General features: G+C 41.0%; 4 protein-coding genes across 4 annotated transcripts; 2 read left to right on the top strand and 2 right to left on the bottom strand.

Annotated features, from left to right (window-relative positions):
* Nucleotides 1-17,307: 17,307 nt before the first annotated feature.
* mrpl19 (mitochondrial ribosomal protein L19) lies at nt 17,308-19,919 on the bottom strand. Its single transcript, XM_082504637.1, has 6 exons — nt 19,792-19,919; nt 19,457-19,577; nt 19,217-19,335; nt 18,983-19,117; nt 18,127-18,308; nt 17,308-17,826 (listed from the first exon to the last, which is right to left on the bottom strand). Exons 1-6 carry the CDS (start codon nt 19,868-19,870, stop codon nt 17,605-17,607), a joined length of 858 nt encoding a protein of 285 aa, XP_082360763.1. The 5' UTR covers nt 19,871-19,919; the 3' UTR covers nt 17,308-17,604.
* A 640-nt stretch (nt 19,920-20,559) lies between these two features.
* On the top strand, nt 20,560-97,461 carry eva1aa (eva-1 homolog A, regulator of programmed cell death a). The gene is made up of 8 exons (XM_082504636.1): nt 20,560-20,952; nt 44,225-44,448; nt 46,504-46,627; nt 48,866-49,018; nt 56,479-56,622; nt 91,093-91,227; nt 93,999-94,181; nt 95,432-97,461. Exons 1-8 carry the CDS (start codon nt 20,844-20,846, stop codon nt 95,809-95,811), a joined length of 1,452 nt encoding a protein of 483 aa, XP_082360762.1. The 5' UTR covers nt 20,560-20,843; the 3' UTR covers nt 95,812-97,461.
* Nucleotides 97,462-97,983: 522 nt separating this feature from the next.
* Nucleotides 97,984-103,839, top strand: efhc1 (EF-hand domain (C-terminal) containing 1). Its single transcript, XM_082504712.1, has 10 exons — nt 97,984-98,305; nt 100,035-100,256; nt 100,340-100,627; nt 100,733-100,882; nt 101,117-101,303; nt 101,595-101,821; nt 102,358-102,498; nt 102,756-102,969; nt 103,172-103,381; nt 103,467-103,839. The coding sequence occupies exons 1-9, from the start codon at nt 98,240-98,242 to the stop codon at nt 103,351-103,353; spliced, it is 1,677 nt and encodes a 558-aa protein (XP_082360838.1). The 5' UTR covers nt 97,984-98,239; the 3' UTR covers nt 103,354-103,381; nt 103,467-103,839.
* Nucleotides 103,840-103,917: 78 nt separating this feature from the next.
* tram2 (translocation associated membrane protein 2) lies at nt 103,918-111,232 on the bottom strand. The gene is made up of 11 exons (XM_082504713.1): nt 111,005-111,232; nt 109,139-109,202; nt 108,830-108,939; nt 107,737-107,853; nt 107,544-107,602; nt 106,490-106,574; nt 106,240-106,310; nt 105,716-105,820; nt 105,266-105,409; nt 104,783-104,940; nt 103,918-104,580 (listed from the first exon to the last, which is right to left on the bottom strand). Exons 1-11 carry the CDS (start codon nt 111,122-111,124, stop codon nt 104,504-104,506), a joined length of 1,110 nt encoding a protein of 369 aa, XP_082360839.1. The 5' UTR covers nt 111,125-111,232; the 3' UTR covers nt 103,918-104,503.
* Nucleotides 111,233-113,885: the final 2,653 nt, after the last annotated feature.

A 113,885-nucleotide genomic window follows, 5' to 3' on the forward strand; every position in this document is an offset into this window, starting at 1 on the left:
GGTAGTGAAGATGAAGACTGAGGATTGAATAGAGCTCTGGCTGATGTGTCTGAGGTGGAGATGGGGAGGAGGTGGAATGCATAAAAGACAGTCTGAAAGGGAGAATGACAGAGAGCAAATATTTAAACCACGCAAAGCGGAGGCTGATTAGCTCAAAGAAGGCTGGCGAGAAGATGATTGGACTAGAGTTGTGATGTCAGTATTGAGACTGACAGCGTGGGAAGCGGTAGACGTGTAAACAGAAAAGTAGCCGAACACCCAGGAACCCAGACATTCCTTAATGAACTTACACATAAGCTTGATTACAAGAAAGCTGTCTGAATGTCTGCTACATAATGCATTGAGAATAATCACGTAAAAATATAGTCTAGTGCATCAGCTTCATGTTATGACTAGTTATGTGTGTTTGTGTGTATTGTAGTAGAAGCTGTCAGGAAGTCCTCTCATCATTAGGCCCTCTGGCTCGGTTTGGTTCTGTGGTCACGGGTTTCCCCCAGAGACAAACTTCTTCAGTTACCCAAGGACAGCCTTCAGACATAAAAACAATACCACAGTGGGAGAAAGAGAGAGTGAGCATTGAGGGTGGGACTGGAGGTGGTAAATAGTGAATGTTTGAAGCCAGTGGAGAGTGAGTGGGAGAGGAAGAGAGCAGATGGAAGCTGAGTGGTGGTGAGAGATTTTAAGAGCCAGGGATATAGAGCAGAGACAATAGGACAGAAAGGGACAGAGTCATGCAGATGGAGGAAGTCCCCTTATAAAAGGTTTCCTGTCTCACTGAGCTTCCCTACTTCTGATGGCTTTTCACTGTGGCCTGCTTGACACCAATTAAACTTAGTCTGGGACTAAGTGACCCCCACCCACCCACGGTGGACACAGGAGACAGACGGCCATGCACTTTGATGGCTTTGGGCTGCATAAGACGGCTTCCTATGTCAGAACACAAACACACTAAACATGCAGACAGCCACCAGCCAGATATTTTTAGATCTTCTGACACTTAAACTTGCGCTGAAAACAGAATTTTTTTTTGTTTACATAAAAACTGAAGAAAAAAAAAACTCTCAAGGAACAATTAAATCACACAATGGATCATGATGAATGAAATATTCAAGTTACCAACAAGAATTGTGTAATATGTTAAGAACCAAATAACACAAGAACAATCAGTGGAAACCAAAATAATCAACCCTTTTCGGACTGGATTTAAAATCATATCAATAATTAACACTTAAAAGTGAAATCTCAGATTGATCCAGCTTGTGTCATAATACAGCCAAGTCCTTCTTATGGCTCCCACGTGCCTGTATGCATTCCTAACATCGTCTGGGCATGTTCCTGATGAGACAGCAGATGGTGTCCTGGGGGATCTTCTCCCAGACCTGGATTAAAGGAATGAATGAGCATTTTGACAGTCTGTGGAGCTCTTTGGGAGCATGACATGCACTAGTCCCAGAGGTTTTCAATTGGAATCAGGTCTGGGGAACATGAGGGCCAGTCAGTGGCATTACAGCCTTTGTTACTGATGGCATAACACTCACTAGAGTCTTTCTTCTCTACTACATGTGCGTAGTATGAACCTGCTCTGATCTGTGAAGAGAACTAGGCACCGGTTCTGCTGTTCACTGATGAATCCCATCCAAGCTGCATGGAGCTGGTCTCTGAGGAGAGGTCCCACTAAAAGGATATCAGGCCCTTATGATACCCTTATGGTCCCTGTTTCTGAATATTTAGTCAGACACACACACGAGTAGTTCTCTTCCTGTTCCTCCTCACAGAAGGGAGCAGATACTGATCCCACTGCTGGGTTGATACCCTTCTACAGCTTGTCAAACTTTATAACACAGCCTATCTTCTGTTATCTTGTCTACACTCTTGAGACTGTGCTGAGAGACACAGCAAACTTTCTTGTGACATCATATAATGATTGTGCCATCCTGTAGAAGCTGAACTACCTGTGATACCTGAATGGGCTGCCATCTCATGCTACCAGTAGTGAAAACAAAAACGAACAAAAAGCAAAACTCTTCCCAGAGGAATAAGGGGAGAGCAACGGTCAGAAGCCACTACATGCAAAACTATTTCCTTTTGGAGAGGTTCTCTTGTTGTTGGCTCTCTAGTGCACTTGTTATCACTGCCATTTGCGCCAAAGCAGGTGAAGTCGAGTTCCAATCGCTTATGCTTTCTATCTGGACAAACTGGGTTCCTTGTAGTTTAACTGACTTTGTGTTAAAGTGTGATGGTCATGTGATCAAATTTTTTAGACCAGTATATAAAGTGACAGCAGATGCACATTTTATCATTGACAAATTGATGTTTAAAGTTCTTCTCAGACATTTTAATATTAAACCTTTGGAGCTTGACATGCCAGTGTTTCATTAATCCTGCTCCTCACATACAAGGTCTTAAATAATCAGGCCCCATCTTATCTTAATGACCTTGTAGTACCATATCACCCTATTAGAGCACTTCGCTCTCGCTCTGCAGGCCTACTTGTTGTTCCTAGAGTATTTAAAAGTAGAATGGGAGGGAGAGCCTTCAGTTTTCAGGCCCCTCTTCTGTGGAACCAGCTTCCAGTTTGGATTCGGGAGACAGAAACTATCTCTACTTTCAAGATTAGGCTTAAAACTTTCCTTTTTGCTAAAGCATATAGTTGGGGCTGGACCAGGTGACCCTGAATCCTCCCTTAGTGTTGCTGCAATAGATGTAGGCTGCCGGGGGATTCCCATGATGCATTGAGTTTTTCCTTTCCAGTCACCTTTCTCACTCACTATGTGTTAACAGACCTCTCTGCATTGAATCATATCTGTTATTAACCTCTGTCTCTCTTCCACAGCATCAGATGGCCGCCCCTCCCTGAGCCTGGTTCTGCCAGAGGTTTCTTCCTGTAAAAAGGGAGTTTTTCCTTCCCACTGTCGCCAAAGTGCTTGCTCATAGGGGGTCATATGATTGTTGGGTTTTTCTCTGTATCTATGAAGCGCCTTGAGGCGACTTTTGTTGTGATTTGGCGCTTTGTAAATAAAATTGAATTGAATTGAATTAACATTTGAGGGTTGGTGAGCTGTTGCCACACAGCAATTGGGGGTTTACCACGTGAATTAGCCTTTACGTCTAAAACAAGACCACTCCAATCAGTTTCAGAATATAACCTAACACGCCGATACTCCTGCAGCAGAACAATTGCCAGCTTTGCAATTTGCGATTGAATTCAGGAAAGAATTCTCTATTTGTGAGAGCCTGAAGGACCAGAAGGATTTGGGATAAAGTGTAAAGCATTGCGAAGGAAGATTAGAGAATGGGTGGAGGCCGGGTGAAGGCTGGTTGTAGGCAGGGGTTAGATGAACTGAACACTGGGCCCAAATCCCGGACACAGCATGGCACGCTCCAGGCTTCATCCCGCCCCTCTTCAAAGAACTCTGAAATCTCTCCAGAGCCACTCAGACAAATTACAGTAATAAACAACAAGTCACCCCACCACAACACATACACACCTCCCAGGGGGAAAACTAACAGGCAGGATCCCGTTGCCCTGGCGACTGAACCCTGACCAGCCCGCCCTGCTGCTGCCCGTCTGTTTCCAACTTTGTTTGTTTATTTGTTTACTCAAAGACACCAGAGACAACAGCAGCAAGGAAGGTTATCGTCACAGAGCTTAGACCGAGAGGAACTGGAAAAAATGGAGAACCTCTAATTACATGTGATTTTGTGGGGCTAGAGTATTTGATTAGGAAAGATAAGCTGGACTCTGAGTGGGCCCTAATGACTGACTGGCCTACGGGAAATCTGGGTGTGCTTTGTTCATTTGTCTTCTTACTGTAAGTCACAAGTATCTATAAAAGCTGTAATTGTATCCTCATTTTACACAGCCTGCATAAAGATTAAAGAAAAACCCTTTGTTCTCTCTCATGTCTGTTTTCAAACAAAAGTCCATCTTGATGCTAAGAGATATCTGAAAGCACCTCGGGTACACACTGACTCATTCCACCTAGCTACTGGTAAGTATTTTCCAAGAGCCCTGTTTTGGAACTGATCAGTGACTCTTATCTGCTTTTGCAATTTGTCAATAAGAGCCTGTTAACTTGTGTTTTGATAGGGGAGGAGGCTAAAACACATTCTGCATGTCATCATTCCCACCCATTTTTGTCAGCAGTAAAACCTTGAAATGTATCAAAAGATAAAGAAATTTGCCACTCATGTACTTGTCCACAGGTAGAAGTCTTTACCATGCCTCCAAGGCCGACAGCACTCAGAAGGTGTGGAATTTGACAGTAACTCACAGCCTTCTACTGTAGCTCACATTCACATGGAAGCGCTAACAGAAAACCTATGAAGGCTCAGGAGAAGAGTGGGCGATCAATCACAGCTCTCTTCTTTTATCTGGTTTAGCTAAGAGGAAAGCCAGATAAACACTCTCTGCTACGATGTCTCCAAGGTCAATCCCCGTGTGACATTTAAGCCTCACTGGAGATCCACCAGACACCCAGGTGACAGAGGGGGAACAAGATGCACAGGCGGAGAAGAAGAGGCAAGGGCGGATAGGCTGAAAGGCGCAGATCTTAAACGTAAATGTTTAAGTTCAGGAGCTGAGAGGGTGTGTACCTCCCAGAGCTTCTCTCGGGCTTATCAATCACTCTGATATCAGACAGTCATGGAAGGAATGTCAACAGCACTAACCTCTAACCCCACGTGTGAAGGCATTACAGTGGAGCGCTGACCCCCAGGCAGCACTGCTCTAATGGAGATTTTATGGATGGTGTTTCACTTTATAGAGACTCAGAGCCTTACAGGGCGGCTCTGGGAGCCAGATGTGTTATATGGACAAAGTGGGTCAATTACTTGAGAATGAAAGAGCACTGGAATGCTTTTCTCAGGTAAAGGCACTAATATGTCAGTTAAATTTTACTCAAAGCAAAGAAGAATACTCACATAAAACAGCAAGTCGGTCTCCCACAAAACACATTTTCATTCGGCTAATTTGCCTGTTGTGTTCACTGTAACAAATTACCGTAAAAATACAGGAAATGTTTAACAGTAATGTGCCGCTGTTTGTGAATATACAGTCAAGTGGGGGGGAAAAGGTTTTCACAGAATACTGTGCAGTCCTGTGAAAAACTAAGTGCAACATTACTGCTTCCACAGGCAGACCGTGCAGTGCACAAAGAAACTCTAAAACACATCTCAGACTTTACTGGAATCATTTAGTAAGTTAAATGTCAAAGTTTATTATGGTAAAATTAGTTTATTTTTAAAACTATGGCATCTATGACTTTTTTTTGTAAAGGTTACCAGGCGAAAGCCTCTTCTCAGTAAACACACAAAGTAGAATTTGCAAAGTTGCATCTGACAAGCCATCTGGCCCAATGTTCTTTGAACAGATGAAAGCCCATAATTCACAGTACTTCATTTGGAGAAAACCAAACACCTCATGAAAAATGTCAAGCACGGTGGTGGTGGGGTGATGATTTGGGTTTGTTTTACAGCCAAATGACCCGGGAACCTTGTAGTCACCGCGAACTCCTCTGCATACCCAAAGAGTCAAATGTGAAGCCATCTGTCTGACAACTAAACTCAGCTGAAATTTACCTCTCTTAAGAGAGCCGTACACACATGAATACCCACAAAAATCAATAGACTTAGGTAATCTTTTAAAGAAGAGAGGGCAATGATTCAACCTCAATGATGCAAAATTCTGATCAAGCCATCCAGGAGGTAAATCGTTTCTTTTTCATGACTGTTTTCAGATATTGCAAATACTGACACATTTTATAAAAAATATTAGCAGCAAGCTACACTACATGATTTGTATAATTTATTATAGTTGTAATGGCTGTATCCGATTTTATATCACACTTTGATTGTTGCGAATGATGTCATTTCCACTGTTTGTTTGACCAAGAACAATGTGAACGTCGGAACGGGCCACAGTGGCCGAGTGTCCTGCAGCAATTTATGACATCCCTCGAGTGTTCATCTTCAGGGTCGTTGTTAAATTGTTGAATACAGCAGACTCGCCATAACTATGCTGTGGAAGGAAGTTGAGAAATTAAGGAAGCTGATATGTTGTCTGTCATAGTTTAAGAAAAAATGCTTGTTATCTAATGGAATAATTGCCTTTACAACTTGACTTTTTATATACAACAACAAGCAACATTTTTATACATATACACAAGACAATAATAATAAGAACAATAAGGAAGCTCTGAAAAACTATGAAGGTTATGGTGATAGTGATCAAAGTAATGACGTCAGATGTACTCATTACTGTGAGAACAGCTGTGAAGACGGTGTAGATAAGCGGAGACTAGACTGATCAACGACATTCTGGTCTCATTACTCTTCCATTAGTCAAATTTCAGTTTAACCCATAGGGTGCATTAGACTATTTCCTGGGTCAAGACAAAGGAAAGAGTCTAATGTACATTGTTTCTGTGAAAACACCTGTCCCAGTTCAAATCCCTGAACCATAGAAAAGTGACTAACTCGCTTCATACTGACTTAATTGACAGGAGGTGACGAAAAGCGGGGCGTCTTAATACGACTGTAACAGTATTTCCAGATTATTTTTTGTTTCTGCAGATCTTTTTTCAACAACTTCTTCTTCTGGGTTTTGGGTGACAAAGAATAAGAGAACCAAAAAGCAAGTATGGGATTAAAAAAATGTACATTTTAAATTAATTGTTCCAACTCTGTGTGGAAACACTGTTGGGAAAACAAGAAAGAAACAGAGAGACACAGACAGAAAGTGAAGACAGTGAAAGGAATGATAGTGCAAGACGGAGAGTTAGTGCAAGAGAGCGAGATAAAGGGACAAGAAAAAGGCACAGAGAATGAGAGAGAAGAGAGATCAAATGTCAAGTCCACTGTGGTCCATTTTGCCCGGAGACAGCTGCAGCCACAACTGACAAATCCAGAGGGGCCCCCTTCCTCTATAGGCACCGGGAAAGCACCGGGAATTATCAAGCGTCTCAGCTCTCTCCGCTCCTTAGGGAAGCTTGCTCTCACTCTCTCCCTCCCTGTCTCGCTCTTTAGTTAAAGGAGAAGAGGGTCATGGCCAGTCCCACTTTCAGAGCCTCCACTGATACCCCTGCTCCGCATTAGTTCAGCCAGCTCCCCGGGAATCCTGAAAGAGGGTAAATCCTGAAGATTCAGGGGGCATGGTTCTCTCCCACCCTCCCATGCTTCCTTCTTCTACTTCCATATGTTCTCTCATAATGATTTGTATGCGCGTGTTAAAGGAATGTGGAAGTAAGAGGTGGGGGAAAGTGTGAACAGCTGTGATGAACTGTCGTCTGGGGCATGATAATATACCCATGTCATTAAGGCTGGACATTGCTACAGCTTACATCTGTATGCGCGTTTAGGTAGCTTTTAAAACAAGTAGTTCAAAGGAGGCCACAGCTTGGCGATACCCGCTGCGTCTGTTAAATAAGGAGAATAAAATGAAAGTGAAATTAATACAACCTACTGCCAGAGAGAAAGAAAAAAAAGCAGCGGATATTGGTGTATTAAAAAGGGGTAATCGGGTGTGTGTGCTGGGAGGAGGAAGGGGGAGGGAGGAGCAGTAGCTACAAGGGTGAGAAAGGTAGGAGGTTTTGATGTTTGGAAAAGGAGTGCAGCAGGGGAGCACATCATAATGTATCTATTGAAGTTCAGAGCTCTGTGTTGGATACAGTACATCTGTACCCCATTTCCCTCTTTTCCCCCAGCTGTGCACTCTCACGTGTACAGGAACAATGAGACCCAGGACCATAAATTCCCTCATTCTGTCTCTCGCTCCGCATAAGTCTCCCCTAGCATCCATGTTTTGCGCATTTAATCTCTTCCGCTATCCTTTTCCTTCTCTCTTCCGCACCAACAATGACACTCCTATTTTATCCCTTCCTATCTTTTTGATTTAATGCAGGTGTTGCAAGCTCTTACTGTTAAATTTAACGTCTGCCTCAGATTGCTGAGTTGGCTGCAGCCACTCCTCTCAGGCACAGCTCTGCAAAAAGCTTGAATTAATTGATTTCCTCTCAGTAAGAGGGGTCACGTCTTCTGCTCTGGTTCCTGACATCCCTTACTCTTCCCTCCCCTCACACTCCCCATCTCCTCACCGCCTGACTCTCAGTGTACCATTCTCCCCCCAGTCCCTAAACCCCTACGACCACTCTGCAATGCAGGAGAATGGAAGTATCAGTTAGCTCCGTCAGGTCCGCTGGGGTCTGTGTGCGCGGTAAATGAAATATGGTAGCTGTCGCATTAGGAAATCCATTGAAGTTAATGAGGGCCGGTGTTCTGTGCGGAGCCACATCTGCTGCTGGTTAGGCGCCAACAGACCCCCATCCAGACATTACTATTGGGACCGTGGTGGAGATCAGAGGGATGGGGGTTGATACAGATGGGGAAACTGGACCTGGGGTATTGAGTGGTATTGGCCAGCGGTTGGCTTGGGATAGTGGCTGAATGGCTGAGAGGCCGTGACCTCCAGGTTACTTGTCTGGGTGGCTGGATTGAGCATCGAGTAATGGATACTACATTGTTATCAGAGTGATCAGCTGGCTAAGCTGTAGCAAAACCACGGAAATAGCCATTCCACACCCAACATACAATGTCAAGCCCCCCACAGGTGTGACTTTCTCAGAGTATATGATATTTCACTGCCTACAATTATATAAGGTGGGTTGTTACATTGAAGGTTAAGCAATAAAACAACTAAACTGTCTTACATTATTGCTTGGCAATGAGCTGTGAAGCAGCTCTCAGTCATTTGTTACTGTGGGATATTACAGGTTAATGGAGCATAATTTTGACATGGTTGCTCACAACAAAATCTTGAGTCATCCCTTGTTTCTTCACATTTTGCTTCCAAGGAGCCAGACTTTTTAAAATAATTTTTAAGTGGTCTTTAGCTACGGTTTTCCGGGCAATCTGCAGGTCATAGAAGTTTTTCTATGGACAATGAATGGTTTTTCACTCATTTTCAGTCCAGCCCTTGTTCCTGACCATTTCCAAGAAATGTTTTTTTGTTTTTTTAGTTTGTTAAGTTTCTTTATTAAGCTACTAAACACTGACCTGAGCCATTCAAGCTTAAAAGACACCAACTTCATTGGAATGAACCATTGGTATGTCTAGAAAAATTTTATCTAAAATTGTATCTGTAGCTTTGTAGCAGCCTGACAAAAACACATACTTTGTTCGCATTTTTTTAGTTGAATCTGTGAAAAATCTCAAAGATAAGAGTTTGACAGACCTGTTAGCCAAAAACATGTCATATCTCGGTATTGTGTGCCCTTAAAATATCTGAGGAAACGTTAACAAGTGGAGGACAAAAAAAGAACATCTGACACAGGACCTTAATAATGCTGTTCACCCAATTATCATCAGAAATGGTGGCTGTCACAAAGTGATTCTTAAGGAAGGCAAACAGGGAAAAAGATCCAGGTATGCTAAATTACACAAGAACTGGACTGAAAATCAGCAGCCACAGATCTTATAGAGTGATTATAGAGTGAGTAAAACATACCTGGATAGAAAAATACACTATGAGTCATGGACTGGCCTCCCCAGCATTCAGATCTCAGCATTATTAAAGCACTGTAGGATCATCTCAACAAAAAACAGAACAAGTCAGTCTACATCCAAAAAAAAGCTTTAAATCTCCTTCAAGAAACATGCAGAAGTATTCCTGAAGACTACTTGAAGAAATTACAAGAAATGTAGCCATGCTCAGCTGAAGAAAATAAGGCAGTCATAACAAATATTGACTTTCAAGCTTGTTAGAAGACTGCTTTATATACGGTATTTCGATAAATTTTTGTACACGCTTCAATAAAATACCCCACTTATTTTATTTTCATACTTCTTTGTTATTGTTATTGTTTAAAAGATTCTCAAATATGGACTAAACAATGCATTTATCATTCTATTACCCATTTTCCTAGTAAACTATAAAGAAATGTGGGACTTCTTGAGACTTTTGCAGGGACGCTACACAACAATCAAAGTCTTTACCATGAATTTTAGGATTTATCATACAATCACAACGTACAACAGCTGACCTGCACCCTTAGGTGTGTGGCCTAAAAAGAGAGATAATGACAAGCAAACAATAAAGACGAGATAAGTAAACCTAATGTGACAGAGCTGTCCGCTGCTTAAACAGTAGTCACAGAGCTCAAAGAACAGAGTTTTGTCAAGGAGTGACAGACGCGGCAGGGTCAAAAGTTTAATGATAGCGTGTGTGTGAAACATGGTGAATGGGCAGTGTATTGACACGCAGACAAACGGTTCAAAGCTGCCTTGAATGGCCGGTCACAGCTCTTTAAGATCAAACTTTGAGTGCCCGACTGATGGGTTTGGGGTTGCCAGTTCAAACGAGGCCTCGAGACTGTGGAATCTGCTCTTTTCTAGAGGATTTTTTTGTTATCGGGTCAAATATTTGCTAATTAGTTTTACTTTACCTGCTCAAAGATCCAGATGGTAGAGGGTTTACTGTATCAGATCAAAGAGTATTTGGTTTTCGCTCACAGAGTTGACATTTAACCACTCATTCAGTTCTCCAAATAGTTGAATTAAAAAAAAATGCAAATATTGCTTCACAGTGTTATGTTTTTTATCATGAGCAGAGATGAAGAGCATGGAGACCTTTGATGTATTTAATATATATTTACTTACGGCATGTTTTTTACTGCAAAAACACCAATCGAAACACTAGAATCAGACTCTACATACATAAATTGTGTTTTATGTATGCAAATTTGTGATTGATTGATAAAACTGACCTGACATCGCCTAAAGAAAATGACTGAATAGTGATTAAAAAGGGGGTGCATAGTTTATCTCTGGCTATAACAATCAGCAGAAGAATGAAGGTGAAGAAATGGTCTCTTAACCCCTTGTCAAATCACAAAATAACCCACCCATCGTCAGCCATAGCAGGGGGTCAGTACATGCACTGAGGTGTCAGCTCATTTGTCAGCTACAGTTCAGTTCAGGGAGCATCTTCCCTGTGCCATCATCCATCTTTGCGGTGAATTCTGTGTGTGTGTCGGTGGTGTGTGTATGTTTCACGCCATTTGTCAATAGTTCAGAGTGCATCTTCATTCATTCATCTTCAGCAAGCATCTTAAGTGTGCATTCTTTGTGTCCATTAGTGCTCGCCGTGCATAATGGATGAATGGGTTGGGGTCTGTCTTCTTGCCTCAAACTAAATGTACAACTTTCCACAATAGTGTTAAAACAGCCCTTTGATCCGCGAACATCAATGTACACAAACACTAACTGCTCTAGTTTTATATCGGTGGTATCAGCGATATAAGATTGATTTTGATATATGAAATCCTGTCACTGAAAGGGAGGGAAATCGAAAACTTCGATGCCTCTTGAACACCGGTTCCAAGTTTTCCAAAGCATCAGAGTCGTACGCGTCTATGCTTATCAGTTCCTTTATCGGTGCCTGTGGCTGCTGCGATTGCATACTTATTGCAAATCAGCAATGTCATACACGTGTATCATGGTAGTGAGGACAAAGCATTGCTTCACGAAGAAAGATTATAACAGTGCTAATTGCAATGGCTGTAACACGATTATTTCATATGCATGCTTGAGCTCCACTGTGCATGATGACATATGTACAAAACTTAACAGCAGAAGGCTCTTTATACATTGAGCTGCCAAATACACGCTCCTACACCTAAAGTCGACTTTTTCTTAGTGTAAAGTCTGTAAAAATGCAGTTAGATCTTAACTTTTATTGCACACTTATACATTTGTTTTATTCAATGGGAAAAATTCCTTTTTTTTAGAGCTTTTTAGAACTTTGTTGTTGAGAACATTTGTCTTGAGTCTGCTTTAACCTTAGCAAACAGGGTTAGCCATGTTACCTCACAAGACCTTATATAAATCACTTATTTGTTTGTTAACCTTATTGACCCAGGGCCTCGCAGTGTAGAGCTTGGCTGGGTTTTGTTCTAAATCCTTTGGTTCCCTCCCACATACAAAAGACCAGCATTAAAGGGATGTCTGTCTTTTAGTCTGTGTTTTCATGTATAATACATTGGCAATGCATGAGAAATTATAAGGTCCAGAATGTCATAATCTAAAGCAGTGTGGTGCGTCTGGGAATCGGTGATTATGTGCCTCGGCAGCTCTCTCTCTCTATTTATATCAACAGCCTTTCAGCTGCTGCTAGATATGAGTGAAAAAAACGGATCTGACTGCTACCCAGTCCTGTGAATCTGTGTTCTGCCTGCATACTTGGCGTTAGATCAAGGTGAATCAGGCATGAGCAAGGGAATGAGCTAAGTAAAGTAAGACTGTGTTGGTGTGTGTGTGTACACTCTCAGCCCTCATTAGTAAACGCCAGCCTTGCGTTCACAGTATGAACACACCATTTCTCCCCTTCCCCTTGCTCTCGGCCCCCTTTAAACTAAATGAGGTTAATAAACTCAAGACTTTACTACCATCACCAACGCCATCCCTCCACCACCTCCTAACTCCTTCTTCCTTCATCTCTACCTCCACCTCTCCCTGCACTCCTGAGCCAGCACTCCTCCACCTCCCTTTTTCCTCCTAAGCCTCCCTCCCTCTTTTATCTCAGCTGAAATGCTTTCTTCCTCTTTTCCTCACCTCTTTTTATTGTCATTGTTGCGAAGCAAAAGCTCTGGGATTTCCTCCCTCTTTTTCCCAGGACAGAGCTGCAATTACAGCTCAGGAGAGAAGAAGACCAGCTGTGCAGGGGGACCGAACTGAGAGCTGCATACAGGTGTAGCAAGAAGACAAAGGGCGCCTCCCAGAGGGAAGGAAGTCAAACTGCTAATATTTCCGCCCCAGTAATTTTTCCTCACTTCAAAGCAGAAGCACGCTTTGAGTCAGCGCTCATGACTGTTTTAAAAAAGTACAAGGGCAGGGTTATTATGACCAGAGAGGAAGAAAACTCGTCATGAGGAATATTATTCTGTTATGACCTGGTTCGCGTCCCCAGCAATAAACCACAAGTGAGTACAAGCTAGCTTTGGCAAGAACAAACAGTAATACCAACAAAATGTAAAGAATGCACCAAAGAGCCTTGGGCGCTCCTTCCTCGGACTGCATGTTGACAGTGACATCCTAAAAGCAGAAAACACTCAAGATATTGCTGAAAAGGGCACACAACCAACCAAGGTCAAACTCAAGACAGCTGCGTCCTGCGTGCATAGACAGGAATGCTGTTCAGGTTGGCAAAAATATCATATGTCAATTCATAAGTGAGTGAATGGCTGTGAAGCATGTATTGTTCATGCTGCTGTTTGAGTTGTTTTCCCTTTCATCTTTATGTTTCTATCCTCAGGACATAAAATCAATGAAGTACAAGTTATACTCCCCGCTTTATTTTCCTGACTTATCATGCCTTCAAAATATTTCGAGTCATGCCAAAAATTATTAGTGTTTTTAAAGAAATGTGTGATTATTTGATATCTGGGGCTGTCTCCAAACAAAAGGTTTAAGTGTTATTTTCAGCTCAGTTCTGGCCACAGTGTTCCTCATATGACTGAGGGGGACTTTAGTCTGCGGTGTGAAGCTGGAAAACTTTCCTCAGTTTTACTGTTGTGGCCCGGAATGAACCAATAGTACGTTTCTTGTGACTCTCATTATTAATCACGACTTCAAGCCGTCACTAGCATTCCAGGACAATATGATCCTTTTGAAGAAATCTTGAGATGTGTTCACGTATGTCCTTAATTTTTTTCCCGGAAAAACCTTAAGCACATACTAAGTATAAAAAATAGCTAGATGTTGGGAGTGTAACTATTGACATTTGCAGAGTGGTCCTCAATAAAGTATTTTCAGCAGCCACTTTGTTAGATAGATCTTTTTAGCAGCACGTTGGACCCTTTCTGCCTTCTGAGCTGCCGTAATTCTTTGTGTCACAGATTCAACAAGCTGCTGGAAACATTCCTCAGGGATCTTGGTTTATGTTGACGTGATAGCATCACACAGTTGCAGCAGATTTGATGGCTTCAGGAATCTTCCAGTCCAACAAAATCTCAAAGCTGCTCTATTGGATTCATATCTGTTGACTATATTCAAGAAACCACTTTGAGATGATTTGAGCAAGTTACCCTGTTAGAAGCAGCCATCAGATGATGGGTAAACTAAAAGGATGGACATGGTCAACAACAACACTCGAGTAGGATGTGGCCTAGTAACAAAGCTCACTAGGAGCCCAAATATCCCCCGCACCGTTTCACCAAGAGTACCTGCTCATATGTTTTTCCAACCTTCTATTGTCCAGTTTTGGTGATCCTGTGTGAACTGCAGCCTTTTTAGTTTCCTGTTCTTAGGCAAATCCAATTTCTGATGCTTTGGTCTTCGGATGCTTTAGCCCATCTGCTTCAAGGCTCAACGTGTTGTGCACTTGAAGCTTTTCTTCATGCCCTAGTTGGAATGAGTAGTTATTTTAGTTACTGTTGCCTTCCTATCAGTTTGAAGCAGTCCAGCCATTTTCCTGTGACCTCTGGCATCAGTGATGCATTTATGCCCTGAGAACTGTTGCTCACGGGATATTTTCTGTTTCAGACCATCCTCTGTAAACCCTAGAGATAATTGTGTGGGAAAATCCCAGGAGATCACAATACACCACAATCAAAGTTTACTTTGAATTTCCTTTCTTTCCCATTCTGTTTGAACTACTCATACTCAGTTTGAACCTCAACATGTTTACATGCCTAAATGCATTGTTAATACTTAATCAGTCATTGCCAGCACAGACAATATTTGTATTAGTGGGATCCAGTCAAAAAGAAAAACGTAATCCCCCGAGATGAGAAATTTTTATACATTTGCCATCTGACAAGTAGTTCCGATGAAACTGATTGGCCACTGAAATTTCTGATTCCATTCTCCTCCTGCGCTGTATCATCATCCTTCTCCTGGCATTAAATGAATAATCCTAAAACTACTGTCCAACACGTTCCATTTGATGGACGCTTTTATCCAAACACTTGTGGGATGAGATACTTGGCCCCAACTGGAAGTGAACCCTTGACCCCAGTAGCACTGCCAGATCCACTCCACACAGGATCACACTATTAAAAAGACTTTGATATGTGCCTGTTCAACTTCAGCTATCAGCTGCTTGCAATGTAATGTTTCCTAACAGCTGTCACACTGTCAGATTGTCTGTGTGTGTGTGTGTGTGCGTAACAAAGAGAGTGATGGCAGCAAGAGCACATGTGTGTCCCGTGGGACAGTCGGAGAGGAGCAGACGGTTGTGTCGTTTCACTGGAAACATATGGTGAAACTCAAGTGTGTAATTTACCTAGGACTATGGGTGGCCCCAAGGAGCACATACACACATGTGTAAGCACACATGCACACAGTGAGAGGGTGTAATTTACCTGGGGCCTATGGGTGGCCCAGTATCCCATTGCACTTGTCATACACACAGACAGCTCAAACACAGTTCACACACGCTGACAGAGATAGAGAGACTGAAACTAATTTCCCCAGGCCTGCAGACAGGAGAATAAGAAATCACACGATGACAGAGATGTTAAGAGATCAGCACTCTGATCCAGTAGAGTGAGACTGTGCTATATTGGCCCAGTGGAAGACATTACCTCAAAATCTCAATCTGTGGGAGTTGCTGCACACCCTCACATCCTCTCCAATTCATCAACCTGCCTGCTTTTCAAGAGCTATCCCACCTTAGAGAGAAAAAGAGATGAAGGTCATGGGAGTACCAGGGAAAGGGAGGAAGACAGATTAGAAGAGCATGTTCCTCCCTGCATTCCTATAGTGTGGTGTGTGGCACTGTAACTATCATCAGGCCTCCATCCTTTGCAGTTGGATGTTATTGAGGGGGTGAGGTTATGTCTCCACAAACCCTTATGCCACACCTCGATTTCACAGCAACCGTGAATGGAGTGTATCTAGTTTCAGCATGAGGATTGACAGACAGGTTGCCCCAGACATTTACAGTTGGCACTGTTTAGAGCGTCTGTCTGTTAGGGAGGGCTGGTATGATAGCCTGTCTGCAAGTTACTGTATGTGTCTGTGTGTGTGAGCAAGACACAGAGACAGAAAAAAACCTGGTGTTTGATCTTCTTTCCCAGCCAAAGGGCTTCAACTGCACTCCAGGTGCAGCAGTCAACCTGAGGGCAGGGGAGGCACATACAGTTTAAATCACACACACATACGCACACCGGCAACGTTTCCCTACAGCAGTAACACGGACTGTGTAACTTTGTGGTTTACCAGTTCAGTGGTGTCGCCGTGGAATGCTCCTAAAGACTCGGTAATATGCTGCAACGTAAACATTTCTGTTGCCGCCTCCACATGGGAACTTCAGCCTCAAAGAGAAATACCGAAAAAGGTGAAAGGGCCTGCAGGTTCAGTAGGTAGCATAATGACGACACGCAGGACAGGCTCTCAGTCAACTGTATACAGAAGCACATGGAGTTGGCTTTCTTTGCTGCAGGTCACATCTAATTAGGCAGAGAATAAATTAGCCGGAGTAAACACAGTGTGTATAACACTGCACCGATGTGGAAACCTATTTGTTCAACAGGTGCAGAAGATTTGGCAATTCGACTAAAACAATTACAAACCATTAACTTTAGCAGATACACTGTGAATTGCTGTATATCACAGTTAAAGGCTTTCTTCCACTCCATGACCCTAAATGTAACACGAGTCCTCACTCCCTTTATTCCGCTCTATCTCCACACAGGGAATCTGTGTGGTCCATAATGAGCTCAGCAAACATCTGCTACTCCTGTATTAGAGACCATTTTCTCCACATCTCATCCTGTAATATGGAGAAATTAGAGTGCAGGGACTCATTGAGCATGTTTATACACACAGACACACAGACACACACACACACGCGCACACACACACTCACAGTGAGCAGACATAACATAAGGAGTCCAAGAGTTTTTATACTACCCAACTGACGCTCTAACATACCATCTCAACACCACAATTTTCCATCCACAACAGTAAAACACTACCGGGTGTCTTTGGTGTGTGTGCTCCTTCAATACCAAGGTTCTGAGTTACGGCTGCCAGGTTTAGCCCATAAACCCCTTAGAACATGAACGGATGGAAAAATCGACCCAAAAAAAAACATCTCAGTTAACCTGCTTGTTTGGAATGGTCCTGTCATCATTAGTTTAAATAAAACATTATTTGTTTATTTAGCACGGCAGTGGTTTCTCCTCAAAACAGTGCGGGAGTTATGTAACTGCTACGGGAGGCGACTTGAGTAGAGAAACACCGCCACCTGGTGTCACAACTCCAAACAAAGAACACAGACCATAACAAGGCAATGAAATTCAGTTGTAATGCTTTGCAGGATTAATTAGCTTTATTACAGACGATACTTCATCGCATACTGTGAATGTCACAGCTAAAATTAGTGACACTGGAAGAACTCCTCAGCAGACTGATACGCAGACATGAAGAAGACAATGCTTTTACAAATAGAACATCAATATCCATTTTCACTTCTTGTTACATAAAGAGGTGTGGCTGTTGTAAACCACTTGGAATAAGACTTGATTTGCTCCACATCCATGACCGCCTCATCTTCCAATTTTGAAAAGTCTGCACTGATGGTAATAAGAAAAAAAGTTGTTTGTTTCACTTGCTCATCTCCTGCTGGACTTCTTTGATGATTTGCTCCTCCAGTTTGGATGTGTCGTACTCTTTTAGCATGTCATACTCCAGCCACGGCTGTGCCCACTTCTGGGCATGCTCCATCTGTTCTGGGGTCAGGGAGAGGTCGAAGCGGATGCCCTGGATGTTGAACTTAGGCCGTTCCCAGCGTTTAGACCATGGCTTTGGACGCATCCTTACCTTGATCTGGAGGACAGATAAAAACAAGTAATTGTTTTTGGTTCAAAATGCTGCAGTTTTATTCTTGCATCTTAGGTCTGTTAAATAAATAGACTGAACTGGACTGGGCTCAACACTTATCATATCCCACACATTTGGCCTATTTATTTCAGCACTGCTACAAATAAGACCTGTAGTAATATCAGTAATAATAAATAAAGGTTCATCAAAAATATTTAAAAAAAACATTTGAGTGTATTAGATGAGTTTGCTTTGGAGAAGCCCAACTTGATCCAGTTGTTTCAGTTCACCTTTAAGTTCTCTCACCTTGTTGACAGGCACCTCTCCAGTAGGTGAGAAAGGCACCGGCTTCATTTCAGGGTCCACAGTGCTGTACTCGGGCAGAGCGTCTCTCAGGTACATCAGATTATCGTCTAGTCTTTTCTCCAGCTTCAGCACCTCAATCTTCTGAATACGAGGGTTGTACAGCTCATAGCAGATCTCCACACCTAGGTCAAAAACACAGGCGTACATTATTAAAACATGGGTTATCCCTGATCACCTGGCTGGTGATCTGCAACACCTTTTTTATAGATTTACAACCCAAAGAATAAAGCAAAAACCATCCTAGGCACTCCAAATAAAACCCTTAACATCTTCAGCTCATCCTCTTAACTTTTTATTAGTATCTCAAATCACAGCAGGTCTCAATATCTATCTTGTAAAGCTTCCTTTTAAGTCTCACTGCTAAAAAGTGAGACTAAAAAGGAACTCATATCCACCCTGTTTGCACTCTCTTCTTCTTGTTTGGCTGTTTGACCCTAGGTATCTAAACTCATCTATCCTCACTATCTCTCTACCTCACCTTTCCACCAGTCTCCCTCTCATTCACATGCGTATTTTGTCTTGATTCTACAGATTTTCATTCCTCTTCTCTTCCACCTGCTCCTTACTCTTACTACAAATCATAATGCCGTCTGCGAACAACACAGTTCACAGAGATTCCTGCCTAATCTCATCTCTCAACAATCCGTGATATAATCCCAGAACGCTGCTGTCTTCCTGTCCTTGTGCATGTCCTGGACCATGCTCACATATTTCTCTGCTGCTCCTAATTTCCTCATGCAGTACCCCTGATCCTCTGCATTCAGAAGACATTTCTTACAAAACAAACAAACCTCACCTTGGTTATTAATGATGTTCCTCAGGACAAATGTGGCTCCCAGCCCTTTTCCTCCTCTCTGGATGCAGATGCCAACGAAGCGGTTGCTTTTCCCACTGGCATTTGGATCAGCCATAATCACAGCTAGAATACTCCCTGAAACCAACAAAACTGTTATAAATCTCTACATTCAGGTCAAAATATTCAAATGTCTCAACATGCAGTGGTACTACACCTGACAGTTTAGGTTCTTACCAACATAAAATTCAGGAATGTTGAGCACTTTTCTTCTGCGAATCATGTCTTTCCTCTCAATAGAAAACTTTAAAGGATCTGTTCTCTGTCTAGGAGGGATAAACTCTGGGCTCAAGAACCTAAGGAAAGAGGAGCAGGGGGGGACATGTTACAAAAAAAAGTCTTATTTACGCCCTCATACACACTTTACACAATGTCACTGAAATTTTGCGGTGTCTGCTCTGCAAATGAGCCTCATACTTTCGGAGAGATGCCACAGTCTGTGTCTTGTCTACAATGACAGGTTTCGATGGAGGGACGAATTTCGGCGATTCGCTGTCATTCCCAGCAACACGAAGACACGGAGATGTAGACAGAAACCCTGAAATCGAGAAGAAACTAAGACCGTCTTGTTTCTCATCAGTTAGTTGTAAACATAAGGGTTACGCATGTTATTTTTTTTGGAGAGGTTGTTTCTAGCGTTAGCTCCGTTAGCTCAGAGTGGACACAAGTACGGCGCGTCCAACGACATGTCAGGAAAATACACAGTTATATAATAATACAGAAGATTTAAAAAAGTAAATCCATTTACTTACGCTCATTTTGGAGCTGCAAGTTTCGCAGTAACCTCAGTGAGATTATAAATCTGTCCAGCCTTTTAGTGCAGGCTGCCATGATTGACCTTCTGTTGTCGCGTGTGAGACTGTACGGAAGCCGTGTGGGTCAAACGTACTTGAAACGCGAATTCTCCAAGCTGTAATGCGGCAAGTTGCCCACAAGATGGTGAAACTCTTCCTTCATTTGATATCGGTTGGTCCTGACGTGCAATAATAATAATAATAATAATAATAATAATAATAATAATAATAATAATATGTGCTGAGATGTGACGACATTATTAAGGCGCTAAGTGCTTCACGTGCTGACAGTTAGCTTTCTAGCTATTTCAGTTTTTGCTTAAGTAAAACTTTAGCAATAGCAAAATGTGTCCAAAATAGCATGGCACAGGGCACACCGTACTGATAAAAATCCCACCTCAATTATTTTATATAGAAGAGCAGTGGTTAAAAATAATAATAATTAAGTCAGAAGTATGTAGCATTTGTATGGTCTTTCTCATTATGTTGGAGCTTCTTGTTACAGGTATAACCTATAGGCTGTCGCTATAGTCTGTTATTACTCTGTTTTAAATCGTATTTTATCAGATTGGTCGTTGTAGCTGTCAGATTACGAAAGTAGACGAAAGTAGATATAAAGTGGAAAATAGATATAATATACATAAGTAACATAGACACCTCTGTCAATTAGGACTCAAACATTGCACATTTAAGAAGAAGGAAAAAGACTTCCTAAGCTAACTCTGGCTCTTTGAGACCATGCAGGGGAGCGTCGATCCCGCAGGTGGTGGCCATCCTCCACAACACGCAGTTGGAAGTGTAGTCAGAGAGCTGTGTACGGCTCCAGTCTTGAGTAATCCCAGTCTCAGTCTCACAGCGGTGTGGTGGGAGGCTGAGGAGAAGGCTAGAGACATGGACGCGCACATCTCCTGAATTCATCTCACAGTCTGAACCTCGATGTTTCCGCTGCTGCTGATGCTGCTGGACTTTCTAATGATTCGGAGACAATTTAAAAACGCGAGGCTTCAAGGATGTTCTTCTCAGATGGGACTCTCTCAGCCGTCAGTTTTACGCTCCTCTTGGGAATAACGTGTCTGACCGTACTCTGCGATCTCACCGTGGGCTCTCCAGACCTTTCAGGTTGTGATTTTGTTATTTGTTTTGCAATACACACGAAATACAATCTTGTTTTCTAGACTTTACAAAGCGGCACGTTCTTTTCTTAGAACTTGCTTTTATACTGTGTGACTGCACTTGCGCTCATTTGAAACTTGAGCGTGTTGTGTGCAGAGTTTATTTTTGCCCCCTTGGGAAATGAAACACATCACGAATAACTGCTGAGCACGACTGCAACTATAACTGATTTCAGTGCTGTTTCGCATCAAATTCTCCTCTCGGGACGGCCCGTGCCTGTGGCGTGCTGCAGCATGCACACTCAAATGTTTGCGCAAACCCACTATAGGGCACGACTTAAACATGCGGAAAACACCCTTATGCTTATCTTTAAGGCCTATTCTGACACAGTTTGACCCACATAAGGCACTTCAAACAGGTTCTCTTTTACTAAACCGATCCGACTGTATGGATTAGTCTGGAGGCTGGTTTATCAGCACAGCATAAACCTGCTACACACACACACCATTGATGATGCAGTTGAGATAAATGGAATAATGGTTAATGTGTTACTGGATGGGAACTGTGGTCTAGGCCAGATGCTGCCCTTCTTTATAGATTTACAACCCAAAGAATAAAGCAAAAGCCGACTACAGAGGAAATTTTATGGCTTTTCTGTACTTCATATAAGCTGCAATCAGCTTCAAAGGTGAAAGTGAATATCAGTGCTTAGACCTCAGGAAAGAGTCAAAATTTATACATAAGCCAGTGTGATGGAGGCTGTAAGCCTTTGTGTCTGCTCCTAAAAGGTAGTATATTACTGAATTAAATTATTCTGTGTTGCATTAGTCTGTTGAGCTCTGCTGGGCCCAAGGCAAGTCTGCAGGTTTTGTTTATGGTGCTATAAAACAGAAAGGGAGCTTTGTGATGGTGTTAATTGGCCTCTAATGGGTCTAATGATTGGAATCAGCAGACTAACGCTACGGGGAAAGGTGCTAAAGAGCAGATGCATGTAACGCGTCCCCCGTGTATGATTCTGTGTGCATGTGTCCATGTTGCTGCCTAATTAGCTGTGAAAGACCCTGGTCTAGTGAAGGCTGTTAACAAGCTTTCATTTCTGTAATTAACATGTACACACATACATGTGATGGATGTTAATTTTGTCACAAGTAATAAGACTGAACGGATTACATGGTGGTTAATCAGCCAGCAAGTAAAAACCAAACAAGCAGCTGATTCCATCTCGAGTTCTGCTGCAGGCTTACACGCAATTATGCAAACATAAACGAAAAGCATGTCTGGCAGGAGTTCATTTGCTGAACTCTCAACTTTGGTGCAAATTCACTTCCTCTTGATTCTGAAACCTGTAATTCCTCTGCCCCCAGTGAGACCACTGACCTCTGATCAGTTTTTAGACTCTGCCCCGTAGAGTCATCGTTGCTGACTCCCCAGACGCACAGAAATGCTGACCAGTCTTTCCTGTGGATACGATGAGAAAGAGACTTTTTTCAGAATACCTCAGTGACAAAGAAAACCTTCAAGCCTCACATTCTTGACTAGCTGGATTGTTCTTGGACACCGTGCAGACCTTTTTGATTGACAGGTGCTGCCACCCTGCAGGGTGACAGAAGTTTTGATCTACCATCTGTCAATCAGACCTTTATCAGTCAGATGGTTGAACCAATGATGGTGAGCAATCTGCTCACTTCAGTGGACCTCTGTCTCTGCTTTTAATGAATCTTTTCAAGTGACCATTTGTGGCAGTAGAAGTTTATTTCATTTGCATTTGAATTTGTTGTTAACAACTAAATGTAGCCATAGTTTCATATTTCATCAATGCCATTGAGAGCACTGGTGAAATGGAGGAACAAAAACTATGTTGGTGGGTTATTTAATTCTTCTCCTGCCCTGTAATCATTTTCTATTACAGTACAGCAATCTGAGCAGCTAATTAGAGGCACAGAGTGAGCCATGCAACACTTAAGAGCCTATAGGCTAACAATGGTGTCAGCCTAGCTACTTTATCTAAATTGAAAGTTCACAGAATTCACTGTAAAACCTTGTCTCCCCATCTTTGTTCACGCTATGGACTGAGCACTCAGCTTGTAATGTAACATCTAACTGCCAAGCCTCTCTTTCCAAAAACGCTTTCTTTGTGCAAATACTAACCACAGTCGTTTTAGTGCCCATTTTCTGGAACCTGAGGACCACATGATTACTGGCTGTTATTTCTGTGTTTCTGTCTCGGTGCCATTACCAGCTGACGTAGGACAGATTATCATTTCTGTCAACACGTAGTTGTGATGCTAAAGGAAAGTGATGAATGCCAGGCTGTTTGGAAAAAGGTCAAAACAATAACAGGAATAAAGCTTTTGCTGCAGCCGTGCCTTTTGGCCTGACGGTTGCTCGCTTTATCTGTAAGCATTTCCAGCAAAACACTCGCATACAATAGCGTATGCTTCTTTTAACTGCAGAATGTTCTAGAGCCGCTACCATTGTTAATGAGATTTTACTGATGATGTTGCCAAAGAGTTACAGTCAAGCCACTTTCTTTCTCTTTTTATGTCTTAACCCCCCACCCAGGCATCCCTTATTTAACCTTACTCAAAGGGAAGTGAGGCTGTTGAGGGGCCAAAGGGTCAACTGAGGTCATCCTATAGTAACCATCAGTGTGTGGTTAGAGGGACCTGCCATCCATCTTGTGCTTTGTTCCCCTGTCGAACCTCACCTCACATGTTTTTCAAAGATGAGCAAGGTAGCGAGAAAGTCACCGCAGCACTGTGTTTTAGGTCATTTTAAAGGGTCATTTCTGGCTTGTGTGATCCATTCGACTTGCATTTAAGGCTTTTAACTGGGACTCTAACTGTGATGTCGACTTTTAAGTTTGTAAAATAACAAATGCCTTATTTAACAAGGAGAAAAGAGCATTCTTTCTTTGAAAGCCAATCAAGGTCCCTTAATTCTTAATCTGCTTTGATTTTTTTAATGGTCCTGGATATGGGTGGCATGCTGAACCCCATGCTCTCCTCTCCAAGCCCCTTCCCCCTCTCCATAGGCTCATCATACCTCCACCACCACTGCTTCTCCTCCCCGCCTCTTTGCTGCCTCTACTCCTCCCTTGGGCTTGCCTGATCACTGTTTCTGTGTCTGCGTGTGTGCCAGGTGAGCTCTGTCTAAACAAATCCTGCCTCCCACTTGTTTTGTCTACTGCGGTGGAGGCAGGCGGCTAGGCGGACAGCAAGGACCTGGCATAAGGTCGCTTTTCTCTCGAGCTGAATAGCGAGAGGTTACACGTCTCTTCAGAAGAATGGTTTCTGTGAATGATTTTCCCAAAGGAGCGACTCAAGTACAGGGAGCTCACACACACAAAAGTTTAAACCAAAGTCCTCTCTTGATTTCATCTTTTAAATCCACTTATATGCCGAGTGGTTGAATAGGGATATGACTGGGTTTATAGCACGTTATCACATCTGAATGATGCTTTGAGTCTACTTATAGGATCCAAATCCTTTTTCGGTCTTTTAAAATCACAAGCAAACATTCAAAACTAAAGCTGGTTGTTTTACATTTAGTTTAGGTCCTGACGCAGCTCTGACACAGAGAATATGTTCATATATGAGAAGCATAAAATGTTGGCTGCAAATCCACATACACCACAGTCACAGTTTTAGGAAATAGGAAACTAAAGTGGGTGCAGAAATCTTGGGGATATAATGTAGATAACTTCTGCCCCTGTATGCATTTATGGCAGAGTGCGTGGGGTGTGTGTGTAATTTAAGATGGAAGTCTGGCCTGGCGCAACATGGATGTGATGAAAGACATGACCTACCATGTAAGTTCCTCCCCCGGGATACAATCAGTACATAAACAAACACACGCATAAGGCAGAGCTTGACATCACACAGGGGAACAACAAAGTGGAGCTGGAGATGAGAGATGGCTGTTTACAACAGGAAGCAAATCTTCTCCTCCGCTAATTTAAGACTGGCATGAGGAAATTAAATTTTACCACATCGCAGTGCAACAAACTGAGAAAACTCTGTTCTGTTTTGCTGTGGCTGTGATTAAAAGTGGCTTGTTGAGATGTAAATAAGACTTTAAGCTTTTCTTTTTGCATAAATCAAATTCCTTATCAGCTTTTTTTTTTTAAACCCACAATCCCCTGAAGGTGTTTTCAAATGAAAAGAAAAGACAAAGCAATGAATTAAAATAAAGTGCTGACATGATTAATGTTTCTATGTGTGCTCACAGGACGAATAGCCTTAAAGGTGAGCTTTGCGTTAGTCAAGTAGTGGCATATGGGCTCATTAACACGATCCAGTAAAAATGAGTTATTGTGTCATTGCCAAAAGATGCATTGGAAGCGATCGTATCCTGAGTGAGGTAATGTGTAATAAATGTTTTGGCACCTTTTGAGGTAATGTTATGCTAAATTAAGTAGTAGAGGATGGAGTGTTAGTAATGTTGTGGTACCACCCAAAGAACAGACACACAGTAAGCAACAGTGGTGACGGCATTCTCACCAGGTCTGACTAGAATTAATGATTGCATTTATTTCTGGGCAACCTTTTTTCTTTTACACAGCAGAAGCACACAATGACATTTTATCTCAGTAATCTGTTTAAAAATTTCACTTGGAACTGGAACAAATGGCACATGGCTGAAAACACAATGAAATAAGAATGAAACTGAAGACAATTAATAATCAGCAGAACTTAGGAAACCAAAAACACAAAACACTGACATGTGAAGGAGTGAAGCTTATTCAGCAGCACAGCGGTGCACACACACAAAAACAGAGAACATATTGGGAGATTTTAGAATTCAGAACTATAGTTTTCCTTTGCTAGAGTTGACACTGACAGTAAGTCATTTACACTGATGCTCAATATCTTGTACGAACTGTGGCTTTCTCCATCACTGTCAGTGTTACTGAATGACAATATGATGAATTGCTGAGCGGTGGAGCAGTAATACATAAGGTAGGGCCCCTTGCAGTACAACTACTGTGGCCTAATCACCAGCTTGCCCAGACACACATGAGCTTTCCAGAGGATGTGTATCTCCTGCTAATATATTCAGGAGCTCCTCCAACTACAGGATATAACAGTTAAGCAACAATTAATTACAAGATTAACTTCAGCAGTGCTTATTCTACCCTTGAGAGTGGGATGTAATTAAGAAAATTTACCTACTCTCTAACTGCTTAAATCAACTTATCTTTCAAACATCAGATCACACCCGCACCTGTAAGTATATATTCTGCATTTGTCATATGCTCCCAGGAACTTCAAGATATAAAGAGTCTGGAAGGGCTCGGGCTGGTTTTGCAGTTCCTGGGTCCAAACGAGTCAGAAGGCAGTTTAGTAAAACACTTTAGAATTTCAGAATCAGAATCAGAATCAGAATACTTTATTGATCCCTGGGGGAAATTATTTTTTGTTACAGTGCTCCATTTTAAACCAACATTAAGACAAGACAGACAATACGCTAACTAAGAATAGTACAATATATACATATATATACATACATACATACATATGTCACTTATAAATAAATAGTTGGAAAAGAAACATGTGTAGCTGTAGCAGCAAACAGTGTGTTAAGTGGATGCGTTGTACAGGGAGATGGCCACAGGCAGGAATGATTTCCTGTGTCGTTCAGTGGTGCTTTTCGGTAATCTCAGTCTCTCACTGAACGAGCTCCTGTGACTGACCAACATGTCATGGAGTGGGTGGGAATTTCATATTTGACTTGACATTACCCACATAACACAGCTGGGTTAAAAGCGCTGCGCATTATGTTTAGAGGTCACGGGCCTCCTAGTGACAGGAATTATTTTCCTTTTCCTTTTTTCTGTTATACGTATAACGGGACATGAATGTTCATATTAATTAATCATTTTAATTAGGGCTGCCACGATTAGTCGACTAGTCACGATTACGTCGACTATCAAAATCGTCGACGACTGATTTAATAGTCGACGCGTCGTTTGAAGCTTTGTAAGATCACAAAAGACGCAGGAATAAGTAGTAGTATTTAAGAGTGTAATAATGGACTGAAACAGAAGATGGCAGCACTGCATGTACAAGGATGTCAGCTGCCGTTAAACCCCGAAGAAGAAGAAGTAGCTCTGTCCCAGAATTCATAGCGCAGCCCAGCTCAGTTTCCAACAATGGCGTCTGGGTCAAAAAATTAACGTTTAACATATTTTCAAGCGAGAATGTAACTGTGTAAACCTCAAATATCTGCTCAGTTTATCAAGACACCACATATTTTGAAAAGCGCTCCGATGTCTGTTACCCACTAGCTCGATAGCTAGCCGGGGGCAAAGCTCACTAGAGCCCGTGAGAACCCCGAACTCCGGGCAAATTGTTTTCAAACCCACCGCGTCTGTCGCTACTCAGGTTAAACATATATAAGTCACTTAGATAACTTAAAAATGTTATTGTTTGGCTTCTTTATAGTATTTCATTTATTCCTGAGTAAGTCCGTTTGGCTGAGATTAAAGTTATAGTTTTTACACAGCTGAATAAATGTCAAGCAGACAACTGATTATCAGAAGTGTGAGATGCTGGAGAATATACTCCAGTGTCCCGTTATATTTTAGATAGCAAGGAGTTTATTAAACTTCACCGAAACAATCTGCAAATTTCATTAAAATTTCATAAACTATCATCTTGCCTTTATTTTTAGTTAACACCCAAACACCCTAACACTTAAAGCTGTAAGCTAATGATAGTTATATAAGAGCAGATGCATGCTGGTGCAATAAGCTGTACGTTTTACCTTCAATGGATGCATGATCTGATTAGTATCGATGACTAGTCGACTATCAAAATAATCGTTTGTGGCAGCCCTAATTTTAATACAAAAAGACTCGGAATGCTCTAAATGTTCAGTTTCTTTCTGTGTGATGTTGGTGAGAGCAGATATCTTTAGTATGGTCATCTTACACTACTGTCACACTAGGAAAAACTAGTAAATCCCTGCATGAACAAAATAATTGTGCAGCGAACTTGCAGTCTTGTTATATTTTAAAATGGTTTCTTGTCATTTGCTGTTTTCAAAGGAAATTTGCTGTTTTAAGATGGCAACAAAATGGCACAGCCATCAGTCTGCTTGTGTTTGTGACTCAGTGGGTCAACTTGGCAATTAAATGCAGTCTGTTTGTGATAATATGGTGATTAACTGTGATAAACTGGTAAAAATTGTAAATCTGTTGACATCTGTTGCAAATCTTTTGCAATCGCATGTGCAGAGCCAGAAACTCGTGGATTTGAAACAGAAATTCCTTCATAGTGACGTAGTTGCTGACTTTGACTTTAATAGATGACTGAAGCCCGCAGTGTTAGTTATTCTGTGAATGAAGGGGGCTTAATAACACAAATAATGGTCATACTTTTTCCTTTTTGGGCTCTTTGAGTTTTGCAGGTAGATTCGAGTAGTGATGATGAACATCACACGTTTTTCTCTGGGGTCTGAATCAAAAGAGCCAAAGCTGTGTGAAAGCAAACTCAGCAAAATACTGTGACGGACTGTTATCTGTGTGTTGACTGAGGGCTTATATTGGCTGCTGACGAAAAAAGAAGAAGAAGAAAAACACTATAATTTTACCATGTTGGTGTTGCTTTTTCAAACAACGCCTGTCTCAATCCTGATTTTAGGCTGAACTTCATAATTAAATCCGGGCTGAATTTTAAATTACTAATGTTGGCCGAGAAGGAAGTCTGACTAGCAGCTGAGAATCGAGGTTTTTTATCAGGAGAGAACTTCTCGTCCAGTCAGCTGTGAATACTGCACCATAATCGTTATTTTGTATAGATTTCTCTCAGTACGTAAAAACACCCAAATGGCCCAATCAGACGCTGAGCTGGATGGTGTTATAGTAATAACTGTTATTGGGGAGAGAAGAGAGGGTCTAATTCCATTTAGCTGAAAAGATGTATATATACACATTGCAGGTGTGCGTTTCTACTTGCCCTTTCTTGCATTAGGGAGAGTTAGAAGATCCAAAGAAAACACACAGAAACTTGTGAAGAAGATTCTTGAGTGGCACCCTGGCGTTGCTGTATGCAGCTGCACTTACAAAACTATCTACAGATCTCTGTGTCTATTTAAGCTCTAATTAAACAATAAATTAACAATAATAATTCATATTTCCAATACAGCCACAGGCTGTTTTACAGAAAAAGTCTTTTGAGTTGTGTCTTCTGCTGCTAGTACATAGGGTTGGACAGTTTACATTGAGCTGTAAATAAACAGCAGCATGTGGGGAGGAAAAGGCTGAAGGGTGTTGGCACTGGCTATTATTATGCTCTAAACAAGCAGGAAGACATGCTCACATGCAAAAAGATACAAGACAAAAAAAACCCTGTCACTCTTTATTATTTCTGTGACTTGAAAAATGTTAGCCATGCATTGATGCCTCCTCTGTCTTTAAGTCTGTTCCCTGGGTGCTGATTTGTGCTTGGCTCAAGAGTTGATATCTCGTTCCATCCATCCACCCATGAGCAGGTTGCTATAGTAGAGAAAAGGAAACAATTTGAGCAGCATTTCTTCCTTTTATAGTTTGAAACCCTTGGAGGCTAAGAGAGAGACAGAGGGCACAGAGCGATGGAGAGGTAGAGAGGTGGGGCACCGAAGGGCCAGTCAGAACAAGGAGGCATTGTGTAGCCCCCCAACTGTGTTGGACTGACAGTCTGCATTACAGCACGCTACAGCAGCCTGCTCCCCAAAGCACTGCTAATCTGTTGCTTACTGCCCCTCTGGCCAGCTCAGGTAAAGGGGGAGGGAACCAGAGACGGGAGGAGACAGATTCCACGCGTTTTCCCCTAAGCCAAATAAATTTTTACCACCCAAACCTAGATTGTGTTTGTTGCTCTTTCAGCACAATTTCATCACAATAATAAAAAAAGAAACAAAAATGTGTGTAAAGTACAGACTGGATTTTCTTCAATAGCATTCAATGGCATTTGTAACTGAAGCTCTTTATAACTAAAACAAAGTAGGTTTCACCTTCAGTCTGTCCCTGCAGATCTGTCTGACTTTTTTGTAAAGGGAAAGGGATCTCCTTCCTAAGTGCCAGTGGACATCCTGCAGATGGTTTTTACTTTCGCAGTTCTTCTGAAGTTGTTCTGTTGCTTGTTTTCACAGAACACCCCACCAGATAAGCTTGTTAATTCCCTCCAAAAAGCTCAGCCTTTCAGTGCCCACCCACTCCTATGCTTTTTTCTTTTTTTCCCTTTTTTTAAGGGAAATATTTCTCTTTTTTGCCAAGCACATGCCTGAACTGTGATAGAGGTATGTGGTCTTGCTGTTAATGCATTAAGACTGACGATTGCTTTTGGAGGGAGTTTTGTGGGCTTTTGAGAAAAATAAAGAAGGATGAATGTAATACAGCAATTTGCAGGATTACAGCCTGCCAGACAGCCAGGCTGTTTTGATGGTGTTGCAAAAGGGTTTGTTATTTTTAATGCAAGAGTATTTTCAGCTTAGACAGCGTTAGGAAACTAGTTGATGGAAAGAAGGCTTAGAAGGAGAATTTTGACTGTACATTTCATTCTCATTTTAGGATGACTATTATAACGTACTATCATTTAAAATAATTTTTTTTTTTACTAATGTCAAGAAAGATGTGAAACTTCACTCAAAAATAAAAGTAAAGCTTAATTAACTTCATTAATTTGGCTGCTGTGTTTCAGTTTCTATTTTGTTGTAATAACACTGTTTATTGACTCAGTCAGAGCTGAGCTCAATAAATCTTAAGCAGATAACAAAAATATCATTTTGTTGGTAATACCGTAACTGGTTAAAAGTGTAGTTTAAAGTAACATGACATTGTAACTCTTCAGCAGTCTGCACACTATTGTTGTATAGTAAAATTGAAATTGAAAAGAATTAGATGTATCTCAGGCTGAGCTTTGAAACTACTTGCTTCAAGTTCGGATCGGAAAGGAAATCAGTGGTATCGCGCATCACTAGTAAATTGTACTGGAAAGTGTGTTTTGATATCATGCATTGAAACCATTTTCTTGCAGATTTTACAAGTAAGCACGTACTGGACTCTTTTGTTTTTTTTAGATGTCTAATTTTTTGTAGCCAAACCACTTTCATATTATTCAAGTAGCTCTCTTTTTAGGTACTACACAGGCTGACACTCTGCTCTTGCTCTCAGACATGCCTGGGCTTGTGTTGTTGTTCTGCAGAAAAACATCACTACATCCTATCATGAGAAGGTTTTTAATAATGCATTAATATATTTTACCTTTGTCATGTATAGTATGATATGTAAAGGCCCCATCCAGGAGACAATTTTTCTAACTTAAATAATATTTAATGAATAAGACTGAAAAAAATCTTCTTAAACATGACTTTAATGTATGGTTTGATTCTAGAGCTGTAAAAACAAAAATTCTTGCTTTCTATTTCTTTCTTTCTTTTAGTTTTTTGGATAACAAAAAAGCTTAATTATGTCCATTACCATGATGACCATGAGTCCATTACCATGAGAGCATTGGCCTACTGATAAAGTTTCCCTGAGGACTCCTAACCTTCTAAGTGTATGCTAATTCAAGTGTTAATATTGACGTTCGTATTTTTGAAGAGCGATAGTTTTGCTGCTCTGTTGAAATTTGGACACGTTTCTTTGAAGTTTCCACGCTGTATAGCCAATTGTTACAAATTGTCATAAGTATTCTTGTCTAGCCTTCTCTCTGGCAGTTTAAATGAGTGCAATGAATTGTCTCAGTGGTGACCTCACTGTCAAAAGCTCACTTGTCCAAGCCTCAGGCTACAACTGCTCCAACCAGCAGTCACTTAAATCCAATCTGCTGTGATGATGGTGACTGAGGAAGGATACATCTGTCGTTCACTTTGTGACGATGAAGCTTACACACTGATGCATCTGTCTGGTGATTAGGGATATGCACTGTGACTGCCACCCAACTCTTCCAGACTGTAAAAGTGACCATTAAAATGACAGATCTGCCCTCCTCTGGTTCTGTCTGTCCATATTTTTCTCCATCTGCATGCAAAAGCCAGAGATATTCCCGGAACCCCAGTGCCCCTCACTCCTTCACCCTTCAACCCCATATTCCATCCCACCGTTTAAAAAGAAACACACATGCTCTGAAGCTTGGAGTGGAAGTGTCCTCCTGCCTTGTGCCCTTTGACCCTCTGAGGTCACAAAAAGAGGCACGTGCTGACAGAGGTCATGGGAGTGTCCAGTATTTGGGTTTTGATGATTCCCTAAGGCAGACTTAGCGGCCACTGTCATGCCGTGAGGACATCCCCAAGCTGAGAGATTTATACCCATTCAGCACCCTCGGGACATCTTTAGACAGCAGACCCACAGGTGGACGTCCTCTGATTGTCTGCAGGGGTCGGCTCTTGTCAACAATCTAAAATATCAAGCGTGACCTCGTTGCTAAGATGACTTTAGCTGTCAGGGCACGCTCCTCCTGTGCTTTCATATAAAGCAGACTGTCCAGTGTGGGGTTTTTTCTTTCCCTTATTGTGATAAACAAGCAAGAAAAAGAAGTTGTTGCAAACTCCTTGTCCCTCCTGGCATGTGCATGACTTAGCATGTGACATTCCTCGCTAGATCATTCATTTTAGTAGCATTTTATGCACCCCTGGAAGAGTGGGATTCATGCCTCTATTAGAGTTTAAGCGACTTGCAGAGTTTCAGGCCGTAAAACGCAGACACATCATTATAAGCCTGCCAGTGTGCTGCTTTTGGATTCATACATCATGCTGTGAACAAATAAATGAGCTGTGTTCGGAAAGGCTGGGGGCAGAGCGGGCTGTAGACGTTCGTTTGTTTACTTATACATGAGTCTGTTGGTTTAAATGTGAGTGTGCGTGTGTGTGTGTGGCTGCTTGTTTGTGTGTGAAGGTGTTAAAAAGATAAGCTATCACCGGGAGGAGGAAAGGACCAGGAGAACAGAGTGTTTGTGTTTGTGTGTCTGGTTTTAATGACTTCAGCTGCTTGGTTTCTGGTCTCTCTCTCTTTCTCTCTCTCTCTCGTTTGAGGGGAGGAAGGGTAGATGTGTAAGCAACTCCGATTTTCAAAATAAGGCGACCATTGCCCGAGGGTATTGATACACACCATGAGGCCAACCCGTGCTGTTATTTTTAAAAAGTGGGATAAACAAGTTAGCACACAGACCTTTTCTTCCCTCTGGATTCCAAACCAGAGAATTTTGTGCACCAGTGAAACTGATCAAAGCACAGGAATTTTTTTGTTTGCTTTTTTTTCACATCTGTCTAAAATGTTAGAATCAGTGTTGCATTTACCCATATGCTCACAGTTTTGCCACTGTGTAAAAGACAAGTAAGAAACACACACAAGCATACCCACAGTTGAATGTCATGCTTATAAATCTTAATGCAGCAAAACCCTCAGCTTGTCTTCTAACATCAGTTTACCCACTCTTTATTTTCTCTCTCCTTAGGTTTTCTTTCTCTTTTTGCCACACGTTCTCCAATTTCATTAGCTATTGTTTGATCAGTCAAACAGCAAAACTAAATGTAGTGCACACAGCGTATGTAAAGGGCATGTCTGTTAACATGCTCAGGAAAGGCAACACTGCACCGGTTAGACCTCAGTCACACAGACCTTGAGACTGGTCGGCGGCCCCTTTGCGACAGCCAGTTGCTAGGGAACAATGGGAGCAGCTGGCTAGTTAAATGTGTTGCAAAGAGGATGTGGCTGCAAAAACCTCTTTGGGATTGGTTTGATTCATAGCAGATTAATTGAGGAATGCATTTTTTAAAATCCAAATCAGAACAGTTTAGCAGTGAGGACTGTACATGGCATGTTTACAAAAGCAGTTCGGCACTTTTCCTTGACATTATATTTTTGTGGTGCGGATGCCATTATGTGTGTGTTTTTAGTAGCATCCATGTGAACATTTGCTCATTTATCTAGGTTGTTTTTGATATAATTTAGTAACTTAGTTTGCCTTACCCAGCTGTAGTAGCAGAAGATGGCCTGAAGATGTGATTTACAACTAATGGTTGTTTTACGACTCTGCTTAAAAAGAATTAAAATATGAACTAAAAAATGCAATGTTGTTGTGCATATACATTTTTAATTTTTTTTACTTTGATATTTAAAAAAATGTTGAGATAAGTTAAATATTTTAGCCTTTGAAACTCTACTACGAGTAATCCTTGAAGGGCTTTTCTGAACTGAGGGGTATATGTCATAATATAGGTGTGCTTGTAGAACAAAGCGACTGGGTGTGCATCAGTAGTTAGTGAAGGTGGTCTTTGTCTATCTACTGTCTACCATTGAAAAAACCTAAAAAAAACCCTCTTCCAATGGTCATTAAACCACGTCTTTAACGATATACACTGAGGTGACAAGACTCGTCATTAAGGGTACAGGGGTGGTCAATAACTCTCGTCTTTATGGGAGAAAGAGTTAAGCAATGTAAACAAACCTGGCAGAGAATCTTACTATAAATCAGATACATTTTCAATAGAATACAATTACAAGACTGGAGATAGTAGGACTTTCTTGAGAATGACCATCGATTTGCGAAAGACTTGAAGTAAAACAACATAAGTCAAGAATTTGGAGGGTTTGTCTTTAGTTGTTCATAACACAGTTAAAGCAAGAATCTGGAGAAATCTTTGTAATCCAAGTAGAAATTGTAACTGTCCTGTGCTCGTTTTGCAAATTGTCGCATGTTGCATGGTCATAATTCAAGTAGCAGGAAGAGCGGGACTATCTGGGTTGTTGTCAATGCACAGTTTAAAAGCAGACTCTGTGATAGATTTGATGAGAAATTTGCACATCTTTGAATGCCAAGTAGTGCATTTAGAGACTCATAAGGCAAGACACTTTATGCACATACATACTGGTTTTCCTGCAGTCTGGACTTGTCACAAGTCCGCAAGACATTTACTGCATCATGAAAATGAAAAGTAGGACAAAAGAAATAGTTCAGCAGCTGAAACTTCATATCAAACATTTCACTTTTAAAACAGCAGTTTGTCTCCTTCTTATGGCGTGTTCTTAAAAGAAGAGGTGATGCAACACAGATATGAGCTCATTCCAACATTTTTGAATATGACTTTAAAGAAAAACACAGCTTCCAACAACCAATGAAAAGGTGTCAATATTTGATCATTTCTAGGCTTATCAGTCAAAAAGACATTCTGTTTCCCAACTATTTTCAAGAGGAGCGGTATTTCAAAGTCATGCTCTGCTCCGGGCCTTTGCATCTCATCTGTCGTTTAGGAAATGTAATTACTACAGGGCCTAAAGCCACCAGCATTGGCCTTTGGACCTCTGCTGCCACATCCTGTGAGTGGTGGCTTTTAGAAGCTCTGTCTTCCTCTCTCCATACAGCTTTCTTCCTCAGCAAAAAAAAAAACGGTCATTGTTTTTCTGTTCTTGTTTATTTAAACCACCATAAAGCATTAAATTATTAAGCTCCTTCTCCAGCATTCATCTTATTCTTTGCTTCCCCCCCTCTTCATTCTCTTCTTCCTCTTTTCAAGTACCAGACTTCTCCAGAGCAGTGCTGGAGTGTGGCCCGTGTCTTTGAGGCAAACCTCATCTCTTCCCCGAAATTACCACTTAAAGGGAATTCCTTTTCCAGCAAGCGAGCCTGCAGCCCTCCATCTTTGAACATTTGATGGTTTGATAGCTATAATTTGCTTAAAATAACACCAATAAATTTATGAAGCGGCAAATAAATGCCTAATGCACCAAGATGAAACGCAATACAGCCTTTCATGCTGTAGCGCTCGGGAATGTCTTTATTATTTAGTTTCTGTGGAATGTTTTTTTGAGGTCTTGTTACAAATATACTTTATCATATGTGAATGTTCTTGCACTTTTAGCTTATAGTTACAGCCTGTCAATTATCTCTAAAGTACTGTCACAGCGGGGTGCGCCGATGTGAATGGAAACAGGACCCAAAGGCAGATGAAGACGAGGAGTTGTAAGTTTAAACAGAAAGCGATCCTTTATTTGGATGATTGCAGGGCTAAAACCAGGAACCTAAAGCAAACTGACAAAAAAACCCACTAAGAAACAAAGACTATGACAAAGACTGTAACTATGACTATGGTGGAAAAACAGGCTATGACTGTGACTCTGGTAAGATAAACAGACGACCCGACCATGACATGCAGAAAACAGAAGGCTTAAATACACACATGAGGTGATCAGGGGAAGTGGAGACACATGAGGAAACAGCTGACTGACATTAATCTAATGACAGGACCAGGAGGAGTGAAACTAAATACAATGACCAAAGAACACATGACACTGTCAGAATAAAACAGGAAACACTAAAACTAGACATGACAATACAAACTTAACATACCAAATACGTGATGAATAATGCAAGAACTCAAACATAGAAAACCCAGGAACAATAACTGCCTAAACTAAAGGCAAATAGGAAATAACACAAAACTAACAACATCTCAAAAAATAAGAACAATACAAAGAAAACTCAAAGTGCTGGGTCGAAGACCCAGCCTGTGACAGAGCCCCCCCCGTAAGGGCGGATTCCAGACGCCCGAAAACACCCAGAAAACAAACACAAAACCACAACAACCCACCCAGGGCGGGCGGAGGGGGACCAGGAAAGGAGGGCCAGAAACAAAACCACAAAAAACAAAGCATCAGAAGCACACAGGCCAAAAACAACAAGGGCACAAAAGTCCGAGACCCAGCTTCAGGAGGGCGACCATGAACCCGGCAGAACAGGAGCGAATGGCGAAGCGAGTCAGGTGGCCGCCCCGGAGGTCGACAGCAAAACAAAAGGAAGTTCAAACGTTCAGGAGGCCGACCAGGAGGCCAACGGTCCAGCAGTCCAAAATCCATGAGCTCAGGAGGCCGACCCGGAAGTCGAGAGCACAGCAGGTCACAGTTCATCAGTTCAGGGGGCCGACCCCGATGGCAACGAAGTCCAGCTGACGGCCCGGAAAACGGCCGGCGATTCCGAGGGGCAAAACGTGGCTTGGGCGGCGGCAACACAGCCGCGGGACCAAGCGAGGCCGACACAGAAACAGAGGCCGAAGCCGGAGCAGGCGAAGATGAAGACACGGAAGCCGGACCGGGCGAGGCTGGAGCTGCAGCAGGCGAAGCACAGGCTGGAGCTGCAGCAGACGAAGCACAGGCTGGAGCTGCAGCAGAAGAAGCACAGGCTGAAGACTCAGAGGCCGGGCCAGGCGAGGCTGAAGACTCAGAGGCCGGGCCAGGCGAGGCTGAAGACTCAGAGGCCGGGCCAGGCGAGGCTGAAGACTCAGAGGCCGGGCCAGGCGAGGCTGAAGACTCAGAGGCCGGGCCAGGCGAGGCTGAAGACTCAGAGGCCGGGCCAGGCGAGGCTGAAGACTCAGAGGCCGGGCCAGGCGAGGATGATGATGGAGCTGCGGCAGGCGAGGATGATGATGGAGCTGCGGCAGGCGAGGATGATGATGGAGCTGCGGCAGGCGAGGATGATGATGGAGCTGCGGCAGGCGGCTGAACGGGCCCCTCGGACCCTCCAGCTGGCGAGGCATGAGGCTGTGTAAGTTGCCGCAACACACAGTCTATATTGGGTGAAATGAGTTTATATGTGTTCTCAGACTGAGGTGTGGCAGAACCAGGCGAGGCGTCGTCCTCAGGCTGAGGCGTAGAAGCAGCAAGCAGTTGTGCAGCAGGTGGTGGTCCTGCAGGTGGCGGCACGGGAGCCGCAGGAGGTGGCGCTGCAGCCACAGGTGGTGAAGCAGAAGGTGGCTGAACGGGCTCCTCGGGCCCTCCAGCTGACGTGGCGTGTGGCTGAACGGGCTCCTCGGGCCCTCCAGCTGACGTGGCGTGTGGCTGAACGGGCTCCTCGGGCCCTCCAGCTGACGTGGCGTGTGGCTGAACGGGCTCCTCGGGCCCTCCAGCTGACGTGGCGTGTGGCTGAACGGGCTCTCCCGAACCTCCAGCAGACGAGACATGAAGCTGGCTGGGTTCTCCTGAACCTCCAGCAGACGAGACATGAAGCTGGCTGGGTTCTCCTGAACCTCCAGCAGACGAAGCATGAGGCTGGACGGGCTCCCCGGGCCCTCCGGCTGACACTGAAAAAGGCTGCACAAGCTGCACCTCCGTCCCCGGCTCCAAAACGGCCTGGTATGCAGTCCCACAACAGCTTAGCTGAGCCTGATGGCTAGCATTACCTGTGCAAACAGTCTCTTTACAGCCGGGCTCATGAACCGGAAAAGCAGTGTCAGCTTCTCTAACCTCCGGAGAAAAAACATGAGGAGCCAAAACATAGTCACTCCCTTGCGTTTGTGGTGCGGAGCGTCGGTGGCGCGCACGCCGCTTTTTCTTGAGAGTGGGAGACGGCGGAGCAACGGGTGGAAGTCCCTGGTAACTCTGGGGACCCCCGAGAGCCAGTCGAGTTCCCCGGAAAGGGTGCTCATGCTCTGGAATGAGCCATGGCTTCCACCGGAGCTCCTCCTCCAATAGAGCGCTGAATATTGCCTGACGTTCGTCGTAGTCCAAATCTATGGCGTCCAGCGCTTCCTCGCACTGGACCGTGGCAAGAGTGTGGCAAGACTGTGACGAGGGTGTGGAAACTGATGAGCTGAGAGGTGGTGCCGCTGCGGCGAGTCTCAGCGAACCGACACGAACCGTCTCAGGCTCGCAAGGCAGCGGCAGTGATTCCTGTTCGTGGTTTTGATGCTGCTGCGGTGGCAAAACTGTGCGAACGAAATCCTGCACATCCTCCGACAATTCCGCCGTGTAAACAGGGTAAGCAGACAAGATCTGTCGTAGCTGAACTTTAACTGACTCCTTCTCACTCTCCTGTCTGCATACTGAATAGATTCTCCACTGTCCCTGGAGGATGGTCACACGAGTGCTGAACTCAAAAAAATCCTCGCAGACATCCGCTGGGTCCATACTGGTCGGGTCGTTCTGTCACAGCGGGGTGCGCCGATGTGAATGGAAACAGGACCCAAAGGCAGATGAAGACGAGGAGTTGTAAGTTTAAACAGAAAGCGATCCTTTATTTGGATGATTGCAGGGCTAAAACCAGGAACCTAAAGCAAACTGACAAAAAAACCCACTAAGAAACAAAGACTATGACAAAGACTGTAACTATGACTATGGTGGAAAAACAGGCTATGACTGTGACTCTGGTAAGATAAACAGACGACCCGACCATGACATGCAGAAAACAGAAGGCTTAAATACACACATGAGGTGATCAGGGGAAGTGGAGACACATGAGGAAACAGCTGACTGACATTAATCTAATGACAGGACCAGGAGGAGTGAAACTAAATACAATGACCAAAGAACACATGACACTGTCAGAATAAAACAGGAAACACTAAAACTAGACATGACAATACAAACTTAACATACCAAATACGTGATGAATAATGCAAGAACTCAAACATAGAAAACCCAGGAACAATAACTGCCTAAACTAAAGGCAAATAGGAAATAACACAAAACTAACAACATCTCAAAAAATAAGAACAATACAAAGAAAACTCAAAGTGCTGGGTCGAAGACCCAGCCTGTGACAAGTACAGTTTAAGCAATCACTTTTGTGGCATTAGGCTAAGCTGTAATCTCACAATTTTCTGCAATGTTATACATACTCGCCCAGTACAAGAGGATTTACATTACTGCACAAGCACCATAACACTGACTTAAAGGAGTAAGCAGCTAAAAAAGAAGCAGCATTAATGGTATTATAACACGTTGGTAGCATTTGCAATACTTCTGTCTTTCTTCAGGCCTGGCCAATAGGAAAAAGCGGCGTCTTTCAAAAACCGGGGAAAGCCCTGAGCATTAGTAACTGACAGACTTTGTAGTCGAACCGCTCCCCCTCTCTTTTATTCACCTCCACCTTCCCCTCAGTTCATGTCAGAAGTACCTGTCGTGCTCATTCTTAGCAGACACTGAACACCCCAGCTTAGTGTACCAAAAGTGAATTAGTTAGCTTCCTCTTAGGCTGACCTGAAAGGTGAGACAGGTAAGATTTCAGCTGAGGCTCCAGCTTGTGTGAGAGCACTTTATATAAGCTTTTCATCAGTTTGTACAAGACATGAAGGCAATCTTTTAAGCTTGTTTACCCACACCCAGGTGTAAATTAGCAAAGGCATTTGATATGCACTAGTTTGCGTACTAGTACTGATCCCTTGAGAGAACCACTATGCCAGCTGGGGTTTTTGTTATGTGATGTTGACACAACACAGCAGACCACCACTAATCTCCATCATACGTGACCTGCTCCAACCCTGGGTCAGACTTAAGGGTCATCACATGACCAGATATAGGGGGCTAATAATCGCAAGAGCCTCTGTTTTTATGCTTCATGACTGGCTGTGACAGTGGACATTATTTCCTGCTACCGGGATAAATTGCATAATGTGACAAAATCCTATTCGTGTAGGACAATAAAAAGACAGGTGCTGTTAACAAATCCCCGTGTGTACTTGTGCAGGCGTTAAATTGGCCTTTCAATTCAGTTCATGACAAGAGTTGAGCTGTTTTTACACGTGAAGCATCAGAGCCACAGCCTCCTGTCTTTTAATGAGAGAATAAACAAACCAGTAGACATAATAGTGCAGCGCTTTTGTCAAGAAAAAGGGCAGAGAGCTAGTTAAATAGGGAGTCTGCCCCCCACATGAAAAAGAACACAGGGGAAAAGGGAGGAGGAAAGACGCCTGGGTGTTCCTGCAGCATTGTCGAGCCTTGTGCCTTTGAGGGACACCTGTCATTGGCTGGGCAGTTCACACAGGTGCCTTAACGCCGTCTGATTTGTTGTCCTTAAAATGAGGCTTCAGTCAACAGGTAATGGAAACAATGATGACGATCTTGAAGAAGAGAGCGAGGCAGAGTGGAGGGAGGGTGTAGTGGTGGAGAAAAAATGGATTCTTTAGAAGGCACCTGAGGGTTTTGTGTGAGATAATCTGTTTGCCTTTTACTCACAGTCCTCCTTTTGTCGGGTGGAGGAAGGCGTATCGATGTGTTTGCGGTGCTCAGACTGTTGCTCAAGGATCGCTCTCTCAAGAAACTCCTCCTGCGAGTGGTCCGTTCAAATTCACTTATCTATCCTCAGTCCCCTCTCATTTACCCCTTTCGTAACCTCGGATGTTTCCATGGCTACACAACCCCAGCCAAGGCCTGGGTAGCTGGAGGGCCGCGCAAAATCGTGGTCTGTCACGGCACTTTGCCAAGAACCAGTTCCTAATAATGTGATACTGTTACACCATCACCCACACCCTGGTTTCAGGATCCAAACAGCAGGGCTTGTTCCTACCACGTTGTTTGTGTTGACGTTTTGCATGCATGTGTGTGTGTGTGTGTGGTCCAACTGCTTGGGGAATGCCAAGTTCCCTCTCACCCTGTGTGGAATGTGGCATGCAAAGCAGACCTGTGTGGTTGTGTGTGTGTGTGTGTGTGTGTGGAAGCAGGAGATTAGAGCTAAGACCAAAGAATTAAAAGAATCAAGGGCAATAATGATGTGAAAAGTGTAATTTATAAAACACACCTAATTCTAATTTATCTGACAGCTGCAGCTACTATCAGCTTTTTCTGTGTGTGTGTTTTTTAGCCGTTTGGGTCACTGAAAAACTCCTTGCACTGTGAAGATTTCATAAACTCTGTTTCTGCATCTGTGTGTGAGCAAATAAAACAAAGATTTTGTCTTGTAAGTCACAGGTGTGTGCCTATCTCCTGTACTGACATCAGACCGTGCGGTTACTGTTTGTAGGCTTTGTTTGTGGGGGGTTTACACGTGAATGCAGATAGTTTTCAGACTAAAAGCATTAAACGCCCTTTAAAAAAATACAGCCTGAATTCTAGTTCCGGTATCATCCTGTATCAGACCACTATATCTCACCATTTCTCAGCTATTAAACATTTCAATTATTCTACCTATTACCTTACCATTTGTACTATTTGTCTACTTGTAATTACATGACAATTTGTGACTAATTTCACATATTAATCCATTATGGTTAGCTAACAATTTTGTTTGTATTAGAAAACAATGTAATTCCTTTTCCTTGTTTTCATCAATTGTTAATTTATACTGTTTGCCAACAGTCTGTTATACTCTTTGTGAAAATAATGACAGTTTATAATCCAGATAAGCATTTTAAACTGTTAGCCATACTATAGGTATTTTTAATAATTTATTAACTATTTAACCATTATGGTTAGGTAACAGTTTTGTTTGTGGTCTTCGATGACAACTTAACTAGATTATCCATACTTTTATATTAAATCATGCTTATCATACCAAGAACTATTTTTTTTTACCTTCATTGTCCCATATATTTAGAAACATTTCCAGCTTTTTATTCAAACGTATTGTCTTTTAATATCTTATTCATGAGTTTAGCTAGTTGCTATATTTCAGCGATATCAATTATAAACTTTTTCCTCAGTTATCTATACCATTAATGCTTTTTACATATATGTAAAACAAGCTGGGTCTATTTTTGTTCTGTTTTTGCCCATTATCTTTCTTAAGTCCCAAATTTCAACAGCTTATTAACCTAAATTCTGAAAACTCAGATCAGTTCAGTTCTTTTAGTTATTTTAACAGCTGAGTTGATCATTCCACCTATACTCTGGCTAACCATACATAACCTAGCACTTCAACAATGTCTTATAGAGCCTCTGAATTGTAAATTTAGGCAAAAAGTCCCCCACATGCAAATCCAAATGCTTACGTGCTCATTATTCAGGATGTTTTGTGTTTTTTTCTTTTAACCACAGCCCAACAACTTAGTATCTCACAAAGATAGAATCACCCAAATGCATGCAGGTAATATATACAGCTGTTACAGTAGTAAATTTAAAAGTGATCTATACCATCGCAGTAATATGGCACATCTACCTTTTCTCCTTTATCACATCACAGCCACAGGTGGAAACCGGTTACTGTGAGAAATGGTGGTTTAATAACCATCTCTATTTAGAGCGAGGCTGACCTTTCTACACCCAAGACTGTCTCCTGTTTCCCCTCTGCCTCTTTATCTGTGGCCATGGTGATAAGGGCACAATGTGTGTGTTTTGTGTGTATGTTCTGCAAGTCCACATCTGCTAATGTGTGTGTTAATGAACGCTGTCTTGGTGTTATTTCCTCTTTTCTACCAAACCCTAACCAAATAAAGGTAATTGAATGAGAGTGCGTCCACTTTGTGTGTGAACATGTGTGACTTTACTCCTCTGTAAACATGTTTGCAGAGCATTAACTGCAGAAAGAAGGCTGAGCTTACGTTGGAATGTGTTTTCTTTTGTTGAAAAGTAGCTCTTTAACATATTTTACCACCTGGATTAACAAAAAGTGGCTGCGTTTCCTTTTAGATATGGCAGACCTTTATAACTTCAGAGAAAAGAGATTAACTCAGTCCTTAAATTTTGGATTTTACAATTCCAGCCAGTTTTTCAAATGGAAGAAGCAAAGTGTTCTTTGGCAGCCAGCTCATAAATGAGCCAGACGGTCGAGAAAGACATTATATGGCAGCGGCCAAGGGATCAGCTCTCTTCTTTATCTGTTTCCTTCTCACAGACTGGAATGTTAATGGTGGCTTTGTGAGGAGTCCTCTGGAGTGACTGACAGCCGAGTGGCAGCTCTCAAAGACTCTTAATGGAAGAAAGAAACCTTTTCTTTAATTTGAAGCAGCATCTGAGTTCCTTGTTTCATGAAATGGTTATATAACATGTCTATTCACATGAACTGCCTTGCATAGTGCAAGAAAACATGGTTTCCAGCAAACAAATGAGATGCTAATAGATATCGAACATGTGGAGTTGGACATTAAAGGTTTACGAATAAGAGACGACAGGTCATTCCAGAAAGACTTTGTTTCAGAATTGTTCTTGGATCAATATTAATTCAGTTCAATTCCGGTGCAAAATCTTTCTATAAAAGAATAATAGTTTCATGTTTTAAAAATCATACTTTGCACATGTTTTTATAATATAAAACACAGCAGTTTGTTCTGTAGCGATAACAAAAGGGCTAAAACTTACAGCTGAATAAGATAAATCTTTACTTTCTTTTTTGCTGCACTAGTCAAGGCTTTAAAGGCATCTTTGAGCTGGAAGCAGTGATGTAGTTCTTTAAATGAAGGCTAGGCTAGCATGGTTACAACTCTCTGCATATGGAAATGGGATGGAATAAGAGATTAAGTAGTGCATCATAAAATTATACAACTCGAGAATGCTTAAAATTGTTAAGTATCAAGAAATTAATTATCAACAGATGGTACTGTTTAATGTGCAATAAATGAATGTCTGCGGTTCTGCTTTCTTGCTTTCTCACAGGCTATCTGTCCAAAGTGTTGAGGAACTACACAGCGAGGGCTTGTGACGGAGACTTCCTGACGGTGCGCTGCCCTTCACGTGCCACCATCACCATCCAGTCAGCTTTCTATGGAAGAAGAGGTGCTTCTGATCCCCAGCAGTGCCCTCAGACCTACCAGGCCCTCCTAAGCTCCTATAAAGCTCGGGAGGATGATCGATATTGCTCTGTGTCCACTGCACTACAGGTAAATAGCCAGGCTCATTCCTTTTGCGCTATTACATCATCATTATTCACAACTGTATTGAGTTGGTATTTACCAGACTTTTCCTAAGAATAAAGAATCTCCTCCCACATTTGGCATCCCGCCTTCTGTAAGTCACTTCTTAATGCACTGCCTTTCTTTTTTGGGTTGAGAGAAAGTGTTCTGTAAAAGGTTCAAATTAGCCAAGGGTTAAACTCTGGAGAACCAACGATTATGTAATGCTTTGTGGGAACGTTTTCCGGCAAATTACACTCTCTAAAGAGGAAGCAGGCTTGTATGTTCCTGTGACACAAAGCGATTTCATGGGGTCTTTGCTTTAGCATCCTCTCCCAAATTGGGATGCGGCTGGACAAGGAGACCCGCTTTGCAGCACCAACACAAACACGCACAAACACATCCTGTTCGGCATTCATTCAGTTGTTCGGTTTATTCTTAGGCTCCCCTGCCTTTTAGCATCAAACACCCTCCGTTTCCATAATAGATAGGGCTGCCATGAATGCACAGACACAGAGGCTGCATTGTGTCGAAGTGAGAGAATGACTGCCGTGCCACCCACATGAGCACCACCTGTTCGTGACCTTTGGTTTGCTGGCCTTACAGAAAGAATGCCTCCATCTACTAATGCTTGTTTAGTGATGCCTCAGGTTGACCAAGTGACATTTGTCCTTATCTTTTAACCTAATTATTTTCAAATCCCATTTATACTGATTCATTACTTTTTGTGCAATCAAACTTTACACCATAGAGATTTTGCAAGTAGCAAATATTTAGAATTTTTGCTGTAAAAAGGCAGATTAATCAATTCATTTCTGTCTGCCAGTAACTGAGTTCATAATTGTTTAATTAACATAACATAACTTTCTCACAGTGAAATTTTGGCAATAGCATTCAATAATATCTTTTTTTTTTAGATTTTCAGCATGTAGTCTGATGGATGTGAAAATTCAGCCTTTGCTGTGTGCTTAATCTGTGATATGTAGAGTCATTCTTTGGTGTATTCAGTAAAAAGCTTTGTCTTATTTTGTATTCTTTCTGACTGTCAACACAGTTGGCACTGAAACTTGTCTGGGAAGATGAACACCTTCACTGAGCCTTCTAAGGTTACTTATTGTCACCAGATTCATGCTCAAAAGGGGAATTTTGGTGTGTGGCGGGGAGATCCTCTCAAAAATGAGCGTGATCTTATTTATTTCCTATTTGAAAAGCTGTGAAAAGACTTTAATTTGTTGCTATGTGGATTAAACGGAGCTGAAGCAGTCTGATAAAAGAGACCAACAATGGCCATCACTTTGCAACATAATTAATTCTTCAGCACGAACACATGTGGTCGTTTCTCCTAAAGATATCGCTCTTTAAAAAACACAAACTTAAATATACTTTGTAACAAACAGGATCAAATATTGCATTTACTGCCTGTTTGCAAGCATGGATCAGTACCCAGCCATGTGCATGTTATTAATGTAACAGCTAATTCAATTCAGTGGTTTACTGTGTTTTTTTGTTTATGTAATACAGTGGACGTACACAGAAGAATAAGACTTCTCATTCAGTGCTTATTGTTTCATTATTTGATTTGGTTTTCTTGTTAGATCTGCTGACAACAAAAAGTATATTTCCAGACGTATTAGTCTTAATTGGCACCACAGTGAGGACCTTCTTGTCTATTTAGTGTGTTTTTAGGTGGAAGTCCACAAATTACGTTTGTTATCTTACCCCGGCACTATTTCAGTGGTAATTCATGTCTCTTTCCGTGCTTTTTCATAACTAATGCAACTCTTTTAATATTTAATTTAAGGGAGGCTCTGAACTGAAACCTTTCAGCTATTCCTGTGTGTTGGATTGGTCACTGGGCTTATAGCAGGCTAAAACATGAGAAAACGAAGTGGGTGAACTGATGCCATATACCCTAATAGCTATAAGCAACCTGTTTGAAGTGGTTTTAGGGTTTTTTTGCTGCTGGTCTCACTATCATTGGCTTGTTGTTTTCCCTCTAAACGTGCCTTTGTTCTTCTCCCGTTTTGTGTCACTTTGCTTCAGAAAATGCAGGACGAGTGCCAAGACAGAAGGAGCTGTCAAGTCCTTGTCAACAGCCGCGTGTTTGGGACGGACCAGTGTCCTGGGAGCAGTAAATACCTAATTGTCTGGTACAAATGCAGACCGAGTAAGTCCCTCGTCGCCCCGCGTTGTGACAGTGACAAAAATCTCTGTCCCTCCCTGTGCTTGAACCATTCTTTCTTTGTTTCCCCCCCTCACAACGCCAATACACAATACACAAGGGTGGTGTCAGGTCAAAACCAAACTAGTACACTAACAATCAAAGGAAATCCCAAATCAACCTTTAAAATTGTGTACCAAGGCTCTCCCCTGTAGCCACTTATAAATATCTGAATTTGAAATAGAAATTGGGGCTGAGCTATACTTTTTAATATATTACAGGTGATGATTATGCTTTTTCATCATTCTGTGAGGTACATGCCCGTAGAGTAGATGCTCATAATAGGTTTTTCCAACACAGCTGGACTCTTTACTGACTCTTTACTTTATCTAGCATCAGGATGTGGTATGTGTAGCTAACCCAAAAGCCAAAGTGCCATTGTTTGTCATGCTAAAGCACTATGTCAATTAGTGGACATGCTATATATTTGAAATCAAGTATATTGGCAACAATTGAGGAATAAGGCTGGCTGCACAGGCAATACTGAATCTGCATCAATCAGTACTGGACACTGACAACCATATGTTATAGCCTCATACTCACTGGATGAAGAGACTATATCTGTTGTGATCGTGGCTGTCTAATCTGTATCTGTTATAAAAAACCTCAGATGGAAGGAGCTAGCTAACACCTCTCCAGCTGTGACTGGAGACCTTCTATAATATGTTATAACTATAGAGGCCATCTTTCATCTTAATCTGTCATTTCTGATTGAATTTAATTCTCTTATTTTCTGTTATTTTTATTAGCATGTATTTCTATTCGTATGTTCGGCACTTTGGTCAGTGGTTGCTGTTTTTAAAGTGTGTTATAAATAAAGTTGGTATGGCTTGGCTTGGATGACATTCATGGTAGCATGCAGTAAGGAGCATTTTGCTGTTTCAGCAGCTTGACCGTTATATGGCAGCCTGTTAATAGTAACGTTTGGTCTTCAACTGGAAAAACATGCTGTGACTTTGCTTATCCCGTTTATATACTTTGCAGCAGGTAGACACATAGCTTTAATGCTGGTCAAAATTTTCTTAAGTATATCTCATTCATATATTGAAGCTGTTTCACTCTAGCCTCACACTTTTGCATTTGCTACTGACTAAATTTAAGCTTTTTGTTTCAGATGGAAATCCCAAACAATACTCTTGAGCATAAGGGGGTCAGACCTGGCAAGAGTATTTAAATGTATTTCTCATTTAACTACTTTTTGTAGGGAAAACCTTTTCTATAATTTTTCTATAAAGTCTGCATTAATTTAGGCATCAGTATCCGTGTGACTTCCCTCTGTGCTGCTTCTTTTATCTGAAAAACCCCCCGCTTTTTGCGTGCCTCGCTGTTTATCCTTGTCCATCGTTCCCCTTGTGATCCAGGAAGTTAAGAGTATCACTCCGGAGGGGAGCCACAGCAGTGCAGTAATCCCACCCTGATTCTAGTATTCATTCGTCGCTCAGTCCTGTGCTGAGCCGAGCCGCACTGAGCTGTGCAAAAGTTCACACAAGAGTGCCCACAACTCAGCATTAATCCACTGATCCCCCTGCCTTTCCTACTTGTTCCTTTCTCCACTGGACCCCAGGACCAATCAGCAGCTCTTTGTTCACTGTCACTTAACCAATGACTTCTCGGGGGGGAAGAGAGAAAGGCTGCATGGGGTGTTAGTGAGGTGCAACGGGCAGGTGTCACTGCCTCTGAAAAGAGAGGTGGCTAGAGGATGGTGTTAGTGAAGGAGAACAGGGAGGGTCTGAGACAGAACAAGAGTGAGTCCATCACAAAGAAGTATAACAAACTAGTCCTGAACATTTTCTTTGCTTTCTCTCTCACTTTTCTTTTCTGCATTCCTGTTCCACTTCCCACATGGATATAGAAACACTCTGCTGTTGTGTTTTTAGTTGCAGGCCAGTGGAGCTACTTCTTGCTGTCACAGGTCACTTTGGGTGGATGTGTCAGAGGAATGCCTCTGCATGGCTCTACATGTCCACCAATCTGTCCTCCCTCTGTCTCATGCCCATTACTCTGAATGAAAAATGGAGTCTGTGCTCTGCGCATATGATAAACTGCTAAGCAGAGGTTCTAATTTAGTGGTTCTAATTTGTATCTAATCAGCAAATATCCAGGAAATGAAAACTTATATCAAATATTATTAAATAATTTTTTTTTGGTTGACAAGCTTTCTTCTTTCTCTCTCTGTATCCACAGATGAGTATAAGAGTAAGGTGGTCTGTGAGGAAGATAAGATGAGGCTAAGCTGCAAACAGGGAATGCAGATCGCCGTCTACTCCGCCATGTTCGGCCGAACTCTGCAGGGCACCCTCGAGTGTCCCCTTCTCCACAGGAGGTCTCCATCAGTGGGTGAGAAACCTTCTTGTTTTCCTTTTCTGTCACTTCAAGTATGCAGTGTTTAAAAATCTACTTCGCTCTTGAAAGCTGTATTTTTTGGCAGTTTTTTTTAATAGTTCGTGATCATTCAATGACTTCCTTTTTTACAAAGGTGCCTCGGTCGTGTGATTGTGTCATGTATTTTCATGAAAGGTGGCACTTTTTGCACATTTGTATCATTCCTCATATAATCAATTTAGGGGTCAGTCCGAGGTCAGGGGAGGAGTAATAAGTAAGGAGTCATAAAACAAGACACTAGCTTGGCTTGCAAATCAGGCCTACATGTGTTTGCATGAAGTTAAAAAGAGTCTCCTTGTCGTGCTAATGCTCTTATACATATTAATGAATGGGAAGAGTGCAACTTCAGGTCGCCGTTTTTTTGCTAAAAGACAAAAATGCCTTGCAGCGAAGACATAATCTAAACATTCAGGTGTCATTACATTGAGCAGATGTGAAAAATGAAAAGGTTTTAATAATGAGCGTTACACGCCTGGACTCGAACTCCAGTGAACCACAAAGAGAACTACAAATACAGTCAGGTTCAAAACACCTGCTGAATCCCCCCTTCATGAAATGTCTTTGACGTGGGCGATATTGCCTTGAGATGCTGTTGTGGTTTGGAAACCTTCATTCCTTCATTTCCTCCACTTTCTTTGACTGAGAGGCTCTAGAGCAAACACTGGTCTGTCACACCCATCCCTGATGTCATCTATTCAAACCTCTTTGCACTTCTTCCACAATCACTGGTTGATAATTTCACTTTTAGAAGCAATTTACCTTTTGTCATTTCATCATCTTGTTCTCGGAGCATTTTGAGATAAAGAAAACCACCACTGAGCATCAGGTAGACACACACTAACGTGCACACATTGCCAGGGGAATGAGGAGGAATGTAGATCAGATGTCCCTGTCATCAAAAGCACTGAGTTTGGACTGTTGAAAAGGAACATATTGAGTTCCCTCCAAGTATGCATGTTTGTTATGTGCATGTGTGAGTGCATGGGATACCCAAATGTACCCCTGGCCTTGTTTAGAGGAATGTTAATGACTTTAAACTTGGATCCGTGGCAACTATTAGTATTAGTTTAACCACAGGTGCTGTTGTGGTGGCCTTGACCCTTTTGTCAGGTAGTCTTTTCCTCTGTACAAGGAGGAAGCATTGGACCAGACATGTGGCAAGTAGGTGTAGCAGGTGAGACAGGGCTGGTTTCAGATATGGTTTCAGACTCTGGGGTTAAATACAGTAGCTCTGAGTATTGATCAAAAATCTAATTGAAGCAGGGGAGACGTGGTGTTTACTGAAAAATCACATATTCACCATTAGTGTGTTTATGTCGACTGGAGACTCAGATACACACAAACGGCTGTTCGCCCACTTTATAGAATGAGTTTTCCTCTCTCCATCACATACACACATGTGTGTGCATGTAAACACTGCACTCACCCACAACCACCCCCTGAGCTGTTCCAGACAGTCTGGTGGTGCTGTAGTGGGATTTCCCCTGTCATCTCTATCTTTAATGTGGCTCTCATGTCACCTGGAGCAGGAAGTGAGGGTGTCTTAAGTGACAGCTTAGACAAACACTGTTAATTATTTCTAAATGCTTTCCCCCTTCTTCTTTTACCCTCCCGAAGCAGCGTGGAGCCTCAGCTGCATGTGTGTATTTGTGGTTCTGCATGTCTGAATTAATCTTGAGGTTGGCAGTCGCTGTAAACGCAAGTTGGTTTTGTGTCTGTTTTGAATTTAAGTTTCCTTAAATGCAGGTTCAAATGTGCTAAGCGGAATAGGTTATGGTAATCTCTCAAACCTTCCTGGCAAAGTTGCAGCCTGAGGTGTGGGATCAACCGCTGAACTTACACAGCTGACTGCACGGCCCAGGTATGCTGTGCATAGTGTAATGTTAAGGAATATTACAGTGCTTTGCTTGTACACTGTTAGATGCACAAATTTAGACAATTTAACACTAGCCACCTGCCAAATAGACAGAAATTTTTTGTGATAACTTGTGCTAGCTGTTGTCTAACAAACAAATGTCTTCTGGAGGTAATTTTCTAGTCAACTTATTTAACTTAATTAGATTTGCCACAAGGAATTTATGCCATGGAAAACCACTGTCTGCTTTCCTTTTGAATGCAAAAGTCCTGGAAAAGTATAGCAGGAAAAAACAAGTATGTACATAGACATGTACTCACAACACAAGGATTCTTTGATCTTGTCTTCTGGGTGGGAGTGGCGGAGTTGGACGGCTTTTGGCGGCGATGAAGAATCCTCAAAGTAAAGGGGCCTGCTTCAGCCCTCCTCTCTCATCTGCCCCATTACCACGATACATACCTCTTGACATCTAAATAGCCCCCCATGCTTGGCATGCAGGATCTTAGAGTGTGTTTTTTTTTTCTAAAATAAAAGGAAGGCCACTGTGCTTTCCCTTTTGAGTGTGTGCTTTGAAAACGATGGTTCAGACTTTAGTCTATTTGCAGGTTGGATACTAGATTATTATGCACAGCTGCACACTTTAATACTTCCATTTTGGACTGCTTGTTCCATTTTTAGGGTGTGAGATACTTCACTGTAACTCTGTCTGTATTTATTGCAGACACTAATAGATGCAGAGCAGATAAGTAGCATGTTTATGCTGTTTTGGACTTTGCTGATATAGATATAGATTTATGTTAAATGTGCAGGTCTGTCTATTTAAATCAGTCCTGAAAGACCTGAGTTGACAGATTTCTGTCAACAAATTGTTACTGGTTGACTGTTTTTCCTAAAGTTTGCAAAAATATCATCAATGACATTTGTATACTGGCTATCATGAATTTCTCAGGCTGCATGTTTTCTATGATAACAAGCTCATGCAGGGTTAAGGTGATAACACACATAGCACACATACCAAATTCTCTGATTTGCTGGAATGATTGTGACATAACTTGCTATCGCCTTACAAACCCACACAAGCAAAATCCTCTGTACAGTACTGTGCAAAAGTCATCAAGCCCTTTGTATTTTACTAAGAATATAACAAACAATTGGAGTTATTTCTGGAAACATGCATAGGAGTACAGCATATGTGGCAAAAATAGAGTTTGTATTCAATATGACCACCTTTATTCTTAAACAGAGCCCGAACTCCTTTAGGCAAAATTTCTTATAATTTCTTTAAATAGTCTTCTGATCGCAGATTCAGCTAAAGTAATGGACACAAACTTTGTGTTTTTGTGACAGGCTGCTTGTAACAAAGTGCCTAAAGATACATTTTAAGTTGTTTGTTAAGTGTAGACACAATGCTGGTTCATCCCTTGAATTAGGTGCCTTTTTTATGCATGAATGATTCAATGGTTGGTGTTAATTGGCTTAACCAACAAAAGAGTCATCTGAAAATGGTCAGGGACGAGGACTGCAATTAAAATGAGTGAAAAAGCAGCCAATGTTTAAAGAAAAACTACTATAGCTAAAGATGACTTAAAAAAAAACTCAAGTTCCTGCTCCTTGCAAGCAAAAAGTGATGATATGAGGGGTGGCTCAAGACTTTTGAAAAGTATTGTTTATGTCTGGCTGTAAAATATGTTTCCAGAGAAGTGAAAGAACATTTTGGGGTAAATGCGTGTGGTGTTACCTTGGGTAAAAGGTTGTCTGTCAATGTATCATTGACATCTACTGAAAGCATTTGGCGTGTGCAGATCCTTTCACCTTATCACCATATCTGAAAGTCGCTCTTCTATTACACAAAGAGTTTAAATCCCACAACAATGAGTTAAACCTCCCTATTAAATGATACGTATTGCCGATGAGTCAGAACGAAAGAGGAGTCGAGTGTTTTCCATCCATTGTCTTGAAATTCCAGGAAAGGTGTGCGTGGGTGGAAAACTTGGACTGTTATGGTGGTTGTAGTGACAATTTACTAGGAAAGGTTGCTGTACTCTTTGCACGTGTGTGTTCATTTGTGTGTTTGGATATGTATGTGCTCTGAGGTGTGTTGCGTTTATTTGAAAACACACAGTTGCTGTACACCAACCTCAGAATGTATGACAGTGAAAATGCACTAACCTTACAGGACATCAGGCTTAATACATGTGCTCTGTGATGAGTGAAACTCAAGATGTGGCTTTCTACTGGATAAATTATTATCTTTTTTTCTTTTAAAACAATTGAATGACATGAAATGCCACATCACACAGCTTTAGGTGGTTTCTCCACCCAGAATCGCCCTTTCATTGTATTAGGAAATCAGCTCAGTAACTTTTCGAACTGTGTAATTCCTTTTAAGAAAAGTACTTGTAGGTGCTTTTCTGTGTGTGACCTCAGTTTATGTTTCCTGCTGTAATTAGTCATCATTGAGAGTAAGTGTGTGTTTGTTTGTGTATGCATGTGAATCTGTGTGCATGTGTGTGTGTATCCAGGAAGCTCCTCCCTTTCCTCATATGCTGCTTCTCTTGACTATGGGCCTACTCTTCTGAGCTATAGTCCTGTCCTTGTTGGGTGTGTGGAGGATAGAGGGGTGGTGGCCCAAGCTTGGAAAATTGGAGAGGGTAAAGGTTAGAGGTAACAGGGGTTATTCATGCCGTGTGTATGTGTGTGTGTGTGTGTGTGTGAGAGAGAGAGGGGAACTGTTGTATGCTTGTCTCTCTGTGTTAAGACCACTAATGAGAGCCAGAGGAGGTCAGGCCCTTGGGAGTGTTCTTTTAAACTACATAGAAATTCTGTGTGTGGCTGAGCTGGTGAACAAAGAATACATGTGTGTCTCCATCCTCTCTATCAGCTCCTGAACCTCTAAGTCCCACCCCATTTTCTGTGAGCTCTGTGCTCAGCTAATCACCCAGTCAGCGAATCTAAGGTGCAGCTAATGGGGGTCTGTCTGTCAGTGGACTTGGCTTGTCAGGCCCTCCGGACAGGAAAAAAGAGCGGCAGAGAAAATTGAGGCACATTCGTCAGAGCAGGAGGTTATTGAACTGAATCAGAATCAGAATACTTTATTAAGCCCTAAGGAAATTATGTAATTATGTAACGGCGGTAATATATTTATATATTGCTATAAACAGTGATCATAAAATTAACTAGTACAAATGTACATATTGTAGAAAAATATAATGTGATTAATAAAGGAAATAAAAGCCAATAGTTACAACATTGATCTCTGTCATAGACACAGACTGCTTATCAGTTTGTCTTACATAAACAGATAATAAACTGCTAATATGGATAATAAACTTTCACATTAAACGCCTCCTCACCACTTTATTATGTACACCTTGGTAATACTGGGTTGAACCCCCTTTTGCTTTCAGACCTGTGTTATTTCGGCATAGATTCCTCTGAGATTCTGTTCCATATTAACATGATAGCATCACACAGTTGCTGCAGATTTGTTCTATGATGCAAATCTCTCATTTCACCACGTCCCTTTTTGATTGAGAAGTGGGGATTGAGGAGGCCAACTGAGTACATGTTCAAGAAATCAGTTTGAGATGATCTAAGCTTTGAGACATGGTGAGTTATTCTGCTGGAACCAGCCATATTAAGATGGTTACTGTGCGGTCATAAAAGGGATGGATATCGTCAGCAACAATATTCAGGAAGGGTGTGGCATTGAAATGATGCTCAACTAGTACTAGGGTGTCCAAAATGTGCCAAGAAAATATCCCTCACACCATTATGCCACCATCAGCTGGCTGAACCTTAGATACGAGCCAGGGTGAATTCTGACGCACAGATTAAGCACATTCTGACGCTTCCTCTGAATGCTGCAGTAGAAATCAAGGCTCGTGTGACCGTGCAACTTTTTTCATCTGTTGTGCGGTTTTACTTAGATGTACCTGCACGTCAAATGTACTTAATGACTTGTACCATAGTCCTACTTCTGTCCTGTCCTCAGGATGCAGCTCAACATGTAAAGTCTGGCACTGCAAATTTAACGGTAAGGTAAGAAAATTAGTAATTTACTAAATCAAAACAAAGTTGAGTTGCCATTTCATAATTTAAAAAAAATTATAAACAAATTAGAAACCAAGTTTTTCCCATAAGTTTAAGACTGATGGCAGAATTCAAATTAACTTTTTTTTTTTTACATTACTCCACATGTTTTAAGTGACAGCAGGAATTATTCCACCTTTGAGTTATGGTCCTTCATATCCAGTTACTCTCACTGGTTCCCACAGGCTTTCACCTCACTACATCCTGGTTGGGAATTCCACTATGTCAGCTCCAGCTGGGGGTGTACCCGTTTGATCTGTGTCCAGTTGAACCAACAGTGATTCAGGCTTACTTCATTGAGAAGCTTAATGCTTTGCATATGCTGTGACCTGTAACCACACAAGATTTATGGAACAGATTTCCCCGCAATTTAGTTATATAACATAAACTGTAAAATAAGTCTCCTGCTTATAAGACAGGCCTGCACGGTTACAGGCCATCCAAGGAATTCCCAATTTTGATATTATGCATGACCGCTAGATTACCCTCAAACACTTCCAGGCTATGACATTTAACCTTTAGCCATAATTTGTTGAGGCTTGCTGACACTTGAACCAAGTCTTAGCCAGCATGCCCTCGATAGCTTTTTTCTGCACTTCTCCTTCTGCGTGGGCCACCAAGACAGCCGAGTGTCCATTTTCAAAGGCTCATTTCCTTGTGTTGTTTTTAGGGGTTAGATGGCCCGTGGGGGGCCCGGGAAGCATCCATGTGGAACCAAGGGCCCTCCACATTCCCACAAGACCACAACAGGAGTTGATTAGTGCTTCTCACACCTTTATCCTTAGTGTCACTGGAGTCATGTGGAGATATGTAGAATGGGAATTCCACTGGGACTGCACCTTTGAGTACTTTTATATTTCCTTTGCTGCTTAACTCATTTGCAGATTATTGGCTTAGAAGTGCCATGTCATCTTCTGCAGCTGTGTTACAATTATGGAATAAAGGAATGAAATCAAAGCCAAAAAACGAGGAGAGGAGTTGGCTGGTGCTTAGCGATGATGTATGAGAGGCGTATCCATTACTTTGACTGGTCTCCATACACAAACACTCACACACCCACATGTATTGGATCAGATATCCTTTAGACAATGTAAGGCCTGCGGAAGGTTCTCTATGTGGGTCTGATGTGGACACAAACTCCATCATGGGATCTGAGATGTGTGTGTATGTGTGTCTTTGTAAGTGTCACGCCATCTAAGAACACAGAGCATAAGAAATGTAAATTGATAATAGTTATTGGGGAAGTAGTTTGGACTTTCAGTCCATTTATATAGAAAATATGTTAACAGAAATCTTCATTTTTTTAAAAATGCGTTTGCCTGTATTTTTAACAGAAATCCACATTTTACAATGCTAGTGGAATTTTTCTGTAGACTATAGTTGATGATCCAGTGGAATAGACATTACTGAGATGTGGGTTTTACAACAGAGTATTACATATGTTTCCCCATCTCTGTTTTTATTCCAGAGTGCCAGTCGTCCGTGGCTCTGCAGGTTTTGACCAACCGCTGCCAGGGAAAGAAAACCTGTCTCATCCGAGCTTCCACGAGAGAGTTTGGAGATCCGTGTTACGCTGGCACCAGGAAGTACCTCAGCGTCATCTACACCTGTGGTGAGTCCCCAAGAAACCAATACTCATGGTTTAGTTTTTGCCTGCCACCAGGGGGTGATGTTTGCTAATTTATCAGCTGCACTCCTGCCCATCATGTTGGACCCCAGTTTCAGGATGAGGGACACTAAAAGGGGTTCTGCTGTAGTTGCAGAAATATGATTATCATCTGCGATGATCGTGGTTATGGTGAATAAATATGGGTAACAGGGGGATAATTTGTTAGGCTTATAATTTTTACTTTGAAAGGAAACTGAAACAATAAAATAATTTCGGAAATAGTTTTTTACTGAAATGAGGAAACTATTCGAGGATTTAAATGCTTCTACATGTATTTTCCACCTCAGATCTTTAGTGAAGAAAACTACATTAAGCACTGGATATTGTGTTTAGACCTTATGTCTGTGCGGAAGGATGAGATTAATGATCTTCTTCCTTTATCAGTTCCCCTCCCAAGAGCTAATCTGGACATGTCAAGACTGTAATTAATTAACCACATGCTTTAGACATGCACAAAAGTATACATACACAGACAGGAACGGATCAATCAGCACCATGCCCGGGAATCTCTTAAATCCATAAAATCCATTTGCCCAAACACCCAAAGTAACATTCGTTCTGTTGTTTGCCTTGGCATTTCAATCTGAATTCTGAATTTATTTTATAGATTTTGAGATTTTTTTGTGTAAGTAATTTTCTGCTGCCTTTCTGCTATACAGTTCTTGTCATTTCTTGCTTCAGGGGATAATCTGTATCTTGATGTTGTCATGAGAGTTTACAGCTTGTTTATAGTCTGGTTTTGGAGATCCTCCATGCTGAATCTCCAAGAACCGTCAACTGTGAGCTAGTCATTGCAGACAAGAATACGGAGACTGTTCAACTGTGTTTATGGAATCGTTTGGAATGAATCTGTGTCTGACCTCTCTTATCTGTCACTGATAGCACAGTGTATTATCCTTACAGCTCTGGTACTGAGTTTGGCTGGTAAATGTGTGAGTGTCTGTAGGGCCTCAGAGACAAATGAGATAGAGGACGGATGTAAGATGCTAACACACACAGAGGGGGATGGGGAAGCGGGAGAGGGAGGTCTTCTGGGCTGCGGTGGGAGTTGAGAGGGTTGAACGTGAGTAAATCAGTATAACTGCAGTAGACATGAAGTCACTGGTTTCTTCAGGCTCTCTCAGAGTGATAATTTTGGGGGATCCTCTTTCGTTGGTGGTTGAATGTGTGCAGAACTGACCCCATTTTTGTCAGAGTAGGGGATGAAGGCTGTCTGTCCGCTCATGATTGGTGGTATTTATGTGCATGTGTGAGTGTGGTGGTGTGCTTTGTTCCAACTGGCACTGACTTACAAACTGACTGAGAGCACATGATCACCGGAAAGAAATCGCACCTTTAATGCCTTTTCAAATAAATACCTGTTATTAGCAAATATTTTATTGATCTTAGGTTTATTATAGTTCAGAATTTACTTTTTGCACTTATGTTTTAAAATCTACAATGTGTTAGATGTTTAACTTTGAGTATTCAGGTTTGTGATTCTCTATGCCCTGTGTTGAGAACCTTTAATGGACTATAAACTGCTATTTTCATGCTTTTGAACCATTCTAAAAGTAAGACAAGGATTAGGGCCACGGAATAGATGTTTTTGGTCATGACTTTAAAAAGAAATCCCAGAATTATGACATTTTTTGGAAAATGCGGATTTTTTCACAGTTTTTAGAAACAAAAAGTCAGAATTTCTATACAACCCCAGGGGTGCCCTCTGGAATGCCTTCTGAATAACACAGCAGCAAATGACCTGGAACCTGCCATCAGTCTATCAGTAGATCTCTCTCTCTCTCTCACACACACACACACACACACACACACACACACACACACACACACACACACACACACACACACGCCACTGTCAAGCACCATTTACAACCACTACCCTAGGAGCTACAGATTAGTCAGAAATAGATTGTTAGACGTCTGAGGGGAAAAAGTCAGAATTCTCAGTTTCAGTCAAAATTCAGATAAAAAAGAAAAAAAAAGAAAAGTCATGACACCTCTGTACTCGTGTCTACTCTCTCTCTCCCTCGCACACAGACACACACAGTCATCCACCCTTCGTTATCGCCCTCAGCTTGCCTCTGATTTATAATTCCATCAGGGTCCAAGCTCCAGCTTCTTCATCATACAACCCCAGGGGTGATCTACTCTTTAGGAATTAAACAGCAGCAAATGGCCTGGAACCTGCCATCAGTCTACCAGTAGATCACACATACACACATACACACTCTGCACAGCCACTACGTCAAGCATCATTTACATCATCCCTAAGCTTTATTTTCTCTCCAGGAGTCCAACTGAGTGCAGTTCATTTAACATTTGAATATTTTAAGGAGATGATGTTTAAAATATATGTGTAAGAATGCTTCCTGTATTCCAAATTATTCATAGGCTAAGCTTGAAAGTATTTGCCTCTCTCCTCCTGAAGATTGATGAATGAGTCTGCTTTCTGCAGAAAGCAAAGTTCCGCTGCGACTGCTTTGAACAATCTTCCTTTATGACTCATTAGTTACTTTGTCAAGATGTTTGATGTTGGAATGAAAAACTGCCTCACTCAACAGTTATCTATATGTATATTTAATACAGAGTAGGTGGAAATATTTTGGCAATGTATAGTTAGAAGAGCTCAATATGCCTGTCCTGTAGCTCTGCAACATAATTCTTCCATCTTGCCAATAACTCTCTTTTTCCAGACAGCCTGAAGGCATCCTGTTTCTGTATGTGCATGTCTTTATACCATCAAACACGGTGTTGTCTTTGAATTATTGCAAAAACATGATTTATGGATCCCCCATGCTAATCCGATCGTATCTGGATGAATCTTTCTCTTTCAAGTGTCAAGGGTCTCCCAGTTCCTACCCAGTGCACAGTTATTCTCCTTGCCTGAGAGTTATTAAAGCTTCAGATCTCAAAGGTGTGTTATAATGGGTCATGCTGATCAGGCCACACAGCCTCTTTTGAACCATGTAGCACAGGCTTTAGGGGGATAAAAGGTTATGGAAAGCTTGAGGACCAGGTCTAATTGCTGAGTAGGAAATTGATCGATTATGGCATTTAGCTGGTCTGGTCTTCCTGCACTGGGAGCTCTGTGAAAATGCCCTGTTCTAACCCTGAGGTTGAAACCACATAATGGACATAGGATCCCTCAAAAATCCTAATGAAAGTATAATGAGTGCATTAATATAGTTTATGTGTTCTTGATATAAAGAACTTCCACCACTTCTCTGGCCTTTGGACCAAACATGGAAGTGAAGCAATGAAGTAGAGCTAATGAGCTAAGTTTATCTCAGTTCATGGCTTAGTGTCATTTTCTTAGAGCTGGTCAAAATGTAGATGCTCAGATAAACATTATTTTCTATTTGTTTTCTAATGTAGACTTTGTAAATACTTCACTCAGCGTGGATCCTGCACCAAGCCTGGTGTCCTATCATGCGATTTTAAAAGACAATAAGTCATTTCAGAAGTCTTTGTTTGCTCATGCCCCACCTCTTCACCGAGTTTTATGAAATTCCGATGGGTAGTTTTTTGCATAATGTTGCTCATACAAAGGTGCACAGACATGTAAATGGTGCTAAAAACACAAATCGTTTCCTCTTTAGCAGTGGAATAAAAAGTCGAGTAATAAAAGTCGAGTATATGTGGTTTCATAGTGCCCCTCACAGTCAAAAATAAGCCGCCGTGCTGTCTATCACGCCAGTTACATGTGCCAAAAACATGTACACTCCATAGTGATTTTGTAGTTCACTTGTACAATTATTTTGCAGTCTAACTTTATGAACAGCCACAGAATAAAAGAAACCAGTGATTATGTTTTCAACATTTGTTTCTTAATCTTTTTTCTTGTAGTATTTGAACTTTAGTGTGATGCGGAAATACAGAGATATATGGAGGTGTGGTCACTGGAGTGCACCGATGGTATTTTTAACGGACAAAGGACGGGCAGTGGAGGCCGTGGCTGCCAGACATAGCTCAGCGGGGGCTGATTTAGATGTAACTGGGGGAAAGAGCGGAAGATAAAGATGTAATTCAGAAACTTGAGGGTTTGAATTCTCCAAGTTGGTTATGTGGACACGAACACTCACGCGCACATACGTACAAATACACATGGACATAGATACTTGAGGAACACATGCGACCGCTGGTAGCCACAAACTCCTCTGGCTGCCCCACACACATTCATGTCCTGTCAGCAAAGAGACTGAGGTTGATGTTTATTTAGGCTCTCATGCATAGAGCTGCAGTCCAGCTGGGCAGCCAGTAGTTGCTGCTGGGCCCCATCATTCCCCCTTAGAGCGTATCCTAGAGCTGTATGACTGGTGGTCATATGTCCCAAAATATACCAAAGTATGGTATTCACCTTTATTCAGCATGTGTAACCTGACATGCATACTAGGGTTATCAAGACACTAGAATTTCAAACTCAGTACAGTTACCCAGGAAAATACAAGGGGGAAAAAACGTGAAACTTAGAAGTATTTTTATTTTTTTTGTTTTTAAGTTGTCTTACAAAATAAAGTAACATAATTGTAAGGTATATATAAGACTCTCTTAGAAAGTGCAAAAAAGACATCAGTGTTTTAAGGCTCTCTGAGATCGTGCTGTGCCTCTAATCACTTGGGACTACATTTCCATTGTTGATCAAATGGAGCTGGTAATATGAGCTACCACTATTTCTATTTAGTTATTGTAGGCTTTTCTTTTCTATCTGGGGCTTTAAAACAAACATAAAACTTTTAAGATGAATATAATTGCATTATCTTGTTAAACTAATCATGTCTATTAACATTTCAGACGAGCAGGACTGATCATGTTTGCTGCCTAGCTCCAACATTAACACTGTAATTTTATTATTGGCCACAGTGATAACAGCAGCTAATGTGGCTGTTGAGAAATTGCTAATAGCTAAATGGCTAATGGTAGCATGTGTGCTATCCAAATTAAGATTAATGATAACTGTGAAATGTAATATTTCAATTCCTCATAAATTGTTATTCAGTGCTGTGAATGTCAGTCATTTCAGCTGCTAGTGAGGGAAGGGGCATATGGCGAATATGGCGCTGTTGCTATCAATACTGTTTTAAATGACTATCTAATCTGATAGAAATTTTTAATATTGCTTAGTATCTGAGTATTCACCTAAATTCTTAATCTTTAGCATCAATAACAGTCTTGCTAGTTTTTTAATTCAGGTGTTTTTAAGGCATCTTAAAAAAAGAAAAAGTCATTTGTAAAATATGATCATGGTGAATGCGATGATTAAAAGATTATTTATCTTCAAATAAATATATTTACTGTTGGCTCGTCTGAGTATGAAGGCACAAGTTGCTAGGTTTTGCTCTTAAGGACTTATTTATACATTTTCTGGAAATAACCATCACCGTTATTAAATTTTCTTTCATCCTGTTTGGTTTTATTATGAATGACTCAGCATCAGCTTGTGACTTCATTATTAGTTTGAACAAAGGAGCTTTCAGGATGCAAAAATGAAAGCAAATTTCCTGTAAGCTGGAGTTGTACAAATATTTTATTATTCCACTTAAGTAGGTTCCATAGTGTGTCCACACTGTATATTCATGGCTTAAGGAAACAAAGAATTCCTTGACTATGTATTCACCTGAATGCACTTCCAGCAGAGGTGTGCTCTGCTACAGCTGGCCTAATGCAAATGTACCAAGTATGGCATCAACAACTTATCCACGACCTAACTTTACCCTTAAATACCTCCTAGGTAACGTCAGACGACTCTGGCTCTTATTGCACGATTATGCCATTTTACACCTTATAACTAACCCCACACATTGAGTATTTTATGAGGGTAATACAACCAGTAAACCTGGAAAATGTGATCTGTATTGCGTCTGAGTTTAGTGAGCGGAGAAGTGAGCACAAAGGCCGTAGAGGCAGCTCTAAATGCTCCCCAGCCTTGTAACACAAGCCTGACTCTGCAGAAACCCCGTGATAACTGCCACAATTGGCACACTCATGAACACTGCAGCGAGAAAACACAAAGCACGTGACCTGGCCTGACCGGTGTGGGTGTGTTGCCTTAATAGTAGTTGTTGTGGGTTTAGCCAATAGCCATATATGGCATTGGTTTTGACTAGTATAACATCATCTTTGCTGACCTTTTTTGTCCCTTCAACACACCACTAATCTACAGTAGCTTGTGAAGTCACAGACTAATGTAAAAAGTATTCTTTGGAAGAGGATGAAGAACATGTGAGGAGTTTCTTGTAGTCTGCTGACACTAGAGCTTGCGGGTTTCATGTTTTGCCAACATGTTCAGTCAGCTGATGTCTGGCTTACACCATGTCTTTCTGACTCACAGCATCTGGTGTCTGCTGTCACTCTAGAGTGCACAAGCATTGAACGATGTATGTGATTTACCAGGTATACAGTACTGTGCAAAAGTCTTGAGCCATTGTTCATATCTTTATATTTTGCTAGGAAATGGAAACTAGCAGTGCAAACATACATGAAAAGACGGTAAGTGGGGCAAAACCAGAATTTTTTTCATTTCGGACAAGCTTGAAAGTCAGTTTGGCACGACCATCTTTATTCTTCAACACAGAACAACCTCTCTTAGGCAGACTTTCTTCTAATGTCTTCAAGTAGTCTTCAGGACTCCAGACTTTTGGAAGGACATTCAAAGCTCTTGTTTGGATGTCGGCTGCCTTTTGTACCGTTTTCCGTCAAGATGGTCCCACAGCTCTCTGGGGAGGCCAATCCGTGATAAATAAACATCGACACACACATCTGAGCACACATGAAGAAAAGGTGTTACATTTTCTGTTAAAGTTCTCATAGTTTCTATGACTTTTCTTTCCCCCTTTTGCCTTTGGTTTCGTTCCCTCTCACCAGTCACAGATGTTTCAACAACTCAAAGAAAACAATCAAGCACTTTCACTGGGTACAGTGGGGCAAAAAAGTATTTAGTCAGCCACCAATTGTGCAAGTTCCCCCACCTAAAATGATGACAGAGGTCAGTAATTTGCACCAGAGGTACACTTCAACTGTGAGAGACAGAATGTGAAAAAAAATCCATGAATCCACATGGTAGGATTTGTAAAGAATTTATTCGTAAATCAGGGTGGAAAATAAGTATTTGGTCAATAACAAAAATACAACTCAATACTTTGTAACATAACCTTTGTTGGCAATAACAGAGGTCAAACGTTTACTATAGGTCTTTACCAGGTTTGCACACGCAGTAGCTGGTATTTTGGCCCATTCCTCCATGCAGATCTTCTCGAGAGCAGTGATGTTTTGGGGCTGTCGCCGAGCAACACGGACTTTCAACTCCCGCCACAGATTTTCTATGGGGTTGAGGTCTGGAGACTGGCTAGGCCACTCCAGGACTTTCAAATGCTTCTTACGGAGCCACTCCTTTGTTGCCCGGGCGGTGTGTTTTGGATCATTGTCATGTTGGAGGACCCAGCCTCGTTTCATCTTCAAAGTTCTCACTGATGGAAGGAGGTTTTGGCTCAAAATCTCACGATACATGGCCCCATTCATTCTGTCCTTAACACGGATCAGTCGTCCTGTCCCCTTGGCAGAAAAACAGCCCCATAGCATGATGTTTCCACCCCCATGCTTCACAGTAGGTATGGTGTTCTTGGGATGCAACTCAGTATTCTTCTTCCTCCAAACACGACGAGTTGAGTTTATACCAAAAAGTTCTACTTTGGTTTCATCTGACCACATGACATTCTCCCAATCCTCTGCTGTATCATCCATGTGCTCTCTGGCAAACTTCAGACGGGCCTGGACATGCACTGGCTTCAGCAGCGGAACACGTCTGGCACTGCGGGATTTGATTCCCTGCCGTTGTAGTGTGTTACTGATGGTGACCTTTGTTACTTTGGTCCCAGCTCTCTGCAGGTCATTCACCAGGTCCCCCCGTGTGGTTCTGGGATCTTTGCTCACCGTTCTCATGATCATTTTGACCCCACGGGATGAGATCTTGCGTGGAGCCCCAGATCGAGGGAGACTATCAGTGGTCTTGTATGTCTTCCATTTTCTGATGATTGCTCCCACAGTTGATTTTTTCACACCAAGCTGCTTGCCTATTGTAGATTCACTCTTCCCAGTCTGGTGCAGGTCTACAATACTTTTCCTGGTGTCCTTCGAAAACTCTTTGGTCTTGGCCATGACGGAGTTTGGAGTCTGACTGTTTGAGGCTGTGGACAGGTGTCTTTTATACAGATGTTGAGTTCAAACAGGTGCCATTCATACAGGTAACGAGTGGGGGACAGAAAAGCTTCTTACAGAAGACGTTACAGGTCTGTGAGAGCCAGAGATTTTCCTTGTTTGAGGTGACCAAATACTTATTTTCCACCCTGATTTACGAATAAATTCTTTACAAATCCTACCATGTGAATTCATGGATTTTTTTTTCACATTCTGTCTCTCACAGTTGAAGTGTACCTCTGGTGCAAATTACTGACCTCTGTCATCATTTTAAGTGGGGGAACTTGCACAATCGGTGGCTGACTAAATACTTTTTTGCCCCACTGTATGTCTGGCACTGTCAGTGTCTTTTCCCTCTTTCCTTTGTCATATTCCCACATTTCTGCCACCCTCATTGCTTTTCAAAGCCTCAAGGCCTCTGTTTTTGGCAGTCGCCACCATGAGCCACCATTTCAAATAAGATGTGACAAGCAAGAGGTGGCTCTGACTATGACATTGCATGCTTATTGGCTAATGTCAACTAATGAGCATGCACTGGATAACCCACCTTTCAGAAACTTAGAATAACCAAAATTTCACCAAAATGAGTGACTGAGCCATTAAAGTGTTTAATGGTCAAGCCAGAAGTGCTGTTGTCCTATAGACTTTTCTAGAACCCCTAGTGGCTAGAATGCAGGTTTAAGGCACTAGACCCATGTTATGTACATCTACCTTTTATTACCATAAGAGGTTACAGAGTGTCTCTTTGTGAAAAAATTGTAACTTCTAAAAGATGGACATCTCATGGAGGTCTGAAAACTGAAGCCAAAGTACAAGGGCCTTCAAAAAAAACAAAACCCTGAAACCCAACTCTACAAGAGTCTGTGAGGAAACAAACCCCATAGACCTTTGTATGGTCTATGGTTTTGTTTTTTTTTGCTATTTTTAAATCTTTCTAATGTGCACTCTGTAAATGACGGTCTTATTTAAAGTCAAATCAACAATGAAGTGGGTGTATTCTTTAGGGCGAGTCCGACTTGTGATTGAGAAGTACCTTTTGAGCCTGTCAAGCACAAACACATTCAGTTTAAAAAAAGAACATGACCACAATGCTTAATTCAAGGTTTCAAGTGTTGGCAGCAACCATCTTTTGTATACAATCCGTAGAAGAAATATGAATTTTGACTTTGGGAATGCTTGGTTTACGCTATATTCAAAGTATTCAAAAGCAATCAACTGAACTGCCACAAGCTTCAGCTGTAAACATTGTTTTTCTGCCCAGAATATGTCATATTACCGAAGCTGCATGCCACATAATCAGAATGTGTTTAAAGGAAAAGTCAATTGCTACTTAAACTCTAGAGCCTTTAATTTATCCGATGCAAGATAAAAAGAAAAAACTAAAACAGAGAGAAACAGCCTTTTTTTTAATTAAAAAGCAAGATTATTAAAGAAAACCATGAATAAACAGGAGTCATTACAGCAACTGATGTGGCACTTATAAAGTGTCTTAAACTAGATATTAAGAAAGCACCCAGTCTGCCAGGCGAAATGCACTTAAGCAAAGCTAAACTTCACTAACCCACAAATTTGCCCGGTTACAGTCAGAAGTGAAAAAGAGCGAAAACGCCTTTGTTCTTTCACTGTGTCGCTTAAAACTGTAAAAAGAAAAAGAATCCTTTATGACGCAAAACTTTGTATCTGAGACCAACATCCATGACCGAGGCAAATTAAGAGCATTGTCAGAGCTCAGCCATTATGTTTTTCCCCTCAGTGCTGCAGTGTTTTCTATCCAAAGCTATTCACTATGGCTGGTACCAAAAAAGCCCCTTAAATTAAAACAGAAGGAGAAAAAAAAAGTAGCAAAGCGGAAGCTGGACTGTGAGCCAGCCAGACGCTTTGATCCCACTACAGACTGCTTAGTAAACATGGCGGGGAAGAAGCAAGATACAGACAGAGATAGCACAGGTGACTTGATAGACCTTACAGTTAGCGCTCACCGGGTCAGGTTAACTCTTTTGTAACCTCTGAGGCATTCAACAGCTCTGTTTGCACATGTCTGTATATGCGTAATGATCTGTTAACCCAAACACAAGATAAACCCAAACGGTGATAATACTGTGCATTGTTTCTGTGATGTAGTTTGTAGGGCATTGATTAGGCCCAGAATCAGAGGGAAACATACACATAGTCACTACTTCAGAAAGATTCTTCATGTGAAACAAAGCATTACCTCAGAGGTATGTAAGACTGTATATTGACTGTTTTATTACTAGATTCTAGTAATGATTAATGGTAATCCTTTTCTCTATATGATGTTTTGCCCATTTAGCTTCATTGTTCAGACTTTTACATTACAAGTTTATCCTAAACCAGATTTTTATACCAGTTTCATACAAATTGGTCACATAAAAGTCGTGACTATTCGATTTAGTTATAAGGGGTTTTTCTGATGAGCATTTTGGGGTCTGTCGCTCCGCTGCCACTTATGTCCCTGTAACTGTTCCAGCCCCCAAACATATGAAGCTCTTTCCAGAGTGAAGGAATGTTTTGCATTTAGCTGCGGGCTGTTTACCTCCTTTACAAATGAAGGAAAATCGAAGCATGCAGTGAAGTTAACATTCATACAGTCACACATTTGCATGGATGTAAGGACAAATTCAGATAAAATATACAAAACTGTACACACTAACACAAACGTCTGCCCCCTTCCTGTGGTCTTTTTGCTTGGTGTTCACAAATGAGCAACTGCTTCTTTGTTGGGCTGGAAACTGCAAAATAAGCAAAGCTCCGGACGAGAATTTGCTGCCAACTTTGTCGGCTTCACACATTCGTTAAATGGTGCACACTACTGTTTTCGTGTCATTGTGTGCCCATGGCAAAAACTACTCTCTGCTTTTTCTGTGAGATCCATACTTCTTGTTTTCATTTGTGTGAGGAGGGTTGAATCAGATGTGTTGGGGGGGGAGCAGGCTAATGCTTTCCAGTCTGTGGCTGGTTTCAGTTTTCTTTCTGTGGTGGACAAAGACAGAGGAGAAGAGAGAGAAGGCAGAATATTTGTAAACGGAGGGGGCAGTCTTGGGTGGGGGGATTCAAAGAGAGTAATTCCCAGGATATCTTAAGCTGGAAATAAAGTGTAAATTCAAATGTTTACAAGAAACAAATTAAAATTCAAATGTATTTTCTAGTTAATGCATATTTACTTTCATATTTTTTGGTTTGCTAGTATTTTGAGAATATGATTATCATATCTTGTCAAGTTTTTGTCCAGTACTATGTAAAACTACATCCAAAAGTCCTCAGTCACCCATCATTTCTTTATATTTTCCTTCCAAAGAGCCAGGCTGTCAAGGTCTTTCAAAGTTGCCCTTGGACATTGGTTGCTTTTCCCCTCATTTTTTGTCAACACGGTAATTCCCAAAGAGCTTTTAGCCAAAAACTTGGCATAGTGTTAGCCTGAATAGAAAAACACACAATGGATCGCTATCAGTCATGGATTGGCCTCCCCAGAGCCTGCATCTCAACGTTACTGAAGCAGTGTAGGGTCATCTTGACTTGACAGAGAACAGAACAAAAACAAGCCAACATGCAATGACGAGCTCTGAATGTCCTTCAAGAAGGACATTAGATTTCTTAAGAAGCAAATGCATGCCCCACAGTTCTTAGAGTTCAAAGATGCACCCAAGGATTTAGAGATATTATTATCAGTTAAGTTTAAAGAGAAGTTTTTCTTAAACACACTCATTATATTGGTTTCTGTCAAAAGGATCTTTTTTCTAAAGATCATGAATCTTCTAATGTTTCTCCTGAGAGGTTATGAATGAGCACAGTGATCTGCTTTCCAAATCTCAGCAACAAGCTGCTTAGTTGGTACAACTTCCTGTCAGGAAACCAAAATAATGGGAAAAAATGCTTTCATGTTACACAAATGATCAGTATGGACAAACCGCTGACAAATCTATCTTGTCTAATGGAACGTATGATCTTACTGCCCAGCCCTGCAGCCGGGCATGTCTGTTTACATGCAGCCTGGAGCCGCATGTTCCATCTCTGGCACACCGCATTCCCAGTTTTCCAGCCTAAGTTGAATGAAATTTTCAGCTCATTCCCCGGAGCCTCACTCGAACTTTTCATTGCTTCTCTTACTTTCTCTCGTTCTCAGACAGCCCTCCTCCTCTCCTGCCTGCTCCTTCCCTCCCCTTTGTACCTCTTCTCTGACTGCTCGCTCACACAGCAGTGGGCTGTGTAGGTGGACACTACACATGTCCCTTGTCTTTCTCTCCTTCCCTCTCTGAGGCACACACTCTCTCTCTCCCTCCCTCACCACCTCATTCTCTCTCTTGCTCTCTCCTGCTGTCACATTCCAGTTGTCTAAAGCCAGGTTTAACTTTCTTTCTCACTGAGTGTAGGAAGGAAGGCTGAACCAAAAAGAACCCAGGCATTAGCAGAGCCTTAGTCTTTCCGGATGAGAAGAAGAAAAGACGAGGAAACTCTCTTCATACTCCATTTGGCTTAAAAAGGGGGAGTCACCCAAAAGAAGCATACCTTCTTAAAGGGGCTATTTTTTTTCCTCCCTCCTTCCTTTCTTTGCCTTTTTTGGGCCATGCTCTCTCATTCTGTTTAGACCCACAGCGGACTATTCACGTGAGCGCTTGTTTTTACGGCAAAGCCAGTTCTAGTTCTTTTGCCGGGACAGAGAGGAGGCGGATTAGGGGGGGGGGAGTGTTTGACAGAGACATACGCTCAAAGAGAAAGCTGCCGCTTGGACCCGCAAAGGATTTTCCGTTCAGCGATGTGTGTGTAAGTGTCACCTGGTCTCCTGTCTGAACACGCTTTTAAATCTCTTCGCTGTACTCTGGTCACTTTTGCCTCAGACTTGGAAACAAGCATGTGATCTGAGATGCAATTTGTAATAGTTAAAGAGTTTTAAAGTGTACTGTACTGAACTCTAAACCAAAGTAAATAGTGGTTATGTTTCACATCCACAGCATATCATGTGTTACATATCCCTTGGACTCCCTGTGGCTTCCAAATCCTCATCTGTGTTAAAGTTTTACATTCTGAACTTCAAATGTTTTATGTCCTTTTGTGTCTGCTTATTTTGCTTTTGCCTTTTGCAGAGGAATGTTATTGCTGTTTTAGCTCTTGCAGTTAAGGATTTGAGAATGTATGAAGGGATACAATAGTGTGAGACTGAGTGCCAAGCATTTGGAACTTAAGACAGCAGTCTGTCTTAAGATGGCTGTGAAATGTGAAGAAACAAGTTAGCTAGATTAGATTTGTAGACATAAGCTTAGATAAACATCATAAGATCACTTAGTTATAAAATACATGTGTCTCAGTCTGTACTGGTACCTTTAATAGAGGGACTGAAACTCTGTTTTCAGGTTTTCCTTTTGTGTGTGGGTTTCTATGGACGGTCAGTGTTTTCGTCAATGAACAGGATCTGTTAGCAGTTAGACTCCACTGTAATTAAGCACAGGATGCATAATACTGTAAAGAAAGTACTGACTTGTTGTTACACATGCCAAAAGGTTACTGCTGACTCAGAGTGGGTAGTGGCATGAACTCCCCAAACATAGGCCACCTTAACTCCAAAACTCTATAAGATCACTTTCTTTCTCATGCATGTAGCTAACAGTTATTTTCCATTTGAAAGATCATTTTTATGTATTAATTGATAAGTTTGGTTAGAGACTGGTTGGCAACAACCAGGCAAACTCAGGTTGCTAGGAAAATGATGTATCCCCAAATGGTTGCCGGGTGGCTGCTGCAGATTTTGGTCTATTGTTGGGTGAAACCAGTCAAGAAAAGTATGTTGCATCAAAAGCTTCCTTTTGCTGTGGCAGATTGCCACAGTCACACATAGTTTGCACTGAAGTCACTAATTTGTATGTAAACTCTTGCCATCTACTCACAAGCTTTAAAGCTGAAGCCAATAAGTGTTCACACAACATTTACTTTAAAAATAAACCCTCTGCGTTTCTGTTCTATTTCTGTTTCTGTTGCGTCTCACATTTTAGAGTTTCACCAGCAGTTGCAAGTAGCTGGTGAGTGTTTGCTGGCAAGTCAGCTTCTTTCATACAAACTATGCCATCTTAATGTACTAGCAAGCAAAGTGATCTCCAGCAATTGCTCATCGACTAATGGGGAATGCCTAGCAAACAGGGCTTGCCTTGAGGTTATGACTAGATGATGTGTTCAGATCAAATTAAGATAAAGGGACCAAGCTTTAACATTTGTAAACCTATTAACAGCATAATTTTCTGCTGATCGTGTAGAAAATAAGTCATTTTATCAGTAATCTTTTGTGTATTTCTCCCGTAAGTCGGTTTAACTAATAGAAAAACATGAACCAGTATAGTGAGAGGGCTGGTTGGCTCTCTTATGGTCACTGCAAAAGATTTTTTAAGTGATCTATTTTATCCAGTGATAAAATATTTCCAACCTGATGGAAATTGCTAATAATTTCTCTATAGGGAACCAGGGTCACTGAATGGTTTGATAAGTATGATAATGACTCAGCAGTCTCCAGCACTATTATAAAGACTCCAACTACTGTAATCCAACACTCACTCCTATGTCATCTAATGACACTTAGTCAGCAACCATTTCACATCATAGTTTACCGCATGGCCGGAAAGAGCTAGCCACAAAAGATACTCCTTTACCTTCATTTTCAATCATCTTGAAGAACATTAACCAACAAAACTTTTAAAAAGGGGGCTAAAAGGCAAAACAGCAGATGGCAAACTTCTCATTAGTTTCCTTAGCATGGAAAATAAAGACACACCGTGTGACAATAGGAACCTGAAAGCAAAGCTGGACCAGAATTTTCAGTCTTGTCACATTTTTCTTACATTTCTTTAATGATAAACTAGAAAACATGTTTAATGTTTAAACCACTGGTACAATTTAAGCAAGTCTTCCTGCACTTCAACCCGTGTGTTTTTACAGAAGCCTGCTTTCAACACAAATGTGGGTTTAACTCCCAGCAGTGCGTGCACAACACCCGAACGCACACGTCACCCTTCGGAAACAGGCCTGAGAAAACCAGCGAGCTGCTAAGAGCACACAATGGTGCAGTCAGTTCCTGGATGCCAAAATGACCAGACTGTTTAGCTGGCTTCCAAATTGTCGGTGTGTGTGTCTCTGTGTGTTTGTGTATATGTGTTTGTGTGTGTTTTACTGTCTGTTGTGACCACGTGTATGCAGCAATTTGCGCTCATTCCTCCATGTTTGAGCTACTTTAAATGTGTTAGCCTGTGAGTGTGTGCTGTGTCCACACCTCTCCCTGCCAGTCAAGTTTCCCTCTAATTGACGCGTTGCTGTTCCCCCGTAGCGCCAGTTTGCAGTGCCGTCCTGGTCCCTCCCAAACCACAAGGGACTCTTTGTTTGTAATTTATGAATTAGTGTGTGGTTTGGGTTACGAGAAGAGAGGGCAGGCCAGAGGCTAAGGCACAGGAACGGCAGCAGGTCTACTTGATTAGCTCAATGCTAACCCGATTTTGTTTATTATTCCAAATTATTACTTTGGAAGTCCTGCATAGAAAGAAGGAAAGCTCAAGATGACAGTAGACATGATTAATGGGGAAGAAAATGAATGGGCTTCTCTGTCTCTTTCCCTCTGCTTTTCTTTGTGTGTCTTTTGCGCCCACAGATGTGACTTCACGTTTGACAATGCCGTGATAATCTTTTTAAATCTGTGTCCAGCCATCAGATAAGGCTGGCGGCTCAGTTGTAAAAACAGTGCATACATAAAGCCTTCTCTTCATCTTCATAGTTTCATATATACAGCTTCATACTGAGCTGCCTGGAGCACTCTTTCCACCATCCGTTCACCCCCCTTGTCTCTTTTTCATCAAGTGGTTATATTTACTTTGTCTAGTCTGAATGGAACCTGGCACAGTATTATGCTTTGGCCTGGTCCTTCTTTTCACAAAATAGCAAAGCCCTTTCCAACCTCATCTTCTTTTTTTTACACTTGATTTGATTTTTATCCCTTTCTCCCTATTCTCTGTTTTTGAAACTCAGCATGCATTCCTAATGGCTTCAGCTCTCCTAGAGAGATGTTTTCATTTTTCCCCCCCTTCCTTCCTACTGACCTTCCTTCCTTCCCTCTTTCCTTCCAGGATGAGGCTTGAAAAAAAAGTGAAAGACATTTGAAGGGGGGTGAGGAGGTCCTCTGATTGCCAAAGCAGATGCCCCACTCAACCCCAAAACAAAAAAAGTTCCTGACATTCTTCAGCACCAACGTGCAGCTGCTTGCAGGCCAGGCTGGGGTTCTTCTGCCCCCCACATCCCACCCAATACTTCCCCACCAGCATCTTGGTCTATATATCATCATCACGTTAACTGTGTAGCCTTAGCTCAAGCTGCTTCTCACTTTTATTTTCTATTTTTTATTATCTCCAGAGTCCAGAGCATCTGCCATGACTTAACCCATACTTCAAATCTAAATACCGGGGACCCCCACTCTCAAATTTTATATACTACAGTTTCACTGATAACAAGCTGACTTTACAAACTAATAATCATGTTAAAGGTTTGATAGTTCTGCTTCCAAAAGGTACAAGAATCTTTTCTTTTGTCTCGGGCCAGTTCTTTGTACTATGAAATCAGTGGCAGTTGTAGCAGACTTCTTTAGTCTTCTCCTGGGGGAATAGTGTTTTATCACTCCTCTGATGTCCAGGTTATTGCCTGGACTGGTCCAGGATAAAGGGATTTGAGGAGCTCATAGCTTTTGAGAGTAATTTATTTCCCACTGAGATTGTGAGGGTAAGTCCTCGGGATCGTGGCAGAATTAAAAGGTCAACAAGGTGAGAAAAGGAAAAAAAGCGCCCTAGCCCGGTGCACTTGGGCGCACAGAAGTTAACACTTGAAGATCTGAAACACACCAAGACACATGCACTTGTAGTCTATTGCCGTGTGAACATGCAGCAATGAGAGTGATGCACTGGTCACGGTGCAAGAGAAACAAAGTAAGATGAGCATTTATTCTATTCCCATTCACTTTTATATTGTTTAAACACTCTTTTGTTAGTTCATTTAGATATTTAAGTTTACCCGTTCATACTAATTGGTGTAGAAAGTGTCACACTTGCTGATCTAACTAAAGTAACTCTTAACAATGTCATGGCAGAGAACCTCTTGAAAGAATTAATTCAGCAGAGCTTTTTGCCTTTTAGTTGACCTTTAGCAGGTCACGCTTACCCAAATTAATATACTCTAGAGGGGAATCTGGTAAAGATCAAGGACACTGCACTTCACAGCGAGAATGTGTCCCTAAATATGTTGGCCACGTTCATAGTAGACTGGAGAAATGAAGAGCATTACTGTTAGCTTTGTCTACTCATGTCAGTGTTTTACGTGTATACAAGACGTGGGTCAGCCAATATCTGCCAATGATAGCTCTTTCTTCGTCTACCCCCCCCATCCCCAGCTCACCCTGCCTCACCCCACCTCACCCCGCCTCATCCCCATTAAACTCAATTTGTTCTGAGACTTGAGGATCACTTTGAGCCCAGAAGCATGTGCTGCATGAGCAAAGCGATGCAGGGAAATGTATTTTAGAAAGTTTAGTGGTAACACTGTAAAAAAAAAAAAAGAAGAAGAAGAAGAAGAAGAGAAGTAAAAAGAAAAGAAAAAAATAACTGCTTGAAGATGGGCCAAATAAAAGGCACTATCACAAATGCTTTTTAAACAGTTAATCAAAAATGTAGTTTGAGCGTGTGGTGTGTGCTCTGTAAGGTTTTGCAAAGTTACAGTACTTCTTATGATCTAACTCTTATATGTTTTAACTTTTATTTTGTTTTCTTATATGTTCTTTTATGTTTTGTGCCTGGTTAAGTCCTTATTAGATGTCAGCAGACTTTCAAAAAGCCCAAACGCTCCTCAGAAATCTACTGAGACCTCCAATCAAGGTTAAAATATGCAGCAGGATTACAGGGAACAGATTTAATGAAGACCCAGCATCTCAGTGAAGAGAATTTAAGATGAAGTTTGTTTTATCTAAACATGTGTTTTAACTCAGGACACATGTGATAGGTTTCAATATACAGTAAACATGTGTTGTGGATTGTGTTGCCTTGGTAGTTTTATCGCTGTTGTAGTTCAGGTTTTAGAAATTAGCAGACATGCTTAATGATGCCTTGAGATTTTACAGCCCAGGGTTTTCAAATGAAGCATTGAATGACTATCTACAGATGTGTTTTAGGTTTTCTTAGACTGGAGAACATCTGCTGCTACATAAATGTGTGCTTGTAATTTACGATAACGCCTGAACTTTGGGGCTAATTTTTTTATGGTATTTCTGGATGAACTGTAAGATTTGTTGGAAATATTTAACAAGTAACAAAAAATATAATAATGTTGGAGTTATAGTGCATTTTATAATTTTTTTTAAATTCGGTCATCCCGTGTGAGGACTGTTTATACAATCATATTGCATTAGTACGTATTAAAAAGCAAACATTTTTTCTGGCCTTGCATTGAAGTCTATAACCTTTGAGTTTAGCATGATGTTCTCAACCTGACATCAGGACACTATTTATGCCACAAATCTGCTCAGAGATTGCATTGAAAAATCTTTTCAAATAGCACGGACATCATATGAGCTGTCCTAGTTCTGGCATGAGAGAATTGCTGTGATAATTATCTGAAACAATCTGCAGGACACAGAGCTCAAGTAGAAATGCGATGCCTCAAACAGCCGGGGTCAGTCCACTTATCACTTGTCCTGTGTGGAGGGTGGCTCTGCTGTAAACAATATTGACCTTTAATTGTTGTTTTCAGGGTCAAAGGTTATCTCTTATCAGCTGCTGTCACACACAGTATAAGGATATGCTGAAGGAAATAATCTTAACAGAATACGTCTCAAGGAATTCAGGTGTCGTTATTCTCCAGACGTCCAACTTCTTTTCTGTCTACTGTTTACAGAGCAGTATAATAAATACGTCTGAATCACAGGGTAGTTCAGGTTTTTGCTTTTTATTTTTGTAGTTTGTGTCGTCATCATTTTTGTCTATTAACATAATACTGATAACTTTAATCAGAATGAATGCATCAGCAACACAAAGCTGGGCTGAGTATAGTGTTAATAAATCCACATGGTAGCCATTGTTGCTTGTGTCCAGATCTGTGGCAGCATTTCTGTTGCACTAGCTTTCAGTATTATTTCAAGAAAAGAAAGTATAGTTTTTACAGCCTCTCCTGCCCACTCCTAAAATAGGCATAATTACACCAGCAATTTAAAAACATGGAGCTACAATACTGGTTACAGTTGGTTCGTCCTTGGGAAGAAAAAGGTGCATTTCTGTTGTTTGTAAAAAGAAAAGAAAAAGAAATTAAAGTTAATTACTGAGCCTCAGTGGTGTTTTTGACTGTACCAAATAAGCCAGACTGGTGAAATCCAGTCTTTCGCCTAACCTAGGGTTCCTTGTTTCAGGTAAGTGATGACCATCTAAAGGTGAGAGTGGTGTTGATACCTTCATCCAGTGCTCTGTGAGATGTAGTATTAACTTACACCTTTGATTGCCATTTCAAATTCATTTTCTTTACCATTTATTTAACTTCTGGTGCCTCTTCAAGAATAGATTTTAATCTCAATCACACTTTCATATGAATAAATAAAGGATAATGGGGTTGATTTTAGATGCAACACTTGACAGCAATATTATTGCTTGTAGGCTTAAAATATATTTTCACTATTTGGGACGTATCCCAAAGTCTTTCTTAAATAGCCTACAGGCTCTGAGGCTCAGCCTAGCCCAGTACAGTAGAACCATGCTGCGCTGTTATTTAAAAATCTGCCACAGAACTCCAGCACTCTGATCTTGAGCCAGAACCCGCTGATCTACGCTCCAAACACCACCATGGCCTCACTCTTCCTTTCCCTTCCAGCTGAGGATGAAGGGATGATGGAAGGAGGGATGGTGAGAGAAAAAGAGGGAGGGAGGCATTCTCTTTCTGGCCTTCTTTGGCATGCTTTTTTTCTCCTCTTTTCCCAGCAGCCCATCTGTTTCCTGTCTGCAACATGACACCAGTGCCCGATTAGGTTCTGCTACTCTTGAGGTGTGTGTGTGTGTGTGCGCGCGTGTGCTATTGGAGGGATTATGATTGGCTGCCATACACCTAGTCATTTATGTTGGTACAAACTGGCCCATGTGGTTGCATGTGATCCAAGTGTGATATAATAGCATCGCTAAAAATGTGTGGGAACCTCTGACTTCTGTCACTGAATCGTATTGAGCATGCTCAGTGGCTGATATATTGTGGTAATGCATTATTCTACTCTTTTCACGCTTGTTTTCATTAAAAAGTGAGAATGTTCTTCAGATAAAAATATCAGTACACTGAGCACTCTGTGCAGAAAAGAAATGCACATTTTGAGCTGTCATTCAGGTATATGCTGTGGCTAAAATGGCTGTTTTCTTAATCTGGCCAGTGTTTGGATCTTGGCTCTTATAACAGTAACAGAGCTGTGTGTATTAGCCGAGATAATCCCCACTCTGTTCTTCTTCACCCTCTATGGCAGCAAAACTGGGAAAGTGAAAATGTATCAAATGGACATCTTGTACATCAGCTCAAAGTACCCTTCCCTTTTTGTTGCATGTCTTTCCCTTTTTCACTGGTTTTTCTCTGTCTAACCCTGTCTGATGGGGATTTTCCACCCTTAGGCCCGCACTGAAAAGCTGGATGCTCCGCTCTCCTACTGTGTTTGTTTTTAATTGACGCACATAAAGACGTCCGTCAGCTAAGGCCAAGTCATACCTCCAAGTTGTGTTTGGCAAGGCCACAGTGGATGCACTGGATTCAGGGCTCCGTAGGTCTAGTTATAGCCTTCCCCAAACCAGACAGACTGTGGGATGCTCCTTTATATAATCCAAGATTTTCGTAGCTGGGCTAATAGAGGGAAACACTCATCAGGTCTCTGTTGTCATAGTCCTTGACACATTAACCCTCTCAAGGCAGGCGTTGCCGATTTGCAACAGTTAAAAACTAACAACCTGATTACCCCACATACATATTTTATGAGTTTTTTTACTCAGAAGTACCACTGCAGGACTTGGTTGTGCATTAGCAACAAAAAGTTTAATTTGAGCCTGAGAGGGTTAAAATAGAGTGAAGTACCAATTCAGAAGTGTCAAGAAGTTGATTGACTGTAAAGAAGCCGGTGATCAATTTGGTAAAGCGGTGGAGACAGAAAAGCACCAGGATGTGTTGATAAATGAATGAAATAATGTTCTATTATGTAGATACAACAGTAAAAAAATACATTGAGAGAAACATAAAAATGCATTAAAAAATGACAGAGCCTCTTTAAAATTCTTATAGACGGCCACGTTCTGTGTTTTGATCACAAGATTTCTGCTCTGGCACTGTTAATATGACAGTTGCCCTATAAAGGTCAGGGCTGGTGAGCTCGTGGGTGGTCTTCTACTGCCTAAGAATCCTTTTAAATCTAAACTTTGGCTTCTCATACTGCTGGTAGCTAACGCTACAAGAACATTTAACAAACGTCTACATTAAAATGTCTAAATCATAAAATGTTACTTAAAATTTGTCAAGGCTGTAAAATTAAGAATAAGAAAAAAAACATTATTACTCACTTTAATGAATTCAGATAAACTCATTAGCATATGCTTACTTACATTTAAGCAATAGTTGAAATCCTTCTCACATCTGCTCTTTAAATATGCTTACAGAGCGGTGAGAATGCTAGTGTGGTATAAAGACAGGAAACCAGTCAAAATAACTCTTTTGACTCACCTACCTACAAAGCTAACTCATTAGCATAATGTATGAGAAATGATCAGTTTCTTTTCTCTTCTTGCTTTTCTGTCTCTGCTGTTCTTAAAGGTCAACAGCTCAGTGTGCTCAAAGGATGTTCTTCATTGTGTGTGTATGAGTTAGTGTTAGGTTTTGACCCATGTGTCAGGATATGTTTGTGTCTCCCTTGTGTTAGCATCACACCCCCTGCAGAATCCCTGTTTTGTTGATACACATCTTACTGGTCACAGTGCATTTTCTAACTCTATAAGCCACAGCTTCTTTTTAGCGGTTCTACAACCTTTTGTTACAGGAAAGATTCATAACACAGTGTGAATTAAAATGCACAGATCTTCTCATCTCTGACAAGGAGCTGAAATATTGTTTTCAGTCCTAGTATTTCGTACTGTAAGTTAGGTCAACTGCTTTTTGCTAGTAACTTTAAACTCATAACAAAGCTCGTTTTGAAATAAAGAGAAAATTGATGTTTCATAACTAATATATTTCCACCCAAATACTGACACAACTTTTTTTAGTAAAAACCTCAGACCCTATTGGGGAGATGACTGATAAAATAATAATTGTAATAACTTCCCTTTCTTCTCTTTTTTATTAAAGCAGTGAACATCAGTGCCAGAATTTATTGAAACTTAGCTCACCTCCTGTGCTTACTGTTCTGGACTTTCTACATTAGCTTACAAGAACTGATGTTTGTGATTTAAAATATAAAGATATCCTCCAGCCCCCAGTGTGTTAGGAGTCTTGCCAACTATTGGCTCTACTGTAGCTATTAAAAATACTAATTTGTCTTTTGGATGACTTACAATGTACCCCATTTTGAAGAAACCAAACCTAGATCCTACTGTCTGTAATATCTATATTTTAAATCCCTTTTTAATCTAAGTTCTGTTAAGGATATACTGTTTACTATAGAGACACAGTTTCTACCACTGCTCTCAGTCAGAGCAGTTAAACTACTTCTGAGAGTGTTAAATGACCTGCAGTGCCCTTGGGTGCAGGTGATTTCTCTGTTTTATTATTAAACATCAAGCACTAATTAAGAGGCCACATGGATTTCTGCCTGTATTGGACTCTAATGTCAAATTTGTGATCTGTGGTGCCCCACAGGGTGTGGTTCTGGGACCCCTGTAGTTCATTTTATATCTGTTATGTTTAAGACAGATACATTGAAGACAGTTTTAACATTAGATATCACTTATTCACCATGATGTCCAGCTTTATTTGTCCTTCAGACCATATGTGGTTAATAAGTTAATTATTTATATGACTAATGAGCTGCCTGAAGGCTATCAGTGAAATAAAAATACAGCTCAGTGCAATAGAGTTTCTTGATGCTGGCCCAGACAATGTACCTCTCTTAATCAGGAATAGTAAAGACACCCTCTGTACTATTCCTTTATTTAATTTGGTCAGTATTTAATCTACTAACTGTTAGATTAAATAACCTTAATCTAAAGGGTATTTTCAATCAGTTCCTGCCCTTCAGCGCCCATGTAAAAACAGCTCTTTTAACCTAATTTTATTACGTCTTAGAAATATTAGTGAATTCAGATCCATATTCTCTATAGTGGAGCTGGAGATTCGTTTATGCATTTATTTCATCTTGTATTGACTTCCACAACTCACTGTCAAAAGCCTTCCATAAGACGTATGCGTATACTCTGGCAGTGTCTTTAAATGTACGAGTTCTAATCAATGGAGATTCTGTGCTTTAATTCTTGTACTACTCTGAACTCTGTTTCATTTCTTGTGCAGTTTTTGCCCTGTAGAGTTTTTCTGTGTTGTTTTACATTTGTAGTCTTTTATCTTCTGTCCTCTTCAATTCTCTCTGTCATTTTGGTATTTTCGTAAATGCTTTTCTGTAAAGCACTTTGTGACTCCTGTGTGAAATGCTATATCAATAAATGATGCTTGCTAGCTTGACTGTACACTACAGTACAGAGGGGTACTTTGCTTGAATGTACTCAGTAATTTGCCAACTACAAAGGTCAGTGTACATTGCCTCCTAGGGCAGATAGAACCTTCAGGAACTCCTTCCTCTGTTACTCTGTGTAAACTATTCAGATCCATATTTGTGCTGTAGAATTTGATTGGTGTCTCAACAGAGTTTTATGTGCATTTACCCTCCTCCACAGGCCTGAATGCACATTTGAATTGTGTGTGCGTTTGTCTTTATAAAGAGTATGTCTAAGAGAGAGAGAGAGAGACAAGGATTCAGCTCCCTTTCATCATCTAAGCACATGCTGGCTACATGCTGGATCTCTAACATCCACCAGGCACTTCAACCACGGCAGCAGGTGTTTATTTTAAAGACTGTTGTAAAAGTGTCTCTGGCTGCCTCTGTGTCTGTCACTCCTCTCTCTCTGATGGCCTCTTGTTCTCTGTCTGTCTGCTCTCTCTTACCCCTGAGGCCATGTATATGCATCTGCTTTTAAAGACCGTGATCTAGGTTGACACAGGCAAAACGAGTCAAGAGACACACACACAAATGCAGGCAGCAACACAAATAGATAACCAACTGTACTCAAAAAGCATCTGCAATGGGGATGGAATGCCAAAGCTTTGAGGCCTCATAGGACACGTTTGCATCAACTGAATTTGAGATTGAATACTCCAATTGGAGTAATGCATGTGCTCCCCTGTGAAAATGCCAAGAAAACTAAAAACAAGCAGATAAATGAAATGTTTTTAGCAGTTCTGCTCATCTTTTCCTATCTCGTCTGTCCTCCCTCCTCTTGATCACAAGCAGCTGTTGAGGGCAGTCTGCGATAGAAGTTGCCTCCTAAAATCTATTTTTGGAACTGATTCTAATAATAGTCCATATTAAAATAGTGTCAAAACTCCCCTTAGGTGGGAGACATTTGGCAAGTGTATGGGTGGGGTATAGAGCCTCTACTTTTTGGTATTAACCAAAATTCGCCCATGTACCTATTTAAAAAGGTGTCCGTAGCCAGTTCTAGACAGTATTTTATGATAGCAACATTTCTAATTGGCTTCTGTGTCAACTAAAGTGTAATGTTTGAGAACTGCTTTCAAAAAAATTTCAAACAATACCCAGCTCACACCCTGCGTTTTGGTAGTAGACTAAACGAACCGTGTGTAGTCTCATCCATTTGTGTGTGCAGTGTGTATTTGTCATGATAAGACCGATGACGGCTGACCCAGACCTCACTGTTATTATCACTGTGCAGGCCTGACCACTAATATAGCCCAGCGCTCTGTCAGCACATGGAGAAAAAAATACGTATTTAAATACACAAGAGCAAGTCAACTCCCACACTTCAATTTAAGCACGATGGTGCTTAAGTTATCATTAGGTTTTTGTCTCTGGAATACAGAAGGCTATTACTTAGTCTGAAAGCTGTCAGTTATGATTCACTCTCACTTTGGGTTTGTGTAATTACCTGACAATGACAGGGCACAGGAGCACATATGATAGACAAGTGCTATATGAGGCAGGTGGTAGTGTTTAACCAGAATGATAAAGAGGGAAGAATCAAATCACAGAGCATGTAATGAAACACAGATGCTGAAACTTTTGTGTTATGCTGTTATGAGTGTGTATTCTATTGTTTAGAACAACGGGCTGTAATGTAATTTAGTCCATTCTAGTGTTTACTGAAAAGACTGTGTGTTATACAAAGGTCTTAAACACTGCATTGGACTGTGAGGTTATACTGTCACAGGGTCCTAATGGTCTTTTCTCACAATTGCTACGTTAACTTGCTAAATTGTATAGTTCTTCTACTCTGAAGCTGAGGCTTTGCACTGATTTTATACTCAAGAAAAGCATTAATCTATTACTCTGTTGAGAAAAAGTGTGACCACAGTTTGGATTAACAGCAGCACACAATTGGATCATACCTTTAAAGCATTAATGACAGAACCATACTATCTTTGTACTCACTGCTCTCTGTTTGCTCCTTAGTTTAATGGAGTTCAATGAGACTCATTCAGTGCCGACTTCAGTCAATCTTTGAGAATTCGTCTTTGGTGTGAAGCAGTGTCTTTCTAACTTTTACTATACGACACTTGCATCTCATCCACTTTTATTATTCCTGATTTTTAAATTCCTTAATTTAAAATTAACCTCTTATGCATTGTGTCATATATACACTGACCAGACACTTCACTAGGTACATCTTGCTAGAACCAGGTTTGAACACCTTTTGCCTTCAAAACTGACTTCATACTTCATGGCATAGATTCAACAAGATGATAGAAGCATTGCTCATCGATATTTGATAGAATCACAGAGTTGTTGCAGATTTGGACTGAAATCTGGTGACTCTGGAAGCCGTTTGAGTACAGTGAAGTCATTGTCATGTGCAGGAAACAAGTCTGTTGATTTGAGCTTTGTGATATGGTGCATTATGTTTTTTTATGGAAGCATCCAACAGAAGATGGGTACACTCTAGTATTCAAACAATGCTCAACTGTTATTAAGGGGCGTGCCAAGAAAATATCATCCACATCACTGAACCACCAAAACTGGCTGAATCTGTTGATAGAGCGCAGGACTGATTCATTTACACCAACTACGTGACCCTACCATCCAAATGTCAGTGCAGAAATCAGACTCATCTCTTCAAGCAAAGTTTTACCACTCTTGGTCCAATTTTGGACTGGAAAAATGAATTGTAGCTTTAGTTTCCTGGTCTTAGCTGACAAGAGTGGCCCATGGTATAGTCTTCTGCTGCTGTAGCTCAGCAATGCTGTGATGAGTGGTTTGAGTTACTGTTGCTTTCCTATCAGATAGAAGCAGTTTGGCCATTTTCCTCTGACCTGGGGCGTCAACAAAGCATTTTTGCACAGAGGAAACCTGCTCACTGGATATTTTCTCTTTTTTGGACCATTCCCTTTAAACCCTAGAGATGGCTGTATGAGAAAATCCTAGTATATCAGATGAGCCCATCTGGCACCAACAACAATGGCACATTCAAAGTCTCATAAAACATGTTGCTACAACACTCTAATGCTCAGCTAGAACTTCAGCAGGTTGCCTTGACCTTGTCTACATGCCAAAATTCACTGATTGCCTATTTGTTTTGAGGCGCAGGTGTATCTAATAAAGTGGCTTGTATCAGTTATAGTGTTACATTTTTATTATATTAGGTCATCCAAAAGCTCAGGCTTAAGGTTGCTCTAAATGCTCTGTTTCAGACAGCTCCACACACCTGCTCGCCGGTCCTTTTGTTTGCAAAGGGGAGCCAATCAGAAGAAAGCTGACTTATATGGAGGGTACCCTTAAATAGAGAGGAGCTCATCATCATTATCCACTCATTTGTTGTTGATCCTATTATATCACTGACAAAAACGTTGGCTTAGTACTGATGGCATATATTCTGTTAAGGCAGGCTTACAGATCATTCCTCCATGAACAGATGGCAAGGAGGGAGCTGAAGTGGAAAATTAAAGTAATTTAATTGAGCATTTCACGTCAGTATGAATGATATTGGCATTAACTTGTCTTTTTGTCACTTTAGAGCTTCGTCTGTCACTGCTAATTTAAAGCTTAACGAAGTCTTTTGTTCAGGCGTGCAAGAGACTGAGCGAGAATGAAAGAATGTGGACTGCCAACATGCTTAGTAACTGCCAACCTTTAATAAAGTTGACTAAACAGTACACAAAGACTTACACTGATTCATTTGTATATGACAAAAAATGATAAAAAATGATCATAATTTTTCAGAGTAGCATCACAGTTTATCTTTCATTGAAGTAGCAGGTCCCCAGTAGACTTCATGTTGCCAAGTGTTGATTTTATTAACTGCCTTGCACAGCCAGTTGTTGCTTGCAGCTAAAGATAGCACCATTGTTTAGATCATCCTTGACATATGTTGGAACATGCTTGTTGAAAGCTGTTGCCTTTATTTCTGTCACGTGTGGATTTTAGACGGCACGACTATTTCACAACTATTTTTTCCCTCTCTGCTTTGTTTCAGTAACTCACGCCCTCTGTCCTGTATGCAAAAGGACTACGTCATTTGCTGGTCTCATCAGCCCTCTGCACACTAAAAACTCAGTATCCCATTACCTCACAACACTGACATGAAGGAGTGCGTTTAGGCGGGTGGCTTGATTTGATGATTCAGCGCTGGTCTCATCCTTGTTTGCCCAGTGGAACATCAGATAATGCTGAGCTTTTGCTGATCTCTAGTGTGGCCCGACTCTCCCATATCCAGCCAATAAAGATTTGGGAGTAGCAGTGTGTTAGGTATGTAAAGAAAGTGGGTGGAAGAGATGGTCATTTAAGTACACTTCCAGCATTAAAAGTGTGTTCTGGATAGGTGTTATAAATGGAGAAATATGTCATGTTAACATAGCAGGAGACACAAGTTGGGCTGTCTTTGGTTCATATGCAGGCTGAGTGGATCTGTTCACTGCCTACTTTTTTAATGCATGCTTAAAACTCGGAGTGAGGTCATGGGTGAAGATATAAACTCTAGCATGTGTCTGTGTGGGGTCTGAGGGGATAGCTCCACAGCTGAGTGATTTTCTCACTGATTGTTATGACCCCCGCGCTGTCAACAGAGCATCTATTTCTATCTCTGAATCTGTGTGGATGATGCCAACTGTGTGTGTGGACTGTTTAAATATCCCACACGGCTGGGATTTGGAAGTTTAACCAATGGTTGTGGTGAAGTGAGAGTGTTCATGTTGAGGTCCCATGCCGGGGCGTCTGTGTGTATGTGTGTTTGCATACATTAGCATTTGTGGGTATCTCACAGCAGAGGGTTGTGTGTTATCCATTAGAGTAAGTGGGGAAAAATTCTACGCAGGGTTTGGGGTTTTGAGCTGTTCCACTCTCTCCATTCTGGAATGCATTCCCAACCCACAGTATCCTGACTCTGGATGCTTTTAGACTCTATCACCTTCATAATGGGTCTTACACAGACTGCATACCTGCATTATTGCATATTAGAAAAGCTTCATCAGGACATGGCCTTCTTTTATTTCGAGCTTTAACAATCCACACTGACAAGATAACTTGACGCAACTTTTTGCATTATTCATTTAAGCATCTGAGCCAAAACATAAAGGAGAAAAGGTTTCTCCGCCCCTCCAAGATGTGAGGTTTGATTCTCAAATTTTCTCAAAGTTTTTTCAAATTCTTAATCTGGTTTTTTTTTAATGTTTTTCTAGGAGAAGGGGAAATACATGCAGTAATTTATTGAAACATCTGAAAGCATACATGGAAATAAAGTACATGAGGCAAAATTCTAACAAGCTTCCCGAGGGACAATAAAAGCTCTTCTCTGGATGTCGCCTGCCCTTTGTCGCATTCCCTATAAAGATGATCCCATACTGCTTACTCAATGTCAGGGTCTGGGAACTCAGGAGGGTAATCCATGATTGATAGTGTTCGACTGTGTGTTTTCCTATGCACGTATGCTTTTACAGCAATATGTTTGAGGATGTTTGTCATGCTCAGAAATTGAGTCATTGCCATTTAGATGCTTTCCAAATGATGCCGCATGTTGGATCGAAATCTGACAGCACTTTTCAATGAGTTTTGGCAAGATCCCCAAAAGCATTGGCTGAAATTCAGCCCCAAACCATGACAGAGCCTCCAGTGTGTATCTCTTGAGTTAGGTGCCTTTTATGCTTGAATGATTCATAGGTCATGTTAGGTGGCCTTACAAACAAATAAAATACCCAAGTCACATAGAAGGACTAGATTGAAAATGAGTGAAAAAGCAGCCAATGTCCAAAGAAAAACTTTGAAAGACATTTAGAAAGACTCAAGAATTATTTTGAGCACAAAGTAAAGTTTAACATCTTTAGGTTCTGTATTTTACAGGTGTGGGAGGCAAAAAGTGGTTGTTTTGTGAAAACTAACCTTTTAGCATGTCTTTGAGCTAATGTAGCATAAAATGTAAATTTACAGCTATTCTGATCTAGAAAGTAAATGTAAGACTTACAGCATGCATCATAAAACAGTCAAGTTGTGTAAATTTGATACCATTTATATTTAATGAACTAAAACCACTGGCATTCTCCTTTATGGATACCACAGTCTCATTGTGCAGTATTTTTGTACACACATGCATGTACACTGCTACTGAACCTAATGGAGTAATATAAGAAATTTGGATTCCTCAAACTCGCATAAAAATGGAAGCAGAACCAGGAAAGGTCTTTGGTGTAGACCACCAGTCCCTTGGTAGAGTTCACATTACTGGTGCAAAAGCTGGTCTACTTTGTATAAATAAGACGAGAGTGAGTGTGTTAATCATGCTCACCGACACACGCGCTCTCAATCATGCAAGCACGGGGATATTTAGAAAAAAAAACATAAATTTTCACAGTGTGAGGTCGAAGTAGTACAAACATGGCTGTAAGACCCCAGCTTTGTATTACACTTATGCACTTATGTTGTTTTATACCATTCTTATCTGGAAAATGCAAAATCATGCTGCTTATTGAATACTGGCAGCCTCCCACACTGCTATTAAATGTGCTCTCTCTCTCTCTCTCTCTCATTCACACACACACACACACACACACACACACACACACACACACACACACACACACACACACACACACACACACACACACACAGTGATACCCAAGCTCAATAAGCTGCTGTCAGCTGGATGGTGTTAGAGTGTTACGCTGTGGGTTGGAGAGAAAGAGCAAAGGGAGGGAGAGGTGGAATGCAATCTCAACACCTTCAGCTTCTGCCCTATTCACCTTGCATGTTATTTTGCAGGAATGCCATTAGCTAAGTGAAAAATGACTGTGTGTGTGTATGTGTACGGGTTGGTGGATGGCTTCATGAGTATGTGCATGCAGATGTCTGTCTACATGCCTGCCTGTGTGGGAAGCAGAGACTTGAAAGGACATAATAGAACATTAAAAGCATTTTGTGAATCTGAGTGTCCATAAACATTGAGTTTTTTGAGGCACTGCCTTTATTTGTGTATCAAGTGAAAGTGGAGCCTTAACCAGCACTTTAATGTCGTAGATTAAGTTGGCACTGGCTGTGTGCTGATGAAAACCAGACCTTTTTGCTCAGACTTCCTACACACATGCACACGTGTGCGTGCACATTGTGTCAGTCTACTGGTTCTTTTGAAGAGTCCATTTAAGAAAAATGTATTACCCAATCTGTTATGTGTTTTGCCATCTAACCGTGTTTATTATCCATTATACAACAGATTAAAGAGTCAAGCTATTTTTGAAATGATAAATATCTCATTTGAAACAAACTCTGGAAGTTTCTGACACGGGAAACGACTCCCATCTCTATGCAGTGTCTCCATGTCTATTTTACAGTTTCTTGCGCTCATTTTTGGGGTCAAATTTTAGGCGGCTGAAGCTGACCAACCATCAAGGATGCCCTTAAACAATACCTCAAACATCTAGTCTTCAGCAGTCTCCCGTCTAAACCCATAAAGGCAAAAGTATGTGCAAATTATTGGCCGAGGTCTTTGAGATTTACTATGGTTTAATATTTCATTATATCCCTTCTGGCTTATAGGGCTTTGTCCCAACTGTGTTCTGCAATGGTCAGCATATGGCTCACAAACACAGACACATACAGACATGCACACACTCTCTGGCCTGCAGAGCCCAGTGAAAACAAAGCTGGGCTCTGCCAGTGTAAACACAGCCCATTGTTAAGGGCACTCTTTCCCGCCTCGTATCTTCGCTCCCTGTGGCGATCCAGGGCTCTGAGAGGTACAGTTCTGGGACAGATCCCATGTAACAGAGTTATATTAAGAAGTTCGAGGACTCATTTGCTCCACATTTATGTGACCATGTCATTATAACGAAGGCTGGAGAGTGTGATTTATGTGCTGGGTTTCGCTCCCTTGCACTCCTCTGTCTCTCTTTTACTGATTTAGTTTAAATGCTTGGCTCCTTAAGCGTGGTTTGCGGTCGCTTATTTTGAGGGGTTTTAGCTTTTTGACACTTATTTTTAGAAAGGCAGCAGTCAATATACTATACTATACTGTACCGTTTTTTGTTAGCAAATAAAGTGTACAGAAAAACTTGGCAGACTATTGTTTTGGATGATTGATGGACTGTGTGTGCATGTGCATTGGCCAGGTAATGCATCCGATTACATAGTCTTTTGTTAGTGAGGAAAATGCATGTTTCACAGTGTGTATAAGCCACATTGTCCCCTCTTCAGCTATGACTCTGGTCCACATGTGCAGCCAATTAGGACCAATCAGAAGCCTATAATAAGGGCGTGGCATGGCACCACGGCAACATGGCAGTGGGGGAGTTGTAAAGCCCTGTGATTAGTGTGTCAGACTGATGAGAAGGAACAAGGGAACCTGCCAGGCCAAATCTCACTTCTTAATTTTGCTTTTTTTTTTTATATCCTCTCAGTTTGACCCAACCAAACCAGGTTAGTTTGGGCTTCTAAGTCTGATTTTTAAAAATCTTTTCTGTTGACAGATCACACACGAGATAACACAATTATATAAAGTTTTTTACAGATATGAAAATCTTATTTTCACTTTTCTACTCAAGCATTCAAAGTGCTTTAAATAACATTTTTCATTCATCATTCACACACAAATTTATACAAATGCTTTCTATCTAACATTCACACATCAGGAGCAGCACTGATTTCAGTATTTTGCCCAAGAATATGTAAAAATACAAATATACATGTATGTTTATACAACTGGTGAGAAACTACATTGCTAATGGTCTTCTTTAAACTGAAACAAAGATCAGAAATCATATACTGGTTGTTACTTGATGTTGAGGAGGTTAAAGTCAGACCTGTTAGATCCAAGTCCTCCAGGAACAAGAGCTGTTGAAACTACTTTAAGTGCAGTCTTTAAACTGCTGTAAGAAAAACGTCTTTTTCATGTCTATTGCTCTCTCTGTTTAATTGTCAGAAGTTAAAATGGTATTGATTGTACAGGGTGGGCCATTTATATGGATACACCGTAATAACATGGGAATGGCTGGTGATATTAAAGTCCTGTTTGTGGCACATTAGTATATGTGAGGGGGCAAGATGGGTGGTGACCATGGTGGCCATTTAGAAGTCGGCCATCTTGGATACATTTGTTTTTTAAATAGGAAGAGGGCCATGTGACACATCAAACTTATTGGTAATGTCACAAGAAAAACAATGGAGTGCTTGGATTCAATGTAACTTTATTCTTTCATGAGTTATTTACAAGTTTCTGACCACATTTCCGTGTTAAGACTCACATTTTTTCCGTGTTGTCTCATTCTTCTTTGATGCACGGCACAAAAATCTACCAAGTCAACCTTAAGAAAATGGTTTGCATATTAATTTGGTCTTAAACACCATAAATGCATCCTGCAAAGTAGAGGCAACATACTGGTTTACTTAAGCAGCCATATCCTCCATCTTTATTTATTGCTTCTTCAAAGAGAGCTCTTTGTCTGCTTAATTGTCCTGTTGTGGAAGAACAGGTTTAGTACGAAGATCATGTAACTGTGGCCACCAGCATTTCTTATCAGACAGTACTGTCCAATATCCGATAAAGGCAAAATGTCACAGTATAATTACACAAATTGTATCATGCAATCTTTTCATCATTGCCTACAACTGGAAAAATGTGCACAAGCCGAAAGCAGCATCCAGTGCAACGGGGGAGTGTGGCCTGCTCTGCTCCTTCCTGTGCTTTGATTGGCTCTTGGATCACTGCCAAAATACGTCTCTGGTAATTTGATCAGCGTGTTTATCGTCGTCCTTTAAGCAAATGCTGAATTTTTACCCCAATTTTCATGTCATAATTTTACTATTAGTACTGATGATCTCCCGGGGGGAAAAAGCAGCAGATTTGTCTTTGTGGCCGTTGTTCGCAAACAGCAGTGAAAATGCAAGAATGACCAACAGCTGGACAGACAGTCATCTGTTCAGCTGTGAATGGTCAGCCAGTCTGACAGAGCGGACAAACACGGTGACCGGAGCACGGCTCGGCCTCCGAAACCACATGTGAGCCGGCAGGAATGTATAGCCCAGTAGGTTTGTGTCTGGGTGAAACTTCCTTGACTAACAGGACACTGTTAGGTTGGGGGGTTGTGATGGCGGGGGCAGCGTAACTTTTGGGAACTTGCATGCATGGTCCGGAAGAGTGTGTGAATCATGGCCACAACGCTGTCTGACACCGTCGGTGACAGCATACTCTTGAGTATGTTTACCTTTGTTTGACTCCTAATGAAATGAATCAGCAGTTGATGTGAGTCTTAATCCTTATCAACAACAGCAACAAATACGACAGACTGCACAGCTGTGTGCACTAGAGGGTAGAGAAGAAGATAGTTCTGATCAAAAACTGGTTGCTTTGAAAATATAATCCAGTATATTGCTTTACAAATACTGCATTGCCCTTTACCTCCTTTACCTACAAATACTCCAATACTGCATTGTCTAATTATGCTCTGTTCTGTCTTTCTTTTCCCTAAACACCCCTTCCTTGCTTTACTTCCTTCTCTTTGTAGTCCCAAAGAAGTTGCTCCACGAGCAGGGCCCCAGACCACCAGCCTACCACCCAGCACCCAGCGCCCATGACCCTAACATAGTGGGAGACAGCCCTCCTGAGGGGAGCTCAGTCAAAAGCCCTGACACTGTTCCAGGTGAGACAAATGACAACTATAGTGTATAAGCTCATACACTCTCACCCCCCACCCCCCCATGAAATGTAGTTAACGCTAAACAGGTTTGAGGCCTCTTGAGCATCAGACCTTGATCTAATTCAGGTCTTAAGTCAGAGCGTGGTTGTGTGCGTTTTCAAAGTAACACAAGTTCAACTGTTTCCATATGGATCCTTTCTGATTGATGGTACTCACAATATACTCCTTCCCAACAACCAATGATTGCACTGCATGTACAACAACCTAAGTCAGGCTTTCAAATTCCCAGAGAATGAATGACCAAGAACAACGGAATGAGAGAATGAAAAAGAATAGACGCCAGCAAGAAAGAAACTTAAACAAAGCTTTATTCATGAGCAATGGTGGCCTGCATCCAGCACACTAATTACTCTGCTAGGCTACTGGCACTGTGCTGATTAGGAGGATAGAAGAATGAATGAGCAGTTAAGAGAGGTAGAGGACAGAAGACGTGTGCTGTAGCGCTGACGGTTCCTGATGCATGAATTTCTCCTCCTTATTGCCACGAATGTACGCACTGCTCAAAAACTAACTCTGGAATAACCTTTTTTGTGAGATTGTGTGATAGCAGATAAAACAGGGCGAAGACGAGGTTTTCAAAAGAAATATTCAACCAAATAAAGATGTGATTCACTGTAAATTCAGGTGCCTTGTTCTTCTTACTTTAGCATTTCTCTTTAGTTAATGTTAGACTGCACAAAATGATGGGTATGTTGACATAGATTGAATCTTTTTGCTTGATCACCAAAGGTAGCCATGCAGACAGCAAAGGCTCCAGGAAGTCACTGCCCTCTGCCAAAAAATAGTCCAGGAAGTGGCATACCATAAAAACACTACTTACTGTATTTACTATATAACACAAGTGAGTACATGCATAATTGAAGAGGCAGATTTGAACTTTTAGACTAATGCACCACTAATAAACTACTTGTATCCATTTGCTTCCCATCTTAAGCTAATAAGGATATTTATATTAATCATACATGGATTAATATAAATATTAATTTTCTCATTCAATTTTGATTTCTCAGATTTTAAAAGCTTTGTGTGTTGTGCCTTGATAAATTATGCCTTTTCTATCGCTGTTATCATATATTCCTCACTCTGTACACTTATGTGCTTGTTACTATAATTCAGCAAAACTATGTGATGCTTAAGACCATGATATCATAGCTTTTAGAGGAATACCATTATATATATAAACATGGATTTCGAATGCAGTCTTGTTTATTTCCTATCCTTGCAAAATTGGTTTTATGTGTACAAGTTAAAATACAGCTTTGTAAACATCATATGGCACAAACACAAACACTGAACTTTTTATTGTCTCCATCTTTGGTTCCAGCTGCTTCTTGATGTGGCATTGCTGCTGTGCAGTTCACACAGATTACTTGACTTTTCTTTTTCCATTTATTTCATTGAAGTCAAGCTCTTTTTTTGTGCATTGCACGACATGATCTTAGGTTGAATTCACTGGGATGTCGTGTTAACACACACCTGAACACACTGGACCAATGAACTGACAACACTTTTGTTTTTATAGAGGTGCTAACACTTGCTGACTGTCAGTTAATGAAGTGCATTTGATTAGCAATATCTGGCTGGTATGTATGCTCTTATTGCCTAAGGAAGTAAGAAGGGTGTCTTTAGTTTCCCACAGGAATGCTAGTCCTCTGAACACAAATGTATTGTTTCGTAGAGACAACAGTATAACAACAACGTATTTTATATTTTCATTGATAATGTGACAAAAGTTGTCTGTTTTCTGTGAGTTGAGACAGATTGCGGTTGAACGTTAGCTCATGTGTGCAACATAGCCGTAGGTCCAGGTGGAAGCATTTACCTCATCAGCGAGCACTTCCAGTATAAACTGCATTTATCAGATAAAGAGAGCCCGACACACCTTAGAGACTCTACAATTAGAGGTCATTCCTGCGTGTGACAAATCACCAGAGTATGCTTACCTTCATTGACAAAAGAAATAAAGCATGTAAAAATGACTATGCAACCACACACACAGAGAGAGAGAGCTCAGGTCACTAAACTAAATGCTTCTGTTTATTTTGACTGTCTGAGGTTTGGTTGCTTTTTTTCAGTGGAGCTAAACTTGCAGTAGTTCCACGCTACCCCATAAACAACTACGTCAGGTAAACTAAAGGCAGCTGTAACATGAGTATGAATCCCCCTAATTAATTCATGGTGCTCCTGTTTTCTCTCTCTTTCACACACTCTCTTTGCAGTGAGTGCACAACAAAACCCAGCTGGTAAACACTGAAAGAAGTAAAAAAAAAAAAGAAAAATCTAGAGCAGGAAGTAGTCGTTCCCATCTATAAATAGAAACATTTTTTCTAAGATTTTGGGAAGCTTTTGAAATGTCTCCAGAGTACAAACTTTTCCATGTGGTTCTCTGTTTCTTAATGACCTGAGTCAGAATGAATTACAGAAAAGGATGTCGTGTTATCTTCTGAATCACAAAGCTCCCTGTGAATGTGTACGTGTGTGCGTGTATGTGTGTCTTATGCGTGACGCATCTTTTTAGAAAATTTATGCGATAAAATCTCCCCCAAACCACTGTGAGACTGTAGGCGACTGAGACTGATGTCATTACAATGAATCAGCAACAGCAGATTCTGGATTTACTGTAAAAGCATCACCATCATAATGTAACTGTACATGTAGCTGCTGTAAACTACTCATTGTGTACTCATGTCCTGTTAATTTACATTTTTTTCCAGAAAGGAAGAAACCCAGGGAGACCAACGCCGACGAGGAAAAGTCTTTTGAAAACGGAAAAGGAGGAGAAGAAAGAGAAGAAAGTCCATTGCGTCCCCCGGACATGAATCCCATCATCAACTCAACATCGAGTGGCAACATGGCCCTCATTAGTAACGCATTGGCAGCCTACACTTACATATCAGGTCGGGTAACATTGTTCTGAAATCTACTGTAACATCACATGTGTAGCGTAATCTCTGGCAGTTAGACTTTTAGAGATCTTAACTGCATCTGCTTAGGGAGTAGCCACACAGTGTAAAGGTTAATGCATTCACCTTGCAGCCTGGATAAATGGGAGGGGTGCACCAGGAAGGGTATCCGGCGTAAAATCTGTGCCGAATCGAAATATGCAGATCCAACCGCTGTGGCGGCCCCTCGGGAAATAAAGGGGCGGACGAAAGAAACTTGATCTCTTTGGGAAAGAGATACAGTTCCACCGCAGGGATTCTTGTTGCTCTGTTAGCAAACAATAAGGCTGGATCTCTGTGTTCAAGAGCATTATCAGCTCCTGGTTGCTTCTTGGCCCATGAGATTAGTGACCACGGGATTGCACTGCATGGATTGATGTGTGTAAAATCCCCGTTTCCCATTTCTTCTCACTAATAGGTGGGTAAATGTGGGCCAGAGGATGTAAGCAGCGATAATGTCTCTATACATTACACAGTGTGGGTCACCAGCTCTAAGCAGCTGCTAAAACAGTCACTGAAATAGTTTGCCTGTTTCCTGCTATAAACAGTTTATACATAGTGAAATGTGCAGCACAGAAGGTCAGATAAATACACAAGGCATGCAGTGAACATGAGCTCAGGTGGTTACTTAGATCACTTAGCTTTTAGCTTTCTCTAAAGGTTTCCTCAGAATGCAAAAAAGGTTGCATGTTAGGATTTCAAGAAAAATTCTCAACGTCTTAATGGTAAAAGAGAAATGAAATTGATTATATTAATGAACAATAATATAAACAGAAGTGTCTGCAGTTGAGCTGGATGCATTCAAAGTGCAAATGCAAAGTACCTGCATGCAAAATGCAAGTAAGACACGAAGGATTCAAAGCTGAAAATGGCATTCATTCATTGAAAAGGGAGAGCCGTTCTCGTCTCGTACTAATGGAGCTAGAGTCACTTTGGTTTTTTCAGTGGGGAAACACAGACCCCATCAGAGCTGTGACATCTGCTGAAGATGAAAACCAGGAGTAGCAGAATCTGTAAGACATCTTAACTAAACCAAGCCACGTGAACACTTGCTGTGCAGACAATGTTCATTACACTGAGTGAAATGCATCTGACTAAACAGGTCAGGAAAAAATAAGAAACCCAGTGAGAAAGACTCAGCTTAGTGTTCGACACATTTTCCTCATAAAGTCAACTAACAATTTCCAATTTCTCTTGTACAACAGATCACCCAGAGAGGGCTGCACTATTCTTTGTCTGTGGTGTGTGTTTGGGCCTCTTCCTCACCCTCTTCGCCCTGGTAGTACAGATCTCCTGTCGCACCGACTGCCAGCCCCGCCAGCGGCCTCCCGCCAAGAAACGACCGCGTCCTCCCGACTCATCCTCCGATTCCAGCGACTCGGACTCAGACTGGGACACCACCTCAGATCTGTCGGCGCGGAGACACCGGCGCTTTGAGCGTACGCTCAACATGAACGTGTTCACGTCGGCGGAGGAGCTGGAAAGAGCGCAGAGGCTTGAGGAAAGGGAGCGAATCATCCGGGAGATCTGGATGAACGGACAGCCGGACATCCCAGGGACACGGAGCCTCAATCGGTATTACTGAGGACTGCAGAGGGATGATTGATAGGCGGCTTACTTGACTCAAACAAAAATTTAGAACACACTTGGGTTGGAGTGGAAAGGGACAAGGCCTCGATGAAGCTTTATAAGCATGAATGCAAAAGCAGCTGGACTCTTACTGATGAGAAAAGTGGAAGGTACTGCAGACTTTTAAAGAAAGTCCTCCTTCTCTGCTGATTTGCATATTCCTCTGGGTATCATAAGCTATTCCCCTTTTGAGTAAAACAATAAGCTCCCTTTCTGTATGGTAAGCTTACCTCTTGGCTGGAGGAAGCAAGAGGTGAAAGGCTGCACTGCCTTGCCCATGACCTCCGCAGGCCTTTTTGAAGTGGGGATTTATGGGTTAGCTGCCTTAGACATACATAGGCCTGCAGAGACTACATGGTGACTGAAGGACCAAGGCCTCAGACAGGTCTGTTTATACAGAACCCCAGGCAGCTGGAAGAGACTGTGACACTTACAGCTTTATGCTCTGTACCCTCCAGTATTCAAGTGTGAACTTTAGCAGAGGGGTAGCATAAAGCAAGTGCACTTGACAATGTAAGATAATCTTTCCACAGTGAATAACCATGCTGCCTTTTGAGCTTTATAAAACCAAAAGATATTTTTGTGGGAATTCATCTCAGCCCTTCTGAAATATATTTTAAAATATTTAATAGTTTATTAATGTTGCGTATTTTTGTTGTCAAGTATGGTTTATTATGAGATATTTTTATACTTGGCGAAGGTTGTCTGGTCTAGCACCTCAGGGATGCAATCCTAGTGTTTCTGTGTTTGGTTGATGTTTGTTTTGGTTGTTTTTTGGCTATTAAGAAGGGGATCAGCCCATTTAAACCGCTGTGCCAGCATTTAAAGAGAAGAACTAGAAAAATCATATAAAGAGCCTCAAAGAGGTTTTAGTGATTTTTAAACCTTATTTTTGATACAGTATGTTTAACTCACAGTGCAGTGCCTTTTCCAGCTGTTACATCTCTTTGTCAGAAATGAAGCTGATGAGTCTCTCTGTAACTGGTCAAATTATTTATTGATTGGAAATCATACATTCATCTCGTTGTATGCATATTCCCTTTGCTGAGGTGGACCATGTGTAAAAGCTGAATGTGTCTGTTAAACATTGCACTTCTCCCCAGATGTAAATGTGCATTACCAGTAAGTGCCAATTTCTATCAGTGACTTTGCTACAAAATATTTTTATGGTCTTGTCTCATGACAGATGTGTGAATTTCAGGTCTTGCGCCATCTGTGTATTCATTTCAAAGATGCTAAACAGATGCCCGTGGAAACCAGCGCTGCAGAAAGTGGCGAATTATGTCGCCACTTTAATCTTATAACCAGTTGTCAGTCCAGTTCTGCTCGTGCTTCCCTGACTTCAAGCGTAGAGTTAGTTTTCATAAATCAGTTTGGTATTTTTGTGAGCGTAATTAAAGAGTAAACAGGACATATTAAGGTCATTTTCACAACACTCCCTCCACCATACATACAGTACACCCTGCACTTCTCCTGTTTTTTTGTTTTTTTGTTTGTTTTCTAACAAGGATATTTGTTGTGTTTAATTTTGAATGGGATTAAAATGTGCCAATAACTGGTGATGTGAGAGACCAAAATATGACTCCTGTGCTTGGAATAAACTGTGTTAAAAAAAAAATAACATGTCTTTTTTCTGCACTTTCTTCTGAAAAAAACACGCTGCAACTGTGTACACTGACCTATATTTTTGAATTTAAGACTATATTGTGAGTGTCAGGAGAAAGAAGACGCTTTAGCCCAATTCCAGTACTGAGAATACAGTGAGTTCATACATAATACGGATTTACACAAGGAGGTCATAGACAGCATGAAGGAGAACTTGTGAGCCAGCGGCTCACTGGATCTGTAAGATTTGTTATTGAGCGCCACCTTGTGATGAAGATAGATCTCTACAGTGTGTTTTAATGCAGCACATAAGGAGTGAAGTTATGACTGCAAATCACTTTGGCTAGCTATACAAAGTCAGCACAACTATATAGATAAATGCATTGTTTTATTGGATATAACATAAAAAAATACTTAAAATAAAAATGCAAATTAAAAAAATAGAAACTATAACAACTTAATATCATGTTATTATATTGTATTTTATGTTTGCCGTGTTTATTCCTTTGTGTTTGTGTTTGCCGCTGTGAATTTCAGTATTTCCATGGGGTTTTTACCGCGAAATTAAATCTGTTTTAGGAAATATTTGCTTTGTTTCCACTGAGACGCTCCTGTCGTTACCATGGATACTATAAACTTACCACCGTGAGAGCTCTCGTGCAATTTTACACACCAACGAAAACGGCTGTTAAATCCACAAATTACACAATTCCCACTGCTAACATCTTGTGCAGAGGAGGAAATCTTTTTAAAAAAAATAAAAAATATCAAGACTGGAAATGTCTTATACCGGGAACAGCCACGGACTACCATTTTTACCGGGATATACATTTCGAGATGTGACGGTAAGAATATGATTAAACAAAACTATAGGGTTTGCTTAGTAGTTTGAAACATTAACGATTGACAGAATTTAAAAAAAAATTTTTTTTTTTTGAAGGTGGTGGTGGGGGGGGGGGGGGGGGGGGGTTGTCGATTATTTTTTTAATAATGCAGGTGTCTTCTTACATTCCTCCACTTGTTAGGTTGTGTTGCTAAGGTACTAGCCAGCTCTCGAGTGACCTTTAAAACATCTCTAAATGTTCTCTAAAGAGTCTTTGATAAAGATATTTTATTTTACCAAGCCCTAATAAAAATGAACAGCAATGCTTTGAATCATAATAACACATAATTATTATTTTTTTATAAAATTAACAAATTCACTGTTGACAGTTAACACAGAGAGAATTTATCTGTATTTATTTATTTATTCTTGCTTTACTTTAGGGATGTTATTGTTATTTTGTTTTCCTACAGGCATACTTGATCTACAGTACTGTTCAGTAGTCTTGAGCCACCCCTCGGAAATGAAAAATGGGTGCAAGAATGTATTGAAACACGTGCAAACATACATGGGAATACAGTACTGAAGGCAAAAACAGAGTTTGTACAATTCTAATCACCTTGAAAGTCAATATTTGGTCTGAGCACCTTTATTCTTCAACACAAACAGAACTCTTAGGCAACAATGCTTGTCATTTCTTTAAGTAGTCTTCGTGAATAGTTCCCCAGGCCTCTTGGACGACATTTAAAAATCTTCTTTGGATTCTAGCTGCCTTTTGTTACATTAACAGGGGTGGTAGCTCAGGAGGTAGCGCAAGTCATCTACTAATTGGACAGTTAGTGGTTTGATCCCCGGCTACAAGTATGGCCAAATATCCTTGGGTAAGATACTAACCCCAAGTAGCTCTCCAATGTGAGTGATTGGTTTATAGAAAGCACTTGGGTGGATGATGTTGGATTGTAGGGAATAGAAAAATGCCATTTAAAAAATTATCAGAACACTTAGGTCTGGACTCTGGGGAGGCCAGTCTATCACAGATTGTGCTACCTTGTGTGTTTTTCTATCCAGTTATGCCTTCACCGCATTGGAAGTGTGTTTTGGCAAAAAGAAAAAAGAAAAAAAAGGTTTCGGCAATTTTATGGATTGACATGATTGATCAAAATCGGTTCATAATTAAATTAATTTTGACACCGCTGTCTGAAATTCAGCCCCTAACCACGACAGACCTCCACTGCGATTTACTCATGGGTGCCTAATAAACTGTGTTACTGTATTATGGGAACAGATGATGTGTTTTTGTGACGGTATACTAGTAAGATAACTAGAGATATATTTTTAGATCGGTATGTTGTACAGTTTTCTGCTATGTGTAGACAACACAAGGTCATTGCTTGAAGTAGGTGTCTTTTTTAATGCTTCAGTCATTCATAGGTCAATGTCAAGTGGGTTAACAATTAAAGAATTCCTCTAAAAATGGTCAGGAACAAGGACTTGAATTAAAATCCTTGAAAAAGCAGCCAAAAGAACAATGTGAAAAGACCTTAAGAAAGCCTGGAGAATTATTGGCTACTTGGAACAAAATATACACAATGGGTGGCTCAAGACTTGCACAGACTACTGTAACATTGGACAGAACACTCCCATATTGGTATTTAAGTGTAAACTGCATCAATTAGTGATAAGTGCTTCATGTAATTACGTTTCTGTCTGTATTTACCTGAGCTAATTTATTTCTTCCTCTGTGTTTGCAGAAGTCAGCCTTCCATCGACCCCAAACTCTGAGCTATAGGAATGGCTATGCTCTGCCCCGACGTCCCACTGTGGGCATTGGCAACGACCCTCTTTTATCAGAGCAGCTCACTCAACAAGAGATTAGTGAGTTAGCCTTCGAGACACCTGACCTTACTTATTGCGCCTTTGGTAAAAGAGTACATGAAGACTTCATCCCTGCTCATGTGGCCCTTGACAAGAAGGTCTGGTAACACCTATAGTTGTAAAACTCATAAAAACATAAAGATTCCTCATCTGTTATTCATCACTACCACCTGTCTTGCAGGCGCTGCGCTACTATGGATATTTTATGGAGGCTATCTTGTATTCTCCTGAAGAGCAGTACCGTGTGCGCCCTGTGGTAATTTACTATTACCTAGAGGATGACAGCATTTGCATCATCGAGCCCACAGTAGAGAACTCTGGGATACCACAGGGAAAGCGGATCAAACGCCACCAGTTGCCCAAGAATGAACGTGGAGAGCATTACCATTGGAAAGATCTCAACCTTGGTATGGACCTGGACGTGTATGGGGTCAAATACCGCATCACCCAGTGTGATACCTTTACTAAGGTACAACCTTATGTGTTTGAATGCTGTGGAAATGAAACTATGCATTAGAAGTCTGCTGTTATAAATACACTTCCTGTGTGTTCTGATCTCTCATTCTTCATACAGGAATTCATGGAAAGTGAAGGCATGATTGTAAATGACCCTGAGCCAATGCCAGCGGATCCTTACATCATCCGTCGTGAAAACCCTCCACCGTGTCACACTACACCTTCCACATTTGATAATTTGCACAAGTTTCTCAACATGGACCGCAAGGTGAATGAAATTCAGTCCTTTACAAGCTGACTGTGTAACATTTATCACGTTTAGCACTGTCACATCACAGCAACGTCCAAGGTTTGAATCCACCGATCTTGATTTGTGTTAGAGTTCTAATAAGTGCTAGAAATTAAATTCCTTCATGGGGTATCCCTGCCATAAAATAAATGGCAGATATAATAGAGGCATGCCTGTATTTGTAGTTTCATTCTTCTACACTTTTTTGGTTAGGTGTTACGCTTCTTCACTCTGTGGGATGATGCTGACTCTCTGTATGGGGAGTCCAGGCCTGTTACCATTCACTATTACCTGGTGGATGATACAGTGGAGGTCACAGAGGTCCACCAACCGAACAGCGGCCTGGATCCCTTCCCCATCCTGATGCGGAGGCAGAGACTACCCAAAAAGATCAAATCAGGTTTGATGCAGTACTGTGTGTTGGTTAAATGTGCATTTAACCGATTTGATTTGATACAGTGGAGTAAAGCGAGTTATGTCATCAGTTATGTTTTTTTTCTTGCCTACTTTATGTATGACATAAACGACTTTATGCAATGATGACAAAAATGATGACATGTTATGTAAAAAGATTAATTACACTGGCTTCTACAAAGTACTCGGTTTTCTAGATACATCAAAAATACACAGAGACTGTGATAATATTTTGTATATTTAATTTTGACATTGTTGTACTCTTGTTTATTTGTAGAGAACTTCCCCAGCGCAGTGATGGAGGTCTCAAAGCAAGAGGTGGATGAGTATTACTCCCCAAAAGACTTCCAGGTGGGTCAAAGGATGAAACTACTGGGGCGCAACTTCCTGCTTTATGACTGTGATGGCTTCACTAAAGAATATTACCAGAAGAACCACCCGGAAATGGAGATGAAGTCCATAGAGATACCAAAGAAGGTTGATATGCCTCAAGACTGGAAGAAGGTAAATTGAACTGTATATTTAACCTATTTTTGTTTTTTATGTTGGAACAATTTTAATTTAAACTGAAGCCCATCTTGGAATGGGATTACACCAGACAAAACAATTATAAACTACATCCATCTGTGAATTTGACGTTCATTATAATGTCAGCGATACACACACATCTTATACAGTGATGACGCATCATACTGACAGAATCTGTCTGCAGATAGTCATATAAACACCCGATAAAGCTCTAAAAACTACCTTTGAGGTAGTTTCTGCTATAGTAAGTGTCTCAAGGACCTAATTTTGCCATGATTGCATACACACAGACAGATTCAGAAGGTAAAAAGCAATTCCAGCCATGCTGTCAGAGCTAGACTGTATCACTGAGGAGGCATGCTTTATACCGCTTTAAGCCAGACCAATTCAAAGTGATAGGAAGGCAATAGTAGCTCAGTTAAGCAGATGGACTACAGCAGCAGAAGTGTATATGTTTTTGTACATTTGTGTCTATTTCCTTCTCTCTTTCTCCATGCTGTCCATCCTTACAGATAGTTCCTCCCTACAATGGTTTTGGTTCACTTGAGGATTCTCTTCAGAATTGTTTGCGTCTGATTCCCGAGCCTCCCAAAGTGAACGTGGTAAAGATGCTAGAGAACGACCATAAAGTGTTGCGCTACAGTGCCAGACTGGTGAGCAACATTTAGCAGAGCATTTGTAGCAGTTCAAAAGAACTGAATCACTGAAAGTTACCAAAAGTAGACCATTCTAATGAGATTAAAAAAGCCCAGCCTTGCTCCTCATTCTGCAATGGACAGGGTTTGCTCAGAAACACTGATTAGAGACATTTTTACTCCTCAGTAAAAATTTAGTTAAAAAAGGGGTGATTATGCAAAAAGCTATTTTTTATTTTTACACCTTGGTTAAGCCCACCTATGTTGCATTCCAGGACTCCCAGAATCCTGAAGATGAAGACCGCCGTTTCATCCTGTCCTACTTCCTGTCCAATGACATGATCAGCATTTTTGAAAAGACCACACGCAACTCTGGTGTCATTGGTGGAAAATTTCTGGAAAAGTCTCGTGTCCCCAAGCCAGGCTCTACTGTAGACAAACCTGCGTACTACTCACCTGCAGACTTCGCTATCGGGGCCACTGTGGAAGGTAACAGCTGAAATCCTATGTTAATCAGGACTGGGAAAACAAACATGCCACTATCCCAACTTCTTTTAAGCGCGTTTATGACTTAAATTGAAAATGATTATATATTCCTTTTTTATACAGTAACATTTCTCAGTTATGACATTTTAAATGTTATCTTTAGTATAATATCAAGATTATAAAATTTACCTTTGCCCGCTTTCAGTTTTTGGTCACCGCTTTGTGTTGACTGATGCCGACCACTATGTGCTCAAATACTTGGAGTCTAACTGGAGTGACATCCCTTCCAAGACGCTGGATTCTTTGCGGCAGAAGCTGGGTGTGGAAATTCTAACTACCCAGCCACCTGACCAAGATGGGAAAGACTATACCAGCCATTTAGACTAAATTATTTGTCAATGATACCTTTGTGCAGGTAGGTATCTCTTTGGAAAAAATAAATGCTAATTAGTTCATGCTCATCTTAATTGCCAACCCCCCCCCTCCTTTCTCATTGGCAGGTGAAGCAACAGAGCCGTTTCTTTGATGTGAAGACATTCCTTATTTCAGAGTTCTTCTTCTGCAATAAATCTACTGTAAATCAAAGCCTTTACTAAAATTTCCTTGACAATTAAACAATCAACATGACACCTTTCAAGTGATACCTTACAGTGAGACAAATGATAAATACAGCGACCTTTTGTTGTTGCTTTAAAATGAACCTTATGGCGTCTCTAATGAGGAGACTTCAAATTTGTCCATTCACACACCATAAATTCCAACAAGTGATTATTCTTTTTTTTTTTTTTTTGTAGTTTTGTTTTAAACACATGTGGTGCATAAAATGTAAACCAGCTGAAAAGACCTCAGATGCAAAACTTATATCAGAAAAAATCTCATTATTTAATAAAGAAATTAAAAACAAAAAAAGGAAAAAAGAAAAAAAAAAAGAAAACATGAAATAGCATGCGGTAATATCCAACATACATATTTAATGCATATTTGTTAAGTGACCAGTGACAGTTGCATGATTTCGACAGTAAGCTCATATCATACTTTATCATCAGTAACGCTTTTCTGCTCCAGCAGACCAGAAGAGAAAACAAGCAAAGCCGGCTCAATGGCAAGAGCTGCAATATCTCACAATGCTACAACCAATACAGTACTTGTGTATGAGGACTAATCAACACGTTCAGCATGGACATACACATTAAAATGTGCCACACACTGCGTTCACTTTACTTTTGAATTCCCTCTGCATTCAATGGTGTGCTTCAGGGTGGGATCACAGGCTTTGTGGATGTATATAAAAAAAATAAAAAATAAAAAAAATACTGATATGATGAGAAGAGAAAATGTCTGTTGGGGCTCAAGGGGTTTCCTTGGATTTCATTTTCCAGCATTCAAGCCTAAGTCTGTAGCGACTGAGTCCCCGTGGCATCTCAGGAAATACACATCCAGAAGCTTGATGACCAGTGGCTATCAGCTTCGCTGCGGTGCTGATGAGAAGCCTTGGCCAGGGCTAAGGTCTCCTGTTTAGGCCAGTCAGTTTGTTATCTTAAGGGGATTTGAGTTTCTTTGTCCGAGGAGAGGCTCCGTTCTCAGCTTTAAGAACTCCATTTTCATGGTGACCAACTGCCAGGCAGAGAAGGGAGAAATCAGTACCTCTGTTAATGCAGCACATGTAAGAATCGGTGTGATTAAGATAAATGAAGAAAGCAGAAATGACAGCAGAGAAGAGACAAATGTTAAGTCTCATTTCCTTTTTCTTTTGCAAGTATTTAACAGGTAATGCATGTGAAATATGAAAGCCAGCAGAGCAGGTGTTTAAACTCACGTGAATCTCTTTTTAGTGGCCTTAGGGGTTGTTTTGCAGCAGACTTCTTGCGAACAGCCTGCTCGTGTCTGAACTCCCTCCAGCGCCTCAGCTGGAAGCGAATAAACTTCCAGAGTAGCCACGATTGAGTTAAACATACCAACAGTAGAACGGTCATCCTGAAAGGGCCAAAGGAAAGAACAAAAACAAACGTGTGCTCGTAAAAATGGGCGATTGTGTTGCAAAATGTTAAAACATATGATGCTAATGTATGATATTTTTAATAGCCTAAATAAAATATCTAAATTCCTTCCTGGCTCCTATACATCCTCCTCAAAATGAATGATGCAAAACAATACAAAACTGAACACTAGAAGGGCACAATGTAATTATACTTTTATGTTGTTTCTGTAGCTCTAAACAGTTCTTACAGTACCAGAAAATAAATCATTATCCACAGATGTTGGACATTGCTCTTTTTTTCCCTCTCTCAATATAACTCACCTTATCAACACAGTGTTGAAGTTCCCCATCTCCAGGTCCAGCCCCTGATACTCAGAACGAGCCAAACCAAACCCCACTGCCAGGAACATCAGGGTCAGCGTAGACATCCGCGTAAACACGAAGCTGACCGCCCACAGATCAAACCTGGGGGAGGACACACAGCGAGGTTGGGCCCAGAGAAAGGAAAAGGAAAAGGAAAAAAAAAAAAAGCTGCTGAGATGATCAGTTCAAGGTAGTGGTTATCATAAGAACACTGTAATATTATTGTGTACTGTAAAACTATCCGAGTCAAAAGGTGAACAACGCTGAAAACACATGATGCTGTTGCTTACGAACAAAAACACTGAAGTTTATTTTTAAAAGGTCGCACTGTTGGGCTTGATCTACTTCTATCTTATTCCTTTATCAAGTAAAACCTGCTGAAGCCTCTTCGCAGGTAAGATAGCTTACATTTTCTGGTGGTTCTCATCAGTGAAATACAGGAGTCTGGCGATGTGGAAGCCCAACTCTGACACGTACTGCAGGAAGAGGAGTACCAGACCCACACGACTTAAACTAGGCAGGAAAGAGGAGACACAAAGTCGAGAGATTAGGTGATAAAAGGAAATCATCTAAGCAGCCCGAGCATCTTGCAACTTGCAACTCGGGAGTCACCGTGAAGTGCAGCTGGACACTTATTTTGAGCCATTATCTAAAATAACTGAATCACCAGTACAGTTTGATCTGACTTAACCCTGAAATATCTAAAAATCTTTATGTTTTTCCCTCACAGATTTCAAATCAAGGTTCTTTGAGTGCCACGTTTCTCCCTTACATCCCTGCTGACAAAAGAAACTCTAAGTTGAGCAGCAGAGTGAAAATTGCTGCTGCAAAGAATTTAAAAGACCTCGAAATGACTCAAATACCAAGCATTTAGTGAGTCTTCTCTACTCACACCTTTGGATTTTACTGGCCAACTTCAAAGGGATTCTTACTTTAACAAATAGGCTGCAGAGATGTGGAGCAAATACAGGCAGATGTACTGGAGCTGGCGAGAAATCTCCTCCTGGAAAACAAACAGCCTTTATTTGCAAATGATTTTAAAGCTTGACACCTTTCTCCACCTCTCCGTCCTTTTCCAACTTTGTCTAATGCACATGCAGAATATACATGAGCCCAAGTATAAACAGAGCTTATCTAATCACACTTTAGAACTCCTCCAGTTTCAAGGACTCTCCAACTGACCTTGCGGACTTTCTGGAAGTAGAGCTCTGGCAAGGCATGGAGCCAGTAGGCAAGCTGAGTGAGGTAGAAAAACTTCACCTGAAACCTGGACCAGACACACACAGACAGGCATGGGTAAGACAGAGGGAGAAGCACATAATCTACATCCTGCCTCACTGATTGTTTCGTCTTAGTTTTATTATATAATTAGGACTATGGTCAAAAAAACAAAACAAAAAAAACAACAAGCTTGTAGACAGCCAACTTATCGTGTTTCTGCAGCAAAATTGATGATCCCCACTTCTGAAAAAGAAACCCTAAAAGGCTCCTACTTTGCACAAATGCATAATGCTCTTTCTCTCCTGGAGCTTTTTACTAGGTGCCTTCCCATCTTTGAAAAACGTCCAGCTGTGATAACCACATAAACTCAGGGCCTTCTTGATATGTTCTTCTGTTTTCCTGGCCACTGTATCTGTGGGCATGGTGTTCACTCTGTGTTGTAGCGTCCTGATGACACCCAGTTTGTGTTCCACTGGATGTTGAGAGTCAAACCTTAAATATTGATCTGTATGCGTTGGTTCACAGTACACATTTGTATACTACCATTATCATATTTTAATAATGATTATAGCTAATAACCTCTTATTCTTATTCTCCCTGGTTATTTTGATAAATGCCACCACAAAAAGTCAGGCAGCAGAGACTCCACCAAGTAAAACTGGTTGGAGAATCAGAGTTTCAAAATAATTTGAAATATTAAGTGGGCTTAGATTAAATAGCTTTAATACACTTTATTTATTTAACAGCCAAAATTAAATATAACGTGATGCACAAACTCATTCTGTCAATTTGCCTTAACCATCTGAAGATCATTTGCACTCAGGTCCACACCCAGGCCAAAAACCAAACCCCAAAATAATCAAAATCTGGCAGCAGCATCAAGATAAGAGTATCAGAAGAGGAAAGGTTATGATAGATTGCTGTATTGGTATTGTGTCTCACTCCTAATAAACATGACATTTGTTAGCTACAGTTAGTGTTTTATGGTTAAATTAATATATATAAATATATATACCTGAGATGTACATGAGGATAGTTCTCCCAAAGGGTGCTGGGATGCAGGAGATATCCTTCCTGTGTGAAGAAATTAGAACACTTATACTATTAATACTATTATCTATTAATGTGCGCGTGTGAGCGCCTGTTTTAAGAATATGTGCGGCATTTCCTTCACTAGGAAGTTGTCGCTTGAATGCAGTCTCACTCACTGTAATGAGGATGTAGAAACTCCACACACTAGACACCAAGTGAAACACGCAAAGTTGACCCGACTCATTAAACTTGGTGTTCTTGCTCTTGGAGAGGTGAAGACGTCTGTTCACTTTCTGCAACATGAACCATAACAACAGGACGCGTGAATGAGGTTAGATCCCGGCAATAACGGGTGGCATGTTGACTCTGGCGTTTGTCATGCACAAGGAAGTGTTACAGGATTACCGTAAGGAGGACAAAAAAAAAAAAAAAAAAAATGACAGAAGCTATTTATGGCTGCTACTTTAAACACTTGCCTGAAGAAGTATTCCTTTCAAGACACGCTGGAAACCGTGGTGATGTTGCGAAAATAACACCCGATCCTTTTCGCTGGCCTATTTCTAAACAATGACCAAATACTAACCTGGCTCTCCCGCCATCCCCCCACATCAATCTGTTTAAGCTCTTTTGTTTAAAATATTCATAACTGGCATGTGTGGTGTTTTTTTTTTTTTTCATGTGGTTTCTTTTAAACTGACACAATGAGAGCATTTGGATGCAAACACCATGAGATGAAACAGCACATATCCTGGTTTCAGTATATGGCACGCATCTTCCTCATTATAATATCATGTTTTTGAAACAGTAAAGAGGCTAATACTGTGCACTGAAGGGGTTTTTTAAGCTAATCAGTTCAAAGCCTGGATGACTACACTGAAAACAGTAATATTCTGATTATTTTAAAGCTTCTTTATGGTCTTGGAAAGATTTATGTAACTTGGTACAACCTGGTCATAACCTGTAGTGTTCTCCTTCATTTAACCAATGAGTAGAATGTGTATATAGTGGTTAATGAATCTTTATGTGGGTTTTATTGGGGCAGTGCTTTTGTGGCAATGGGTACCTTATGGCGCTTCCTTTCCAAAAACCTTTCTACTAAATTATTAAGAATTTACATACCCAGAACAAAAACATTTTCCCTCGTTTTAATTACCTACTCATTTTTTAATCTTTTTTAAATCTGTCTGCTGGAAATAATCAGCATATGTTTCAGACAAAAGAAACACACCAAAAAGCTGAGGCATTGTAAAACAGTAAAAAGATGCTTACATCCAGAAGATATTCCTGCACTACTGCGTGGAGGATGATGGCGATGAAGAAATAGAACAGGATGGTGGCACAGTCCTTCCATCCGTAATGGTACAACGTCACCTCTCCCTCTAAAAACACACACAGGAGATATGAAACACACATAGGATGTTATTTATCAGGGGTGTGTTAAACATCCTGGAAGAACATCCAGCTTCAATAATACCGTGACGCAGAGGAAAAGGTACGGAAGAAGTGAAACTCCATGAGTCAAAGGTTAATAGAGGCTGAATGAAAGTAAGCACGTAATCAAAATCTGGCTCTTCGTACCTGACGACAACGTGGTGACGTTGTACTGAGGCTGAATGAACAGTATGGCCGTCTTTGCTGTTGCCTGGAAATTAGACGAGACGTCAGCAGCAGCATAGTTCAGCGAACCTGCCTGAGTGCAACCTCAAGAATGTGGGCTTCCAAGTAGAGCAAACACAAGTCAGTCTTTCCTTCATAAAGGATTTTTGACAACCCCCACCCACATCCCCTTGCAGTGTTGTAACACCTTTTTTTCTTAATCGGGTTGTCATTTACTGAAGTACAATAGCCATATCAGTTTAACATATAGTCAATAAACTTGCTAGCTATATATATATATATATATATATATATATATATATATATATAGCTAGCAAGTGGGTGTGTGAGATTAAGGAAATAGCCTTATCAGTATAGCAGAGCTGTCACACAGTCACACATCTGGTGTCATAACTTCCTCATGAGAACTGATTTCTAAGATGTCCTTCTAAAAAAAAATAATTAAAAAAATAGAATGGCAGAGGTTTTTGTTTTAACCCAGTATAAACCTTATTTCAAAACAAAGCCATACCTGCCTGCAAGCACCTGTTACAGGTTGCTGAGTGTGATCCAGGATCCGATTGTTATATTCAGATGATCCAGATTTCAACATGCATACAGCAAATACTTTTGATTATTCCTGTCACTAACCCCTAACCCTAACCCTAATTCTGACCTTAACACATATGATTAAGCAAAGTGAAAAAAAATGAAACCACAGCCCCCCTCCTACCCCTCACCCCAAGAGACCTTGTTGGTCCCCTGATACCAGTTTGGGCGCCACAGTGAAACAAGTCGCCAGTTATTCCCTGTGGATGGAGGCTACTGGTGACATGTCATCAAAATTTAACATAACTGACTACATGTAGAGCACTCTCGTTCTCTTTTTTTCCAGTAATGAAAAAAATAAAGGAAATCCCCTATTTTTTTTCCCCTCTTCGATCAGCTGTGTAATCACAGCCAGGGTTCCGTTTTGAAACTTTACTAAATGTCCAGGCGGTGGCTGCCTGGGAGTGTTTGTGCTCACGCAGAAGGAAGAACTACTACACGAATAATCTATTTAATTATTTCACTAAAGGTCAGCGGTGAAATCCCTTCAGGTCAAAGCCTGTTAAGAGCAGCTGACCCCCCCGGGTCACAGCAGCAAATATTGAGACGTGGCAGTTAACTAGTGGCGTCAAGACACTGACAAATAGTCAGACAGCTTCCGTTCACGACTTTCAAAATAAAACGGCTGGCAGCGGAAGTTTGTTGGAACTCATAGGAAGGAAAGTCGTTGCTTTTAATTTGAATACAGGAAAGGCTTTAACACCCATTTTATTTTAGAAATGTCTGGTAACTGACAATTGCAAAAACAATTGCTTGCAAAGAGTTTTTGCTGTGAAAGACACTGTCATGCGATTAAACGGTCATGTAGCTTTGCTACCCAAGTCAAGTGTTTAGGTTTTACCCAGATTCTAGAAACTTAAAGACAAGACAAAAGGAAACTTTCAACATGTAAAGCAATAATACGAAAACGCTGTAGTTTGTGCACAGCTGCTTTTTTTAACCCGTTTCCTCCTACCTTAAGAGCAACGCATAGATTGTTACTTTGACTGCGACCAGAGCAACATTTTTTTCCTTCCTCAAACTTGTAAAATTTAAAACACAAAAACAGCACGAACGACAAACCCGCGAAACTGATAACAGCTAAATTAACAGGCAATCTTATGAGCAACCGTTTCTACAAAGCGGGAATCGCTTTAAGTGGGATTTCAAGTTAGAGCTTAAAGTTTGCCGCAGGCTTTGCCATCTTAAAACAGCTGAGGGAGACGAGAGAAGGAAAAAAGGAATGTGAGTTCATCTCACCTCAAACATCAGTCCAATCAGAATGAAAATCACCAAACCGAATACGATGTCAGCATGGTTTTGAATTAAGAACTCCTGGCTGAAGAAAGGATAGCTCTTATTTCTTCGGCGAAATGCCATGTCAACACAATGGACTTTTCCCTTCTGTTTTAAAAATCAGAATTTTTCTGACTACGAAGTTCAGTGAGTTAACTTTCTCGGCGACGTACGCATGCGCGTCGTCTTAAAGGGCCAGAGCCATAAATACCTTCTTTGGGTCGATTTACACAAAGTTAGATTCAGTCTGCCTTGTCAGACTCATTATAACCACTTTTGCAGCTGCATGCAGAATTGGCATAAAATGTTGTGCAAAAGTCTTGAGCTATCCCTGTTTTCTTTGTATGTTGCTTCCAAGGAGCCATATTTTCTTGCATCATTTGGTAAATGGTAAATGGCCTGTATTTGTATAGCGCTTTACTAGTCCCTAAGTACCCCAAAGCGCTTCACACAACCAGTCATCCACCCATTCACACACTGGTGATGGCAAGCTACATTGTAGCCACAGCCACCCTGGGGCGCACTGACAGAGGCTGCCGGACACTGGCGCCACCACCAGTAGGCAACGGGTGAAGTGTCTCGCCCAAGGACACAACGACCGAGACTGTCCAAGCCGGGGCTCGAATCGGCAACCTTCCGATTACAAGGCGAACTCCCAACTCTTGAGCAATAGTTTTTCCGTGTTCTCTGAAGGTCTTTAAAGTTTTTCACTCATTTTCATTATCAAACTGTTTTCAGAGGAATGTAGATAACAGAAAACTAAGCAAAGAACCTAGTTTAAATTGTATCTTTAGGGACTTTGTTACTAGCAGCCTGCGTAATTTGCTCCTTTAGTTTCTTTAGTTTAAATCTAAAAAAAAAAAAAAAAAAAAAAAGGCAACGACAACATAGTGGACAAAATTGTATTTTTGCAGCACCAACATGATTCCCAAAGCCTTATTAGTGTTGGCTTTGGCACATCTTGATTTATGTGCAGTATGTTCTTAAATAAATCTGAGGACAAATACAGGACAAAAGAATCTCCAGCAGATGAAGTGTATCTGAATGTTATGCCCTTAAGAGGTGGGGTGGAATTCAACACAGGACTTAAGAGATTAATCAGGCCCTTCAGCGGATCCATCTACAATTCAGTTCAGTTCAGTTGCCTCAAGGCACTTTATATTGTGAAGTAAAGTGCCTGTAATTATAAGAAAGACATGCTGTGGAATGGAGCCAGAGATTAATAATAACTATTGATTACATGCAGAGTGGTGTATAAACACATAGTGAGTGAAAAAAGGGTGAGTGAAGAAGAAACACTCATCATGCATTATGTCAAGCCCCTGCAGCTGAGACCTATTGCAGCACAACAAAGGGAGGATTCAGGATCACCTGATCCAGCCCTAACTATATGCTTGATCAAAAAGGAAAGTTATAAGCCAAATCTTAAAAGTAGAGAGTGTCTTTCTCCTGAATCCAAACTGGAGCTGGTCCCACAGACGAGGCGACTGGAAGCTGAAGGCAGTGCCTTTGCATTCTGCCCCCATTCTACTTTTAACCACAAGTAAACCAGGAGTCTGAGCGCAAAGTGCTGTGTGGTCTTTAAGATAAAATGGGACCTGATTATACAAGGTCTTGTATGTGATAAGAAGGATTTTGAGTTCGATTCTGGATTTTGACAGAGAGCCAATGAAAAGAAGTCAGTATGAGAGAAATATGCTCTCTCTCTCTTTCTCTCTCTCTCTCAAGTTCCTTGCATTACTATTGCTACAGCATTTTCAATCAACTGAAGGCTTTTTGATGATTTTTTAGGTCATCCTGATAATAATGAATTACAGTAGCCCAGCGTAGAAGTAATAAATGCATGAACTAGTTTTTCAGCATCAGTCTGAGACAGGATGGTTCTAGTTCTAGAGATACTGAGCAAATGGAAATTCTGGTCAACAGTGACTCCGAGTCCTCAGTGTTACTTGAGGCCAATGTTTTGGGGGTTTTTTTCTCCAGGTATTTATGTCTTTAAGACATTCCTGCAGTTTAAGTAATCTATGTGTGTTATCTGGCTTCGTGGATAGATAAAGTTGGCTATCATATGCATAGAAGTAAAAACATATGCTATGCCTTCTAGTGATACTGCCTACAGAAACATATACGTCATTGTGTAAAGATGACTCTCCATTTACATGAACAAATTGGAGACTATTAGATAGATATGATTCTAACCACTTTAATACCTAAAGCATGCTCTAATCACTGTAATAAAATATTAAGGTCAGCTGTATCGAATGCAGCACTGAGATCTACCAGGACAAGCACAAAGATGAGGTCCACTGTCGGGGACCATAAGATCTTTTGTTACCTTCACTAATGCTGTTTTTGTACTGTGAGGCATTCTGAAACCTGACTGAAACTCTTCAAATAAACCATTCCTTTCAGTTCGCTGACTCAAGAACTTTTGAGATAAAAGGAAGCTTGGTGATTGGCCTATAATTAGCTAAACAGCTGTGTCGAGGGATGGCTTTTTAAATAAAGAATTACTTACTTGAAGCCTACAGCCTACAGTGTCTACAGCCATTTGTAAAACATGGTGGAGGTTCTGTCATGATTTCGGGCTGTATTTTACTCAGTGGTGTTGGAGATCCTGTCAAAAGAATTTTGAAAACAGAAAAATACCGATAATGATTTACTATGCAATCCTAGAAAGCATCTGATTGGCAAGAGCTTAATTTTTCAGCATGACAATGATCTCAAACACACTTTCAGTGCAATAAAAGCATAACTGGACAGAAAAAAACACAATAAAACACTAGCAGTGTGGGATCATCTTGACATAAAACGGATCAAAAGGCAGCCAACATGCAAAGAAGAG

Source organism: Aulonocara stuartgranti (genome assembly GCF_965226115.1).
Source record: "Aulonocara stuartgranti genome assembly, chromosome: 15".
Lineage (NCBI taxonomy): Eukaryota > Metazoa > Chordata > Actinopteri > Cichliformes > Cichlidae > Aulonocara > Aulonocara stuartgranti.

Coding starts and splice junctions, on each gene's coding strand:
- mrpl19 (XM_082504637.1), bottom strand. CDS start 19,870: ATGGCAGCCTGCACTAAAAGGCTGGACAGATTTATAATCTCACTGAGG. Junction 19,578..19,791: donor CTTGCAGCTCCAAAATGAGC/GTAAGTAAATGG, acceptor TCTCGATTTCAG/GGTTTCTGTCTACATCTCCG. Junction 19,336..19,456: donor ACTGTGGCATCTCTCCGAAA/GTATGAGGCTCA, acceptor CTCTTTCCTTAG/GTTCTTGAGCCCAGAGTTTA.
- eva1aa (XM_082504636.1), top strand. CDS start 20,844: ATGTTCTTCTCAGATGGGACTCTCTCAGCCGTCAGTTTTACGCTCCTC. Junction 91,228..93,998: donor AAGCCCTGACACTGTTCCAG/GTGAGACAAATG, acceptor ATTTTTTTCCAG/AAAGGAAGAAACCCAGGGAG. Junction 94,182..95,431: donor AGCCTACACTTACATATCAG/GTCGGGTAACAT, acceptor CTTGTACAACAG/ATCACCCAGAGAGGGCTGCA.
- efhc1 (XM_082504712.1), top strand. CDS start 98,240: ATGTCTTATACCGGGAACAGCCACGGACTACCATTTTTACCGGGATAT. Junction 100,257..100,339: donor ATGTGGCCCTTGACAAGAAG/GTCTGGTAACAC, acceptor CCTGTCTTGCAG/GCGCTGCGCTACTATGGATA. Junction 102,499..102,755: donor TGCGCTACAGTGCCAGACTG/GTGAGCAACATT, acceptor GTTGCATTCCAG/GACTCCCAGAATCCTGAAGA.
- tram2 (XM_082504713.1), bottom strand. CDS start 111,124: ATGGCATTTCGCCGAAGAAATAAGAGCTATCCTTTCTTCAGCCAGGAG. Junction 107,854..108,829: donor TGCAGGAATATCTTCTGGAT/GTAAGCATCTTT, acceptor TTCATGTTGCAG/AAAGTGAACAGACGTCTTCA. Junction 106,575..107,543: donor TATCCTCATGTACATCTCAG/GTATATATATTT, acceptor TGTCTGGTCCAG/GTTTCAGGTGAAGTTTTTCT.